The 144,179-nt window shown below is 43.6% G+C and overlaps 2 protein-coding genes across 3 annotated transcripts; both read right to left on the bottom strand.

Moving 5' to 3' along the window:
• Window positions 1–23,695: 23,695 nt before the first annotated feature.
• ANKRD46 (ankyrin repeat domain 46) lies at window positions 23,696–39,044 on the bottom strand. Its single transcript, XM_063451199.1, has 4 exons — window positions 38,938–39,044; window positions 33,921–34,263; window positions 30,538–30,771; window positions 23,696–24,253 (listed from the first exon to the last, which is right to left on the bottom strand). Exons 2-4 carry the CDS (start codon window positions 34,229–34,231, stop codon window positions 24,037–24,039), a joined length of 762 nt encoding a protein of 253 aa, XP_063307269.1. The 5' UTR covers window positions 34,232–34,263; window positions 38,938–39,044; the 3' UTR covers window positions 23,696–24,036.
• A 10,438-nt stretch (window positions 39,045–49,482) lies between these two features.
• SNX31 (sorting nexin 31) lies at window positions 49,483–108,593 on the bottom strand. 2 transcript variants are annotated; one of them, XM_063450293.1, is made up of 14 exons: window positions 108,471–108,593; window positions 101,382–101,456; window positions 96,161–96,275; window positions 93,828–93,892; window positions 83,651–83,761; window positions 75,460–75,550; window positions 60,952–61,039; window positions 60,286–60,355; window positions 59,519–59,611; window positions 58,506–58,709; window positions 55,730–55,837; window positions 55,140–55,217; window positions 52,192–52,239; window positions 49,483–49,612 (listed from the first exon to the last, which is right to left on the bottom strand). In XM_063450293.1, the coding sequence occupies exons 1-14, from the start codon at window positions 108,528–108,530 to the stop codon at window positions 49,526–49,528; spliced, it is 1,293 nt and encodes a 430-aa protein (XP_063306363.1). In that variant the 5' UTR covers window positions 108,531–108,593; the 3' UTR covers window positions 49,483–49,525. The 2 variants fall into 2 exon arrangements, with proteins under 2 accessions (XP_063306363.1, XP_063306364.1); XM_063450294.1 differs by lacking the exon at window positions 52,192–52,239.
• Window positions 108,594–144,179: the final 35,586 nt, after the last annotated feature.

Here is a 144,179-nt window from a genome sequence, read left to right as displayed (position 1 = left end):
TTACCTAGTCCGCAGACAATGATGCAGGACTGAATGTGGTGTGTATAGTGGAATTAGAATGTGTGTAATGGATGTAGTGTTTGTGTGTATTAGATACTGTTTGTGCAGTGAATGCAGAGTGTGTGTTTGTGTAGCGGATGCAGTGTGTGTAGTGGATGTAGTGTGTTTGTCTAGTGGATGTAGTTTTTGTGTGTACTAGATGCAATGTGTTTAGTGGATGTAGTGTGTGTTTTAGACGCAGTGTCTCTGAATAGTGAATGCAGAATGTTTAAATGTGTGGTGGATGTAGTGTGTGTACTGTGAATACAGGATGTTTGTGTAGTGGATGCTGTGTGTATAGTTAATGCAGAGTGTGTGTCAGTGTAGTGAATGCAGAGTGTGTGTGTTAGTGTAGTGAATGCAGAGTGTGTGTTAGTGTAATAAATGCAGAGTGTGTGTGTCAGTGTAGTGAATGCAGAGTGTGTGTGTTAGTGTAGTGAATGCAGAGTGTGTGTGTTAGTGTAGTGGATGCAGAGTGTGTGTGTTAGTGTAGTGGATGCAGAGTGTGTGTGTAAGTGTAGTGGATGCAGTGTGTGTGTGTTAGTGTAGTGGATGCAGTGTGTGTGTTAGTGTAATTAATGCAGTGGGTGTGTCGGTGTAGTGAATGCAGAGTGTGTGTCGGTGTAGTGAATGCAGAGTGTGTGTCGGTGTAGTGAATGCAGAGTGTGTGTCGGTGTAGTGAATGCAGAGTGTGTCGGTGTAGTGAATGCAGTGTGTCAGTGTAGTGAATACAGTATGTGTGTGTTAGTGTAGTGGATGCAGAGTGTGTGTTAGTGAAGTGAATGCAGTGTGTGTGTGTTAGTGTAGTGGATGCAGTGTGTGTGAGTGTAGTGAATACAGTGTGTTAGTGTAGTGGATGCCGTGTGTGTTAGTGAAGTGAATGGAATGTGTGTGTTAATGTAGTGGATGCAGTGTGTGTGTTAGTGTAGTGAATACAGTGTGTGTGTGTTAGTGTAGTGGATGCATAGTGTGTGTCAGTGTAGTGGATGCAGAGTGTGTGTCAGTGTAGTGGATGCAGAGTGTGTGTTAGTGTAATGAATGCAGTGTGTGTGTTAGTGTAATGAATGCAGTGTGTGTTAGTGTAGTGAATGTAGTGTGTTAGTGTAGTGAATGCAGTGTGTGTGTGTGTCAGTGCAATGAATGCAGAGTGTGTGTTAGTGTAATGAATGCAGTGTGTGTTAGTGTAATAAATGCAGTGTGTGTGTGTTAGTGTAATAAATGCAGTGTGTGTGTGTTAGTGTAATAAATGCAGTGTGTGTGTTAGTGTAATGAATGCAGTGTGTGTGTTAGTGTAATGAATGCAGTGTGTGTGTTAGTGTTGTGGATGCAGTGTGTGTGTGTGTGTTAGTGTAATGAATGCAGTGTGTGTGTTAGTGTTGTGGATGCAGTGTGTGTGTGTTAGTGTTGTGGATGCAGTGTGTGTGTTAGTGTAATTAATGCAGTGGGTGTGTTAGTGTAATGAATGCAGTGTGTGTGTTAGTGTAATGAATGCAGTGTGTGTTGTGTAGTGAATGCAGTGTGTGTGTTAGTGTAGTGGATGCATAGTGTGTGTCAGTGTGGTGGATGCAGAGCGTGTGTGTTAGTGTTGTGGATGCAGTGTGTGTGTTAGTGTAATTAATGCAGTGGGTGTGTTAGTGTAATGAATGCAGTGTGTGTGTTAGTGTAATGAATGCAGTGTGTGTTGTGTAGTGAATGCAGTGTGTGTGTTAGTGTAGTGGATGCATAGTGTGTGTCAGTGTAGTGGATGCAGAGTGTGTGTGTTAGTGTTGTGGATGCAGTGTGTGTGTTAGTGTAATTAATGCAGTGGGTGTGTTAGTGTAATGAATGCAGTGTGTGTGTTAGTGTAATGAATGCAGTGTGTGTGTTAGTGTAGTGAATGCAGTGTGTGTGTCAGTGTAGTTGATGCATAGTGTGTGTCAGTGTAGTGGATGCAGAGTGTGTGTTAGTGTAATGAATGCAGTGTGTGTGTTAGTGTAGTGAATGCAGTGTGTGTGTTAGTGTAGTGAATGCAGTGTGTGTTAGTGTAGTGAATGCAGTGTGTGTGTGTCAGTGCAATGAATGCAGAGTGTGTGTTAGTGTTGTGAATACAGTGTGTGTTAGTGTAATTAATGCAGTGTGTGTGTTAGTGTAATAAATGCAGTGTGTGTTAGTGTAATTAATGCAGTGTGTGTGTTAGTGTAATGAATACAGTGTGTGTGTTAGTGTAGTGAATACAGTGTGTGTGTTAGTGTAATGAATGCAGTGTGTGTGTTAGTGTAATGAATGCAGTGTGTGTGTTAGTGTAATGAATGCAGTGTGTGTGTTAGTGTAATTAATGCAGTGTGTGTTAGTGTAATAAATACAGTGTGTGTGTTAGTGTAATTAATGCAGTGTGTGTGTTTGTGTAATAAATGCAGTGTGTGTGTTAGTGTAATAAATGCAGTGTGTGTGTTAGTGTAATTAATGCAGTGTGTGTGTTAGTGTAATGAATACAGTGTGTGTTAGTGTAATGAATACAGTGTGTGTGTTAGTGTAATTAATGCAGTGTGTGTGTTAGTGTAATTAATGCAGTGTGTGTGTTAGTGTAATGAATACAGTGTGTGTGTTAGTGTAATGAATACAGTGTGTGTGTTAGTGTAATTAATGCAGTGTGTGTGTGTGTGTGTGTGTTAGTGTGTTTATTAGTGTATGTATGTAATGTAATGAAAGGTATTCCCCCCTCCCTGTTTCTTACCTGGTTCAGGGAGGGGGGAAGATCCTTTGATCCCTGGTGGTCCGGTCCGGTGGCATTCTGGGCCCCCCGGCTCCCTGTATTTGCAGAGGGGGCCCAGCGGACTGCAGGAGCACTTTCCAGGATTTCCCTGCGTCTAACTCCCGCGAGATGTGGTGTGCGCGCCGCGCGGAGCGTTGCCATGGTAACCCATGGCAACGCTCTACCGACAGCACATCTCGCGGGAGTTAGACGCAGGGAAATGCTGGAAAGTGCTCCTGCAGTCCTCTGGGCCCCCTCTGCAAATACAGGGAGCCGGGGGGGCCCGCGGCTGCACATATATATAGCGATGATCGCTATATATGTGCAGAGTGTAATTGTGGGGCCCTGGACTGCCAAAGCAGTCCGGGCCCTCCAGGACCGCCGGGCCCGTGACAACCGTCATGGTTGTCACCCCCTGATGGCGGCCCTGCTTATGCCTATCCCACACATGCTTAAACTCCCTCACTGTGTTAACCTCTACCATGTCAGACTCCATGCATCCACTACTCTCTCAGTAAAGTAATACTTCCTGATATTCCTCTGGCTTACTAGGGACTCCTAGGTACTAGGATTATTCACTGATAAGAGAATTGTCGGAAATTCAAAGTGAATTTTAAGTGTAACGGCGAAATAGCCAAACTGGAAATGTTCTCAAGTCAACTATGCATTCAGTTCAGGTACTTTGAAATTTAATTTGAATTCCAGACATTTCTAATTTTAATAAATGACCCTGTATATATGTCTTATTTCGTGCTTTTTTATTAGGGATTATACAGGAGTTATGGTCACCGAAAGAGACACTATTTGACTGTTTGCAGCTGTAATAGGCTCCTGCAGTCTGTCCCTTTTTTTTTTTTTTAAACTTTATTTTTGTGTGAAAGTCTCATTACAACATTCGCGGACATTATACATTATACATGGTATAGCTGGTATAAATATTGAAATCGTTCCTGGTGCATTACAGGTATGCCTGTGGGCCGCAGTTATCATGCCCGCATTGCAACAAAGACATTACACGTTTTACATTTTTATACAACTGAAGTAACAAACCAGCAGAATATATCTCTAAAGAAACTATCTGTGCCAACGAGGCTGTTGTTAAGCGATTAATTTCAAAGTTCAGTAGGAGGTTGGGTCTCCAATCCCATTGTAGCTGTCCTGGTCCAGCCAGAAGTCATCTTGTCTGTGGTATTCTAGGAGTGGGGGCCAAATGCCCCCCCCTGATGTGAAAAAGTGTGTGAAGAAGAAGAAAAGAAAGAAGAGAAAAGAGGTGAGGAGAACTAAGGTGAGTAATAAGAGTGGAGATCTGGGTAGAGAGGGGGGTGGGGGGGTGGAGGGGGGGGGGAGTGCGCCATTCCCGAGTTGCGTGAGGGTGTCCAGATTCCCAGTGTCGTCCTCTGCTAATCTATGTCTCGGGAGAGTTCACTACTAGTCCAAGGTTCCCAGATTTTTTCAAACCTGGACATGGAGCCTCTTACTGTGGCCGTCAATTTGTCCATTAAGTATACGTCTTTCAGGTTGGAGATTACCTTCCGAATGGGAGGCAAGTCCACCTTTAGCCAAGCCTGTGCCATGGTTCTACGTGCTGCTAGTGTTACCTTGTGTATTAATTTTTGTTCCCTAATGGTCCAGTCATCCAATGCTCTATTCAATAGATATGTCCAGGGGTTAAGCTCGGGTGCCCTGTGTAGTATCTGTCGAAGTAGGTCAAATATTTTCGACCAGTATGTTTGTACCCTTGGGCATTCCCACCACATGTGGAGATACGTGCCTCTGAGGCCGCATCCTCTCCAGCATTCGTCGGTCGGTGTTTGGTGCATATGAAAAACTTTCACCGGGGTGGTATTCCACCGAAACATAGTTTTATAGGATTGCTCCTGGAGGGATACACATATGGACACTGCAGTGTTTGCTTCCCATATTTCCCTCCACTCTACGCCCTCCAGGACCTCTCCCAGTTCCCTTTCCCATGTCTCTGTGTATGTTAATGTACCCCATTCCTCTGTTTCTGCACAAACGTGTGCGTACAGTGTCGTGATGAGGCCTGATGGTGTGGATTCTTTTAAGCGCATTTTCTCATAGAATGTTAGTGTGGTTGTCCCTGCTCTCTGTATGTGAGGGCTACGCACAAAATCTTTGATTTGCAGGTATCGAAAAAAGTCCCTGGGGGTGAGATGTGTCTCTTGCTTTATTTGTTCGAACGTAACTATGTTTTTGCCATCAAACATGTGGCATATTCTCTGCACTCCCACCTTTTCCAGGTTCGCGAATTCCCTGGCTGCCATTCCCGGGGGAAAAGCTCTGTTTCGTAGAAGTGGAGTGAGTGGGGAAGGGGATGTCGCTAGTTTATATTTGGACGCAGACGCGTCCCATAATCTCAAGGAGTTAAGTACGGCTGGACAGGAGGTTCTCAGTATTGGCCTGTCTCCTCTGGATACCCACATATGATATTGTGGTAAATCAGGGCCGGTGAGAAGGGACTCCAGGTCTACCCATCTCCTCACCGTCGGTGGTGTGTGCCACATGGCCACCTGCGCTAATTGCGCTGCTAAATAATAAAAGTAAAAGTGAGGGAGTCCTAACCCTCCTCTCTGTTTGTGTCTATATAATATGTTTCGGGATATCCTGTGCCTCCTATTCTGCCATATAAAGTCCCCGGCTGCCTTTTGCAACGGTGCTAGATCTGATTTTAGTAGTTTAACTGGGAGCACCTGAAAGAGGAATAGGATACGGGGTAGCACATTCATCTTTACTGCGTGAATACGCCCTATCCAAGAGATAGGTTTATCTAGCCACTTATCCATATCGTGTATTAGGGTTACTAGCATCGGGGTGTAGTTTAGGTGGTATAGTTTGGCCGGGTCTTTTGGAAGTTGAATCCCCAAGTATTTTATGTGATCTGTAGCCAATGGGATGTTATATGTGTCCCCCAGCTCTGCCGTGTCCGCCGCGGACATGCCCATTGTTAGGGCACTTGATTTTTCTAGGTTAGCCCTGTAATCGGAGAATTCACCGAATCGTGTTAATACTTCTTGCAGAGCCTCCATGGAATCTTTCGGTTCTGTAATCGTTAACAGGACGTCATCTGCATAGGCAGACACTAAGAACTCCTGTCCTCCTATTGTTACGCCGTGTATCCGTTGGTGCTGGCGTAGGGCTTGCAAGAGCGGTTCCAGTGTCAGTACAAACAGTAGTAGCGATAGAGGGCATCCCTGTCGGGTCCCGTTGCTCAGTTTAAAAGGTGTAGACCTCGCTCCCGTAATTTTAACTTGTGCATTTACTTGATTATACATCGCTTTAATCGTGGCCGTATATTTCTATGGGAATCCCTGGTGTTCAAGGAGGTGGAATAGATAGGGCCATTCGACCCTGTCGAAAGCCTTTTCGGCGTCTATTGCTATGATTGCCGTGGGAGTGCCAACTGTTTGCTGGTGCCATATGAGGTCTATGTTCCGTCTGGTATTTTCAAACAGTTGTCGCTCTGGTATCAAGCCCACCTGGTCCGGGTGTATCATTGCTTTCAAGTGCGGGTTAAGGCGATCTGCCAGGACTTTCGCTAATATTTTTATGTCATGGTTAATCAGCGAGATGGGCCTGTAGTTCTCCGGTAATAGGGGGTCCCTGCCTGGTTTCGGAAGGAGTATGATGTTGGCCAATGACATCCCACTCTCTGGATTGCCTCCTTCCATAAAATTATTGAAGAGTCTTTCTAGGCGAGGTGTAAGTTCTTCTCTATACGTTTTGTAATATGCCCCGTCGAATCCATCTGGCCCTGGAGCTTTGTTGCCTTTCAGTTGTGTTATTGCTTTATCTATTTCATCCCCAGTAATTGTTCCGTTCATTGTCTCTGCTGCTGCCGTCGGTATGTTTTGGGATGTCTAGGCCTTGCAGGAACGTGTGCATGTTCTCCCTCGCCGCTGCTTGCGCCGTGGGGTCTCTCGTGGTATGATTATAGAGTCTCTTGTAGTAGTCTGTAAATACCTGCGCTATGTCCGTCGGGGTGTTCTTTATGGTTCCATCCCTGTGTTTGATTATGGTAATATGAGTTCTACCCGGTCGTGGGCGTAGGGTCCTTGCTAACAGGGTGTCCATCTTGTTTGATTTTTCATAGAACGTCCTTCTGGACACGGATGGTGGCTTTGGCTGCGTCGTCCATAAGCAGTTTTGTTATTTATCTTCTGGTGCCTTCCAGGCGCTCTAGGATCTGTTGGGTTGGGGTAGTCTTGTGTTGTTGTTCTTGTTTTCTCAACAAAGCGAGCAATTGTGTCAGTCTCTGCGTTTTCTGTTTCTTCTTTCTTGTGGCTAGTTTTATGCATGTGCCCCTGATCACTGCCTTATGAGCTGCCCAGACAGTGCTTGGGGACACGTCTTCAGTGTCGTTTGTTTCGAAGTATTCTTGTATGTCTTTTCGGATTGCCTCCTGCGATTCTAGGTCTCTCAGCAGATGTGGGCTAAGTCTCCAATTCCACGACGTTGTTGTGCATAGAGCACCCAGTGTTATAGCAATATCTGCGTGGTCTGACCACGTTATGGATCCTATTTCAGTGTCCACCACTCTTGCCATGCAGATGTTGTTAACGAGGAAGAGGTCGATCCTGGAATAGGTCCCATGGTGGGCCGAATAAAACGTGTAATCTCGTGTGCTAGGGTGTTGCGCTCGCCACGCATCAATCAATCCATTATCTTGCGTAAACTTGTGTAGGAGTTTATCCTGACTCCCTCTGCACTGTGACCTCAATTGGCCCGGTTTGGAGCTCCTGTCCGCTGCCGGACACGGCACAGCATTTAGGTCCCCACCCAGCATACCATGTGGGAGTTTCTGGAGTTTGGTGGATATGGTGTCCCAAAAGGCTATAGCTGGTGTGTTTGGGGCATAGACGTTCACCAAGTGAACGGCGTGTGAGTGTAGAGTTCCTGATAGTATGACATATCTCCCTTCTGGGTCTGGGTCGAATGATGATACCTGAAGTGGGCATTTGCTGTGTATTAAGATCGCTACCCCGTTGCTTTTACGATGGGATCTAGCTTCATACGAGATGGGGTATGTGCGATCTCTGAGCTGGAATGTCGTGCGCTTGGGTATGTGTGTTTCCTGTAGAAATGTGATATCCGATCCCTTCCGTTTGATCTCCCTAAACATCAGTCGTCTCTTTTTGGGGGCGTTTAGCCCTTTTACGTTTAGTGATGTTAGTTTGAAAGTCATTCCTAGATTTGGAAGGAAGGCTGTTTTTTGCGTGTGCTTTGTCCGTTGTATGTAGTCCTCGTGTGGGGACTCTGTGGTGGGTCACTGGGGCAACCGCCCAATCGCCCTTCGAGTCTGGCGCAGGGAGGGGGAAGAGAGAGAAGGGAGTGAAGAAAGGAGTAGTGTAGAGGGTGGAAAGTAAAAGTAGAGCTAGAGAGTAATGAGGTCTGGTCTTACAAATCGCCAGACCGGTGTGGGGTGCAGTTCCCTGACCCATGTCCTCACCTGTGTGGGGAGTATGAGATATGGGTCCCTGTACCATGTGACTGCCACACCGCTGTGGAGTTACGTGACTAAGCTGTGCGTGTTATCTCTTTTAGTGTTCAGTAGATGGATTTGGTGATATCGCTTGCCTGGTAGCTTTTGAGGGCCTGTCCTTGTCGTCCTAGGGCTCTGATGTCTGGGGTGGATTCAAGAAGGGGGGGGGGAGGGGAAGGGGAAGAGGGTGTATTGTGGATTCGGACAGCGCCTAAGTCATCACCCCTGGTCCCCTATGTTCCTGGTACGGTGTTGCCTATGCCAGGTTCGTGTACCTCCTAGCCTGAATCTGTCCTTAGACCTCTGTCTCGTCTCTGAGTGGTGAATTCTATACATTCCATACATTGGGGGGTAGTCAGGTGATCGTCTGATGGAACCTTGTGGGTGTTTGATGACCTAAATATTGTGTTCCTGTCGTTCTGCCATAGGGCCTCCGTATTCTGCTCAGGTGTCGATAATCTTAGGGTCCTATCATTGAGTAAACCTCAGTGAGCAGGTACAGTCGTGCTCCCCTGTAACATTCCAGATAACCAAGCCCTACCCAAGAGCAGTGAACCTTTAACACAGTTAGAAAGTTTAGAGATTAAGTACATAATGCAATTTACACATGTTGATCCCATTTCCGCTCCCATCACCCCCATATATAGCGAGTAGCATCACCCTGACCCTCCCCCGTTGTACCTAGTTATACCTTGGCCTCCGTTGCCGTATCTGATCTGTAACACTGTTTTGTGTATGCTTCCCTACTTAAAATAAACTATAATATATACACAAACTTTTTACTTTTTTGTTTTAAAGTTACAGGGTTCAATTTGCACTTTTTGGGCATTCAGTTTAACAAATATAGTTTGCATACATTTAAGGTTTCAGATAAAACTCAATCTCAAGTAATTTGGTATAGGAACATTTCCCCTGTTTGCTAAACATCATACCGAACCTGCCTTGAAAGGCTTTCAGTGCAGTAGCTATATGCTATGGGGTGGATGGGGGCGGGGGAAGAGGGGAGGGGGGGAACTCGATCGTTTCTAGGTACCTGTGTGTTGTTCTAAGGTATAGAAATTCCCTTTTGAATCAGTGAGCTTTTTACATCGGCTCGGGGGGGGGGGGCAATCGTTTCTAGGTGTCTGTGTATCGTTCTGAGGTAAATATATTCCCTTATGTACCAGTAAGCCTTTAACATAGGCGTAGCGTTTAAGCAGTTTGTGCAGTTAGCAAGGTCTAGCTGTTGGATCCCTGCCATGTCCCCGCCTCCCCAGGCCTAGCGGATAACATTAGTTTGACATATCTATGTTGTAGATCGTTAATATCCGGCTTGCTGTAGCCGTGCATGACCCATATTTCCTTTGTAAATTTATGGCCTAAAGCTTATCTAGCATGTGTCTGTGTCCGACACTGAGTCCCGGGTCAGACCCCTCCCCCGACCATAAACATTCATCCCGGGTACACTTATGCATGACACCTGAAAAACTGTGTCAGGAAGAAAGACAGAAAGAAAAAAAAAAATAATAACGCAAAATTAACTGGAAACATCATTTAGCTGGTCTAACCGTTCTAAGGACATGGGCCCTGCTGTAGGCAAAGCGTCTCGTTGGCCCAAGTGTCCAAAGCGTCTGTACTCCCATGCCTATGGTTAGGGACGGGAGTTCTTGGCGGCCTTGTCCCCGGGGCTAGATGAGAGTATCTGTGTAGGGGATGTGACATGTAGACCCCCTTGCCCGTATCCCGCCCCAATATCTCCAAGAGCCCTTGGACCTTCCGTGAGTAATCCTCTCTTAGGTGGGTGCGTGGATGCAGGGTGCTTGTCCCGGCCACTCATCTGTGTGAAATGTGAAAAATGTGAAAAAAAACCCGTCCCCCTCCCAAAGACCCCGAAGCCCATGTCCCTCCATCCCCGGGAGCGGACCGGCTCCTCACGTGAATGAGTGGGCCTACTCAGCCCAAAAGGGTATGTTGAGATCTTGGTGTCCCCAGTACCTTACACTCCGATGATCTGCCATTCAGCAGTCTGTCCCTTTAATGTAAAAGGAATGTACAGGTGTGTAATACATGTCCCTGTATTACACTTACCCTCAACTCTGTCTAGTAAATTGACCCAAATATGTGTAGGGCTCAGTTAATATTGAGAGTCTGTAAACATGTACTTATTATTAAATGATATTCAGTTTGGCTGAAATGAGCTTCCTTAGATGGGCTGAGCAGTCTGTTAGTTCCATTAACATTCTAGAGTAGTATCATCACGTGTTTTAGTAAAATATAGAGTTTGCAGTACATGGATTGCTATGCCACCTATAACACAGCTTTTCCCTCCACCCAAGACCGTGGACGAATGCAGTCACCTCCACCTACAAAATGAGCCACTGGAGAAAAAGGAATTTAGTAACTCTGTGATTCCAATTTCCTTGTACTGCTACTTCTGAAACCACCGAGGGCCCAAATGTGGTCTGTACTGTGTTGTTCCTGGTGATCAAGATCAAAGAATCAGTGACGACCGTCTCAATGAGTGTTTTAAAACAATACAAATTTCAGCCTGTTTTATTGTCCATTACTGGATCTGAGCCATGTTTTAGTGCCTTTATAAGATTAGAATATTTAATTTTTCTCTGTTTGTTTGTTTTTGTCGTCTAGAACATGTCTAGCCTGCTAATGTTATTCTTGTTTAACAAATATTCCTCAGCAGGGCTTTTAGCATTGAACGTACTTCTGTTACGCATGTCTTTATTTAGCCATTCATTTAATTACTGCAGGATAGATTGCATTGCGTCAAAAAATATTAAGGGAACACTTCTCAATTAAAAAAAAACACAGGACTAAATGTCAATCCAGTGTATGCACAAAGTGAAATTAAACCATGGCCCTCAGAATACGAGATCCTGACGCCAAAAATGCAAGCACCCTGGGAATTAGGGCCACAGGGGCCCCAGCATAATGAAGGCTAAAACAGTACATTAAATTTATTAATATTGTTAGCGTTGTAAGGAGTAAATATATGTTTGCTTATTGTAGAGGGGCCTCTTGTAATCGTGTTCCTTCAAATACACTACGAAATTAAACCTCTCTCTCATATGGTCTTTTCTGTAAAAAACAAAACAAAAAAAACCCTGAAAAATCACCACCTTTCAGGACGAGGATGCTCCATTTTCACTTCATTCCTGGAATACATAGCAATGAAATAAAAAATTCAGAAACTGTACATTAAGGAAATGATTAACACACACAACCCAAACCCTGTCATGTTTAGCACGCCTTAAGCGTTGGATTTATGATCTATTTTTACAGCAAACATTTCAAACTCCCCAATAGCAGAGTAAAGAATAAAAATCCAACGATTTCCTTATTGGCTCATTACATAAAAATTATTTTCTGATTCTTTGTTCAAAGTTCAACGAGGATATCTACACTATTTGCACAAGACAGTCACTTCTCTTTTCACTAACTTGCATTCTTATAACAATTCCTCCCATACATAGGTCCAGGAGAACCAGGAGTTATACTTCTTATGAATCTTTTAACCTCAATTAATATGTGACCACATCACATAGTAGGAGACACAAACAACTACAGTCTCAGATGGGTTTTATGGATTTTTATAAACTCTCCATACCATGGGGGAACCATACGTTCTTACACGACTTACTAAAGTAATGTAATGAAACTTGATCCAATAAAGAGCATCCCAATCTGGTCCATGGGGACGAATCTATCTCCTGTCCATCAGGGATTTATGGAATAAGTAATTTATCCCCCCCCCCCCTTTCCCCTTCAAGACCAGCTCCATTTTTCACATAGGATGCTCATTAAACTTTGTGCATAAACTGATATGCACTATCTAGTTCACTGTTTAATGAACAGATCTTTATTTTAGTACTGTGGACAAAATTGACACTAAACAGACTGACAGGTTTGGTGGGCTGTCTAATACAGGCAGCCATTTTTTTTACAAATTATGCAAAGTACATATGGTGTTCAGACTAACCGTTTAAAGATCTTTTATAGAGATGTCTAAAAGAGTAATAACATAAGGTTACCAATGTTAACACATTGTATGCACAACCCGATTTTTAAAGCAGGAAAAAAAAGCAACAAATCAGATCAGTAAAATATGCCCTTGAGTTAAAAGAGCCATTTCACTGTCAACTCATAACAGTTCGCAACAAAGCAATCAAATATCACATTACAAGAACGCCTTTTACTAGTTAAAAGGGACACTCAAAGAACCAAAACAACTTTGCCTTAATGAAGCTGTTTTATTGTATAGAATTCAGTGGTAATCAAGCTTCAGCACTCCTTATGTTGTTGACTTGTCACATTACCTTTTGTTTCCATGAAGGGGAAAGGGACCCTTCCCACAGTCACTCATCTCACCAGCCGTTCTGAAGACGACCACTGTAGATCTGCCCCTTTTTATGATGCGGTGCGTGTGCGCCAACGTCATGACGCTAATGACGTCACGGCCCTCCAAAACTTTTGAATTCGAACGTTTTGGAGGCGTGGTTATAGATTAAAGGCATAGACTATACAAAGGGCATTTAGGGTGTAGATCATTGTCCTGTTGTGGTTTATGCTCACAGTCACAAGAGTGCGTTATATGCTGTTTCTATTTTGGTACTTTGATCTCGCCTTTCCCTGACTATTCTCCGTTCTGTTTACCTGTGACTCGGCTATTGGTTTTTCACTTCCCTGATTTCTGGCTCTCCTGACTCGGCTTGTCCATGACCATTCTTAAATCTAACAACGTATAACCCGGCCATTCTAAGGACCGGTAAACGGTCTAATCTATTATCATATACACTCTGCGTGTTGGGTCACTAGGTATCGTGACAGGACTACATCATTTTTCATTTTTGCAATGTTTTTAATGTCAGTGTATAAAGTTTATAGCTACATTGTTGATAGTGCAACCGTTACAGAGGAAAACGTGATTTAACAATTGTAATGTCATGCGGTGTTAAATTAAAAATAAAATAACTATAAAAAAAAAAAAAAAAAAGAGTCCAGCCCTGCATTTGTAAAATAGCTCAAATCTTTTTCAAATCTTTGGCATTCACACAGATGGAAATAAAACGGTCACATATGAAGCATGCTTGTGAAAGACACACCCATTAAGATAACTATTCAAACGCACTATATATAAACACATTTATCGGACAGGGATACTTTATGTTATAGCTTCTGTACAACACACAGACACACCAGCTGTAACTTCTGAACAGGACACATATACCCCAGCCTGAGCTTCAGCAACACCAATACTACATCTGAAACTTAAACAAAACACACATAAACTAGCTAGACCCTTTATGCAACACACATATACTGATCAGCCACTACATTAAAAGCACTGACAGGTGGGATATATTAGGTAGGTGGTGGGATATATTAGGCAGCAAGTGAAAAGTCAGTTCAGCTGTCGAAACCAATAAAAATGGGCAAGCAAAAAGACCTGAATGACTTTGACAAGGGCCAAATAGTGATGGCTAGACAACTGGGTCAGAGCATCTCCAAAACGGCACGTCTTGTGGGGTGCTCCAAGTGTGCAGCGTTAAGTACCTTTTAAAAGTGGTACAAAGAAGAACAACCGGTGATCTGGTCAACCATGATGACCCTTGTCTACTGCTGAAAACTCCTTCAATATGGACGTGAGCGCCAGATGTGAACCATGGAGCAATGGAATAAGGTTGCCTGGTCTGAGGAAGCACGTTTTCTTTTGGATCAGGTGGATAGCCGGGTGTGAAAGAGATTGCAGCAGGATGCACTATGGGAAGAAGGCAGGCGGAGGTGGTGTTATGCTCTGGACAATGTTCTGCTGGGAAACCTTGGGTCCATGTGGATATTACTTTGACAGGTGCTACCTACATAGAGATTGTTGTAGACCACATACATGCATTCCTGTCCTAATGTATTTTACACCCTACCTCCTATAGAATGTAAGCTCGATTGAGCAGGGTCCTCTTCAACCTATTGTTCCTGTAAGTTTATTTGTAATTGTCCTCTTTATGGTTAAATCCCCTCTCATAATATTGTAAAGCGCTACGGAATCTGTTGGCGCTATATAAATGGCAATAACAATAATAATAATAATAATAATAATAATAATAATAATGGCATTGGTGTTCCCTGATGGCAGTGGCCTCTTTTAGCAGGTTAATTGCCACACTGCAAACATTGTTGAGGACTGGTTAGAGGGACATGACAAAACGTTCAAAGTTTTGCCTTGGTCTCCAAATAACCCAGATCTCAATCTGATTGAGCATCTGTTGGTTGTGCTGGAACAAGAAATATGATCCATAGAGGCCCCATATCGCAACTTGCAGGACTTAAAGGAGCTGCTGCTAATGTACTAGGTACCACAGGACACATTCAGAGGTCTGTGGAGTCCAGGCCTCAATGCATCAGATGGTTTTGGCAGCACAATGGGGACCTACACATTAACAGGCAGGTGGTTTTAATGTTGTGGCTGATCAGTGTATACCACAGCTGGGATCCTAACCTAGCACACATATACCCAGTTGGAACCTACATGCAAGATGATATAACTTATGTTCAATGTACATATACCCCTGCTAGACCCTATGTGCCACACACATATACTACAGCTGGAATTTTAGTGCAACATATACTCCAGTTGGAAGCTACGTGCAACAAACATATACCACAGTATGAACCTCAGCGCCACGCATGTACAGCAGCTGAAACTGCACAAGAGACATGAAAATGAAACAATTTGTTTTGTTTATGTTCCTAACAGCTTGGAACTTTGCCCTGGGACAAATTGTTTTCGGTAGAACTATTTTAACATAACTGAGGTTAAATATCCTGTAGTGCAAAGTGCAAGCATGGCATACTTTATTATGACTTGAGTAAAAAAAACAAGACCGGCAAATGTGAAATACAAGTAACATTCACTTTTATCAACATCGCAACATCATACATTAGAACATTTAATTTCCATCAAACAGACTGAATACATAATGCCTCGAACAGTTTGTAGAGCATGATAATATGAATAAGAACACACATTTTCCTGATAAGAAAAAAAAAACAGCCAAATACCTACACTTTATTAGCCTCACACTATCATTTATACCTAATTATTCTCACAATGCTACCTTTCTGGTCCTTCTCACATGCAAATTGCAAGCTAGTCACACTCACCTAACAAGCCACACATTCACACATATGTACACCGAGTCGAGTAAGCCACTTACTCACAAGCATGCACACCCAGACACACACAATTTGCAATTTAAGAGATCTCCTCCACCCTATGTTAAGCTCTGGACAGCAGTAAAAAGGGGGATATCAGGATTTCTATAGCACGGCCCCAGATTACTACAATTTCTGTGCTACCATGGTGACCTAGCACCACAGATAAAATGATGTTTTCACTTTGATAAATCTACTACAAATCTGTTGTAATGGCTCCAACACTTCTGATCATTTTACTTACACTGGAGCTTATTAGGGGAAGAATTGTACGAACATAAACTCATACTTTGGTTGGTTCTATAGTGAATTGGGACACTCCAATCTAAGCACTATAACCACTAAGAACTTCCATTTTATCAAATCAGCTCAGACAGGAGGAACCACAACTCCCAACACGTTGTCTGTATATAATACAACATATCACTGTTGGCACCCAGCTAATCATACATGGACAGTACACTGCAGGAGTTATTGTACTTATCATGAATACTCGAAGATTAAAAAAATTGCACATTTTCATCTTGAATACATTTCTGCCCTGAAAAGATTAATTTGGGTTTTAACAAAAACAGAATACATAGCAGGATATATACTCTTACTGTAAACCCAGTGAATATAAGAGATTAGTATAAGCATTAAAAATATAGAGAATGTGGGCTCCCAAACAAAAGGTATGATTACAAACATAATGTAAGTTGGAAAAAAACAAAACACCAGGTGTAATTTGCATACGGAAGCTCATTAAACATCATACCATCTAAAAACACTTTGTAACACATTGAAGGGAGGATTTGTATGAATTACGCCTAATTTACTGCGTGTGTAAAAACACCTACCCACAATAAAACCAAATTCTGTTAGAATGGTAATTAGCTTTAAAAAAATAAAAAATTTTGCTAAACCAGATATGCAAGTAAATATGTGGGGCATAAGGATTCCTATATGCTTTAAGGTGTATTCAGGTGGATTGTGGAAATACCGCCATCTAGGGGATTTATAAGGTATGACGATTTAACCAAATTAATAGTAAGAATAATCCAAAAATTGTAGGGTTTAACCCCTTAAGGACCAAACTTCTGGAATAAAAAGGAATCATGACATGTCACACATGTCATGTGTCCTTAAGGGGTTAAAAAGGTAGATGCAGAGGAGACGCAGGAGGTTCATTTATAAAAGGGAACACCCACCGCTACAGGATAGATTATTTTATTAACTGAAGTGGTTGCTGGAGAAGACACAGGGCTATTTTTTTTTCCCCAAAGGCAATTTTTTATTTTAACGCACACTATTTGGTAGGCATACAAACTGACAGTAAAAGAATCATGGATAGTACAATGGCAATGTCAAAATGCAGCAACACTGACATTTACTATTTTTTAACATGAATAGCAACATATAAACAAAACAAATCTGTGTTCAGTCTGACAGTGGTTAGCACAGAGAGGGCCATTTTTGATAAGTGAATAAAACTAGTATAGGAAGCTTGACTTCTGTGGCTGGAAACATAAAATGAATAACATTGAGAAAGGCACATTACAACGCCGAAACGCGTGTCAAGCTTAGTTACCAATGTGCCAGTTTGTTTTTTGTCTTTGTCTCACTAGTTAAAATGAGGAACCGCGTTAACGCTATTGTAGCAACTATTTTTTCACTTTTCCTTCTGTTGAGCTGAGGGAACTTTCATATATAGATGTCCTCGAAGCAGTGGCCGGGAGGACAATATGGTAGTTTAGGGGATTTGGATATACCAGTCTGTATTTGCCTTTAATCACCCTCCGATATATACCTCACCCCCCTCGTTTACCCTTACCCTATATACATTCAATATTTGAATTATTTCTACATGTTGGAGATCTAGAGTTCTCATTGATTACCGTGTTTCTCCGAAAATAAGACCGGGTCTTATATTAATTTTAATCACAAAAAACACACTAGGGCTTATTTTCAGGGTAGGGCTTAGAGCCAGTCTGTTAACCGGTGTCCGCGCTGTGTAACCCCCCCAGAGACCCTCACCTCCCCCTCCCTGTAATATTCTCCCCTCCCTCCCTCCCTGTAATACTCTCCCCCCTCCCTGTAATACTCCCCCCTCCCTCCCTGTAATATGCTCCCCCCTCCCTCTCTGTAATATGCTCCCCCCTCCCTCCCTGTAATACTCCCCCCTTGTAATACTCCCCCCTCCTTGTAATACACACCCCCTCCCTCCCTGTAATATTCTCCCCCTCCCTGTAATATTATCCCCCCTCCCTCCCTCCCTGTAATGCTCTCCCCCCTCCTTGTAATACTCCCCCCTCCCTCCCTGTAATACTCCCCATCCCCCCTCCCTCCCTGTAATACCCCCCCCCATCTTCTCCTAACCTCCCCTGTAGCGTGGCCGAGCTCCTCTCCGGTCTGCGACCCGGCCGGACTGACCTGGAAGTGCACACTCAGGTGCCGGCCCTGCCTAGGTCTTATTTTCGGGGTAGGGCTTATATTGCAGCCCACCCCGAAAATTCAGCTAGGGCTTATTTTCGGGGTAGGGCGTATTTTCGGGGAAACACGGTATGTTGGTTTATGTATAACTTGACATGGATCTTTGTTGATGAGACATCTTGTTGGTGAGTCTCAGAGAGTGGTGAATCCTCAATTTTTTTTGACTACCATATTTTACTCTAATTTCATCACATTGCCGTTTTTATACAGAATACCAATGAGGAGTTTACCTTAGAATCTTATTGAGGCTCTATAGCAGGGCTTCCCAATTAATTTTTCCCGTTTGACATAGTGTATCGACATCGTGGATTCCCCACTCCCCCCCAAAAAACACATTCGTATTTTTTTTATGTGCTGGTGTGTGTCTGTGTTTGTATGTGCCAGTGTGTGTATCTGTGTGTCAGTGTGTATGTATCTGACACACAGCGTGTATGCATGTGTGTGTGTATATATGTATGTATGTATCTGTGTATCAAGGTGTGTGTATCTGTGTATCAAAGTGTGTGCATCTGTGTTTGTATGTGCCAGTGTGTGTATCTGACACACAGATACACACACCTTGACACACAGTGTGTTTTTGTGTGTCAAGGTGTGTGTGTATTTATCTGACACATAGATACACACACCTTGACACATAGTGGCACACAGATACACATACTGACAGATACACTGACACACACACACTGGCTGAGGATGGTGTGCCAGGTCGGCAGCTCCTCACTCCCCGCTGCACTCCCTCTCCCTCCAGCCAGCGCGCTCTGTCTGGGAGGAAGTGCTGTCACCCCGCTAGGTTTGGGTTATACGTGATCGGGGTGAGCGGGTTAGGTGATGTGGTGAGTCGGTGTGTAAAGCGTAGTTTGCACCAGACCCTGAGGGTGGCGTCGATGAGTGGGTTTGGAGTTTGGAGTTCCGAGTAGGTGAGCGAGCCTAGCCAAATTTTGGCTGGTACTGCCCCGTGTGTCTGCTGGACCTCCATGGACACCCACCTTTTAGTACTTGGGTGTGCGTGCCAGTCCACTACCCTCTGCAGGTGCGTGGCCTGATAGTATTGCTGCACGGAGGGTAGCCCGGCTCCCCCGCAGTCTTTTGTCATTTCAGTGTGGTCCTGTGTATGGGGGACGCGGAGCGGTTCCACATAAAGCTGCGGATTTCTCGTGTCAGGGTGCGGAAAAATGATTGTGGGATTGCGACGGGTAGTGTCGCGAATAGGTACAGTAATCTGGGGAGGACGTTCATGTTTAGCGCTTGTATGCGGCCGAACCAGGTGAGGTATTGCGGCGACCAGTGGAGGAGATCCTTTTGGATGCTCGCGAGGAGGGGGGGGGGGGAGTTTAATTGGTAAAGTTGCGTGAGATCACGTGGAAACCATGTGCCCAGGTACCTCAGTTTGACCGGCCGCCAAGAGAAGGCAAACTTAGCGCTCAGGCGGTCGGCCAGCTCACCTTTCTGTAGTAGAGGCATGGCTTCGGATTTGTCCAAGTTTAGTTTCAGATTGGAAACTTGGCGGTATTCGCGAAATGCCCTGAGGAGGTTAGGGATCAAGATAAGGGATTGTTCTAAAAAGAACAGCATATCGTCCGTGTAAGCTGCAAGTTTGTGCACCTCCGCGTCCAGTGTCACTCCCGTGATGCCCCCGTACCGTCTGACTGCCTCTAGAAATGGTTCCAAGGAGAGGGCAAACAGGACGGGGGACAGGGGACAGCCTTGGCGTGTACCGTTGCTGATGGGAAAAGGTTGTGTCAGGGTTCCGTTGATGAGGATCCGCGCTGTCGGCGTCGTATACAATGCCGACACCCAGGTGCATAGCTGAGGGCCGAATCTGAAGTGGCGGAGCGTAGTTGTGAGATACGTCCAGTCTACCCGATCGAACGCCTTTTCGGAGGAGTTAATCAAGGTCGCAGAGGTGCCCAGTTGAGTGTCAGGGGGTGGATCTGCCAAGAAGTTGGGTAAAGAGGCCCAGCAACAGTTCCCGCGGGGACTCGTCGTCGGCCTCAGGGAGGCCCCGCACTCGTATGTTGTTGCGGCAGCCTCTGTTGTCCAAGTCTTCGACCTCCCTGCGCATCTCGAGGAGTATGTTCCCCTGTCGTGCGGTTGCCATGTCTGCAGCTTGTTGGTGGTGCGTAGGCGGTATTCCTCTAATTCATCAACCCTCTGTTCCAGTACCGTTAGATCCCTGCGCACCGCGGCTATCGTGTGAGCATATTGGCAGAGATAGCCGCCAGATCGATCGACATCTTTTTATCCGTGGTAATCTAGTGAAAAAGAGTTTCCCCATATAATTCAGAATTAATGCAATACATATCTTTATGCAACAAAATTGAACATATAAAATATGGAAAACAATAAAGTGTCGTAAAAATAAATAACTCAAAAGGGTACTATAGTCACCCAAACAACTTTGGTTTAATAAATCAGTTTTGGTGTATAGATCGTGTCCCTGTAATCTCAGTGCTCAATTTCCTGCCATTTAGGAATTAAAACACTTTGTTTATACAGCACCAGCCACACCTCTCTGAATGTGACTTTCACAGCCTTCCTAAACACTTCCTGTAAAGAGTCCTCTAATGCTTACACTTCCTTTGTTGCAAATTCTGTTTAATTGAGAACAGTCTTATCTCCTGGTCTGTTGATTGCTTGCGAAGAGCCTCCTGTATGTAGATAAAAGTTACATTTTCCAATTCTTTATTTTTGCTGTGCATTAAAAAAAATACCAAAAGAGCTTGAGAGGCCACAACAGCAAGAGCAAGCACAAGAATACCAACAGAGCAAAACATAAGCATGGCATTAAAAGAACAGCACAATTTTTTAAGGAATTATAAAAATTCAGGCTAGAATACTGTGCATTTTTAGGAGATAGTAGAAGGTTAATATGGTGCATATTATAGCCACAATTTATTTGTACATAAACTTCAGAATGGGTTAAACTCACCTTATTTTCAGCTCTACACGGGTCGGCCGGCACTGGCCCCGTCCCCTTGGTGACATCATCAGAATTGCAGAGTTTTAGCCAATATAATGCTTTTCCATAGGGAAAGCATTGGATTGGCTGAAATCGGCAAGGGGACGGGCCAAACAGCACCTCCTCATAGAGATGCATTGAATCAATGCATCTCTATGAAGAAAATTCAGCGCCCCCATGAAGAGCTGCCTACTGTGCAGCACTGAGCCAGGAAGCCCCTCCAGTGGCCATCTCAGGAAAAGACAGTGTTTGCATTAAAAAGCCTGTAGGCAATGATTGTACTCACCAGAACAAATACATTAAGCTGTAGTTGTTCTGGTGACTATAGTGTCCCTTTAAATGGACACTGCAAGTACAATAATAGCCTGACCTGTGTGGGTTTTGGTGCAAGACGTTTCCCTAAACACTTCTTCATAGTATCTTAGAACTGCAGCAAACCAACCACTAGTCAAATGCTGTGCATGTACATGACATGAGTGCACATTTGGTGCTCTTTTCGGTAGATATTACTGCAGCAACATATACAGGAACATTGATCGTTAGTGCATTATAAATGGAATCATGGAATCCTAGTGTGTCCTTTTAAAGTCACTCAATTAAAAAAAGTTCAAAAAAGTGTTATTTAACAAGTCACTGTCCTTTATCTTAACCATGCAGGATCAAAGTCATAAAGAAAGATTCTGCTAAGTCTTTTAGTTCCCTCCCCCAAATCTGCATCTCTCTATCATTTTCATACATTATCTTTATGAAATCACAATGGTAATATGTCTGAACACATTTAAAAAAAAAAAAAAAGTAGTCTCTGGATGGAAAACACGGAACTTTTTATTATTTTCCAATTTGTACTGTCATTCAGACAATCCCTGAAAAAAAAGACTGACAACAAAGTTGTGAATACAATATTTTAATGTTATTTATGCAAATAAACACGTCAAAGAATGGTATATGTTCAATACTGAAATATAGAAGTGGAAAAACAAACAAAAAACAACAACAACCTTGGATGGATTACAACTGAAAAGAAATAAAAATCCTAAATTAGTACAATTACTCATTTAATACATACATTACAATACAACATGTCAAATCGTTTTTTTTAAACACCTTTCTGAGACATTCTTAAGTACATAATGATTAATAACCATTGATAAATAACTATTTATGTTTAAGCATTCCAATGGCATTCTCTATGGCATAGAATGGCAACCTCTGCTTAACAGCTGTCTTACCAATACCCAACAACGGCCATTATGCTCAGGTCAACCAAAGTCTGCTCTAATGCAATTTATTACAAGTGAAGGCCTGAATAGCACACTACAGGATTCTAGCATTATGAGAAAACCATTGTAATATTATTGAAAATTCAAGGACCACGTAGCTGTACTTTACGATTAATTCAGTTGCAAAATAGCTTGTTACACATTAATAAAACAAACAAGAACAAAAAAAAAAACCTCAGGAAAACAAAAATACCTGCAAAGAAAAATGGACCGTTACAATACAGCAAAATAAAAAAATTAAAAACAAAAACAACAGCCACTAACTTCTGTAATGCTACATTATACAAACACTGCAACTTTAAACATGCACATCAGCCTGTAGGCCAGGGTTACGCAAGCTTTTTATTTTCAGAGAGAGCGGGGAACCACATACTATGCATGTTTTGTCTGATTTAAAGGCACCCCCCTGCATTGTTTCATACAATTGCCTTTTTCTAAAGTACTGGTACTTCTATTCAATGTCATCAATGAATGCAGCAACTGTTTGGAGTACGAGAATGCTGAGACTGTACAACTGAAATAGATTTCACAAAACACTATTTCAGTAAAGAGCTTGGCCTGCAAGAATCCAGGACAGCCATGGTCCTATGATATAGTATACGGATTTTATCAAGTGCCGTGTTCTCATTGAAAGGCACGCGGTGTGAAAGATAAGATCTGATTCCTCAGGCAGTTCTGCATGTTTTATAAATCAGCTGTGCATAAATGAGGGTAGTTCTATCCTGCACATAGCTTTTAGCACATAGGTAGTAAATACATCATTAAATGTATCAGAAATGCGGGGGATTTTGTATCACTTGGACTAAAACAATATTAAGCTTTTAGAATAAAGCCATTTCTAGTTGTATTATTAATTTCTCATCAGAATTTGTGAATTATGTGAGGTGTGTACCACTTTTTAAACACTCCTGCTGTCTCCTATCATTGACAGTTCCCATGGCTGAAAAGATGTGAAATTAGACTAAAGAAAATTCATAAATCGCAGATCAGTTTTAGAAATGGTAACGCTGTCTCTTGCATTATGCAACAATATATTTCTACGTCCTTCATTCATTTTAAAGTCTTATTTAGAGACAAACTGATATATATACACACACACTCAAAACGTCTAATTCACTTGTAAGAGTCCATTACTTCCTCTTTAGTATTTCAGCCGTTAACTCAGTTAGATCTACAAATGGAGCTACTTAGGTACCTTATGGAATGTTATCTTAAACTGCACACATTTCTCATATATCTTAAAACATTCCGTTCAAAGGAATTCAATGAGACATACAGAAATGAAACTCCGACAGAGCAATGCATTTTACTAATGTACTGGCTCGAGGGACTAAGTTTATCAAGAAGAATATGAACAGAATACAAATAAAACAAAAACATTGAACTCAACTTGCTTCTACTTAGACTACACCTGACATGGAGCTAAGTGTCAGTTACAATAAATCTAGATTACTTTTTTAAATCTTAAAGTGGAACTTTTTGATCCGTACTCAAAAAAAAAAAAGAAAGAAAGAAAAAATATATATATATTTCCGCCGCGACAGCAGTCCAAAGATCAACAGTCACATGACATATATTCTGACAAACATAAAGCAAACCACGGAATTAAGTGGTTTGGAGCTTCACTGCTTTCTCTCCACCCCTCTATACAGAAGGCAGATCCTTCTAAACAATAGTCTTTAAGAAGACACCCCAGGAAATATCCATCCAGAATCTTCTGAGAACAAGCAGTTCGTTCCAAATGAGTTAGGGGTGATGAGAAGTGGGTCTAGCTATATATGCAGTACGTATAGATGCCACTGCTTTGGAAAGTAATGAACAGAGGAATGCTCGTAAGAGCTCAGCCCGTGTTCTAGTGGACTAGTTCAGGCTGATTTTCTACAAATGGAAGAACACCGCTAACGTAGTATGCTATTCCAAGGGAAAGTAAAGCAATGACGATAAGGAGAAGAAGCACTCTCCAGAACCCTAGGTCCTCTACAAACTCCTGCCAAGTGGTGCGGAAACTGGAGAGGACCCCTTCCCCTTGCTGAAGGTTTGGATTCAGGAGGGAATGACTTTCCATGGCACTGTAAGAGAAGGGAACAGATTGGTAAAACACCCACATACCCAATAGAAGCAAGTACAGTTTCATAATAAATCCACAGAACATTCACAGAACAACATTAGCCAGCTTATTCGCTAAACCCCAAATTAGAGGAAATTAAAATCTCAGTTACAAAAAGCAAAAGCACGGATTTGGAAATATTCTTCAGCTGAATTTTCTAGAATTTGGTGTTTGCCTAATAAACTGAACACTTGGCAATTGTATGGCCAGATTTTATGAGATCACCTGGTCATGTTGAATCTTAATTAAAAGAGATTACCGTATTTATCGGCGTATAACACGCACAGGCGTATAACACGCACCTCATTTTTAGAAAGAAATTCCAGGAAATTTCCCCCCTCATGCCATAGTATTCCCCCCCCTCATGCCATAGTATTCCCCCCTCATCCCATAGTGTCCCCCCCCCTTTCCATAGTATTCTCCCCCCCCTCCCATAGTATTCCCCCCTCCTCCCATAGTATTCCCCCCCTCCTCCCATAGTATTCCCCCCCTCCTCCCATAGTATTCTCCCCCCTCCTCCCATAGTATTCTCCCCCCTCCTCCCATAGTATTCTCCCCCCTCCTCCCATAGTATTCTCCCCCCTCCTCCCATAGTATTCTCCCCCCTCCTCCCATAGTATTCTCCCCCCTCCTCCCATAGTATTCTCCCCCCTCCTCCCATAGTATTCTCCCCCCTCCTCCCATAGTATTCTCCCCCCCTCCCATAGTATTCTCCCCCCTCCCCTCCCATAGTATTCTCCCCCCCTCCCCTCCCATAGTATTCTCCCCCCCTCCCCTCCCATAGTATTCTCCCCCCCTCCCCTCCCATAGTATTCTCCCCCCCTCCCCTCCCATAGTATTCTCCCCCCCTCCCCTCCCATAGTATTCTCCCCCCCTCCCCTCCCATAGTATTCTCCCCCCCTCCCCTCCCATAGTATTTCCCCCTCCTCCCCTCCCATAGTGTACTTCCCCCCCTCCCCTCCCATAGTGTACTTTCCCCCCCCTCCCATAGTGTACTTCCCCCATTACCCTCCCATAGTGTACTTTCCTCCCCCTCCCCTCCCATAGTGTACTTTCCTCCCCCTCCCCTCCCATAGTGTACTTTCCTCCCCCTCCCCTCCCATAGTGTACTTTCCTCCCCCTCCCATAATTACTTACCTGCCCTGAAGCGTGGGCCGGCTTCACAGCGCGCACCGCGGTACAGGAACTTTAATTTAAGGTTCCGGTTTCCGGCGGGACTGAAAGGAAGTGTGCACAATAGTGTGCACACTTCCTTTCAGTCCCGCCGGAAACCGGAACCTTAAATTAAAGTTCCTGTACCGCGGTGCGCGCTGTGAAGCCGGCCCACGCTTCAGGACAGGTAAGTAATTATGGGATATCGGCGTATAACACGCACCCACGATTTTTCCCCTATTTTCAGGGGAAAAAAGTGCGTGTTATACGCCGATAAATACGGTAATTGTATTTGGGTATCCACGCTAAGAGTTCAATACATCAGAGCTCAGCACAAGTATCTATCATACTCTGCTCCAAACTACAAGCGAACAGCAACATTCTTAGAGAACACCGACTGTGCCATTTATTAGATCCTGGATAACGGGACTTGCTGAAAAGCTTTATGTGTGAAGAGTGTGTCCTCTTTTTTTCATTTTGAAAATAGTTCAGATTTCAATATAAATTGACACCTTTATAATTTATACTGGTTACACCCTCTTGCTTTTCAAGTACACAACACGTCCTTTTACTTCCTCGTTTGGTTAGTTTATTTGCACTGAACTCAAGAGGCAGCAATTGCCCAGAGTACCTGGGCAATTGATGCCTTTTGAGTAGAGGAGGGCTTGCAAAAGGCTTTGCAAGATGTTTTTAGATGTAACTCCAATTACAAAATGCAAAATTAAATGTATGCAAGTTTTCATTTGTATTTAGGCAATGGAGTGTCCCTTTAACAAACCATTAGATCAATTATTTTCTAATTTCATAAAACTGATCTATTTGTATGTGACAGAGGGGTTTTTATGACTGCCTCATGTGGTACATTGTGTTCAATAATGATATTTTAGAACATAAATTCTGCTTTTTATTGATCCAATATAATACTCACCTGCTATATGTGCTACTGTACTGATACAGATTATGCATCTATTTTTGTGAAGTCTATTCTTCATTCTACACAGGCATATATGTTACATTTTATGCTTTCGTTTTATATATGCGGATCTATGAAAATGGATCGAGCAACTATGGACCACATCCATTTCAGACAGTTTCTCAAAAGCATCTTTTCCGGACAAGAGACTTAAAGATTGTACGGAAATTAGTCCAGTACATTCTCTTTCTTTATAATATGAAATATATACTGTATGCAATAGCCACAGTTGCTTGTAAATTAGCAGTGGGAGTGCTTTGTGCTGTGATTTGGTTAACAAACACAAAAGTAGAAATGACATCTCTACCCACCTATCTACTCATTTACATTGCTGGGTTTATTTATTAAACGGACACTCTGGCACTGTAACCACTTCAGTTTATAGAGCTTTTTGTTTAACATATCAAACTGATAAAGTGAGTTTAATGAATTTATTAAATGGACAATATAAGCATAACAGAAAGAAAAAAACATCCATTTTTGTTAACTGCAAATGTGTATATTTCTACTTTTACTGTATTGTGGTTGAATCTGTGAATATAGTGAGTGTGTGTAGCTGTGTAAATACATGCATAGTCAAAAATAATGTGAAAAGTGACTATGGTAAGGGGGCGGGTATGGTTAGAGAGTTTTTTTTTTTTTTTACTAAAGTACAAATTCAAAGTGAATTTTAAATTTAAAGAGACACTATAGTCACTGAAACAACTTAGATCGTGCTTATAAAGTCTCACTGCTCAATTCTCTGCTATTTAGGAGTTAAATCACTTTGTTTATGCAACCCTCGGCACACCTCTCTGCATGTGACTTACATAGCCTTCCTAAACACTTCCTGTAAAGAATTTGTTGCAAATTCTAGGCAGGTGCCCACTCTGCCTAATGACAAGTCCACACTTGATGGTATGCAACTGAAAAGGTTGTAGGTGGAGCATTAAAATCTATTTTTTTCAGTTTGAAAAAACTAGATTAAGATAAGATTGCTGGTTTGAAGATTGACACAATAATCACTTTAACTGAAGTGGTTATGGTATCCAGAGAGCCGCTTCAAGATGAAATAGGTAATGCGAGTGTTAATACCAAGCAGATCAGCTACATAGAAGAAGACATGGCATTATGTAATTTGTTAATAACAAACTAATGTTAAATGAAAGAAAAAAAGGAGATCTTTTCCCGACACTACTCTATGGTACACGAACGTTTCTGCAGAAGATCATCCCTTCAAGACTAAGAAAGAAAGACATTTTCAAACGTTTTTTTTTACATCACTTGTTTACAAGACAGGCCAAACAGATAACATTCTCCGACCTTTAAAAATCATTCTCTGCCTGTCAGTCTACACGTGTGAAACACAACATTTTCTTGTTTATGTCTGCAGGACTGTCATGTGGCCTTTGTTATGGCAAAGCAGCAGTCTGTTCTTTCATGATAAACAGACAGGCCAACAATTATATAAAAATATGAAGCAAGACTATGCCTTTCTGCGGAGACTAGTGTGGCAACATAATTGTAGAGCTTTAGCTGCTCTAGGTCTATTTGGGCACCATATCCTGACTTTGTGTCAAATGTTTTGGAGTGGTTTGACAAAAACTGAGCCCTCCCCAGCAGCCACTGCCTTCCCCTTCTGCAGTTGCATAGATAATACCACTATAAAGATCTGTCAAATAAACAAAGTAAAATAAACAAAATAAACAAACATCTGATCACGGCAGCAACAGGAGACTAAGTGGGTTAGACCAACGCTCTCGGCCTATCGTTGCTGTCTAAGTTGGACAAGGGTTGTTAGTACTTTGTACGAAAAGACTGATAATGCTAGATCTCTTAATCCCTCTGTGGCGGCCTTTTATATTGGTTTGTCCACACTGTTCTGCGCTACGGAATATGTTGCCACTAACAAAATTAGGCTGTAATAACGTCCTCTTTTAGTTTCAATGATAACCAGGTTGGCATGCTCCGCACTAAGGACTGGGCTTAAATTCAACAAACAACTAGGGCTGATAATGCAAACATACTCCAATATAAAAGGTTTCAAGGGTAAAACAAGCACATATAACATTTAAAAGGTCACTTGCAAACATATTAGGGATCCAGTAGTTAAGAAAACCAACATGTGCCTTTAAATGCCTCTTTGAAAGGTTACACATCAGATATAGACAACAGATAACTCATAAATTGTAAGTGAAATACTAATCCTATGATGAATTGCCTTTAAGCCCCTTGGTTAAACTAAATAACATATTACATTTTTCAATATAAAGTATGTATATATGAAGCAGAGTCTGTACAATAACGATAAGATTATGTAAGTAGAACGACAAATCCTCGTCTGGAAGTTAATGTGTAACCAAGAGTACACAAAGGTCACTTTCACTGTGAATAATAATAGGTCTATTTTCCTTTACAGCAAGGGATGAATGACCATTTTTTGTCAATTAAGGGCACTATTTACGTCTGAATACACAAGCTTACTTGAAATCGGCACCAACTAGCCTTTTAACAGGAAATCCTGTCTAATGTTTACCTTTCACTAGAAGTACAATGTTCACTTTCTTTCCTACCTGATAAAAAATGTATAGGGGATTAACAAACATTTTTTCATATTTCTGTGTAATAATAACAAGCAAATAATTAGCAAATATCAATGCAGGTATAAGCCCTCTCCCTTACAGAAATATGCCAGTGAGGGAAAGCTACATATCAGGCGTTTCTGGGAGTTTTCCGTTTAGCAGTCAGCTTTCTACTGTTCAAAGCGGACAAGTGAACTACACCCTCCCGACAAATGAAGCTTTCACAATATTAAAAGAATACCATATTTGCGAGTATAATATACAGTAAAGTGTGTTAGGTATATATGAACACAGCATTTATAATGAGGCAGACAGGGGCCGGAGGTCTCGGTGGATGTTCCAGAGTAAGCATGAATCGCGTTGGGTTTGATTCAGTACGTCCCCCTGTATGACCAAGCGGTAAGGTTACTTTATTTTACTAAAGGTCCCTTTTTTCCTTGTTTTCGTGGATTCTTCTCATTATGGAGGAATTTCATAATGCTTTCCTATGGACGCTGGCGTGCTCTCACTGTGAAAATCACAGTGAGAAGCACGCAAGCGCCTCTAGCGGCTGTCAGTGAGACAGCCACTAGAGGACATAGGGGGAAGGCTTAACCCATTCATAAACATAGCAGTTTCTCTGAAACTGCTATGTTTATGAAAAAATGGGTTAACCCTAGAAGGACCTGGCACCCAGACCACCTCATTAAGCTGAAGTGGTCTGGGTGCCTAGAGTGGTCCTTTAAGGTACATTTAAATTTCTGTGCTCCTCACTTAGTGTAAGTTTTTCATTGTCTACAGAGATTTTTATTTTTTTTAGTAAGCGTGAGAAGCTTCCTTTCTTTAAACCCAGTGATGTCTGCACTTAAGAAATACAGAGGTTCCCTAGAACAGATGATTATTAGCAGCTGGTATTTGTTACAGGGGGGGAGGGGGGTACCGGGGGTTGGAGATACTATAGTTAGCCCTTTGTATTCTTAACACTATAGTGTCCCTTTACCTTCTGATTGGGAATCATGCAGGGACCCTATACCTTCCTAGTCAACTTACCTTCAAACTATTCTTTCCACACACAAAAATCCCCTGTATCCATCACCGTCTCAACATACATGTTCCTTCCTTACTACCTTCACTCTACTTGGGATGGGGAAGAGGGACAGTAAGCATTGTATACACAAAACTGAAAGCAGTGGCATTAAGGAAGGGAACTGAATGACTTGCTTTTCTTGCAGAGTGATAATATAATTACAATTATTTATATGGCTTTAACATATTCCTTTAGGGCTGTACAATAGGTAGACAAGGCAAACATTTAATTTTAACAAAACATGTTTGACATTTGAGAACAGTAGAGGGTCCTGCCCAAACAACCTAAGAATCTAAAGAAACCAGAAGTCTTAAAAGGAAGGAGGCTGTCGACATGACCTAAGTTTAGTAAAATAAACCAGAATGTGAATTTTTTTTAAAGCTGACCGCAGCTTTATATTTGCACAGAGAGAGTTAGCAGATTTCATAAAACACAGTCAATACAAGGTGTTCTTAGACATAATCAATAAAGAATATAAACTGCTCCCAACATACCAATCTTCCTCAGTGGATCCTTCGGACAGGGTGCTGTGTCCCTTTTCCATGAGAAGCTCAGAGCATTGGACATACCTTTCGCTTTCAGCCGTCTGCATGGCCTCTAGCTTTGAGTGAGTACCCCTGTTAAAGCCTTTGACTTCCTGTTCCTCCAAGGACTCAAGCATACGAATCACTTCCTTATTCACTCCCCTGCGCTTTGCCAGGACAAGGGGAGTTGCACCTTGGTGATTGCTAAAGTAAAAAAAAAAATACAGAACCGTATAAAGAGAATGCAGTGGGAATCAAATATAAAGACAACCTGGAGTTAGACTATGTATGATGCAGCATGGTTTCTGCTCTACCGGTGTATTGAACACAACCTCAAGCGACACACTCATGACATAACCATCCTTGAGCAAATATCGTTTCTAGAGAAATAAAAATAAAATAATAATTTCCATTAATTCTCTTGTCAAAGGAAAACTGCAAGCACCATAACCACTACAACTTATGGTGCCATTAGAGCACTGCCTCCTCAATTTAAGTAGTAAAACAGTTTTTGACTTTTGACTTGGTTTGGCTTCTAACCTGGGGTGTGCGGGGTGCTGCTCCCTGCCGAAATCAAACCAATCAACAATAGCTTGACTACTACTAACAATGGGGGCGCCAAGCTGACCCAGTACCATAACAACTACAGCGAGCTGTAATGGCCAATGTGCATGAAGTATTCCTTTGGTGGAGGTTTAATAGTCAACTATATGAATACAATATAAACAATTAAAAAAACAATTCATACAACATTACACACATTCATGATTTCTCTGGAAATTACACCAATGAATAAAACATTAGAAATAACTATTTAGCAAGTGACATCACACTTTTTTCAGTCCAGGCACACATTACAAATGATGAGAAAAAAAAAACAGATATACAGTTCAATTTCTGCTCTCAGGGCTGAGCTTATATCTCTAGATCAAGCGTGTAAAACTCAAGGGCTAGCACGGGCCAAATAAACAAGGTTTAAGTTTATGTGGGCCGCAAAAAAAACCAAACTTACATTTTCTTAGAAATGTAGGTTTATTTTGAAAAGTACAGTATAAAAAATATTCCCTCTACTGAACCCCATCCCCCCCTTCTATACTAAACCCCAGCACCTCCTCAATAATAAATACCAGTCCCCCCCTCTATACTAAATCCCAGTCCCCCCCCCCTATACTAAATCCCAGTCCCCCCCTATACTAAATCCCAGTCCCCACACCTCTACTAAACCCCAGTCCCCCCCGCTACTAAACCCTACTCCCCCCCTCTACACTAAATCCTACTCCCCCCCCTCTACACTAAATCCCACTCCCCCCCTCTACACTAAATCCCACTACCCCCCCCCCTTCCTAAACCCCAGCCCCTATTTAAAAAGAAAAAAAAAAAACCAATATTAGCTTACAAGCAGACTCCACTCACATAGCCGCTGTCAGTATGCGATTCCAGAGTCCAGCCTCTCGTATACCCCCAATGGTGCCATCCGCACCCTGTGCCAAAGTGGATCCTCCCGCTACTTCTTGAAACCTTGTGAAGGTGGAGCACGTTGACGTCATGTCTGAATGTGACATGGCGTTGCGTGCCTCCGTGCACCTCCAGGTCCTCTACTGTCCAGTCGCGGCCATCGCAACACTGACCAACACACACACACCGACTCACTCACAGACAGACACTCACATTTACACATTTTTGCACACACTCACAAATCATTTTATTTATTGCTCCCTACCTTTAGGAGGTGGTGTGAGGCCGCTCCCAGAGGTCTCCCTTCCTGCTCCTCACTGGTCACTCACGCGCACAGTTTAGTGATGCCGGGCCGGAATGACGTCATATTTCTGGACCAGGCATCACCACAGAGGGGCGCACACGAGTGAGCAGTGAGGAACAGTAAGAACAGACTGAGCTCCCTCGCTGCCGCCAGTGACCTCTCTTCCCGGCCGGGAAACTTTTAGCAGAATAGGTACCTGCAATGTGGGGATGGCAGGTGCCTACTCTGCCTTAACATGTCAAACTCGCGGCTCGCTGTGCTGCAAAGATATTCATTGTGGGCCGCATGCGGCCCGCAAGTTTGACATGATTGCTCTAGATTGTAAGCTCTTTCGAACAGGGCCCTAATCAACCTATTGTTCCTGTAACATTTTGTAATTGTCTAATTTATTGTTAAATTTTCCCCTTTAAAATATTGTAAACTGCTGCCGAATAAGATGGTGCTTCATAAATGCCAATTATAATAAAAATTATAATAACAATGATTGACAGGAAGCCAAGATGGAAGCACCCAGTTGAAGATTAAAGAGGCTTGAATTTATATGTTTAAATTTTATTTTTTAAAGATTTGTTAAATATAGAATTTGTTAAACATAGGGGTTAGAGAAATATACAATTAAAAATCCTTTAATGTAACGTCTATTTGGGAATTTGGAGATGGTTTAGTTAAGTTATGGGGAGTAATCTTGAACCTTATTGTGTCATCTGTTCATAATCATTCTTCCTAGCTTCACACAGTACTTGGTTTACATGCTCTGACTATAGAAGTCCACAGTACAAAGACGTAAAGTCAAATGTAATTAGATTTATAATCTATATATTTGCTAGTAAAACCACCTGATACATAAACTAAACACGGTCATTTTTAAAATAACATTTGTAAAGACTGATGGATAAAGGTCCTAAGTTCATTAGTATTTCATGTGTTGTGGCTCCAATGTCTGCATGGTATACTGTATTCATACAAATACTGCACTATAAGATGTTACATATGATCTGCGACATTTAAATCAATCCCTGTCTTTACCAAAAGAGACACGAACCTTTTATTTAATCCACTTCCTGACAGGTGCTTAGGCAAATATCTATAAACCTTTAACCATTCAGATAAGTTATCTGGGCTAAGATATCTTATTCAAAAATATTCAAAGTGATCTGCAAATATAGCGTGCAATAAAACCAGAGGTCCACGTGTGATATTTTACTACTATTATTATTATTATTATTGTTTAGCAGAGTAGAAGTAGGTACAAGAAAACAATGCAAAGACTTAAAATAGACACAGGAAGCACCAAAAACAATCTGCATTTATTTTTACACGTCCTCTTCCAAACCTCTTTTTCTGTCTTCAGATGTTCTTAATTTGTATCCCTATATATCACATCATTATATACATTATAATATTTAATGGAGGGCCCTAAAAATATTAGTCTTAAGAGTTAAATCCCAACACATGTAGCCTCACATAATGTTCACCCCATCTTTTCTTGTTCTCATCTCGACATCATCAACCCCTCGTGGCTAATTTAACAAAAAAATCCTACTAATATTAATTACGCTAATTATTCCAGCTTCAGCATGAAATTTATACTCACCAAATATCAATTTTTAGACCATTGGAAACGAGGAACTGAATAGTGTCTACATGGCCACACATATGCAGGGCGGTGTTTCCTTGGTAATCTGTAGCAAGCAGATCAGCACCAAATTTATGAAGGAGCTGACAGATGTCTACATTCCCCCTGGCTGCCGCCAGGTGCAAGCCGGTGCGTCCACGTATGTCACGAATATTGGGGTCAAAGCCACTCTCCAAAAGCCGCTTAGAGTAGTTGAAGTCTCCATCGATACAGGCCTGTAGCAGGGGTACGTTGTTTAGGGAGGAGTCATTCACAAAGACGTAGGACATAGCTGCACTCTTGAGGCTCGATATTTCTACCACTGCAATTTAAAATGAAGAACAAGCGTAAAGACAATTCAGAATGGAGAATAGAATCTTACACAAAACATGACAAAAATGTTTCAAAATAAAGGCAGAAAAAGAGATCGTTCTTATAAACAAATCATCCAGATTTTCCTCTTTATGAGATTTTATTGGACTCCAAACCCAATTTAAACCTTTCTGGGAGCTCAGATTGTTTGATGTGCACACATACCTTCCACCAATCCTAGATTAAGTAGGACAGCCCCAATATTGGTTTCCTGTACCACAGTCTCCGGTTGCTCTCCGGTGTCCCACTTCAGGGGATAGAAGGGATTAAAGGGTTACTCCAAACACCATGACCATTTCAGTGATGTGAAGTTGTCATCGTGCCTGAAGTCTGTATGTACATAATTTTGCTTTGAAACGTTGTACATACATAGATTGGTGGAGAAGTAACTACACAAAATACTACATACGGACATTCCTGAGATGGGTCTGGCTAGCTGTCAGACACATGTTACTTGCCTCTTTTACAAACCCCACTCACATTCCACATTCGGTACGGTACTTCCAACGTTGGGAGGTATGTGTATGAGTGCATCATTTTAATACAACTCAAAGCAAGTGGAGTACCATACAAACGGATTTAGAAAATACACACACACACACACATTTTTCCACTAGCTCACTAGCTTGTAACGAGTAAAACAAAAATACCAACAGGTTGCAAAGTAGATACTAAAAAAATAAATAAATGTTCTTTACACAGGTTATAATGCAGGGAGGTCCCCTATACACAGTTTGCAATGAATGCAGCAATCGCAAATATCAATGTAGGTATATAAAAACATAATTTTTCTTTGTCAGACTCAGTGTTAATCTGTTTTTTTTTTTGCTGTCTCTGTCTGTCATGCTAAGTGTCAGTTTACATGTGATGAGCTCCCTTTTCCATAGTGTATGTTGCTGTTTTTGGAATGTGTCTCCCACATCAGAATCTGGGTCACTCTACAAGTCTGCCTTCAGCTTCTCTCTTTCCCTGTCTTCCATTACTGCTGTCTCTGAATGTCAACCTGTCTCTCAGTGTGTCTCACCCATGTACCAATTTATAATTTAGTACAAGCAATAAAGATTGTGTTTTTCTGTTCATGCATAAATACACAGAGAACATCTGTCACATGATATATAATTAAAACAAGTAAAAATAGACTGCAAGGCTAGCAAAATTTTAGTGTTTGACATCTACCTGAAACAGCATTCATGCAAAGTTGGGGGTCACGTCGTGTTTTCCTTAAAAATATTTTTCTCATGCAGGTTTAATTATTTTATGTGGAATATTAAATGTGTTTGTATATCTACCATTCTATATAGCTCAAATTCATTTAATAGAGACAAACAATACACACCAGAGGACAATCGCCAAGATAATAAAACAATTATGTCATGACTAGTTCACTTCAAGGGTTACTCCAAGAATCCTAACCACTACAGCCTGCTGGTAACTAGTCTCTATTCCTTGGTCAGTTTATAGGGAGTGTGGCCTAATTTGAATTGGGCTTAACACTTCTTCACTAAGACACTTTATGAAATTACTACCTCAATAAAATTCTCTTTTTTTTTGCTTCAGAGGTGAATTTCATTCAATTGTGTGCCCTTTTTAGTTTTTCCATGGAGTAACATGGCCCGGTTCCCCATTAATGGTGCAAACCGTTTAGCCAGCTGGGATCCAAGGTTCCATTCAACGCTGGTGATAAGCTTCTGGGTTCTGCGGAGGCCACTCCCAGCCAGTGAATGGCATACAGTGAATGGTAATTTGCACATAATTGACAGCAGCTAGCCCAGAATGAAAATGCAAATGGGTTTAACTCCATATCTGCAGCGTTTCACACTGAAAGGCTGCAAATACTGATTATAGGCACCATGACCACTTCAAATGCATGGAGAAACCTTCAATTAAAATACACCCTTGTGCACTGAATACATCATTTATCATAAGATACATTATGTATTCAATAAGATATATTAAAATGTAAATGTACCTCAATTCTGAGCCAGTGCTGCCACATTTTGCTCTTAGTAGTTTAGTTTTATTGTAAAACCACCCCTAGACTGACGGCTCTTTTATTAGATTTGTCCTGACTAAAACCTTTTCCATGACTCCAACAGCAGCATGCTAGTGTCTACACTGAGTGACGTCAGTCAATCCACCCCTATACTCCCCAGCTAGCACTAGCAGTGGCTAGGGAGTATCCATAGCAAGCACAGCATATGCACTGTTTGCGCTATTGTTGGAAAGCAGGAGGACTGTCTGAAGGAGGTCTCTAATGATCTCCACATGAGTCAGTTCTTTGGAATAGATGTCTGACAGGTGGGAGAAATATCAATTTTTCAATAAGTTTTACTTCCAGTCTATACATTTGCTAGCAAGTCTCAAACATGTGTATAGATTTCATTGCATGCTCTATAATATGTCAGGCACACTTTAAAAACATGGCTCTCGAACATCCTTTGGTAATCAGTACAAACCTCTAATGTCAGTCTCCTTTCATGTTTTCTTTTATCTCACAGACTGCAAACACATAGAAAATTGTGTGCTCCACTTATGTGCTGTAATGACTGCTACATGTTTTCATTTGCTAGATGCATCATAGCCCTCACCCCCATATAAATAAATACATGCATTTTGTTCGAAACGATGTTGCAAAAATATTCTGTTTGTTTTAGGTCTTACAGGAATGCTCTAAGCACCAAAACCATTTCAGCTCATAGATGTTGTTTTGGTGTCTGGAGAATGGGGCATCCATTTCTTAAGCCATACCAAATCATATAATGTAACAGGCAGTGATAATCTGGGAGCATCAGCTGAGTGCTCTCAATGTATCACTGTCCACTATTGCTTTTATGGTTTGCTATAGCAAAACGTAGTGTAACGCCTCTTTAGCCATTCCATCAGAGGGCATCTTATGACTAATTCCCTGTTAAACTGTTTGGAAATGGTTTAACAATGAAAAGGGAGATGGAGTCCAGGAACTTCAGGCACCATAAACGCATCAATGACTTAAAATTGTTATGGTGCCTAGAATAACCCTATAACAGAGAGGGGCTTCAACCATTACAGGACACGGTAGAGGTTATAGTGCATTTGGTCTTCCCGTGCCATTTACTGTTTCCTATCATACCTTTCTGAGCACGCAGTGCCCATCATTGCAGGCTGGACATATAAGGCGGAAGTGAAACTGCTGCATTACTATAGGGATCTGGCTTTGGGTGATAGAAGCCCAATTTTGTCAAACCACTCAGAAATAGAGACAATACACAATATCGGAAATCTGACCATAACCACTACAAAAAGCTGCTACAAGTATTTCATTAAAAAATACATTTATTTATATGTCCCATCCATTGCCATACAGGTGCAGGCCCAGCTCCCACCTATTCTGAAGATGCATGCAAAGTCAGATCCGACTCAATTATTCTCAGAGGTCCAGGAAAACAGATCCTATATGGTTTTAGGGGAACATAGTAACAAACACCAGCCATTCCTAGTAACATTTCTGAAGTGTATATAAAAAAGAAACCCCACAAAACGGACCCTATACAAAAGGAAACACACATTGACAGCACTTGGATGCTATACAGTATCAGATGCCAACGTGTTTTAAATAAATATTTAGGAATGTTTATCACTAGATGTGCATCTTTGTGAAACTTACAATTAATCAATACTGTAAATGTTAAAAAAAATAAGTATAAAATGTTTGATCATGAATTGCCATCTCCTACTTAGACATCATGCTCTTCTCAAACTATATCTCTCTCACCCAAAGAACACAAAAAAGTCAAACCCATGTTCCAAAGTATGTTACTTATGATCACAAGGTTATCAGAGCATCAAAGGGACTGCAGTTGGTAAACATTAGGAATGCAAAGATTTGCATTATTTTTTCAACAAATTCTCCATAATAAAAAGCACAGATAAGTAATAATTTCTAGTTAAGTATGTATTAATATAATCACCTCCCCCCCTCAAGCCCCCCAGCAATCATGGACTAGAAAGGAAATGTCAGGTTGCCCACTAGCACTGTCCTGTCACTGTGCCCCTGGCTGGCTGAGCATGATGGGATTCCAACAATGACATATTGCTGACCCTCTGACACAGCTGGCTCTCCTCCTCCTCCGGCACTCCCAGGATTGCAGACTACTATTCCCATGATGCTCAGCCATCTACAGACATGATAGGAGACCTAGCCCATCACCCCTTGGTAGCCATTCCTGGCTGGCTGATCATGATGGGATTCCAACAATGACATGTTGCCGACCCCCTGACACTCCCAGGATTGCAGACTACTATTCCCACGATGCTCATCCATCTAAAGGCATGATAGGAGACCTAGTCCGCCATCCCTGGCTGGCTGAGCATGATGGGATTCCAACAATGACATGTTGCCAACCCCCTGACACAGCTGGCACTCCCAGGATTGCAGACTACTATTCCCATGATGCTCATCCATGTAAAGGCATGATAGGAGACCTAGTCCATCACCCCTTGGTAGCCATTCCTGGCTATCTCCACCTAGCCCCTGCCTGCAGCCCTGCCGGGCCCACACCTGGCCTGTCACTGGGGCCCTGGCTGTGGGGGAGGCGGTTACCGCTGCCATGGCTCTCCCCCGCCCCGGTCACACAGCTCGGCCTACCTGTGACAGCCGGATCCCCGGGACCGCGGTGAGCAATCCTGCAGGAGGGACCGGCCACCGACACAACAACAACACGGGGCGACCACAGAGTGAGCGCAGGAACTACAGCGACACCGCCCGTCAGCACCGAGTACTGCACCAGCCGGAGGAATGGGGCGGACGTCATCTACTGGCAGACAGCGGTACTGCACGCACAGTCAGGACATCACTGTAAGGTGTTCTGCAGGGCATGCTGCGGTGGTTATGGTGCCAGTGGGGCCCTAATACCCACATTGAAGGCTTCTCCTGGAGGATGTCTTCATGGCACTAAGCAGGACTGCTGGCAGCACAGCAGACACTCTCAGCAAATCAGAACAGATCAGTTTTGCCCAGTGGGGCTAATAAGTTTTGTAGCTACAAATGCCAAATGGCAACCAGGTAAGTTACTATTTCAAACGCCACGGCACAACTATAGTGGGCATGAGTGGTTATGGTACTGGAGTGTTCCTTTAAAGAAAAAAATATATAATTTCCTTTTAAGAATAAAATATATAATTTCTATTGAATAAAACAATGTGTGTGTTTATTTTTTTTTAATATGATGCTCCATTTTCTTTTAAAATGTACATAAAAAACTTAAGGAAGAGGTGAGAGGAAAAAAATAGTGTCTGGTCTCGGTGTAAGATAGGCATGATCCCTATATGAAAACGACAAAAAAAGGAAACAAGGTTTACCCAGACCAAGGTGTACTGAGAACAATTTAAAAAATTAGCTTTTAATAATTATAATTAGTTGGAATTGCACAGACTGCCTTAAAAAGAGGTACCTTAAAGGGACACTATAGTGTCAGGAAAACCGCTTGGTTTTCCTGACACTATAGTACCTTGAGGGTGCCCCCACCCTCAGGGTACCCCTCCCGCAGTGCTGAAGGGGTTAAAACCCCTTCAGCTACTCACCATTTTCCAAGGTCGGGCTCCCTTACCTCTCCTCCCCTGCCGACGTCAGCATCCTTGTCTGACGTCACCGGCGCCGAATGCGCATGCGCATCATTGCCGCGCACGCATTCAAAGTGTCAGTAGGAAAGGATTTTTCAATGCTTTCCTATGGACGCTCTGCGTGATTGAGGCATAATATGCCGATGCGCCTCTAGTGGCTGTCCAGAAGACAGCCACTAGAAGCTGGTGTAACGGAGCTCCGTGTACCCCGACCGAGTACCCTCCGTTGATGGATGCTCCTAGCGCTCTCAGAGGACTCCAAGCACTGCAGACGACACCACAACCACCGCAGACTCCACAACCGCCGTAGCTTAACTGGAGCCGCGCCGTCTTCCTTCCACCCTGGATCGGCTTCTGTCCTCCAGGACCGTGTGGGGAAGACCTCTCCTCCAGGAGAGCGTATCTGGAACAAGCTCTTAAAAGAGCTAAGTGATTAAGAGCTCAGGGGAATATGCATCGCATAGCAATCCCCAGTGTGATATAGCAGTTCCCTCCAATAACGAGACACGGCTACGTATTGAGGGTCAGAAGAGGTCTGAGGACTGGAACACCCAGCCTGCTTTTTATTAGGATCAGGTACATACAGGACACTCCCAGGGGGAGGATGAAATTGACCAATCACATGCATGGTAACACCCCCACGTCTCCTCCCCTCAGATAAACACATAACCCAATTAAAACATACATTATTTTACCCAAGTTCTGGATGTACCCCAAAAACAGGGGGTACAGCTTTAAATCTGGTATCCCCAAATAGCCCTTGTTCAGGGGAACAGTCTGTCCAAAAATCAGCCCATTCGGATGGATGGTTCGGGAGATACAGGGCTCCAAAGTTTTGACCGACCGCACAGACCAACTAGCCGAAAATAGTTCCATGAGTTTTGGCCTTGCGGTCGGTCTCCGTTCGCACGGTAAAATAGACGAAATTCTTGCCATCCATTCGCATCTTTGTGGTCGCTAGAATCCCCATACTAAATTAAGTATAACTACCGAACGGCCGGTCGTTCGGTAGTTTCCGTGCGTAATTCTGGATGTCTGGAGGTCTTAGCGGTATTCGCCTGTTTGTGCTTCCGATTTCAGTTCCATGCGTTCACAGGCAAACACCGCTGTTCGCACGCAAGATGGCCGCGAACACGTGGAAAAGTCCCGAAATGGCGGCCACCTATTCAGAGCACAAAGAATTCGCATGAAATCATGCGAACGGCTGTATTCTCCAGTAATGGCATTCTCATGCACTATATTCGCCTAAATCCCCTGGCTGTTAGGTTATATTAGCAGTCCAAACCTACAGCATAGATAAAGGGAAAAAGACAGTCTAATACAAGTCCATATGCCTGAATACAGGGTTTGCAGTGCAATATAGTCCAGGACCATAGTCGCAGGGGAGGAGGCGGGCAAGCAGGCCTCTCCAGGACAAAGTGGCGAAGGGCACCTCGTCACACATCTCCCCTTTGGGGGGAAGACTAACCAGGCACCTGACCTTCTGTCGGTCAGTGCCTCCGTTAGTCGATCCACCAACCCACAATAAACAGATGTCCGAGTGGCCCCCCCACAACATCAAAGTACAGGAACAGCCTACCCACAACACACAGTTACTGCACCTGGGTATTTGGCTGTGGTAATGAGGCCACATGCCGAGGGTACTTGAAGGGCAGAGGCCAACTGCACTCTGCCCAGATGCCAGCTCTTCTGCTGGGGTAGCCTGCAGGACATCAGGCTCTGGACCAGGGACAAAGGTAGGGCAGAGGCCGACTGCACTCTGCCCAGCTGCCAGCTCTTCTGCTGGGGTAGCCTGCAAGACATCAGGCTCTGGACCAGGGAAAAAGGTAGGGCAGAGGCCGACTGTACTCTGCCCAGATGCCAGCTCTTCCACTGGGGTAGCCTGCAGGACATCAGGCTCTGGATCAGGGACAAAGGTAGGGCAGAGGCCGACTGCGCTCTGTCCAGCTGCCAGCTCTTCCGCTGGGGTAGCCTGCAGGACATCAGGCTCTGGACCAGGGACAAGGGTAGGGCAGAGGCCGACTGCGCTCTGTCCAGCTGCCAGCTCTTCCGCTGGGGTACTGAGACCATAGTCCGGCTCAGTAGTCAAGGGAACATGGACGTCAGGAGGGGTTAGCATCGCCTCCGTTAACCCTGGTGCCACGCTAGGGGTTAGCTGGGGAGGGGAATTTGTACTTACCCCCTCCTCTGGGTGTCCCGGTGAGGGTAGTTGGGGATCTGGAAGGGCTGTCCAGCATCCCTGTAGGTCAGGCACAGAGACCACGGTCCCATCTGCGCCGTCTGGAGGATTGGTGTCTCCCCTTGTTGGGGGAAGCTGCCGCTGGGGAGAGGGGGTGCTGTGCTCCTCTCCTGGAAACACAGGCTGCCGCTGGAGAGGGAGACCGCCTGTCTCCACTCCCTTACCATGGTCCTGTTGCTGTAGAGAGGGACCAACTGTCTCTGCTCTCTGTAGGACACACTGCTGCTGGGGGGGAAGAACGGCACCTTCGGCCCCCTGGGGTACACACTGCCGCTGGAGAGGGAGACCGCCTGTCTCCGCTCCCTTACCATGGTCCTGTTGCTGTAGAGAGGGACCAACTGTCTCTGCTCTCTGTAGGACATACTGCTGCTGGGGGGGAAGGACGGCACCTTCGGCCCCCTGGGGTACACACTGCCGCTGGAGAGGGAGACCGCCTGTCTCCACTCCCTTACCATTGTCCTGTTGCTGTAGAGAGGGACCAACTGTCTCTGCTCTCTGTAGGACACACTGCTGCTGGGGGGGAAGGACGGCACCTTCGGCCCCCTGGGGTACACACTGCCGCTGGAGAGGGAGACTGCCTGTCTCCACTCCCTTACCATGGTCCTGTTGCTGTAGAGAGGGACCAACTGTCTCTGCTCTCTGTAGGACACACGGCTGCTGGGGGGAAAGGACGGCCCCTTCGGCCCCCTGTAACTCACGCTGTTGTTGGGGCGCAGGGACGGAATACTTTGCCCTCACTGCCCGATATTCGGCTTCCATCTGCAGATACTCCGCCAGTTCTCTCCTTATTCTTGGTACCATTTCCTCGGTTAGAAGGGACCCGTAGATATCCAACCGCCGCTTCAGCATAGCGTCAAACTGTACGTGACTATACCAATAGTCCAGTTTGGCTGGGTGTTCCCAGGATGCTGTTCCTCGCCCTAGGGAAGCCATCCTGTTGTAGCCAGGGGCGCTGCCCAATGGCTAGCGTTGCCCTCAATTGTAACTCCAAACGTTACCCGTGTCTCTGAGCTGCTTCTCCTCGCACTAGGATGCCATCCCACCGCTGCCACCAATGTAACGGAGCTCCGTGTACCCCGACCGAGTACCCTCCGTTGATGGATGCTCCTAGCGCTCTCAGAGGACTCCAAGCACTGCAGACGACACCACAACCACCGCAGACTCCACAACCGCCGTAGCTTAACTGGAGCCGCGCCGTCTTCCTTCCACCCTGGATCGGCTTCTGTCCTCCAGGACCGTGTGGGGAAGACCTCTCCTCCAGGAGAGCGTATCTGGAACAAGCTCTTAAAAGAGCTAAGTGATTAAGAGCTCAGGGGAATATGCATCGCATAGCAATCCCCAGTGTGATATAGCAGTTCCCTCCAATAACGAGACACGGCTACGTATTGAGGGTCAGAAGAGGTCTGAGGACTGGAACACCCAGCCTGCTTTTTATTAGGATCAGGTACATACAGGACACTCCCAGGGGGAGGATGAAATTGACCAATCACATGCATGGTAACACCCCCACGTCTCCTCCCCTCAGATAAACACATAACCCAATTAAAACATACATTATTTTACCCAAGTTCTGGATGTACCCCAAAAACAGGGGGTACAGCTTTAAATCTGGTATCCCCAAATAGCCCTTGTTCAGGGGAACAGTCTGTCCAAAAATCAGCCCATTCGGATGGATGGTTCGGGAGATACAGGGCTCCAAAGTTTTGACCGACCGCACAGACCAACTAGCCGAAAATAGTTCCATGAGTTTTGGCCTTGCGGTCGGTCTCCGTTCGCACGGTAAAATAGACGAAATTCTTGCCATCCATTCGCATCTTTGTGGTCGCTAGAATCCCCATACTAAATTAAGTATAACTACCGAACGGCCGGTCGTTCGGTAGTTTCCGTGCGTAATTCTGGATGTCTGGAGGTCTTAGCGGTATTCGCCTGTTTGTGCTTCCGATTTCAGTTCCATGCGTTCACAGGCAAACACCGCTGTTCGCACGCAAGATGGCCGCGAACACGTGGAAAAGTCCCGAAATGGCGGCCACCTATTCAGAGCACAAAGAATTCGCATGAAATCATGCGAACGGCTGTATTCTCCAGTAATGGCATTCTCATGCACTATATTCACCTAAATCCCCTGGCTGTTAGGTTATATTAGCAGTCCAAACCTACAGCATAGATAAAGGGAAAAAGACAGTCTAATACAAGTCCATATGCCTGAATACAGGGTTTGCAGTGCAATATAGTCCAGGACCATAGTCGCAGGGGAGGAGGCGGGCAAGCAGGCCTCTCCAGGACAAAGTGGCGAAGGGCACCTCGTCACAGCTGGCTTAACCCCAGATGTAAACATAGCAGTTTTCTCAGAGACTGCTATGTTTACATCAGGCAGGGTCAGCACTAGAGGGACCTGACACCCAGACCACTTCATTGAGCTGAAGTGGTCTGGGTGACTATAGTGTCCCTCTAAACCCTTAAAGACCAAACTTCTGGAATAAAAGGGAATCATGACATGTCACACGTCATGTGTCCTTAAGGGGTTAATGAGTGCAAGATAAAGCACAGTGTTGTCTAAAGCAACAATGTTGCAATATGCTTCATAAGAAGAATTGTTGCTCTTGCTGGTAGAGACTGGAAAAATGTGTCTCATGCAGTTTCACTGTAGTGAAATTATTAAGCACACATTGATAAATCTGTCTGGTGCTGACAGAGACCTATGAATATGTGTCTCATGCAGCAATAAGGGAGTGGGTCAAAAATTATGCAGGCTCCCTTAGAAAAAGATACCTTTGTGTACATTAAAAAGCTAGCAAGTGACATCACAATGCAGTTTAGTCCAGTCACCCATTCTGTTCCCGTATTGAGGGTCAGGACTCAGTTTCTGCTAGGAGCTTCCGTCAGCTCTCCCTACCCCAAGCCCTGCAGTGCTGGACCAACTCACTGGCTGTACGTGTCTGCTTATTGCCTTCAGCTAATGATGCAAGCTGTGGGCTTAGCTCAGGTAGAGAGCTTCTAACTTTCATGGAGAGTTGGTGGAACCCAGACACTCCTAACACCATAACCACTACATAGCAATGCAGTGGTTATGGTGCGTGGGTGTCCCTTTAATGGTTCAAGTTTTGGTTGCATTTAGAGATTAAGCAGGGACAAGAGGGGAAGAGAAATTAGGGAAAGCCTGGAAAAGAGGTCGAGAGTTATAGGGAGACTATGGAAACAACATGGAGAGGAGAAATAAGTAAACCGTGGGGAAAAGAGCAATAGAAAAGAATGTAAGAGAAATAAAACCATGGGAAGCCATAGAATAGAAAGTAGACCCCTTCCCAAACTACCTGGGATCCCCCATAAGGGCGCCCGGACCCGCTTCGGCATCGCCCACCGAAAGCAAACACACAGCCAACCACGACATCACAACCCCCCCCCCCCGTAGACCCCCTTGGTAAGGGGTACAACCAACACATTGATAGCTAGTAGCAGGGGACTGGACCACGAACGACACAATGACACAAACTCACTGTGACTCCAATCCTAGTCTCAGACCCGCAACCCGAAGCTTAAACACCTTCCATGAGTACTGACATGCTCAAGTTAACTTGAATGACATCCAATTACCCTTTGACATGTCTTATCAAATGCTGTAGATACATCAAAATACGTGCGGTATCACCGATAGAAAATAATATTGTTACACGATCTTTACCTATGTTACACAAATGTATGCCTGATTTATCGCACCACTCTGCTGTTGTGGCAGGAGGGGTGCGCCTGTTTAAAATGCGCACGACTAAATAAAGAATAAAAAAAAAAAAAAAAGAAAGTAGACCCCTTTACGGCCACGAGTCTCCTAGTGGCTTATTTACTAGGAGCTGAAGAAGGCAGCATGGAGGAGCGGGAGATTTAGGTAAATATATCTCCCTTCCTCTTCTTCCACAGATACCACCATGCATGTAAACCTATGAGCCTGGGGAAGTCTTTGGGAAAATCCAACCTTTAACATTTACTCTGGATCGTTCCATGTTACTGTCCCACTATGTGTAGCATTTTGGTGCCGCCTCCTGGTTTAAATGTCAAATTATTTAGGAACATTTCGACATAAAGGATCACCCTATCACCCGGAAACATAACTGGTAATGTGGAATTAATACAACAGTGTTATTGGTGTTAACATCGTCCAACCTAGACAGAAGTGAATAGGTGAAATTGATAGGGACAGATTAGCACAACTATCTAAGCCAATTAATGCCATCCTGGTTTGACAAAATAAACATGGAAACCACAGAAGTGTGAATTCCACATTATCTATATAATGAAGGAAGGGGCGGTCTATAATCATTGGATAAAGCTCTGATCTACGTCAAACTTTTCCTACATGGTGTGACGGTAAATGGGGGTGCAGTGTCAGGACACTAAGCAATGTAACCACTGCACCAAGCTGTAGTGGCTATATTGCTTAGAGTTCCTGTAAGCTTTGGTATCACTTGCAGAACACATAAAAACAATAATGAATAGGGATGTGCATGGGCAAAAAATTAGGTTTGGCACTACCGAAATTCAGGACTTCGGCAGTTCCCTAACCCTACTCCTACTCCTAACCCTACCCCCTAACCCCAACCTTCCTCTAACCCTAAACCTAACCCCAATAGGGTTAAGGGTGGGTTTAGGGCTAGGAGTAGGATTAAGGTTAGATTACGGTCATCATTCCCTTAATTTTCCCTCCCTCTCCTGTTTTGCCACTTTTCAGAAATCCTAAGCTCTTTAGCACTTCCGAAATTCGGCATTTCGGTTATGTACTTCGTCCAAATTTAAATTTAGACCGAAACTAATTGCTAATAATGAATAAATATTTTCTTAAAAATTTAATTAACGAACATATGGTATTTTGGTATGTTGCACAGCTGGTACCAATATAGTTTTATGCACTGCTTTGAAAACTAAGTTTGTGTGTTTGTTTGTTTTTTAATCAAACACAGTGGCTGTTTAGATCATAAAATGGTTTCCTATTTGAATAAGGTAGTGTCATGACCTGTTGGGGAGAGGTGGGGGAAAGAAGACTTTCCCAACCTCCTAGATCCCCATATCTGTTCAAGCAATTATTCCACCAATTATAACATGTCAGCATAAGGCCTCCAATAAATGTTCTTTGGACTATGCACAACCTATTGCAAATTTAAGGGCAGGCAGTGAGCAAGTAATGGTAAATATCAACCATTTACCAATTTTTGTTAAGAACAGCATGATTGAGCATCATGCGAATGTATGGTCATTTATGTTCCATTCAGCTAATAGTTCCCCTCTTCACCACCTAAATGTAGCATTTATCTAGTTATATCAGGCTCACCACAATATGTTATTTACAAGCATTTATTGCATTCATAAACATATACTGTACTGTACATACCGTAGTTAAACTTTCCTGTTTTAATATTGCTGCTCTTATGAATTGTTTGTTGTAGAGCTTTCTGATTCACAATTTTACAAACCAACTTATAACATATTTTACAAATATATGGAAATAAAAAAAAGTACATCAATTTAAATTCTTAAAAGTATAATACAGCATTATTCATTACGATCTGACGTAATCGTGCGGGCTTGGGGAGGTTTATCACAGTAAAGACAGAGCAATTCTGGCGCAAAATGCTAAATAAAAAAAAGCGATCAGTACAATGTATCTCACCATTTCGTTCTTTGCAATTAGAATATTATCTGTTTTGCTGCTAAATCTCCCTACTGAATTAAAACGCACATATATAATAAAAAAAAAAAAATTGAAGTGCATCATAATAATCCGTAGAAATAAAATGAAAATTACATCCAAATGTCTCATTAATAGAGGGACTATAAGAAAAGACTGCAAAACTTGGAGGTATAAATACTCTGATAATCAAGTGCTCCCCCAATTTGAGAAATAAAACACGGACTTTAAATATTCCTTAGTATATATACTGGTTTAATTCTCACCTCGTTCTAGGTAGATACAATGTACATATTAGAGAGTAGTAATGCTCTAAAATAGAGAAGAACTGTACAATAGTATTACTGCATTGTCCTTTGGGAGTTAGTAGGCATAATATGAATTTATTTCGCTATATACATTTTTTTGTAAATCAATAATTCATTAAACTGTAAATCAATTCAGTGATATTAAGTGGTCATGGTTCCTAGAGTATATGTAGCATTTCGCTATGCTAAGTTAAACCACTTTGCTGCCGGAGGTGTAACTCCACCTCCAAGAGTGTCATTCGGGCCGACTAATGTGAATTCTGTGCCGATTTGGTGGTGTCTGTCATCAGCACACAAAGCATGCTGGCAATAGACAGTTAATGCTGATATGCCACCCCACCACCTGGGCTGCCCGTGCCCTCTCCATTCATTCCTCCCCAGACAGGAAGGGCAATTGACATCAGTGAAGGATAATCGTCAGAGGTAGAGGGGAGAACTTGGCCTCCGTTTATGCTTTACTTTACCTTTGACTTGGGGCACCCAGCATGGCAAGGGTTACTTTAACCAAAACCATGGTTTTATTAAATACTGGCTTTTGTTTGGACTAACTTTTTAAATAATAGCGCAGTACAAGAAGAGCAAAAACAGTGCATCATTCAATACAGAAAAAAACAATGATAAGACAAATGGCTAAAATAGTTGGGCACGTTGGTTGAGCACAAGTTTTGAGATGCTTTAGAGAAATTATATATGTTTTTATTTTTTTATTTTCTTACAAGGAAATATCTACTTATAGTGTACATGCTTGAAAATACAATTCCTACAGATTGAGTACTATACCAAAATAGATATCTTTATTTACAACCATACACACGTCAAAATATACACTGCTTGGAAAATACATTGAAAATATAAATCACAAAACAAAATCATGTAATTGACGGTGTATAGGGTAATAAAAGGAAATCCTTTTGCGTGTTTCAATAATCTCTGTTGATAATTGACCAGGCATTCACACTTCAGATATAAATCAATACTGTTGCTTATAGCGCTGGGTGACAGTTCTAGCTTTTCATATTAGTTCCATTACAATATACTGTCAATGCTAAGGAAGTGCACTAAATGCTGTATACCCCTCATTGGGAATGTACCAATCATTTCAGATTAACACAATATCTTTGGATACAAGCTTTTGGATTTAGCACTACGTGTGGTTTTATACTTTGCCCAAATTACAGACTTGTTCAAATGACAGCAATGGAAAGTCTAGCAAAATGTTTAGAGGTTTAGTCTGTAAACTCTAAACTTTTGCACATTAAATCCAAATCTGGAATAAATTCCCCCACTATTCTCTAGTCACAGATGACTGTTTAAAGTTGAATTCAACAATTCGGGGGGGGGGAGTGCTAAAATTTGGAGCTTAGTGAGTAACTGCAATAAACTTTGCCTAACATTATAGGTGAATATCAGTGAATTCATCAAACACCAGGTTTTTGCTTGTTTTTGGTGAAAAGTGACTCTTTTTCATATGTAGTTCTTTCTGCAAAGGGAAAAAAAAAACAATGTTTACATGGGGATTTTATTCATTTTTTTTCACGCACACATGCACGCACGCACACACTGTTAATGAATGCACACATAGGTGTACAAGGTGTGTTTTTTATATGCACAATAGCATTCTAGCAGCATATTCACAGGAATTTACAATGGGTATAAAGTTTTAAGCACAGTTTATTATCTGCCCCCTACTGGCGGGAATGGACCACTACAATTACTATTTAATAATAATAACCCCCCCCCCCCCCCCATATATATTCATTAGAAGACATGTATGATCGATTACCTAGAGCTATTCATAGAAATTGATTTTATGTCTATATAAAAATATACTATGTCTGGTGCTCAGAGCCAGTTTTAGAGTTGGGCAAATAGTTTGAAATTGAAGCAATGCTTCCATAATTGGAAGATGTTTAAAGTGGCACTGTCATGGCCACATCAGTTTTTTTTTTCTCCACTACATCTAATTGCCCCCCCCTATCCCACTCCCTAAATCCCCCTAAATCTATTTTTTAATCTTTACTAGGTCTTGGGCGCCGCCATCTTTGTGTGAGCAGAAGAAGCCCCTGTGGGACACATCATCTGCCCACACTAGATAGCGATGTAAAATTCCCGCGATGTAAAATTCCCGCGCATGCCCAGTAAAAACACTGGGGGATTCGGTATTGTCCGAAATTAGGACTGGAATTTCGTCTATTCATTCGTCAGAAAGACGAATGAAATGTCTTATAATTTGACTCAGAGCGCTCTGATTGGTTGGTCTAAGCCAATCAATAAAAGTGCTCTGATAGGTAAATAGGCCTTTACAGGTAACCAATCAGAGATTAAACCAACGACTCAGAGTGCTCTGAGTCAAATTGCCGGGCGTGGGAAGGCTTTATAAGCCTTTTTTTTTTAGCTGAAAAAAGAAGGTTCTAGAAAAATGACATTAAATGGTAAGGTTTTTTTTTTTTAATTTACAGGTATTTAGTTTTATTGTTTCCCCCTCACTATTTTAGGGTGAGGGTGGTAGGTAGGGCTTTCTTTTATTTTTTTTGGGTGGGGGGGGGTGACTAGGGGTTTGGGGACCCCTAGTCACCTGGGGGGGTATTTTTTCATTTAGCCACCACCAGTCGCCCATGGGTGGAGGGGAACCCATAGGTCTCCCCCATTGTCTTCTAGGGCCCCCACCTACAGCTCATGGGTGGGGTCGGGGGACACACAATAGGTGCCCCCATTGTCTTTTAGGGCCCCCACCTGCCATTCATGGGTGGGGGCAATAGGTCCCCCCCTATTGTCATTTAGGACCCCCACCAGCCGCTCAGGGGTGGGGGCCAGATGGGCACCATATGTCCCTCGTTGAATTAAATAGTCCCCACTCATGGGGCATGGGTGGGGGCTCGGAGGGGACACTATGTCTCCCTCGCTAGTTAATAGATGCCCTACCATAGGGTCATTTATAATAGGGGTAAGGGGGGAGTTTTACAACAGTGAGCAGCCACAGGCCACGCTATGCCGCGAGTAGGGATAGAATTTACTAATACGAAGTAATCTTTACTTAGTATTAGTAAACTGACTCAAAGACCGATCTGTGTTTTTCAACCTTTTGGTAGATAGCTCCCTAATACCATGGGAATTAGGGAGCTATCTACTAATTGGCTGCAAGATGCAGCCGCGGCACGAATAGATCGGCATTTCATTAATTCAAATGAAATTTCAAACTGACCCAAAAGTATCGAATGTCGCCGTAACATGAACGAACAAACTGTTCTCATTCTGTTAGAGCGAAATTCAGTAGTTTCACCGGCGTTCTGGAATACTGAAAGCAAGCATCACGAGACCACGGAGGAAAGGGTGAGTATTGTGGGAAAAGGCATTGGAAAAATACATAAGACAAAATAGTCCCTGCTTATGTTTTAAAGAAAACTAGATTAGATAGGGAAAAAAGAACAACAGATCCCGAGAGAGAGAGAGAGAGAGAGAGAGAGAGAGAGAGAGAGAAAAGGGAAGCGATTAGGGAAAGGTAAGTTCGGCAGGACAGCGCCGCTTTAAACTACATTGGGACAAAATTGATCAATTCTGCTCGTAGTAAACTACATCACCCATAATGGTCATCCTGCATTTGACTGCAAAAATGTTTGCGGAGGATGACAGGATTTATAGTTCAGGAACAGCTGTGCATTTTGTACAGCCCATGTTTTTATTGGCGTGTGACTTATCAGTGCTTGGAGGATAATGAGCAATGGGTTTTGAGGACCAAGTTTAACTCTGAGAAAAGCCTTAAGTGTAGAGCAATCAGCACCCGTTTTCATGGATATTGCTCCAATTTCTTTGAAATATTGCATTTATAAATATTTTGCAGGATAACAATGAGCCTTTATTTATGTGGCTGCAACATACTGTGCAGCAATCTGTTCCAAGTAAATGATGCATACATAGAACTGTGACAAAACTCGGAAGGTAAAAAAATTGACGAGGGCCTTACCCCCTCCATGGAGCGCTGACAATACATAGAGGACAGTATGGATCACTGTGATATGTAAACAGGAAGATTACTCGATGCCAAAATCCATAAATACTCACCTGCGCACATTTTGTGTTAAATTTGGTTAGGGTCCTTCTTTCCACCTGCTAAAAAGAATATTATTTTGAAATTAATCAGGTTTCTTAGCAATGTATATAACCAAAGAGAATATTGAAAAAGAGATACTTTGATCTTACAGTGGTTTCCACAGCAGCGCACAGATGAGTCGATACAGCTTTATAGATCTACCTCTAAATCAATAAATATCTATTCACACACATATTATCTCCACGAGGATTTGGGCCGTAAAAAAAAAATAATAAAGAAAAAAACAAAATCAGTCTGAAGCATACCGAAAGGACCGATATAAATGCCCAATGGTTAAAAAGAGCACCAAGGTCACTAAGGCCAATTCATCTTATTAAAGTGACCCGGGTGCAGTGTTCCTGTAAATTTAACAACTCTAGGTAAAAAATTGCCGTTTTGTGGACATGTTTACCGTGATAGTCACTGGAGTCGTTTGTGCTACATTGAGTGAAACTGGCACATGGTGCATGGGGCCCCCACAGGAAATCATTGATTCAACACTTTCCTATGTAGAAAGTTGGAGGCACACGTGGCAGTAACTGCACATCCTCATCAGGTTACCAGTGCTCCTTTATGAAGAGCAATGAATTGGACCACGCCGGGAGAGGCTATGCCTTCTCCATGACATTGCAGGGGACCAAGAGGTAAGCAGTTCCTGGAAAAAGATAAGTGAACCTTTATTTAACTCTTTTATTTATTTATTTTTTTATTTATAGGAACCACGGGTGGGAGGTTGAAAAAAAAACAAAAACTGGGGACATGGACACAAAAGCGTTAGAAATACAAGTTTGTATTCCTAACTTTTTTTTTCTTCCTTTAACAAAGCCTAATATGCCACTTTTTATATCATAAACACTGAATAAACAAACCATACTGCTTAAAAAGTTTACATAAATAAATAATATTGGCTCAGAGATGGGTTATAAAAAAAATAAAAAAATAAAAATGCCTCAGATCTGCTGCCATTGGTTTTTAGGCTTGTGTGGCTTTTTTTTTATTCTTTATTTTTGCAGTGCATATGGGGGTAACATACAGGCATGTGGTACCCCAAAGGCAATCCACATGCATATTTCAAAACAAAGATTACATAACATGGAAAGCAATGGGGTATGGTAGTACAATGCACTAGTTTTTTTGTTTTACAAACAAGCTTAAAACATGCTATTTAGGCAGGTTATAGATTGAGATTCTATCGACGTTAATTATAATAGGCTAGCGTTGGTAAGTAACTCGGTTGCTGTAACATAGTTATGACATGGAGCCTATACATCTCTAAAGCAATTTGTGATGTTTAGTGTTTCAGCAATATCAGGTGTATTAACAATTGACATTCAGATTTTCATGCTGGTATTTAGAGACAGTGAGTCTAGTGGTGTTGTGTAAAATCGCAAGCTGGGCAAGTTGCAAGTTGCTATGGTAAGGCTGAGTTCTGTGCTGAGTGTGGTGTGCTGGGCGACACCAGGCCTATCCCTACGTTGAGTGTAACCGGCTAAAGAAAAATACAGTGCTTAAACGCCCCAGCAGTAAACAATTCTTAAACGCCTCCGCATTACACAATACGGACCAATGCTTAAGGCATAGGTGTAGTACAGAAGTGTAATGTTTAGTGTCCACCTGGGTGTCCTGATGCTCAAGAGTTCTTTAGTGTCGCTATTGTGGCTTGGTGGGACAAGTTTGCCATCGGTGGCCTGCTGTTGCGTGGTCATGAGGCCCCTAGCATAGTCTCTTTCAGCCGATGCTCCTTTGATGGAAGCGGTGTGTGTTTGTCGCTGGGTCTCGGCGTCCTGCCACAATGTGTTGTACACGGTGTCCAGGTGGGCTTCGTAGTTTGTAGGTGAGTATTCGCAGTGGCGTCGTGCCCAAGGGCATTTCACTCTTCCCCCACCTCATGCGGCTCCGCTCGCCCGTCTGTAGTGTGGGTAGCTTGTGTAGGGCTGCCAGTTGCCGCTTTATGCGAGTATTCCAGAAGTGGTTTTGTTGTGCCTCGATTCTCTGCATGAGCTCCTTCCATTGCAGCTGTGACGGGCGCGTGGTCTTCATGCGTTTCCCGCTGCCAGCCGCCATTTTAGGTGTGCCTTGTAGGGGCTTGTGGTCAGGCTTGTGCTGCTGTCTCTGCTGGTTCTTTTGAATGTCGAGTGAGGGCCGGGATGACCCCCGCCGGCCCGGGGGGGGGGGGAGGGGGAGGAAGGCGAGTGCATCGGAGGTCGTGTCTGCGGTGTTACCATCCAGGAGAGCGGCCGTCTCTCCCTGGCTCGGCCGCATGTAGGCCCCGTGTGCTTTGCATGGGATCCCGGGTTTTGAGAGTCTCGTTTGTGGGTTCCTTCAGTGCCCCCGGGTTTCCCCAGCTCGTCTTGTGTCCTCTGCCTTGTGGGTGAGTTGGTGTTCGGGGTATTTATTCCCATTATCGCCGTTTCTTGCAGGAGCTGATGTACCGCACGTCTACCCTGCTCGCCAGTCAGGCTCCGCCCCAGGCTTGTGTGTTTTTTAAAGTAAAACCATTCCTTTATTTGAAAATGCATTTAAACAACAGCAAACGTGGTGTAATAAGAAAAAAAAACAAAGAGAAAAAATTCCAACATGCTTCAAGTGTATTAACACACTGTGTTCGGATGCGTTGTCTGCTTTCATTTGATTTATTTAAGAAAAATAAAAAAAATCAGATCTCTCTGGAACTAGTCTTTTGTTTATACTGTGTATCTGAATAAAGTACTATAGTGTGACGTGGAAAACAATACTCTCTCATTGACCATTCACTAGCAAATAATGAAGGATCTCCTTGACCCTTTACCTCCTAAACCCCTGTAAACGTGGGCTAAATGTTGTTCTGCATTGTTGTTTAAGACAAAACTATACATTCGATCACATTAGAGTTCCCCTGGTATCATTTCACACAAGCTGAGCACTGCTGCAAGTTACTTACAATCTCCATGTCTTCTTTGGTACCAGTTACAGGCTGTTCGATCATTATCTTCTTTAAACAGGTACTGAGCAGGAACGCCTGCAAGAATCATAGGAGATGATCGAGATCAAGCAGGCGTCTACAATACAAATGTCCCACAACAACCATCTGGGATTTTATTAGTAAGGCTTAGAAAAAGTGCATCCTGTGCTTTTTTTAATTGAATTTCTTTAGATAATCTTTTCATAAAAAATTACCCTGCTAAGGTAGGTCACCTTTGCTAAATGTTGATGTGTGTAGTTTGTTTAATTCGAAGTTTAAAAGAACACGGAACATATATTTTTACATCTAATCTTAAAGAGGCTTTTTATAACCTCCCAGCAGATTGTAGTTTTGGAATACACACACACACACACACACACACACACACTTTCTCAATGTTTGTATAACACCATATGAATCCCACGATGTGTTAGCTCACTCGTATTTGCAGTGTTTCTCTCAGGTACATCGATGGCATTGATGTAAAATGTGGAGAAATTCTATAGATTGAAAATCCAACCACAAACAAAAAAAACATTGCACGCAGGCACACATATGTGAACACAAACCTGCTCCGTGCGAAGGGTGATACACTTCTTTGTTTCTGCCTGAATGTATTCAAACATGAACTCTAGTTGGTGCTTCTTATCAATGCTACAGTCGTCTTTCACAGAATTCTGAAAATAAACCAAATGAAAGATGGATTTAAACAGACTGAATGGAATATGCAGTCAGAGCAAATAGTATCTAATGACTGCAACCAGTGTTCACAGATATATAGTTTTGGTTGTATTGTTGTGTTTTTACTTCAAAATGCAGATTAAGGAATTTACAAGGATAGCAGATGTAAATACATTTTTACATAACTATGGAAACTGTTGAGGTAGAAATTGACGAGGGAGAGTGAAGATGATAAAAATAAAAACTGGGAGATGGTGGTTTGATAGAGTGGGTAGTTATTATTGAAGTCTGCCAGCAAACACAAATCATATAAATCTTTATTTTCGTGGAGTACAGTTGACCATTTGTCCATTTCGCAATATTTTTTAATTCTTTATTTTTGCACACGATAGGTAAGGCATTAACCGTACAACTTGTAGGCTTGCGCAGAAGCCGGTATACAAATAATCTGTCAGGTAGATACAGTAATAGACATTAGCCATCATCACATGCTTCAGCTGGGATTCTACTGAACTCGCCTCCCCGCGTGGAGTATATGTTCCTTTAAAATTCTAAGCTTAAACACACGATATGCATAGCGAGAGCAAGACAGCTGTGAGGCTTACGCAGAAGCCAAATTGCAAGAGTCCAGTTTCGTAAGCCCAACATTTAACATCGGCCTACTTGCCAAGCCTCACTAGAAATTCTGCATCACTTGCCTCCCACCTAGGAATTTTATACTATATAGTTGCCCATGATAAGTAAGGCAAGAAAAACACAACCATGAGGCTTGCGCATGAGTCCACCTACCGAGAAACAGTTGTGCATTCATACTACATGCCATCGGCCCCTATAACAAGCCACTTCCTAGAATCTGGAACATATGCCTCCTATCGAGGATTTTGTTTTTTATGACCAGGCCGTAAGACCTAAGAGGGGGCCCAAACTCTTACACCACAAGCTTTAAGTTAAGGCTCCCCCAATTTTCTCCAATATGATCAGGCCTGATGAAGTAAGGGAATAATTAGAGAGAAAATAAAGAAAACCAAGGAAAATATAAGAAAGAAGAACCGGAGACCTCCAATTCACCTGAATGTCAGTGCATTAGCTCCCCGGAAACTGGGGTCATAGCAAGTATGACTGAAAAGAAGATAGACAATGCAGGGAAAGAGGGAGAGGGGGAAAGACAGACTGGGTGCAAGAAGATAGGCAAGATAAGCAGGGGGGAAGGTGAAGGTAGGGGGGGAGGGGGAAGGGGCGGACGAGGCGAACTTAATACCACTCGGGACCACCCTGCTCAGTGCCAATACGCCGACCAGACCATATACCCGGCTCCTCAGCCTCTACCGGAACCCACTACGCTCATATCCCATGGTTCCCAGACCCTCTGGAAATTAGCTATCGTTCCCCTTATTCTTGCTGTCAGGTCTTCCATAATTCTTCCCTCCCTCACTCTAGAGAGCACTCCCCTGAACTCCGGGCCCTCAGGAGAGAGCCACGCCGCTGCTACCGTCCTGCGCGCGCTTAAGGTGATCACCCGCACTAGTTTCTGCTCCCTCCTCGTCCATCCTTCAATAGTTCTGTTTAACAGGTAGATCCATGGGTCTAATGCCAGGGATCTCCTGAACGTCTGCGTCAGAAGACCTTCGACAGATTTCCAAAATCCTCGGATTTTCGGGCAGTCCCACCACATATGGAGGTAAGTGCCTCGCGATCCGCAGCCTCTCCAGCAATCGTCTGAATCTATCTTACGCATGGGATATAAGGTTACTGGAGTAGTATACCACCTGAGTAAGGTTTTCCATGCCTGTTCCTGTTGTGTGACGCATATGGAAGCGCTCTTGGTCGCCTCCCATATTTCCTGCCACTCTATCCCTTCCAGTTCCTCTCCCAAATCCGATTCCCATCTATCTGTATACTGCAACCTACCCCATTCCTTGGTTTCGGAGCTAATATGGGCATATAGGAGTGTTATCATACCTTTAGGGGCAGAATCATCCCTACACAGCCTCTCAAAGAAAGTGAACCGTCCCTGTGCCGCTGCTTTAATGCTGGGCTTTCTGGCGAAGTCCCTGATCTGAACTTTTGTAATTATTTTAACAACTTGAAATAAAGTTAAGATTTTTTTTTTGCTGGATGCCCTGGACCTCCTTATAACTTTGTTGAGAGTTCCTGTTTATACATTGTTACTGCTTGCTTTCCCTATCTCATGATGTTCTGTCAGTTTTTCACTGCCCTCTGCAGAGGCTGACTGCTTGTTTCAACAGGTATATGGATTTACCATTGTAAAAGACCCGTGGAACTGGTTTCTGCATCATAAATAAATGATAAATAAAAGAAGAATTATTGGCAGTTCAGATTTTGGTAATGTATAGGAAGGCTGTGTAAGTCACATGCAGGGAGGTGTGGCTAGGGCTGTATAAACAAAGTGAATTAACTCCTAAATGGCAGAGAATTGAGCAGTGAGACTGCAGGGGCATGATCCATACACCAAAAGCACTTCATTAAGCTAAAGTTGTTTTGGTGGCTATAGTGTTCCTTTAAGTATGAACATTACTTCCTTGCTTTTGATTGATGCTTTTTATGTTCCGGTCAATATTCTTTGCTTTATACTCTTACTGGTAACGGATTAAATTGGCACTAAATTGGAAACTAAGATCTGGAAGAATAGGGTTGGCTACTTACACACATTTGGACATGCCAACAGTTCAGATCAGGGATTGGCAACTGAAGGGTTTCTTTGTTGCCATTGGAGGTGTGAAAGCAACAGTACATTTCTAAATATCCTATAGACACCGTTACAGACGTCCCTGGCTCGGGGTAATCGCTGGTACAGGCACCAAGTTGAATGTGTCCATAGCGCTCCACATTCTGCATTAGCTGCAAAAACTGTATCACATGTAACAGAGAGCAGAGCAGGATTAATACAGACACAGATTACACAACATGATATCACAATGGCTTCAGATATCACTTAACCTCTTTGCCAACATCAAAACGGCTGCTATTCTACCTTCATGGCTTTATTCACTAAAATGGACATAGTGGAGAAATTACAAGATAGTTGCATATTTCGGGCAATATACACAAGTTGTAAAATATAGCAGAGAGATCTTTGATCTAAAATTTAGCATTTCCCAGTAAGTTTAATTAGAAATTCTACTTAATGGTGATCTATTCCTTCTAAGCATGGAGGTCTATACCGATCTGCTCATTACAACAACTACTACACATGTGCTGTAGTTGCTGTGTTTACTCATGTCACTCTGTTCTGATGTTCAGGCGCTGGCAATGATGTTATCATGTCCGTGTTACTGAAGAGTAGTGCGAAAGGTTTCCCAAGTAGGGTTGACAAAGGCACGGTGATATAACCTCAATAAATCCTGAATCATCACAATGCTGGCAAGGTGCTTTTTCATAAAAGCATAAAAACATTTTTTTTAAATGGTGTGTGTGTGTGTGTGTGTGTGTAAATGTGTGTATAAATATATAAAATCTGGGACGGGTTGGCCTTATTTAAAATTAAAAGGGATAGTTCAAGGCTGTGCATGTTTTTATTTTTTTGTCCAATAATTATAAATCAGTTTTAAAGTAATCAAAAAAAAGATAGCGTAACATGCAAGCAAGGATCCACAGATATTTAAAATATATGTTAATTTTGCTTAATGTCTGCACCTTCTTTACTGATGCATGATTACCTTTACTTTATTTTCGCTTTCTAAAAGCTGCTGTAGTTTCGCTTGTTGTTCTTCTGTTGGCCTCGACCAATTCATCTGATATTCTTGAACAGCCTTTAGTAAAGATTGGAGGAAAAAAAAATGTTTTGCAGTTGTGATTATCTACATAGTGTAAACAAAACAAACAGCTGATCTGGAAATAAATATTAATTTATAATTTGATATACTGATTTTAAGGTTGTAAAAAAACAAAAAACAAAAAACTAAATATTCAAAAAACTAAACAACCTACACAAGATTGTCTCTGCACTTGTATATGATGTGTGCACAATACAAATCTCCAATTCTTGCATTCACATATTTTTCAGCACTAGCATAGAATAGGCCATTACTATTTTTTTCTTCCGCAAAACTCTTTAGTGACAAACTATGTAAAGACTACATTGTCACCAAGATGTGCCTTGGGACATTTAAAAGGCTCTCTAAACCATGCGTTAATGATTATTGTGAGACTAATGCTGCACACCTCCCAATAATGGAAGATAATTAACGGACAGGGAGTGGGCGGGCCTACAGGTGAGTACAGGTATTTAATATACTAATATACAGGTAGGAGGTTTGTTGGTGATTGACAACATGTTTCAGTCTTAATGGCACATCTTTATTAGGACAAATAGTGAAATATATTTTGGGGCATTTCCCTTTACTTTCACTAGTTGTACAGTGGCACAAATGAACAGGAGATACAACAAAACTAAAAAAACAGCATAAGGGGTTCAAAGTATTACCTGTATATACAGCAAGTGTATAGCTGTTGTACATCCCATTAACATTGCATCTGTGGAAGGATTCATATAACTGAAAATATATATTTAAAATCATGTTAAAGAGACAATCTTGGGTATTCACACCCCCAGGTAAAATACCCCAGCCCCTCCAGTTTTGGAATGGGCAGCTCCTTTTTAAAGGGACACTGTGGGCACTCAGACCACTTCAGCTAATTTTCAGCTAAAATTGTGACCCTTTTGCACTTCGTGCTGCAATGTTAAACATTGCAGTTCCAGATAAACTATAATGTTTACATTGCTGCCCTTTAGTCCGTTATCTGATGCTGGACGTCCATGTTTCCACAACTATCCCAGAATTTGATCTTGACAAGCACAGACTCTCATCATAAACTATTTCGCAGGAGAATTTGTAGAAGACACAAGATGATTCACTATGGTGTGAATTGTAGGGAATGGATACATTTTAGCAACAATTTTTTATTTCACTTTGAACATAAAGATATTTTTCCAGTTATATTATATTGTTCTAAAATTTGAAAACTACTTTGAATTTATGCAATTTTTAGACTAGCAAACCACCCAGACAGAACTTACAGGGAATAGATTTGACATGCACTAACGTGTACAAAGAAAAAAAAAATTAAAAACATTTCTCAAGATTCTCACCATTTTCTGATATCGATTTGAAATGAATCGTCATCCATATTCCAGATGGTTATAAATGGGAGCTCAAAACCTGCAATTTGTTTTACCACTGCAGAAAGGAAAACAAAAACAAATATTTTACCTTTTCTTTAACACCTTAAGAACCAAACTTCTGGAATAAAAGGGAATAATGACATGTCACACATATCATGTTTCCTTAAGGGGTTAAATAAATCTACAATGAACCGCCATAAGTGCCATAAAACCTGTTGTCTTGACTTGAGGTGGTATGGAGGTCCTTACGTGCTTATTCTACCCCCATTCAGAGATGGGGAACCTTTGGGGATTAGTGGGACTCATTCATATAGAGTACCTGACCAGGGGACACCCTGAATCGTATTTAACCGCATAATAGTCACCAGTCCAAAAATTGGTTCAAATCCAATTCATCACGCAATAGTTGCATGATTGACCATTGCTCATTTTGTTGTGAGACATTATTATTAGTGATGTCGCGAACATAAAATTTTCGGTTCGCGAACGGCGAACGCGAACTTCCGCAAATGTTCGCGAACGGGCGAACCGGGCGAACCGCCATAGACTTCAATGGGCAGGCGAATTTAAAAACCCACAGGGACTCTTTCTGGCCACAATAGTGATGTAAAGTTGTTTCAAGGGGACTAACACCTGGGCTGGGGCATGCCGGAGGGTGATCCATGGCAAAACTCCCATGGAAAATTACATAGTTGATGCAGAGTCTGGTTTTAATCCATAAAGGGCATAAATCACCTACCATTCCTAAATTGTTTGGAATAACGTGCTTTAAAACATCAGGTATGATGTTGTATCGATCAGGTAGTGTAAGGGTTACGCCCGCTTCACAGTGACAGACCAAACTTCCCGTTTAACGCACCGCAAACAACCACAAACTGTCCATTTGCACAACCGCAAACTGTTCATTTGCACAAGGTTGGATACCAAGCTAGCCATGTCCCGTTCCTTGTCCTCACTGATTTCATTGAAGGTCTCTCTTCCTCCACCCAGGAAGCGGGAGATGGAAAAAGATGCTTGGTCGGTCCTCCTACCAGGGCCGGTGCAAGGATTTTTGCCGCCCTAGGCAAAAACAATTTTGCCGCCCCCCCCCCCCCATATGTCCTGCCCACCATGTGACATCACAATGCCCCGCCCATATGCTCTGCCATATGGGCCAACGCCAGTCTTCACAAAGTGTCTTTTATCTGAAAAGACAGTGTGTTTACATTAAAAAGCCTACAGGCAGAGGCTATAGACACCAGAACCACTACATTATGCTGTAGTGCTTCTGGTGACTATAGTATCCATTTAATGTGCGGTAAATTAGAGATTAGTGCCACTAATAATATATTGGATTGCCTACTTACCACCAGATGAGGACAAGAGGCTGATGATGGGCTCAGTCTGGCTCCACAGGTCTGGTGTAGAAGAGGCTCTCTGGAGACTGTTTTTAACAGTGCTCACAACAATTAACGAACAGGAAGCAGCTCAATTTTTTAGGGCCCCTTACACAGCTCAGGGTCTGGGCCCCCAGGGGGCATACGCCTACAATGCCCACCCATAAATCCACCTACATGGCCCATCCATGAGTTGGGGATTTTTTATGTGTGCAATTTGTGTAAGGGATGTAGTGTGTTTATATGGGATGTAGTGTGTGTTTGCGTGTAAGGAATGCATTGTATGTTTCTGTGTGTGTGTGTGTGTGTGTGTGTGTAAGGGGTGCAAGGTTTGTTTCTGTGTATGTAATTGAATGCAGTGTGTGTCTGTAAGGGGTGCATTAATTATGTAAGAGAACGTAAGGGATGTATTGTGTGTGAGTAGGAATGCATTGTATGTTTCTGTGTGTGTGTGTGTCTCACTTAGTGCTCTCCCTTGGCCCCCTGTCCCTCTGCAGTCCCCCCTTGGTGGTCTTCTCACTCCCCTCTCCCCCCCTTAGTGGTCCTCCCTCTCTCAAACCCCTTAGTAGACCTTCCCCTACTCCCACCACCCCCTTAGTGGTAATCCCCCCCCCCTTAGTGGTCCTTACCCTCCTTCCCTCTCCTTAGTAGTCCTCCCTCCTTACCCCTCTTTGGTGGTCCTTCCCCTCCTTAGTGGTCCTCCCTCTCCCAAACACCTAGTGGACCTCCCCTCCTCCTCCCTCAGTGGTCCTTACCTTCCCACCCCTGTTCCCCCTGTGTTCCTTCACCCCCCTCCCCCAGTGGTCCTGACTCACCCCTCCCCTAGTGGTCCTTACCCTCCCCTCCCCTCCCCTAGTGGTCCTTCCTCCCTCCTCCCCTCCCGTAGTAGTCCTTACCCTCCCTCCCCTCCCCTAGTGGTCCTTCCTCCCCCTCCTCTAGTGGTCCTTACTCTCCCCTCCCCTAGTGGTCCTTACCCCCCCCCCAGTGGTTCTTACCCCCCTGGTCCTTACCCACCCTCAGGGGTCCTTATCCACCCCCTCCCTCCCCTAGTGGTCCTTATCCCCCCCTCTCCCTCCCTCCCCTAGTGGTCCTTATCCTCCCTCCCCTCCGCTAGTGGTCCTTACCCCCCCCCCCCCAGTGGTCCTTACCCACCCCAGTGGTCCTTATCCACCCCCTCCCTCCCCTAGTGGTCCTTATCCCCCCTCTCCCTCCCTCCCCTAGTGGTCCTTATCCTCCCTCCCCTCCCCTAGTGGTCCTTACCCCCCCTGTGGTCCTTACCCCCCCTGGTCCTTACCCACCCCCAGTGGTCCTTATCCCCCCCTCTCCCTCCCTCCCCTAGTGGTCCTTATCCTCCCTCTCCCTCCCTCCCCTAGTGGTCCTTATCCTCCCTCCCCTAGTGGTCCTTACCCCCCCCCCCCAGTGGTCCTTATCCCCCCCCTCTCCCTCCCTCCCCTAGTGGTCCTTATCCTCCCTCCCCTCACCTAGTGGTCCTTTCCCCCCCTCATGGTCCTTAGCCCCCCCCCCTGGTCCTTACCCACCCCCTGTGGTCCTTACCTCCCTCCCCTCCCCTCCCCTAGTGGTCCTTACCCCCCCTCATGGTCCTTATCCATCCCCCCCCCCCTCGTGGTCCGTTATTCCCACCCCCCCTCCCCTAGTGGTCCGTTATTCCCCACCCCCCATCCCATAGTGGTCCGTTATTCCCCCCCCCCCCCCGCCCCCCCACCCCCCCTCCCATAGTGGTCCTTACCCTCCCCTCCTGCCCATGTAGTGTGGCCGGGCGGCGCGGAACCCTAGACAGGAAACTCTGTTTCCTGTACCCGGCCGCCGGCGGACTGACAGGAAGTGCTCACTCAGTGAGCGCTTCCCTTCAGTCCGCCGGCGGCCGGGTACAGGAAACAGAGGTTCCTGTCTAGGGTTCCGCGCCGCCCGGCCACACTACATGGAGAGACCGGCAGGAGGGAGCGCTCTGCGCTTCCCTCCTGCCGGTCATAAACCCGGACGCCCTCCATGCAGCAGTGCTGCGCCGCCTGGGGCTTGTTAAAGCGCTCAGGCGGCGCAGCATGAGGAGGTGCACCGGGGACAGGGATCCGGCGCCCCCTGGTAAGTTGCGCCCTAGGCGGCTGCCTAGGTCGCCTTACAGGTGGCGCCGGCCCTGCCTCCTACTTCAAATTTGGGGCACTGCGCGTGCAATCTAATGTGCCACCAGATAGGAGTGGTGTGTTAAGTAGTCCCCCTCATCAGGCCTTTTTTAATCGAATGTATCACCCACTCTCATTCCCTTGGGGATCCATCCCTCATTCATCTTAATAAAGGTGCGGTAATCTAGACTTTTTTGACCTAGGCGACTTCTCTTCTCAGTGACAATACCTCCTGCTGCACTGAAGGTCCTTTCTGACAGGACACTTGAAGCGGGGCAGGCCAGAAGTTCTATCGCAAATTTGGATAGCTCAAGCCACAGATCAAGCCTGCACACCCAGTAGTCAAGGGGTTCATCGCTCCTCAGAGTGTCGATATCTGCAGTTAAGGCGAGGTAGTCTGCTACCTATCGGTGGAGTCGATCTCTGAGGGTGAACCCCGAAGGGCTGTGGCGATGCATAGGACTTAAAAAGCTCTGCATGTCCTCCAACAACAACACGTCTGTAAAGCGTCCTGTCCTTGCCGGCGTGGTCATGGGAGGAGGAGGATTACTTTCACCTCTTCCCCTGTTAGATTCCCGTTGTGCTGTGACATCACCCTTATACGCTGTGTAAAGCATACTTTTTAATTGATTTTGGAACTGCTGCATCCTTTCCGACTTGCCGTAATTCGGTAACATTTCAGGCACTTTCTGCTTATACCGGGGGTCTAGTAGCGTGGACACCCAGTACAGGTTGTTCTCCTTCAGCCTTTTTATACAAGGGTCCCTCAACAGGCACGACAGCATTAAAGACCCAATTTGCACAAGGTTGGATGCCGAGCTACTCATGTCCTGTTCCTCATCCTCAGTGATCTCTCTGAAGGTATGTTATTTCCCCCAGCCACGTACAACACCACGGGTACCAGATAGGTGACAACGAGCACCCTGGGATGCCTGTTGTGGTTGGTCTTCCTCCTCCTCCTCAAAGCCACATTCCTCCTCTGACTCCTCTTCCTCACAATCCTCTTCCAGCGTTGCCGCAGGTCCAGCAAGCGATGCTGATAAGGCTGATTCTGGTGGTGATGGTGACCACAACTCTTCCTCTTCACGCTCATCTACGGCCTGATCCAGCACTCTTCGCAGGGCACGCTCCAGGAAGAAAACAAATGGTATGATGTCGCTGATGGTGCCTTCGGTGCGACTGACTAGGTTTCTCACCTCCTCAAAAGGACGCATGAGCCTACAGGCATTGCGCATGAGCATCCAGTAACGTGGCCGCTGAGGCTGTCCTAGCACCCCGGTCATACAAATACTCGTTAATGGCTTTTTTTTGTTGGAGCAGTCGGTCGAACATTAGGAGTGTTGAATTCCAACGTGTCGGGCTGTCGCAAATCAAGCGCCTCTCTGGCATGTTGTTTCGCCGCTGGGTATCAGAAAAGTGCGCCATGGCCGTGTAGGAATGCCTGAAATGGCCACACACCTTCCTGGCCTGCTTAAGGACGTCCTGTAAGCCTGGGCACTTATGCACAAAGCGTTGTACGATCAGATTACACACATGTGCCATGCACGGCACATGTGTCAACTTACCCAAATGCAATGCCGCCAACAAATTTCTTCCGTTGTCACAAACCACTTCAGTTGGTGCAGAGTCAGCCACTGATCCACCTGTGCGTTCAGGGCAGACAGGAGTGCTGGTCCGGTGTGACTCTCTGCTTTCAGGCAAGTCAACCCAAAGACGGCGTGACACTGCCGTATCCGGGATGTGGAACAGTACCTGTGGGGGTTGATGTGGAGCAAGACGCAGCAAGAGAAGAGAAACAGTACCTGGGGGGTTGCCGTTGCCGTTGATGTGGAGCAAGACGCAGCAAGAGACGAGGACTCAGCCGAGGAGGTTATGGAAGAGGATGGAGTAGGAGGAGTAGAGGAGGTGGCAGCAGGCCTGCCTGCAAGTTGTGGCAGTGTCACCAACTCCTCTGCAGAGCCACGCATTCCATGCTTGGCAGCCGTCAGCAGGTTTACCGAATGCGCAGTGTACGTGATATACCTGCCCTGACCATGCTGTGCAGACCAGGTATCAGTGGTCAGATGGACCCTTGCCCCAACACTGTGTGCCAGACATGCCATTACTTCCTTTTGCACAATCGAGTACAGGTTGGGGATTGCCTTTTGTGCAAAGAAATTTCGGCCGGGTACCTTCCACTGCGGTGTCCCAATAGCTAAAAACGCCTCAGACTCCACCAGCTTGTATGGTAAAAGCTGGCGGGCTAAGAGTTCAGTCAAGCCAGCTGTCAGACACCGGGCAAGGGGGTGACTTTGTGACATTGGCTTCTTACGCTCAAACATGTCCTTGACAGACACCTGACTGTGGGCAGATGAGCAGGAACTGCTCAAGGCGAGAGACGGAGGGGCGGATGGTTGAGAGAGGGCAAGGAGGACAGCAGTGGTTAACGTGGCTGAAGATGTTGGACCAGGAGGAGGATGGCGGCTTTGAGTTTGTCTGCTGCTTGTACTCATGTGTTGATCCCATAGGCATTTGTGATGTGCGATCATGTGCCTTCGCAAAGCAGTTGTACCTAGGTGGGTGTTGGACTTCCCACGACTCAGTTTCTTTTGGCACAGGTTGCAAATTGCATCGCTGTTGTCAGAGGCAGACACACAAAAAAAAGCCACACTGCTGAGCTCTGCAATGACGGCATTCTGGTGGTGGCAACAGCATGCGTTGATTGGCTTGCTGTCTGGCTGACCCCGGGTGCCAATGCATGCTGTCTGACTGTGCCACTAGTTCCTTGCGACGACCTCCCCCTGCTTCCAACTCGTCTCCTCCTCCTCCTCCTCTGTCTCCCCATCTGAACTTTCCCCCTGTTCTTCTTCTCTTCTAGCGGGCACCCACGTGACATCCACGGACGCATCGTCATCATCAACCGCTTCACTTGTATCTGACAACTCAGCAAAGGAAGCAGCAGCGGGTACAACATCATCATCATCACACCGTACGTGTGTAATGCTGCCTGACTGAGACATATCCCTGTTATCTACATCCTCTGGCAATAATGGTTGCGCATCACTCATTTCTTCCAACTGATGTGTAAATAACTCCTCTGACAGATCAAGTGAAGCAGCTGTGGTGCTAGTGTTAGTGGTGGCGGCAGGCGGGCGAGTGGTAACTTGAGAGGTGCCCGAAGCTAAGCTGGAGGAGGATGGTGCGTCAAGGTTCCGAGCGGAAGCTGTAATAGATTGGGTATCCTGTGTTAGCCAGTCAACTATGTCCTCAGAACTTTTCGAGTTCAGGGTACGTGGCCTCTGAACACTGGGCATTATTCTAGGGCCAAAGGGAATCACAGCACCACGACCACGACGGCCCCTGCGGGGTGGCCTGCCTCTGCCTGTCATTTTTTTTTCGATTAGTGGTACTATGCGTGCAAGCTGCTGGGACAACAGATATGAGTGGCACTGGTGTGACACTGTGCCCTGGCAGGCCCTGAAACGCACACTCGTGAAGGAAACTGGCTGCTATTATATTACAGTCCAAAAAGTTTTGTTTTTTTTAAATGCAAGCTATTGGGACACCAGTGAGTGAGTGGTGGCACTGGGCAAGTGGGCACAGTATATGCTGTGAGCCTGACACACAGGCTGGCAGGCAGGCAACTGCAATTACATTACACAGAAAAAAATAGCAGACTGATGTTCTAGCCCTAAAAAGGGCTTTTTGGGGTGCTGTCCTTACAGCAGAGATCAGATGAGTCCTTCAGGACTGTAGTGGACACTGAATACAATAGCCTAGCTATCAATTTCCCTATCAAATCAGCAGCAGCTACACTGTCCCTACTCTCACTAAGAATGCAGCTTCAGAATGAATGTAAAATGGATGCTGTCCAGTGTCAGGATCGGGACAGGGATCCAACACGCAGAGTACAAACAGGTAATAGGTACGTATACCGGACCTTAGAATGGCCGGACTAACGTAGGTGAAAGTAAAGAATGGTCTAGAGACAAGCCGAGGTCGAAGGAACGAGAGAGCAGGTAAGCGAGAGACAAGCCGAGTCAAGGGTAATAGAGGTAAGCGAGGTATAACAAACAAGCCAGGTCAAAACCAAAGAGACAGAATATAACAAGAGCACTGAGTGACTAGACAAGCTAGAACCACGACAGGGCAATGAACAAATGTAGAAAGCCCTACTTTATACCCTGGTTCCAGATAGGTAATCACGCCCCCGACGAGTCCTCATTCGTGCTCAGGACTTGATTGACAGGTCGGGACGGGTTGTCGTCATGACGTCGGCTACTGAGCGCCGCGTCATAAAAGGAAGTGGATACCTCGCGGCCGACGTTCTTCCTTCTTTTGGGAGGAAGAACGTCCAAGTGTCTCACCTCCTCAGAGGTAGAGACGACAGGTACCCTGACAGTACCCCCCCTCTCAGAAACGCCCACCGGGCAGAAGGAACCGGGACGAGATGGAAAATGGGAGTGAAAAGCCCTGCGGAGGCGAGGCGCATGCACATCCTCCTGAGGTACCCAAGACCTCTCCTCAGGTCCATATTCTTTCCAATCAACCAGATATTGTAACTTCCCCCTAGAGATTCGAGAATCGATGATGGAGTTAATTTCATATTCCTCCTGTCCCTCAACCTGAACAGGGCGAGGGGAGGATACAGTGGAGGAAAACTTGTTACATACTAGAGGTTTCAACAAGGAAACATGAAAGGAGTTAGGAATGCGTAAGGCAGATGGAAGAGCCAGACGATACGCAACTGGGTTAATTCGAGTCAGAACCTTGTAAGGACCAATGTAACGAGGAGCGAACTTCATAGAAGGAACCTTTAAGCGAATGTTTTTGGTACTCAACCATACTCTATCACCTGGAACAAAGACTGGAGCCGCCCTTCTATGCTTATCAGCGTGTTTCTTGAACAACATAGAGTTATGCAGAAGAATTTGTCGAGTCTGATCCCACAACTTCCTCAAATTGGCAACATGAACATCAACCGACGGTACCCCTTGGGAAGGAGAAACCGAGGGAAGAATGGAAGGATGAAAGCCATAATTCATGAAAAAGGGGCTAGAACGAGTAGAATCACAAACGAGATTGTTGTGTGCAAACTCTGCCCAAGGAATCAGACCAACCCAATCGTCCTGGTGTTCGGAAACAAAACAACGCAAATATTGTTCAATCTTTTGGTTGGTGCGTTCAGCAGCTCCGTTAGACTGAGGATGATAGGCAGAAGAGAAATTCAATTTGATACCCATTTGAGAACAGAATGATTTCCAAAAACGGGAAATAAATTGGGAACCTCTATCGGAAACAATTTCGGAAGGTATCCCATGTAACCGAAAAATCTCTCTTGCGAATATCTCAGCCAATTCAGGGGAAGATGGAAGTTTAGGTAAGGGCACGAAATGTGCCATCTTAGTAAACCTGTCAACCACCGTGAGAATCACAGTCTGTTTTTTAGAAACAGGTAAATCTACAATGAAGTCCATGGCCAAACAGGTCCATGGTTTCTCGGGGATTTCCAAGGGATGCAAAAACCCACATGGAAGTGTCTGAGGTCGTTTAGTCTTGATACAGACCTCACATGCTTCAACAAAATCCCTAATATCTTTACGTAATGAAGGCCACCAGAAATCTTTAGATATTAGGGAACACGTCTTGCGAATGCCAGGATGCCCAGCCACCTTACTGTTGTGAAAGCATTCTAATAGCTCCCGTTGTAGTTCAGGAGGAACAAAATACCGTGCCCCGGGACCCTGTCTAGGAGCCAGATGTTGTAACTTCATGATCTCGGCAAGCAACGGAGAATGAATCCTGAGGCTCGTGTTGGCGATAATATTACACTTGGGAACTATAGAAGACAAAACCGTCTAAGATATAGTAGAAGGCTCATGTTGGCGAGACAAAGCATCGGCCTTAGAGTTCTTAGAACCAGGTCTATAAGTGAGCACGTAATTGAAATGAGTGAGGAACAAGGACCAACGAGCTTGCCTGGCGGACAAGCGTTTAGCCTCCCCAATATAGGACAAGTTCTTGTGATCCGTCAAAATAGTAACAGGATGTAAAGTCCCTTCCAATAAATGTCTCCACTCCTTCAAAGCCATGATAACAGCTAGTAGTTCCCTGTCACCGATGTCATATCTGCTTTCAGGCCCAGATAATTTCTTGGAAAAAAAACCACATGGATGTAACGGTTTATCCACACCTAACCTTTGAGACAAGATAGCACCTATACCTGTCTCTGAGGCGTCTACTTCGAGTAGAAAAGGCAAAGTCGAATCGGGGTGAACTAAAATTGGTGCAGAAGCAAAAAGTTCCTTGAGTGTTTTGAAAGCAACGAGAGCTTCAGTAGACCAATTCTTAGTGTCAACCCCCTGTTTGGTCATATTAGTAATAGGAGCAATAATAGAAGAGTATCCTTTAATGAAGCGCCTATAATAATTGGAGAATCCAATAAACCTCTGAATGGCCTTGAGACCCCTGGGTAATGGCCAATCTAAAATAGATTGGAGTTTATCCGGATCCATCTTAAAGCCTTCCCCAGAAATCACGTAACCAAGAAAGTTTATCTGAGATTGGTCAAAACTACATTTCTCCAATTTGCAGTACAACCCATGTTGTAGGAGTTTGCGCAATACCCTTCTGACTTGTCTGTGGTGGGTCTCAATTTCTCTAGAGTGTATTAGTATATCATCCAAATATACAATAACACAATCATGTTGAAATTCCCTAAGAACTTCATTGATCAGATCCTGAAATACAGCCGGTGCATTACAAAGCCCAAAGGGCATTACCGTGTACTCATAATGCCCATAACGGGTATTGAACGCTGTTTTCCACTCATCTCCCTGCTGAATTCTCACCAAGTTATACGCCCCTCTGAGATCTAACTTGGTGAAAATCTTGGAACCCTTTAAACGATCAAAGAGCTCAGTAATCAGAGGAATCGGGTATGAATTTCTAATAGTTATTTTATTCAAACCTCGATAATCAATGCAAGGTCTTAACGTGCCATCCTTCTTATTCACAAAAAAAAAACCTGCCCCGGCAGGGGAGGAGGATCTCCTAATGAATCCTTTGTCTAGGTTCTCACGGATATACTCCTCTAAGACTAAGTTCTCTTTAGTGGATAAAGGATATACATTGCCCCTCGGAGGCATAGTACCAGGTAGAAGGTTAATCTTACAATCAAAGGACCTGTGTGGAGGTAAAGTATCAGCATTCTTCTTGTCAAAAACTGCCCTTAAATCCAGGTACAGGGGCGGTATTTGCATATCTGTAGACTGGGTAGAATTAACCGGTGTATTAACTAAGCAAAGTGGTGAGACTTTCTGTAAGCAACTGCTCTGGCAACCCTGACCCCATGAGGTTATCTCCCCTAGTTCCCAATCAATAATAGGGTTATGTTTCTTTAACCATGGATACCCCAGGACTATAGGAACAGAAGGAGACGAGATAAGCATAAGAGATATAACCTCCTCGTGTAAGATACCAACAGTCAAGTTAACAGGTATGGTCTCACGAGAAATAACAGGTTCAGACAATGGTCTACCATCAATAGCCTCAACGGCCAAAGGAGTGTCCCTTAGCTGGGATGGGATAGAGTGTTTAGTAACAAAAACTTGGTCGATAAAGCTCTCAGCAGCTCCGGAATCTATCAATGCCATAGTTTTTAGTACTCCCTTCTCCCAAGCTAAAGAAACAGGTAGCAAAAGTCTGTGCTCTTTATAATTGTGTACAGAGGACAAAATAGAAACACCCAAGGCCTGTCCTCTAGAGAAACTTAGGTGCGAGCGTTTCCCGGGCGATTAGGACAATTTAGGCGTAGATGCCCTCTTACTCCACAATACATACACAACCCCTCCCTTCTCCTGTACTGTCTCTCCTCTTCTGAGAGGCGAGTATTGCCTATCTGCATAGGTTCTGAAAAAACTGGAATTGTGGATTGAGAATTTTGAAATAAGGGAGCAAGTTTAAAGGAAGATCTACGAGTACTATCTCGAGTGTTCTGTCTCTCTCTTAAACGTTCATCAATACGAGAAATGAAAGAAATTAAATCCTCTAAATTTTCAGGGAGCTCTCTAGTAGCAACCTCGTCTAGAATTACAACTGATAATCCGTTTAAAAATACGTCTATATAAGCCTGTTCATTCCACTTAAGTTCTGCCGCCAATGACCTGAACTCTAGTGCATAATCCACAAGGGTTCGGTTATCTTGTCTAAGGCGCAACAGTAATCTAGCTGCATTGACCCTTCTACCTGGAGGGTCAAACGTTCTTCTAAAAGCAGCGACAAAAGCATTATAATTATAGACTAACGGGTTATCATTCTCCCACAGAGGATTGGCCCATCTCAGAGCTTTATCAATGAGTAGAGTGATAATGAATCCAACCTTCGCCCTATCTGTAGGGTAGGAGCGGGGTTGTAATTCAAAATGAATACCAATTTGGTTTAAGAAACCACGACACTTCTCCGGGGAACCCCCATAACGTACAGGAGGGGTAATACGGGAAGAAGCACCTACAGTGGCTACTTCTAGACCTGAACTTACAGGAGAGATGGACGTAGCTCGCATCTCCTCTGGTGGATTACTAGAACGAGATAATAAGGCCTGCAGCGCTAGAGCCATCTGGTCCATTCTGTGATCCATGGCGTCAAACCTAGAGTCGGAAGAACAAACCTGAGTGTTTGTACCTGCAGGATCCATGGCCCTGTCGTAATGTCAGGATCGGGACAGGGATCCAACACGCAGAGTACAAACAGGTAATAGGTACGTATACCGGACCTTAGAATGGCCGGACTAACGTAGGTGAAAGTAAAGAATGGTCTAGAGACAAGCCGAGGTCGAAGGAACGAGAGAGCAGGTAAGCGAGAGACAAGCCGAGTCAAGGGTAATAGAGGTAAGCGAGGTATAACAAACAAGCCGGGTCAAAACCAAAGAGACAGAATATAACAAGAGCACTGAGTGACTAGACAAGCTAGAACCACGACAGGGCAATGAACAAATGTAGAAAGCCCTACTTTATACCCTGGTTCCAGATAGGTAATCACGCCCCCGACGAGTCCTCATTCGTGCTCAGGACTTGATTGACAGGTCGGGACGGGTTGTCGTCATGACGTCGGCTACTGAGCGCCGCGTCATAAAAGGAAGTGGATACCTCGCGGCCGACGTTCTTCCTTCTTTTGGGAGGAAGAACGTCCAAGTGTCTCACCTCCTCAGAGGTAGAGACGACAGGTACCCTGACATCCAGGAGGTGGGAGGGTCTGGGAGGGAGGGTCTGCTGCTGATTGGCTGGAATGTGTCTGCTGACTGTGAGGTACAGGCAGGGTCAAAGTTTACTCAATGATGACGAATAGGGGGCGGACCGAACAGCGCATGTGTTCGCTGTCCGTGGCGAACGCGAACAAGCGATGTTCGCCAGGAACTATTCGCCAGGAACTATTCGCCAGCGAACAGTTCGGGACATCACTAATTATTATTCTTCTTATTCTTGAAAACAGATGGCGAATATCATACTGATCTGACACTGAACAGAGGTTTATTACCCATCAGTTTTTTGTATTTTAGTCCATTTTATCTATGTAATGCATTAGAAATTGTGCATATTCTTGGCTAAAACAACAGAAGGACAGGGATCAGGATCACAATTGGATACCGGGATAAGGATCAGAGTTTATGTAATGCATTAGGAAATTAGCATATTCTCAGCAACTATAGTGTTATCAGCAAATGTTAAAAAACAAAACACAAAAGCATGTTATTTCTGAGATGTATCAAAATGTGCTAAACAGGAAAATTACTCTGTTACTTGTTGAACTGTGTTCCCGCAAATGTTTGTAAAAGTAAAAACTGAAAATAAAAACAAAAAAATAAACTATCTGCACTACAAAAAAAAATATTAAAAAAAATAATAAAAAAAACAAAAACAAACAAAGCTTCACATAGTGATCGCATATAACATCGCAAAAAAGAATGCTTAATTTAATGGTCGCACAATGCATAATGGTTGCACACCCATTTTTAAGGAGAGACATTAGGCATAAAATCTGTCACTATTATGCAGAGAAATATGGTATTCACCAAATTGGAACTGTTTGGCGATCTGGCGAACCTTTAAATCAGGTGTTGCTCGGTCCCCCGACCACCAATCATGCACTATTTGGAGAGGATGTCGTGGAGGTGATGAGGCATCTAGGAATACTCCAGGAACCCTTTTTACATAAGACTGGGACCAACCGTATCATAGCCGCGGCTTGGGGAAACATTAATACTCTGCCTTTTTTTCCAATGACGGTGCTATTTGGACAGTGGAGGCTCAGGGTGATGAGCTATCCAGGGACATATGATGTGTGGGGGTGCTGTCCACAAAAAGAGGTGCTGGGGGACTTTTGCACCTCCATATCTGAGAGGTCATAGTACGGAGCCTCTCGTTACCTGGGAATAAGACAATTAAGACCCCGTTTAGAGTGGTTCCGGAGAGTAGATTACTGTACTGGCATTGTATTGTATGGTGGCCTCTTGGAGGAGTAATCTACATTTGTCCTGTATAAATAGATAAGCTATGTGTGTAATTTTACCTCCTACATTAAGTCTCAGCTAATGTATGTTTTTGTACAGGAGAGAAGGCTTTGAGAGAAAAGGGCTAATACCACAGTAGCACTTCCAATGGAAAAGGTCCCTAGAGACCCCAGTTCAGCTTTGGCGAATGGGTCTGAATGCTCCAGGGGTCCCACGGTAGCAGGGAGGAAGCCGACCTGAATCTGTTAGACTCATTGTAATTAAAATAAAATTCTAATTTCCAGTTAAACTTACCATTCCTGCCCCCCGCTCTTCTCCCCACATTATCAGGAGGCTAATATCTCAATGACAATAATTAATTACAATATCTCACGACGGTCACCACCCATGACAACTTGGTTTATGACGGTCACCAATGACAACTTGGTTTATCAAAGTCAACTAAAAAAAAAACAAAAAAAAAACATAAAAATACCTGTGATACCACCATCATTTTCTCTGTGTGTAATAAACAAGCTGAAATATTCCATTAGTTCCCTGGACAAGGCAGTCTTGAACAGTGCAAGCTAAATATAAAAAAATAAAAAAATTAAAAAAAAAGAAGAAAAAAGAAAGCAATCTAGGTTAGTATACCAAGGGTCTGTAGGTGAATTATGTTCATGCATATTCCTCTACATCGGTCTTACTCAAGTCAGTATAAAAGCATCAATATTGTGTGAGATATATTGTTATTCTAAAATGTGTCTTTCTAGATTAAATTCTAGATTAACAGGAGTAGTCCCAGAAGATTGGAAGTTGGCGAATGTTGTGCCCATTCACAAGAAAGGTAATAGGGAGGAGTCGGGCAACTATAGGCCTAAGGCCAGTAAGCCTTACTTCAGTAGTGGGGAAAGGGATGGAAACCATGTTAAAGGATAGGATTGTTGAACATCTTGGATTTTACATGCATTTACTTCAGGGAGATCATGCCAAACTAATCTTATTGAGTTTTTTGATTGGGTAACTAAAATTATAGATCAGGGTGGTGCAGTAGACATTGCTTACCTAGATTTCAGTAAGGCTTTTGACACTGTTGCACATAGAACCTTATCAATAAACTGCAATATTTAAGTTTGGATTCCAATATTGTTGAATTGGTAAGGCAGTGGCTGAGTGACAGGCAACAGAGGGTTGTAGTCAATGGAGTATATTCGAAGCTTGGGCTTGTCACCAGTGGGGTACCTCAGGGATCTGTACTTGAACCTATTCTCTTTAATATTTTTATTAGTGATATTGCAGAAGGTCTTGATGGTAAGGTATGTCTTTTTGCTGATGATACTAAGATATGTAACAGGGTTGATGTTCCAGGAGGGATAAGCCAAATGGCTAATGATTTAGGTAAACTAGAAAAATGGTCAGAGTTGTGGCAACTGACATTTAATGTGGATAAGTGCAAGATAATGCATCTTGGACGTAAAAACACAAGGGCAGAGTACAGAATATTTGATAGAGTCCTAACCTCAACATCTGAGGAAAGGGATTTAGGGGTGATTATTTCTGATGACTTAAAGGTAAGCAGGCAATGTAATAGAACAGCAGGAAATGCTAGCAGAATGCTTGGTTGTATAGGGAGAGGCATTAGCAGTAGAAAGAGGGAAGTGCTCATGCCATTGTACAGAACACTGGTGAGACCTCACTTGGAGTATTGTAGGCAGTACTGGAGACAGTATCTTCAGATGGATATTGATACCTTAGAGAGAGTTCAGAGAAGGGCTACTAAACTGGTTAATGGATTGCAGGATAAAACTTACTTTCCACAACAAGAGGACATAGTCTTAAATTAGACGGACAAAGGTTTAAAAATAATATCAGGGGGGGCGGAGTCAAGCTGTGGAGCTGAACGGTCGCATGCTACCCGAGCTCCGTGACCAGCAACCTGATAAACAACCCTAAACGACTTTAAAACTTATATAACCGAGGAAAAACGGATTCCCAGGCAACCCGAGCCAAGATGGGACGAAAAATAAAGAAACAAAAACCTGACAAGCCGAAGCCAGGCTCCAGCATTGGAGACTTATGGAGGCAGGCACATGGCGCCCCTCTACCTAAAATGGCCGCCTACATGGGTGAAAGCTCCGATTTTTCGGACGACCAGCTCATGGAGCCCGAGGACTTCCACATGCCCTCCCTACAAGAGCCCAGCCAGAGACCGGCAGCTACGACTACCAAACCGGACTCCGCACCGGTGACCAAGGCGGACATGCAGGAGCTACTGGCAGGCCTGCGGAGGGACCTCCAAGGGGACATGGCGGCCTTCCGCAAAGACTTGCAGGGCCTACAGGGTCGAATGGATATCGTGGAAAAGGACTCCCATGACACGAAGGCACAAATTACTCACCTGCTACAGGAGATCCAAACAATCCACCGACACCACGCAGCCACGGAACAGAGATTCGCGGCAATAGAGGATTCCAGGCGCAGCAACAATATTAAAATCAGAGGCCTTGCTGAAGCGATCCCGGACGCTGAAATACCACACTGCGCGAGGCGACTGATAACAGCAATTCTCGCACCTAAACAGGCGAAAGGGGCGATGTTTGCAGAGGTGTTCCGCATCCCGAAACCAGCGAAAGCACCGACCACAGCCCCACGGGACGTAATAGTCCGTTTTCACACTAAACAAGACAAGGCTGCTGTAATGGGGGCACTCAAGGGGAAAACCCCCTACAACTTCGAGAACTCGAACCTCACTTTCTTCGCCGACTTATCGGGGCGCACTCTGGGTTGGCGCAGGACATTAAAGCCTTTCACATCAATACTCAGAGCCAAAGACATCCCCTATCGTTGGCGGGGATCCCAAGTCCTAACGGTCCTCCAGGCCGGCAACACTTACCTTATCCGGGACCTCGAAGGAGCTGCGGCACTCTTGGAGACCCTGGGCCTCCCACGGGACGCATTAATGACCGGAGGAACGAGCACCACAGCGGCGACACACACGTGGGACCCAGCAGGAGCAGCCCCATTTGTGCCACGAAGACTCCACGAAGATACCTACAAGGCAGCCACTGCCTAAACCCTGGACATAAACTCCTGTAGGAGACCTCATACCAACCTACTCCTGCAAATCTCAACCAGTTCGTGTTTAATTATTGCTACAAATCCCCTGGAACCGAAATCACTCTGCGGGCACACATCGTTGGCGATCATCATATCTGGTGTCCCTCTGGCGATCTTGGGCAAGTTGCTGTCTAACAGCCCTACTATTCAGAGCATTGTATGTGCTCCCTTGGACTAGTGTGACATTGACACTCTGCTTCCTGCTATGCTTGCGCTGCCTAGCATGTCAATGTGCTTACACAAAAATCTATTGATTGGTACCTCTACTGTGACACCGTGTAACCCATCGCACTGTAATAACACCATAGGTAATCACACTACATACACCACTAATGTACATACACACACTACATACATACTAATGTACATACACTCACTACACACACCACTAACCCGTGCCTGGGCAAGTCCGTAAAATCTCCACGTACATAAGCACTCATGTTTACCTATACAATTACAACTATACACTGCAGTACCCAGACATTTGTATATAGCTTTTCGTTGCAATAACGTAACCTAATCTGAGCAGCATGTATGCATGTAACAGGACAGACTTTATTTATCTCTCTTCTTTCTTTTCTTTTATGTTGGCTGCGGGATGGTACCTTGTAATCATAGCCGTCTACCTTCACCTTATGGTCCCGACCGAACTACTGTTCCTTGCAGCCAACATCATTACACCATTATTATGTTATAAGATGTTCATTTCAGTAAAAATGCACGTAACCTCACCTCGGCACGCATTTGCTCATACTCAAAGTTAACCGTATGCGATATTTCTTCCTTGTAACACCTAGCAAGCCTTCACAGGCATAACTCTTTAACTTCTCATATTTACCTACCATGTATATTACTTATTATCATACATACTTAGTGATTAAGATAAAACTGTTTTAAACTTAAATACAAAAATGTGCATGTACTGCTGCCACTGTTTTCCATGTATACAACGTGTGCGCTGTTGTGGCGCTTGACCAAACAATGTACCTACCTGCACGACAAAAATAAAGAATTTAAAAAAAAAAAAAATAATAATATCAGGAAGTATTACTTTACTGAGAGGGTAGTGGATGCATGGAATAGCCTTCCAGCTTAAGTGGTAGAGGTTAACACAGTAAAGGAGTTTAAGCATGCGTGGGATAGGCATAAGGCTATCCTAACTATAAGATAAGGTCAGAGACTAATGAAAGTATTTAGAAAATTGGGCAGACTAGATGGGCCGAATGGTTCTTATCTGCTGTCACATTCTATGTTTCTAAGTTTCTAAATATTACACAACCCCGAGACAATCACACTCAGCCAACTCCACTCATACATATCACACTCAATCAAACTCTGCCAACCCCTGCACAATCACACACAGCCACCACACATATCCAACTCCAGTCTGTTGCATGTGAGGTGGTGGGGCTAAAAAAGGGGCCATATAGGGACTGTTCTTTAAAGCTTTCACAAGGCCTCACCGGTTCCCAGTTATGCTCCTGCAATGGATATGGCAGCTTCTGTAACTCCATTTTTACAAGCTAAGCATTGTGGTGGGTGATCTCTCTTGTGATCTCCCAGTTTGGTGCCCACTAGCATAAACAGAGGATGTCCCAATAAGATATATACTTAAAAGGAATATAAAAAAAAGTGTCTGTATTAGGACAAAATCCCTGAATGAATTAAGTACAGACAGCTATACTAAGCATTCATTCTGTGCAACATGCAAAGAACTATCCTAACTATAAGATAAGGCCAAGGACTAATGAAAGTATTTAGAAAATTGGGCAGACTAGATGGGCTGAATGGTTCTTATCTGCCGTCACATTCTGTGTTTCTATGTAACTCCCTGTTCGCAGAGTATTCTCTCCCTGGCTGCATGATAAAGGTTACTGAACAATCATAAACTTTGTATACGTATCGTATTGCAATTTTTATGTATATATGTACTCATATATTAACAAACACGTCTGTGGATTGCAAGCTCATGGGTAGGTCTCCCACAGAATAAAATGCAATCGATGTTTAAATCCCCTAATCTTTTTGTGCCTGTATGTCTAATTATAAATCCCTCTGTTTGTAAAAAGGTTAACGTATTGTAAAGGGCTCTGGACAAGAGTACTATATAAATAACTTAGAATATATAATAGAACACACACACACCTCATTGTGTTAGAAAGACTCGCTTTACCAGTTATGACAAAAATTTAGCATACATACAATTGTCTGTTCTGTCCCCAATATACCTGAGGAAACGGGGCAGATCAGAGCCCCGATATTCAGGAGACAGAACATCTAACGCTTTTATGTAATAAAGGTAGAGTATTGTCCATTTTGGAAAATACAACATTGTCACTTTCTGCATTCTGTTAATTATTTTTATAACTTTTAGTTGATCGTGTGGGAACACTCATTAAGAGGGGCAACATGCGCACCACTTTGTAATTAATTTAACGGAACACTATAGTGTTATGAATGCAAAGCTGTATTCATAACACTTTAGTGTCCCTGTGCCCCAATGCACTACCCCCCAAACCCCTTCGCCCGGTGGCTGAGAAAGTGTTAAATAAAAAAAACACAAAAACACCCTTTTCCACTTACCATATTCCAGCTGCGAGGTCCCTCAGCATGGGCCGTCTCCGCCTGCTCTGACATCATTGTGAAGTGGATCCTAATGCGCATATATGCGGTGAGCACATTAGGGTTTCGCTAAAGGAAAGCATTAACTCATTGCATTCCTGCGGGGATTATGAAGACGCTGGACGTCATCATGCAAAGCGTGAGGTCTTCCAGCCTCGTTTTACTGAGATAATCTCTGTGAAACAACAGGAAGTGCCTCTAGTGGATGTCTGGTAGAGAGCCACTAGAGACAAAAATATTGCTGTATCGCTAAATTGCAAATGTTTTACATTGCAGGGTTAAAAGGGACAGGAATACTGCACCCAGACCACTTCAATGAGATAAAGTGGTCTTGATGCCTATTGTGTCCCTTCCAGGGTTTTTATAGAAAAGCGTCATTCACATTTTTATTTAATTATTTTAGGTTTGCTTACGATAAGGTCGTTCTGTCAAATGGAATTTGAGCTATAAAGGGGACTTTGACAGGTTGCGTATGCAGCGAAGCTAATCAGATTTTTTTTTTTTGTCTGCAGGGACTATTAGAGTGCTGGGAGATGGGGTGGGCACACAGACGTTTTTGCCAACTCTCCATATTCCATCACCTGGATATTCTATTGCAGTATTTGATCTCTGATCACTCAGTTACACTGAAGCCACCAAGAAAGAAAAAAACAGGCTAAACCTGCTATTCAGTCTGATCTTGTAAAACTCTATAAATATTTCCTGCTTAAGATAAAGCCTGCCTGAGAACCTGCTATGTACAAGAGTAAAGGTACCTGCACCTAGGTCAGTGGTTTGACAAGGACCTGAGTTATGTATTAAAAACAAACAAACAAGAAAACCCCCCCATCAGTGACGTATTCTCCATAGTATAATTTTTAATATACAATGCAATGTAAAAACACCTTTATTCAACACCCCCCCCCCCCCCGATTTAACATGAACCCGAAACTCGTAGACTGACATACACTGTGAATACACTCCATGGAGGCCTTAGTCTCACACTAAAAATAAAAATGTGCAGATCTAGCTGACGTTACAACTCCGAAATGACAGACAAAAGTATGCCTTAATTTTGTTGTGAAGTCATGTAACAACCATCACCCGCAAGGCTATTGTGGCCAGCCGGGTTGTTTTGTACCTATCCATGCACGCAAAAATAAAGATTTATAAAAAAAAAAAAAAAAACACCTTTATTGTATGCTTTCCACTGTAATGGGCAGCTGCTTTGTAGCCAATGAACAGTTTTGACAGATTCAGACATTCTGGGCCCATTGCACAGAGAGAACATTTTGAGTCAGAACCCAGACATTAACACTTCGGAAGCCCTGACACAGTGTATCAGTTTAGTGATAATTTAGATGTAGGAGAATTGTTGTGATGGTCGCCCAGCCACACACACATAACGTTCATCGTGGCCGATTGCCGTGGAAGGGTAAAGAAAGGCGTAACTCCCACCCTGGCTAGGTAGATCTCTGTGATATTTTAAAAAGAGAACAATAATTTTCCATAGAGTTTCTACTAATCAGCTTAGTACCTAGGATTTTCTTACTTGTACAAACTCCTTTGTGCCTAGAAATGGCCATACATGTTCTTATTAACCTATACATCTCCAGTTCTAGCAGTGATCTAGAAATAGTTACATCCGCAGCCCTACTTGGAGCATTTACAATGATAACCTATAGTATTTTTATTTATGCCGTTTCTTGTAGTTTTCCCCTTGTTGTTTGTATTGTGATTTGTTTCACTTACTGATCAGCCAGTGTGTAAACACTGCTGCTACCAAAAGACTAAGTAAGAATAAGAAATAGTCTGATACTATAAATAGCATTAAGTAATGTATGCATTTAGGCTGTCACTAGCTTCCAAGTATATCCCGAGGTCTAGATGCCATTATAACGCAATTTATAAGGAACACTATAGTGTCCGGAATACAAACATACATTCCAGACACTATAGTCATGACGTGACTGTTTAGGTGAACCGCCCCACTCTGATCATGCTGAAAAGGTGATTTTACTCACCATTTGTCCCACATCACGACAGTCTCCCCGTGGCTGACTCTGCCTGGCTCCACCTCATCAATCAGCATCTCCTTATGGAAATGCATTAAATCAACGCATCTCTAAAGGGGAAAATGCAATGCCTCCATGCGGAGCGTGGAGACACTGAACATCGCAGACGCAGGAAGCACCTTGACAGGCGCACAGTCGGATTTGCCGGCATATGGCTAACCTTACCCAAACCCCCATTAAAACACGGACACAGGTTATACTGTTGGAAATAATTAATCCACAGCTTTATTAAATTATTAATAAAATAATTAAGGAATAACAAATGGGGTCATTGCCAACAAATCTTATTGAAGTTAACATCCCCCCATATAATAACATACCCCTAGCAATGACCCCACAATAATAACAATAGATAATCTAAATACCATGTTAATACAGAAACTGGCCGCCCAGTATGACCACATTTCCACCAGGATAAATTGTAGGGGTGTACCGAGACACCGCTACCCACCATATCGATTGTAGGGGTGTACCAAGACACCGCTATCCACCATATCTGGCTGTCTGAGTGACAGCCACAAGAAGTGTTACTAGGCAGCAATGTAAACACTGCCTTTTGTCTGAAAAAGCAGTGTTGACAACAAAAAGCCTGCAGGGACATGCTATTGACACCAGAACAACTACATTAAGCTGTAGTGGTTCTGGTGACTATAGTGTCCCTTTAATGGTACTCCTAATTGACTTCAGGAGGATGAAAGGCAGAGCTGACTTTAAGACAATTTTGCAAGTTCGCTCTCCAACACTGGCACCTGTCAGCATAAAACTCACTGCACATAAAGGGGTCATTGTAACCACCATATTCAGTCACATTTAGTCTCTTTAGACTATACATAAAAAAAAATAATTAAAAAAAAAGGATCAGAAGAGTTAGAAGTATATTAGATATGAAGTTACCTCGAGAACTCGCTCTGCAGTATCCGTTGTAAGAACATCAACTCTAATCTGTTCATCATTTGGTAAGTACACTTTCAGGATTATTTCTATTGTGGGGATTTTAAAGGTCTCCTGATGGAAAAAAAATAAATTATGAAATGTATGTGCAAATGTATATTCCAAAACCTAATAGCATTAAGAAGATTATATATAGAATATAAAGTTAATACAATGTTAAACAAAAGTCTGCATACCAGTCAAGCCATAAGACGTGCTTTTCCCACAGAAATCTCACTTTAACGGTGCTCTCACTACTGCAAGGGATTCTGGGTAGGCGTATGCAAATGAGCTCAAGAACCACATTTTTGCCTCCTAATTCCACTTTATACAGGAATTCCTTGGATTATGTGTCTGCTGTATACAACAACTTTGAAACACAACTCAGGAAGGGGAGCAAAGCCAGTGAACCACTCACGGACAGCTGTTTTGTTGTTATTTCAACTCGTCAGCATGAGGTTATATATAATTTTTTATTTTATTATTATTATTATTTGGAGAGACGGGGAATTATAATTTTCTTTTTTTTTTCAATCTTTCTTTTATTAAGGCATTTGTTAAATGGGATACAGAATAAAGAAGGGGGAATGTACGTTTTCCATACAGATTGGGATCACATAACACAATGCAACATCTATGAGAGACAGCCTTATTTTATATTAATTAAGCGTACCATAATAACACAAGCAATTGTTTAGGAAATGGGTGCAAGGGTTAATTAATGATTGCTCAAATGGTAATGTTCATGTGTACAATATAACTGATTAAGCATGCTATATATTAAACATCTCAGGTTCTGTTTCAGTGGTTATAAGCATGGCATTTTAAGCTTGCAGCAAAACAGGTTAAATGCTCGGATTAGAGTAATGAGAAGCTACCACAGTTTCACAACGGTCAAACATATTTACACAGGATAAACTTAACTGTAGAGTGCTATAGTGAGAGATTACTCGGACTGCTCTTATCCTAAAGCAAGTATGAGGGGAGGCAGGCATAGTGCATTATGTGCAGAGCGTGTCATTAGTAAACCGATAAGGCTAACCGTTGTTTTAAACAGTGTTATATTATATTACTTGCTTGTCAAGAAACCTCATAGGGGTGGTGGTAAGCTAGGTAACGGAGGTAATGGGTGGCATTGCTCCGGATGCAGGAACATTCTTATGGTGCTATCGATAGGCATTATCAAGATTACCGGCCCAAGTCCTAGCCAAGCGCCAGTAAGGTCACCAGGCACTTGCTAGTATGTCCTTTCAGTATGTCCTTGAACTCTTAGCTTGAACTCTTTAGCTTCTGTCAGTGTTCTGTCAGTGTACTCAGCCCACTCCGCAAGGTGGGAATGCGGTTTGGCTGCTGGGAGCTTGTCTGCTGAGTCTCAGGATGGTAGCCTTGTGGGTTTCTTCCATGCCGGAGGTCCATTCCCGACTGCCACAGTGCCTTCTCCAGCGGTGAGGTCGGCTGGGACTTTCCGATGCCGTGGTGTCACTGCTTCCAGGGACTGCCCATCTTCGGCCTGAGGCCTTAGTAGCTGCTAGTGCCCGTTTGCCATTGATCCCATCAACAGGATCGTGGGCCCAGGGTTCCAATGGGTACCGATCTTCTCCCTGGGGGTATGGCAGGCTGTGGAGGTGTTTCTCCTGGTGAGCGCCCAGCTCAGATGAAGGGCGAGTGGTCATATCCGCAGCGGTGTCCACGTGGGTGGTGCGTCATGCTGGGACACAAGTGCCCTGCGCCCGGTATGTCTCTGGACTTGGGGGCTGCTGGACGATTTGGGTTGTTTGCTGGTGCCTGTTCACCAGGGTCAGCGGTGGCTGTATCTGTGCTGCACGGGATTCAATCCGGCACCAGAACGCTGCACAGATTTTGTCAAAGGCTGCATTGAAGTGTGCCTCCCAAGCAGGCCTCCATGTGCTCTCCTCCGCTGGCCCCATTTTAGTTTCTCCTTGTCATGAAGGAGTATTCTGGGGGTTCGGTGAGTCCTTTGTGCTTTTTAGTTGCTGTGCCCCCAGGTGGGTCCGGGATAACCCACTCCGGTCTGGGGGGGGAATCGGGTTGATTATAGTGTTCTGACGGAGGGTGGCTGGAAGACCGGCCGTGTCTCCCCTCCACGAAGTCCGCCAGTCAGGTAGGCTGTAGTGGGTAGTTTTGGTCGCGGGCAATGGACGGGGCTCCCCAGTCACTCGTGAGAGTTCCCCCTCGGTGTGCGGTTCAGATTTGAGCTCTTTAGCTTCAGTTTGACGGTTGCTGGGTTGTCTTTTTGTGTGTTTCGCTGTGTTTGTGTGAGGAGCTCCCCTCAAACACGTCCGTCGGCCATGCTTGCTTGGCCCCGCCCCCGGGAGTTATAATTTTGTAACCCAGGGGTGTCCATACGGTTTCACTCATGTGATTTTTAAAAAGTTAATTGTGTTATTTAAACATTTAACGGAGCTTGATAAATCGGACGACTTCAGGATGTTAAAAACCTCTTGGATCCACGGAAATAAATTTCCAATGACTGCTCAAAACCGTGGTGTCAGCAAATTTATCAAATTTTTTTTAAAAGGTATACTGTAACAAACATAACATAATGCACTAATATCCCTACTACAGGCAGCACAGTGTAATGGTTGTGCAGTTCTGGTTAAAGAGGCAGTCTAGGCACCATAACCACTACATGCCGATTTATTAGTTATGTGGACATTCCTCATTCACTGGTTGAGCATGCCCTTTGATTCTGGCAATTAAAACTAAATAGTAAATAAAAAATAGTTAGGAGAAAACAGCTCTATTAAGGCTTCAAGTAAATGTGAAATTGGGGGCGGAGCCAGCAGCCATAACGAGCAGACGTGTGCAAGCAGAGCTCCGCAGGAAAAAGCCTAAAAAAAGCAATTTACCCACCTGAAAGGCTCGTACTTAAGCCTTTACCGAGTCATAGCGACATGGGGAAGAAGTCAAAGCACCAGGGGGCCCCGAGACCAACGGGGGCGCGAGATATCGGGGATCTTCTCCTCCGACCCGCACAGGCCCCAAACCACGCTGCGCCTACTACACAACATGGCGACGAGGCCTCGGCCTCCTCCGAGGATCAAACGATGGACGAACTAGATGTATTCCCAAGCTCAGGGGGCTTACACCTCCCGTCCTCCGACGAAGATAATGAGCTGCCCTCCACAAAGGGGGACATTAAGGCCTTGCTACGCCACCTCAGCGCAATGTTTGCCGCAGATGTGGCCACCCTGCGGGAAGAGATACAAATGGTGGAGGGGCGCGTTAAAACAACTGAAGGGGAGACAAAAGATCTCTCTGCCCGGTGCACACAAGTAGAAGCCCAAAATATGGAGCTGCAGCGCGTTCAGGCCCAACTCACCGGCCGCCTGGACACCATCGAAGATCAGAATAGGAGCAGAAATGTAAAAATTCGGGGTATCCCAGAAACAGTAGCCCCAGGCGACATGACACACTATGCCGGGAGACTGCTCGCTTCACTGCTCTCACCACAGCAACTTAAGTTAATTGAGATAGATGGGACCTACCGCATCCCGAGGGCCGCTACAGCACCAGCAGATACCCCAAGGGATGTCATTCTGCAGCTTCGAACAAGGGCAGCCCAATTAACCCTCATGACTGCCGTGAGAAACAAGGCAAACCACTTATTTGAAAACGCTACCTTATCCTTCTATCAAGATCTGTCCAGGCCTACGGTGCTGTGGAGGAGCAGGCTCAAACCACTAACGGTCAAGCTTCGCCAACACTCCATCCCATATCGCTGGGCGTACCCTAGAAGCTTAATCATCTCCCATGGGGGAGCAACAACCCGCCTAACGGAGGCTGCAGAAATGGACTCAGTGCTGCTGGCGCTAGGACTATCAACAGATCCGGTTTGCACCGGTCAAGCTTCAAGACAACAACACCCTCACACCTGGGACATGACCAAAGTCCAAGCATTCCGACCCTCCGGGGCCACCACCTCGTCCCCTATGGCCTTTAAAGCACAGAGGGCCGCCCGCAACACGCTGGGTACTTGAGGCCCAGACGGAGACTTGAGGATATAAAACACAACCATTCTACACCGCTAAGTTTAAGGATCCCAGTTCTGATCCCCCGCCACAAGGTTCCACATTTCTATTATCGTTTTAAAAACTTGTGACTTATCATTAGACTCCCGCTCAGTCCACGACATACCCGCAACCCGCAGTCACCCAAGGTGGGCAACCCTGACCACGGGGAAAAGTAGCCTCCGACACGAACAAAGAGGACGTGTACCGAGACCCACGTCACGAACACTCACATAAAAAGCTTAATTTCACCTCTGGCACGACAGGAGATGGGGGACCCCCCAGAGACTCTAAGGTCAAGCTATCATACTGTATTATACTGTTATTCAGGGCCGGTGCTTGGATTTTTAGGTACATAGGCGAAGATGCATTTTTCCGCCCCCCCAAAAAAAACATCTTCACCTATGTGCCTCTTAACCAGCCCCGCTCCCCTCCCCGACCAATAGTGGTCCCTTCCCTGTCCCTTAGTGTTCTTCTCCCCTCCCCCCTCTTTTCTCTGTCTCTCCCATTCCCTCCCTGTCCCTTGGTGCACCCCACACCCCTTTAGTGGTCACACTCCCCTTCCTGGTGTGCCTCCGACCTCTATTGTTGCATTGCCGAGCGGAGCAGATCCCCTAAAGGAGCTTCAGTTTTCTGTACCCGGCCGAACTGACAGGGAGTGCTCTCTCTGTGAGCACCTCCTGTCAGTCTGGCCAGGTACAGGAAACAGAAGCTCCTGTACTGCGCTCTGCTCCGCTACACTCTGTACACACTGACAGTCACACGCTCAATGACAAACACACAGACGTCACTGACAGACACACGGATAGTCACACACATACTCAATGACAAACATACTCTCACTGACTTGACAGACACACACTCATACACTGACAAACACACTCATCATACACTGACAGACACACTCCTAAACTCACATGCACACAAACAGACGCACTCACTCACACACGCACACTCTGTCACTCACAGACGCACACGCTGTCACTCACAGACGCACACGCTGTCACTCACAGACGCACACGCTGTCACTCACAGACACACACACAGACACTCACAGACACACACGCTGTCACTCACAGACACACACACACACACACACAGACACTCACAGACACACACACTGTCACTCACAGACACACACACTGTCACTCACAGACACACACACTGTCACTCACAGACACACACACACACACAGACACTCACAGACACACACACGGTCACTCACATACACACACACAGACACTCACAGACACACACACTGTCACTCACAGACACAGACACTCACAGACACACACAAATACACTCACAGACACACACACTGTCACTCACAGACACACTCACAGACACACACACTGTCACTCACAGACACACTCACAGACACACACACTGTCACTCACAGACACACACACTGTCACTCACAGACACACACACTGTCACTCACAGACACACACACAGACACTCACAGACACACACAGACACTCACAGACACACACACTGTCACTCACAGACACACACACACACACAGACACAGACACTCACAGACACACACACTGTCAATCACAGACACACACACTGTCAATCACAGACACACACACTGTCAATCACAGACACACACACAGACACACATCACATACATTCACTAATTATTTTAATAAATATACATTTCCCACCCAGCCTCCTTACCTGGAGAGCTGGTGTGGATGATGCATCCTTCCCTGGGGTCCTGCTGAGCGGCGTGCGGCTGTGCTGTGCGGAGATCAGACGCGGCGAGGGAGCTCTAATCTCACCGCTCTGCTCCCTTGCACGCTGTCTGCTGATACCGCGGGAGCCGGAATATGACGTCATATTTCGGCTCCCGCGGTATCAGCAGACAGCGCGCGAGGGAGCAGAGCGGTGAGATTAGAGCTCCCTCGCCGCGTCTGATCTCCGCACAGCACAGCCGCGCCGGGGGCCGAGATGGTGGCTGGCAGGAGGGAGAGCTTCCCTCCTGCCGGTCACTGAAATTTTGCGCCCCCAGAGCCCGTGCGCCCTAAGGCGGCCGCCTGTGCCGCCTTATGGACGCGCCGGCCCTGCTGTTATTCACTTATTGCCTGTGCCGCAATTCCGCATCTTAAGCATATTTAACGTGCTGTCTAGCTAATAGGTAGTATTGTGTGCTGTGACAGAAAGACATGAAAAGTACCTTGTTATTTTATCTTATTTTACTTTATATTACTTTGTCTTATAGAGCTCTGGCAGATACATATTGTAGGTTATGAAGGGGCTGTGAAAATATGAGAAGCGACACATATTTTACAGGGTTACAGGCATCTTGAGCGATATCACTACAGCCGATTACTAACTATATTCAGTAGCACAACAGAAAAAGCTAAACATTTAAAGCTCACGTGACAGGAACTCTTAAATAGTTCACTCGCACCATGCCTCAGATTGTGTTGAATTGCCTCTCGTATATTTCTGTAACTAATGTATAAAACCTAAGCACTGTTTAGCCATCTGGCCTATAGCCAGATACTGCCCCGCTTCGACATGTGTACACACGCTACCTCCTATGGCATAGGGGCTCTAGCAATGGCAAACAATGACCACCATTATCTTATTTTAATACCTTATTTTAATGTATCTAATCTTACCTTGCCAACATCCCGCTTGGTTAAACGTATACAATTGTGCAAATGTACAGCTGTACAATTAAACAAAATTGGAGGACTAAAATACCACCACCTGACTTTTAGGAAGCCCGAATAGTGTCGTTGTGGCAGCAGCTGACATGCGGTGTTCATCGACATGACAAATATTAACTTCCCCTCATGAGTTGCAACACCTCCACAGGTCGGCTAAGCCAGCATACCCAATGGTGTATACCCCTGCTACTGACCCCTACACTTCTCACCCCCCTTTGACTTATGGGGTAGATACTAAAATGAGGAGACATCCTCACTCTGTTATTCCCATCAATGTTTTATCTTTTTAACTTTTTATCTTTTAAGACTGTTTTCACTTAAGGTTAAGCCCAACCGATTTAAACATGGGCATTATCACTCAACCCCACCACTTCGTTAAACTACAATGGCCGGTATAGGCTGATGCGGCCTCGTTGGTGCGCATACACCGAGTTACCTACAATGCCCTAGCAGGATGGTTGCGCCATTTAACCCGAAGGGGATGGCCCCCGCTACAGCCACTGTAACATGTCACTATCCTTAGACCTGTGGGACTGATGTTATTGTATGATAATACTCTCTTTTTGCTTTTTACACTTGTCTTTTCTTTTTTAATAATGTTTATGCTTTAAGTTTAAGCTCTATTAATATAAAACTGTGCAGTATCATTTAATGTCATATGTCTGGTAACCAAGAATGACCGGTTATTGCTGTTGTGGCTTTACTGGCATGTATGTACTAAACTACCTGCACTCAAAAATAAAGAATTTAAAAAAAAAAAAAAAGTAAATGTGAAATTTATAAAACTACAGGGAGTGCAGAATTATTAGGCAAGTTGTATTTTTGAGGATTAATTTTATTATTGAACAACAACCATGTTCTCAATGAACCCCAAAAAACTCATTAATATCAAACCTGAATATTTTTGGAAGTAGTTTTTAGTTTGTTTTTAGTTATAGCTATTAGGGGGATATCTGTGTGTGCAGGTGACTATTACTGTGCATAATTATTAGGCAACTTAACAAAAAACAAATATATACCCATTTCAATTATTTATTTTTACCAGTGAAACCAATATAACATCTCAACATTCACAAATATACATTTCTGACATTCAAAAACAAAACAAAAACAAATCAGTGACCAATATAGCCACCTTTCTTTGCAAGGACACTCAAAAGCCTGCCATCCATGGATTCTGTCAGTGTTTTGATCTGTTCACCATCAACATTGCGTGCAGCAGCAACCACAGCCTCCCAGACACTGTTCAGAGAGGTGTACTGTTTTCCCTCCTTGTAAATCTCACATTTGATGATGGACCACAGGGTCTCAATGGGGTTCAGATCAGGTGAACAAGGAGGCCATGTCATTAGATTTTCTTCTTTTATACCCTTTCTTGCCAGCCACGCTGTGGAGTACTTGGACGCGTGTGATGGAGCATTGTCCTGCATGAAAATCATGTTTTTCTTGAAGGATGCAGACTTCTGTACCACCTGTACCACTGCTTGAAGAAGGTGTCTTCCAGAAACTGGCAGTAGGACTGGGAGTTGAGCTTGACTCCATCCTCAACCCGAAAAGGCCCCACAAGCTCATCTTTGATGATACCAGCCCAAACCAGTACTCCACCTCCACCTTGCTGGCGTCTGAGTCGGACTGGAGCTCTCTGCCCTTTACCAATCCAGCCACGGGCCCATCCATCTGGCCCATCAAGACTCACGCTCATTTCATCAGTCCATAAAACCTTAGAAAAATCAGTCTTGAGATATTTCTTGGCCCAGTCTTGACGTTTCAGCTTGTGTGTCTTGTTCAGTGGTGGTCGTCTTTCAGCCTTTCTTACCTTGGCCATGTCTCTGAGTATTGCACACCTTGTGCTTTTGGGCACTCCAGTGATGTTGCAGCTCTGAAATATGGCCAAACTGGTGGCAAGTGGCATCTTGGCAGCTGCACGCTTGACTTTTCTCAGTTCATGGGCAGTTATTTTGCGCCTTGATTTTTCCACACGCTTCTTGCGACCCTGTTGACTATTTTGAATGAAACGCTTGATTGTTCGATGATCACGCTTCAGAAGCTTTGCAATTTTAAGAGTGCTGCATCCCTCTGCAAGATATCTCACTATTTTTGACTTTTCTGAGCCTGTCAAGTCCTTCTTTTGACCCATTTTGCCAAGGAAAGGAAGTTGCCTAATAATTATGCACACCTGATATAGGGTGTTGATGTCATTAGACCACACCCCTTCTCATTACAGAGATGCACATCACCTAATATGCTTAATTGGTAGTAGGCTTTCGAGCCTATACAGCTTGGAGTAAGACAACATGCATAAAGAGGATGATGTGGTCAAAATACTCATTTGCCTAATAATTCTGCACTCCCTGTACTGATAAAGTGGGGGGGAAGAAGAAGTTGGGAACCATTGCTTTGGGCAATTGCCTAATCTCCTTGGCTCTCTACAAAGTACTATTTAAGGGTACACTTTAGCATATATACAGACTGAGGGGGTATAGGTGCAAAGCTCTAACAGTTTTATTGTATTTTGTTTTAAAAGGTTTTTGTTTGGCTCAGATTATATAATGCAGGTTTCCTGTAAATACACCCATTGTCACACACAGCAAGATATAAAATTATCGCTTTTGTTGACTGTGACCCCACTATTAATAACTAGAGAATTTAAATGAAAATGGAGGACAGTGGGTCTTAAATCCCCAGATTAACATGCTTTGTGCTAAATGCACTTTGTTATTTGTTCAGTGGAGCAGGATAAGAGCAGTACATGCTTGCTAAGGTGCATTTGTATCAGTCACAATGACTTTCACAGCATGTGTATTAAAGGGTTTCTCAAAGCACCATAACCACTACAGCCTGCTATACCCTGGCCCAGCTCCCCAAGGGAAACGGTTTAAAAGCAGTTTACCCATGCTTTCCTGGGTCCCTGCCAGGCTCCGACGCTTCCTAATGGTCTGTGTTGCACTCATTTACTCCTAAAACATGTCACAGTGTCAACGTGGAGAGTATGTTAAGGCACATTTTAATTTTGGAACCGCACAGCCTCTAATAAAATCAGTTTATGTCAGATCTTGTAATGTATACATGGACAAAATTCAACAACGGAGGCAATTCTTTTACATTGCCGCTGCCTGTTGGAATAAACATCAGTGGGTAAATTCAGTCTGTAGCCATTTATAATCTTACAAAGGGAATTTAACCACAATTAAGAGAAATTTTTACCAATATTTGCATGGGGGAAAAAATGCTCAAATGAGCCGACGTGTTGATTTTAGAATCTTGTTAATATTTTCATAATTTATAAACTATTACTCCCATTGGCTTGAGAAGCATATATAAAAAGGGATTTAGATTCTCCATCTGACCAAGGATTACGAGAATTGAGGCTCAAGAACATCTTGCATGTGAACGGATTTAAAGATTTTTTTTAAAAAGTGTACATACCAGTTGCAGTCTCTTGAAAAGGTTTGTGAACATTTCGCTGCTGGAAATAACTGTATCTGAAACAACTAAACATCAAAAAGAACTGATCACATTATGGATCTATAGGGCATCTCTTTAAACGGATATCGCAGTTAATTCAAACTTGGAAATACGTGAATAGAGGGATTAAAAAGACACGTCACACTGTATCTTTTCTAAAAGTAGTCTATATAAAAGACACCAAGTATGGCACAGGTAGTAAGAAAAAATATACACTCGTCTCTGTTCTATCTGCAGAATGCACCATCCTGGGCACAAACATTTAACTTGTCCAGCATCTGTACTTGTGTGCTACTTTTCCCCCCCTAAGACACAGAGCAGGCCCGGACTGGCCATCGGGCACACCGGGCAAATGCCCGGTGGGCCGCGATGGCCGTGGGGCCGAGGCCGGCAGGGAGATCACAGGATCTCCTCTGCCGGTCTTTGCAGGGCCGGCACTATCCGAGCAGCGGCCCTGCAGTAGTCCACGGCGGGCCGGTGGGGAGATCTCCCTCACCGGCCCAAATACAGTATCCTGCGGCCGGCGGGGGAGAGAGTGAGGGAGCCAGGAGAGGAACCGGCGGAGCTCCTACTTACAGCTCCGTCGGCTTCCTCTCGCGAGTTTCGGAGCATTGCCATGGCAACGCTCCAGGTCTCGTAGGAGTGAACTCTAGCCTCACAGGCTAGAGTTCACTCACCACTAGGACCACCAGGGATGGATGCCAGCAGCAGGATCCCCCCCTCCCAGGCATAAGGTAAGCAGGGAGGGGGGGAATATAATCACCCACATCACTTCAGCCTCACTTGCTCTCACACACTCCCTGCACACTTGGCACTCACAGCACCCTCACTCACACACACACACACTGCACCCCTGACACTCACAGAACCCTCACACATACACACACTGCAACCCTGACACTGACAGCACCCACACATACACACACTGCAACCCTGACAGCACCCACACACACTCACAGCACCCACACACACAAACTGCAACCCTGACAGCACACACACACACACACACACTGCACCCCTGACACAGCACCCTCACTCACACACACACTGCAACCCTGACACTCACAGCACCCACTCACACACACTGCACCCCTGACACTCCCAGCACACACAGAAACTGCACCCCTGACACTCCCAGCACACACACACACACACACACACTGCACCCCTGACCTCACAGCACCCTCACACACACACACACTGCACCCCTGACACTCACAGCACCCTCACACACACACACACTGCACCCCTGACACTCACAGCACCCTCACACATACACACACTGCAACCCTGACACTGACAGCACCCACTCACACACACTGCACCCCTGACACTCCCAGCACACACAGAAACTGCACCCCTGACACTCCCAGCACACACACACACACACACACACTGCACCCCTGACACTCACAGCACCCTCACACACACACACACTGCACCCCTGACACTCACAGCACCCTCACACACACACACTGCACCCCTGACACTCACAGCACCCCTGACACTCACAGCACCCCTGACACTCACAGCTTCCTCACATGCACACACTGCACCCTCACACACAGCTTCCTCACACGCACATAGCACCCTCACGCAAACACAGCACCCACTCACACACGTAGCACCCTCACGCAAATACAGCACCCACTCACACACAGCACACACATACTGCACCCATCACACACACAGCACCCTTACCCACATAGCACCCTCACGTAAACAGCACCCATCAACCACACACACTACAACACACACACACACACACACTGCACAATATGCTTTCCTAGCATTTTTATCTCCTGGTATCCCAACTATGGAGACACCAGAGACAGATTTCAAGCAAACACAGTGCAAGCATGTTATTAAATTTGCTTGCGCTGTGCAGAACAAATACAGGGTCTTTTTCTCATGCCAGAGCTCTTCAGCAGAGCTCTGCGCATGGTTTACCCTGGAAGAGCATTGAACCAACATGCTCACTTTGTGATGGGGCGTGCTTTTCATTGGTGATGACAAAACACACCCTATCTGGCGCAGCCCCCTTTTTAGTGGGCCGCTGTAATTAAAAAATGCCCGGGCCGAATTTTCTTCCCAGTCCGGCCCTGACACAGAGTGTGTTGTAAAGATGCCTTGTGTTCTAAAAGGCAATGAGAATCTGCAGAGTCCATGAGAGCGGTGGTCAGATTAATTTTATGGAACGTTCGCATTGAAAAAGTCAACTACTTGATAAAAATGAACAACTTGTGCGGCAGCTCAACTAAGATGTTCCAGTAATCAAAAGAAAAATAAATTACGTTTTTGCAGGTACTTCTCCAGTTGTAGCCTTCTTTCTTCTGCCATGGATTTGGTCATCGCAAGATAGTATTTGGGTGGAAATGCAGGTAAATTATTTCCAAATACCCTCTGAAGCTAAAATAAAACAGAGGACAAAAAAAAAAAAACGTTTAAAGGAACAAATTATGAGATGTAATAGTAGGTATTTTAAGAGGAACACTGTGCACCATAACCACTACTGCACTCTGTAGCGATTCAGGTGCAGGAGTGCCCAGGCACCATGTTAATGTAAGTAGTCAGATTTTTTAACCTTTGTTTGGCTACATACCAGAAGCATGCCGGGCACTCCAGCTTCTACGAGGAGCTTCTGTTAGCTCTTCTGCTGTCCAGCTCATTGGCTAAGACGATCAGCAGATTGCTCGCAGTGCATGAGCCAAGCCCTGCACCATGGACATTAGGTAAGAAGAGAAATGATTAGCAGACAGTTTGACTACTTACAATCGGGGAAGCGCCATGGCACTCCTGGCACCACAACCACTGCAGTGCGCTATACTGGTTATTGTGCTGAATATGCTGTTGCATCTTTGCAATATATATTGGATGAAAATTCTTATAATAACATGTACTGTATGTAGTTATGTTCATACAGAGAATCAGGAATATAAACTGGAACACCCCACCATAGTCCTGAACCAACATATTTTCAAGAGAATCTATGAGATGTTACACTTCAAATAACAGACTGTGTTTAAAAAGCCTTTCTTCCTCCAAATGCCCGCTGTAGGTATGTGGATGTAAAGAAACGAGACAGGTGGGCAGAGAACCTCTAAGTAACGATATAGCATTGGCTTTTGTGGGCAACATACACAATGAATTAATTAAACTTGCATTATGCAAGATCTTCATTCTGGCAGACGGGTAAAGGGCATTTGCCTTTTTTACCCAGGAGCACTCACTTCTTTGGATAAACAAAGCAGTCAGAATATGACTTTACATCCTGACCAATAAGAGAGAGGAAAGTGGTATGCGATTGCAAAACCTATAACTGCTCCTTACTTGAAGAGTTGCCCAGTGATACAATCCGCTTGATGAGATTACATGAAGATAAACGATGAATTCTGGCCGGGAAACATCAATATATTAACTCACTAAAATCCATAACTTAGCTCCCTGCAAAATACAGACCAACCCCTATTGCATCTGTTATGGGCAAATGCAAATATTACAAGTTTTAGAATGAAATGTTCTATTTCTTAAACTGTGTACTTTGTCTTTAAGAGATATTGCAAATTGACAAGGTGTTAGAAATGGAACATATTGTTTTTCATAGATGTTTCTTTAAGCAATAACCTCAGTGCATAATAGGTTTGCACCATTTTGTCCCAGACGAATTACAATAACAATAACGCATAAACAAGTTTCAAGGCTATACTACGACTCTTTCAGTACACATTATACTGTGGTAACCCGTTAATGTAACTTCCCCAAATCCGGGAATCTCCCACGACTGTGCACTTACGTCTTAGTATAAACAACAGATAAGCTATTCAGACTTTAAGATGCCATCTTGAACCAAGTCAGGAAAATTTCCATGACGTATGCACCCTTTAGTTATGGCCTTGTATGTTTGCAAGTTAAGGGAGGTCCTAAAATTAATAAAGTAAAAGAAGTGTTACTTTTTCATATATGAACTACGGTGACCCTAAAATGGAGACACCTAAGGTATAAATAGGTGTACTTTTAAAATGTTAAGACACACAGAGGAGAGACTTGGAGACAGACGCTGCTCCATCTTAAAATGACAGAGAGGCTGACATGATGACATGTTCAGAAGGGTATGTTAACCTATTAATGATATTTGCAAGCATTTAATTTCATCTTATAAACTCTGCTATATTGGATTTTATATGTCTATATTTATATTTTTATATAATAAATATCTAAAAGACAAAACTACTGCTTCCAAGACAATCCTTATTTTATATTGTATTCTCAATTATTTATACATGTTAAAAAGAGGATATCTTGCTAACTATATAAAATTATGGCTAAGATATCTGTATGGTTAGCCCTACTAAGTTCTATGCTTTAAGACATTATAGTAGTAAATAAGGGAACCACCTGCGGTTACACATCCAGGGCCAGATGATTAAGAGCCCATTGGGCCTGGTGCTGACAATTATGATGGGCCTTATTACAGAATCTTATCGACCAAAACACTAAAACCGTCATACCTCCCAAGCGTCATGTATCTGATGGATATGGTGTTGGAGGGAAACTCAAAGGATGCAGCTATAAGAAAACACATACTCTATGCTAATCTCTCTCTAATTTATGCTTTCATCTTTCAAGTAAATCCATACCCCCTAACAGCGATGTCCAGTGAAGCAGGAAGTCAATGGGCGGGGTGGTGGGCCACTGATGCGAATCACATAACCAGAACTGCGAAAAGGGTTGAAGATGCCCATAAAAGGGGGCATGTCTGTCCAAAGAACTGGAAGGCCAGCCTGGCATCAGTGTCCCTATGTATCACAGTGTCCGTGTCCCCATGTCGCCCAGTCCCCTAGTCTCCCAGTGTCTCAGTGTCCCCATGTCTCAGTGTGTCCCGTGTCACTAGGATACTAGGGGACACAGAGACATGGGGACACAGAGACCCGGGGACACATGGAGACACTGGGAGAAATGGGGACACTAAGACACTAGGGACACTGAGAGACATGGGAACACAGACACTGGGAAACATGGGGACACAGACACTAGGGACACTGGCTGGGAGGCATGGGGGCACTAGGGACACTGAGAAACATGGGGACACAGACACTAGGGACACGGTCTGGGAGACATGTGAACACTGGGAGACATGGGGACACAGACATTTGGGGACACTGGGAGTCATGGGGACACATACACTAGGGGCACTAGGGACACAGAGACACTAGGGACACAGACACTAGGGACACACACTAGGAGACATGGGGACACTGAGAAACTATGGACACTGGACATGTAAACACTGGGAGACATGGGGACACAGACATTTGAGGACACTGGGAGCCATGGGTACACTGAGACACTAGGGACACTGGCTGGGAGACATGGAGACACTGTGTCCCTAGTGTCTCACAGCGTCCCCTAGTGTCTCACAGCGTCCCCTAGTGTCTCACAGCGTCCCCTAGTGTCTCACAGCGTCCCCTAGTGTCTCAGCGTCCCCTAGTGTCTCAGCGACCCCTAGTGTCTCAGCGACCCCTAGGGTCTCAGCGACCCCTAGGGTCTCCCTGCGGCCTTTCCCCTCATCCCTCACTTCCCTGAGCTGAAGTCTGTCACTGCAGGCTGGGAGCTGCTGTCTGAACTCTCTGTGCTGTGTAGCTCCTCCCCCCGCGGATCAGTGAGTAGAGAGAGGCAGGGAGGGATATGCTGTAACTTCCTGTCCCTGCCGCTCTCCACACACAGTGACCCCCTACTGTCTGGTGCTGGTTTATACTGAGAAAAATATCTGCATTTGTATTGCCGGTATAACTGTAATACCAGCACGACTAGGCAGCCTCAAATACCAGCTGTGCTGGTAAAATACCAGTCAGGTGGCAAACCTAAGAATAAAAAAAAATCATGGGCCTATTCCCTGGGCCTGGAGCTGCAGCTCCATCGGCCCCTATGTTAATACGGCCCTGATTGCATCCACCCCTCCACCAATGTCACAATATCAGGCTTTGATAGGTCAACATGGTGAGATAACGGGTCCAACTTGTTGGATAGCTTAGATCCATGAAACTCTTGGTGGCTTCCATACTGGGTAATAGTGTAAAGGTTGCTTAACGTTTAGATTATATAGGACCATTTCTTAGAATCAGATCTTTTATCTTTCTTGATAATATAGTGGTTAGGATCTCTCTGTAAAATTTCAAAGGTGTTCCTAAAACCACCATTACCTGGAACTTCATATGTGCAATACGTCAGATAATATTTGGAACTTGTTTTGTCTCAAACATGGACGTCTCATCTTCTATCTTTTTTTTTTCCTATAGCTCCTTCACTCATCTCTATATTTTTTTATACCAACATGGTTGTTTTGCTTGCATGTAAATCATTTATTTTATTTATTTTTTTAATCTATGAAAAAACAAAAAATAATTCATCCAGTATGGGACTTTTCAGGGGATTTTTTTTTTAATTTCCTCTCTCTTTCCTATGTACAGAAACATTCAGTATTGTCCTCTAAACAGGTTGTTTCATTTGACATATGAAATTCCTTGCAAACAAACACAGAGGCACGCCCAATGTTTTGTAACTCAACATGTGTGTTTAGCACATCGTACATGAAGCAGAACAGAAATCTTGCGGACCTGCCCCCTACTCTTAGGTCATAATGAGCAAAAAAGGCTTGATTTACAAGTCACACCTGATGGACATTAAACCGGAAGGACCACATCAGTGCAGCTATATCTGTTTGAAAAGGTCAAGTGTGTGAACGCATTTATTTACAACAATTATGATATCATCGCAAACTCTCTATATGTCAAGCCTTTGCATAAAACCAGCAACCCAAAATATAAAAGAGAAAAAAAAAAATAATAAACACATACTAATATATGGTACTAACATATGTACCATACATTCCTATTTGAATGCAATGTGGATAATAGTCTTGCTGTTGATCACTACATTAGCCTATCTAGCATTTAGAGGCACTACCTATCATTTATATTCTTAGTCTACTAGAGCAGTATTAACCAGAAGGTAACTCTATACAGCTGCCTAGGGCCCAGTGATTAGACAGGGGCCCAAAACCAAGAATTGTATTGGCACTATTTACCATCCTATGTGAGGAATTTAGAAGGGGCCCCAAACTGAAAACCTGCCTAGGGCCCTTCGAGAATCTCTCAGTTTTCTAATAGTAAGTAGGGCTAAAACTGGTGTCATAGAAACCAGGTAAACACACAGAAAACATGTAGCCTTGGCCAATACGAGGTACTTTTGTTTAAAAAAAAAAAAAAAAGCTAACAAAGTGGGAGATATTTAGAAATCAAAACAGGTTCTATTTTGGGTGCAAACTGCGAATTGTTTTCCACTTTCCATGGTGATTGCTCCTTATTTAAAACTTTGAATTACGATAACACGTTATTTGCCTCAGTGAATTTCCCCCAATATTCTCTGAATTATAGTAGGACTACATGTTCCCCTTGCCACCCTACTTAATCCGTGAATGTGTAGGATGAATACATAATGCAATACAAATACACTTACCTGTTCATCCCACAAATGTAGATCAGAGTATCGAACCTTGAATAGAAGGGTACCTTCCAGGAACACCGAGTAAAGCTGCAATGACACAAAATACAAAAAACTGACCATCAGCCTGCACGGACGCCATGCTTGAGAGCTCCTCCACACAAAATCACAAAAACGCAATTGACCCCAAATTGAGAACCCATCCCGACCCCAAAAGTTACCAGCTACAACGGGCACCGATTCCAGCGGCGATAGATGCCCTTCTTTCAGCAAAAGACCCAGCCAAGACGGAAGCGGAAAACCGGGGCCTACCCCACGTTGTCCCTCTCAGACCTGGAGACGCTACTCACGAGGCAAGTGAACGACGATTACCCTCAAACCTTGCCAGATAACCTGGTCCACATGCCAGCCATGGGCCGCCGGTCGCAGAAGACGTCGGCGATGGACAACAGGGATATCGGGACTATGTTCCAAAGGCCAGCACAACCCCAACCCGCTCTTACTGAGGCTCCGCGGCCGGTCACTACCCAGCGGCCTAATACCCTCGCCCATCAAAACGAGCACATAGGGGCAGACCAACTGGTAGCCACTCACCAGATGGCACCCGCAGTTCCCAACGACTGCACGCCAACGACCAGACATGACCTGAAGGTCCTACTGTCAGACTTCCACAAAATACTAGCAAACGAACTCGCTCCTATAAAAACTGACATGAAGGCCATCACAGACCGGGTACAAGCCTCGGAGAGAGACATTGCAGATGTCCAAACGCAGATGACAGAGCTCCAGAACACGGTGCAACAGGTCTGGTCCCACCAGAGAGCAATCACTGCACAACTCACGGCCATGGAAGACCGCCAACGCCGCGCCAACATCAAAGTAAGGGGCATCCCGACGACAGTCTCAGCAGATGAACTACCCCATTATGTCAGACGACTGCTGACCTCCATCTTATCCCATGCGGTGGCCAAAAAATTAAACATAGAAGGAATCTACCGATTACCAGGGCCCAAGGGGACATCAACCACGGCGACGAGAGACGTCATTCTCCGTTGCGCTACGACCCATGACAAAATACTAATAATGGCGGCAATAAAGGGAAAAACACCCATACAATTTGAAGAAGCCTCCCTGTCATTCTATCAAGACCTTACGAAGGCAACCCTCCTGTGGCGTAAAACGCTCACTCCTGTGACCAGCATACTACGCTCAGCCAACATGAGCTACAGGTGGGGAATGAATGGATCCCTGACAGTGACCCGTAATGGCAGCCTGCACACACTCACCTCGGTGGAAGACGCAACTCCGTTCCTGACGGCCCTCGGCCTGGAGCACCTGCCGGGCAACGCACAAGCGGGAACCTCCACCTCCACCTTGGACCCGGCACACGCACAACCATTCGTCCCGAGGTCCGCAAATGCGGGTGCGGCAGCAACAGGACTGAACTCAAAAGACAACCCGACATGAAGCACCAGTTTCCAGACCGGGGACCCATTTGCCCGGCTTTCCGGCACTGACCCCACGGGACTGTCTGTCCGAGACTTTAAATATGGCTCTCATTTGACAATGTTTACCCTAATGTTATCCCAATCTTCCCCTTCCCCCTGTTTATGATTTACTTTTGCGTTTTTATATTCTACGCACACAACCACTGGGGCGACACTAGCCACCAGGCACAACAGCACAGGATGGGGTCCCAGTAAAGACGACTCTCCTCAAAATGGGGAACGTTAACATACCACCATGCACAGACCCTGGGGCAACCCTGAACCACCACTCACGCCTCCCCCCCCCGCCACTCCCTCGGTCAGGAGTAACCAAACCTAACACATAGTGTGACTGGATGCCCCACGACCACCAAACCCTAGATTATCCCTGAGCGGGATACACAACACCTGGACCAGCACATGTACTCACCAGAACCACCTCACACATCAGTACATATACACATGCTGATTACACCAACCACAAGACCCTCTAACTGCAACCCACAGCATAGCGAAAACCCACACACTTGACAGTAAGGCACAACACACCCGACCTCCCAACACCATAAGGGCGACTCATCAACTGTTAGGACTTACACAAATTCGTAATTAAAAATGAAAAATGGTGCACGAATCTAAAAGTGATCCTAATTGTTAAATATCTACATACCACTCATCTATGAAACGCTACAATGTTTATGCCTTGCACTGAAAAAATAAAGAATTAAAAAAAAAAAAAAAAAAAAAAAAAAACTATTAGGCTGCCCTTTGGCATGAGTTAAGAATTAAAAGACACTGTTAATGCATTGAAAGAGATTCATCATCATGAGAAATCCAGTCTAGCCAATAAGGTTAACCTACTCTGTCCTACTACAGGGCTTACTCTACAACCAAACCATACATTCATTAGAAAGTGTCTTCGGAGGTTACAGACACCTCCAGACTTTTTACTGTAAATTTACTTCAAGATAACAGAAACGAAACTTGGATGATTTACTGTTCTTGCGAATAGGAGATTGGCTATTATAGGCGGTCAGGTGGTATGATATGAACCCAGAACACAAGCAACCCTGCACTAATTGCATTATGGTAGGTTACCACATGGTAGAAGGAAAAAATACGAACATAGTTATGAACTGTGAAACAATTTCATGGACTAACTAAACTTTCACAAATAAATATTTAAAAAAGATAAAATTATACAGATACACACATAGAACACTGGATGTCTGCGAGTGTGAAGAAGTTCAATTTAGTACCACCACACAGTTTCTCTCTTTTTAGACATAGGTGCTCCATTTTGGTGTTGAATAGATTTTGAACATGGAGTGGTATGGAGAAGGCAGTATTTATACAGAGCCGACAATGAAATGTCTTGTGTCCAAGCACTAGGCATATGGTGAGGATGGAACAAAGGAAATCTCTAAATGTGTAGAATGATGGGTAAAGGTACATGTTTTAGGCCTCTTTTAAAGGTTTTTTCTATTGATCACATACAGAGCTGCACTCATTAGCTTTCTATGAACGACCCGCTTGGTCATCTGAACATCCATTGGTGTTTCACTTTTGGTCAGCAGTCCCGTCTCACCTACTCCCAGCTATAGGACAGAGTTGAACAAGGTTCATTATCTGGAAGCTGGTGTGATGGAGATTTAGTGCAGAACACAACTTGCTTCTATAGATATTCCCTATCGATCTTCTGCCCTTTGTTTGTTTGAGGGAATGGTGTGGACATTTGCCAACAATTTGTTTATTTATTACTGGTATTTATAAAGTGCCAAACATATTCTGCAGTGCTGTACAATTGGGAAAAAGACAGTACAATAAGAACAGACTGAAACAACAGGTAGAATGCTCTGCCCGTGAGCTTACAATCTAAAGGTAAACTGTGGAGGTGAGACAAAAGGTAACAGAGGAATTTGTACGGGATGGCATAGAGAGTTAATGGTATAAATGCAGTTTATTACTTCAGGGATAGGTTTTGACCGGTCATTGGCTACAGATGGTGTAACTTCATATTTCCTTTTTTACGGTCTAATGATCTGCTAAACTACAGGGAGTGCAGAATTATTAGGCAAGTTGTATTTTTGAGGATTAATTTTATTATTGAACAACAACCATGTTCTCAATGAACCCAAAAAACTAATTAATATCAAAGCTGAATATTTTTGGAAGTAGTTTTTAGTTTGTTTTTAGTTTTAGCTATTTTAGGGGGATATCTGTGTGTGCAGGTGACTATTACTGTGCATAATTATTAGGCAACTTAACAAAAAACAAATATATACCCATTTCAATTATTTATTTTTACCAGTGAAACCAATATAACATCTCAACATTCACAAATATACATTTCTGACATTCAAAAACAAAACAAAAACAAATCAGTGACCAATATAGCCACCTTTCTTTGCAAGGACACTCAAAAGCCTGCCATCCATGGATTCTGTCAGTGTTTTGATCTGTTCACCATCAACATTGCGTGCAGAAGCAACCACAGCCTCCCAGACACTGTTCAGAGAGGTGTACTGTTTTCCCTCCTTGTAAATCTCACATTGGATGATGGACCACAGGTTCTCAATGGGGTTCAGATCAGGTGAACAAGGAGGCCATGTCATTAGATTTTCTTCTTTTATACCCTTTCTTGCCAGCCACGCTGTGGAGTACTTGGACGCGTGTGATGGAGCATTGTCCTGCATGAAAATCATGTTTTTCTTGAAGGATGCAGACTTCTTCCTGTACCACTGCTTGAAGAAGGTGTCTTCCAGAAACTGGCAGTAGGACTGGGAGTTGAGCTTGACTCCATCCTCAACCCGAAAAGGCCCCACAAGCTCATCTTTGATGATACCAGCCCAAACCAGTACTCCACCTCCACCTTGCTGGCGTCTGAGTCGGACTGGAGCTCTCTGCCCTTTACCAATCCAGCCACGGGCCCATCCATCTGGCCTATCAAGACTCACTCTCATTTCATCAGTCCATAAAACCTTAGAAAAATCAGTCTTGAGATATTTCTTGGCCCAGTCTTGACGTTTCAGCTTGTGTGTCTTGTTCAGTGGTGGTCGTCTTTCAGCCTTTCTTACCTTGGCCATGTCTCTGAGTATTGCACACCTTGTGCTTTTGGGCACTCCAGTGATGTTGCAGCTCTGAAATATGGCCAAACTGGTGGCAAGTGGCATCTTGGCAGCTGCACGCTTGACTTTTCTCAGTTCATGGGCAGTTATTTTGCGCCTTGGTTTTTCCACACGCTTCTTGCGACCCTGTTGACTATTTTGAATGAAATGCTTGATTGTTCGATGATCACGCTTCAGAAGCTTTGCAATTTTAAGAGTGCTGCATCCCTCTGCAAGATATCTCACTATTTTTGACTTTTCTGAGCCTGTCAAGTCCTTCTTTTGACCCATTTTGCCAAAGGAAAGGAAGTTGCCTAATAATTATGCACATCTGATATAGGGTGTTGATGTCATTAAACCACGCCCCTTCTCAGAGATGCACATCACCTAATATGCTTAATTGGTAGTAGGCTTTCGAGCCTATACAGCTTGGAGTAAGACAACATGCATAAAGAGGATGATGTGGTCAAAATACTAATTTGCCTAATAATTCTGCACTCCCTGTATTTTGGCAATAAAGCATAGAGGATGCTGTTGTATCGGTCTCATTAAGGTATTAATAATGTGTCAGGTCTTCTTGCTGAGAGCTAGTGACACATGTTTCAGATAATCTGTTTATTAGAGGAGTTAATTTGGGATATATAATAAAAAAAAAAATTAGCATAGATTATGGTATGGGTCCCCATACATCTATAAAGCTGGAGACTGGAAGTAGCAGTTGGTATGGGTCCCCATCAGTCTATAAAGCTGGAGACTGGAAGTAGCAGTTGGTATGGGTCCCCATCAGTCTATAAAGCTGGAGACTGGAAGTAGCAGTTGGTATGGGTCCCCATCAGTCTATAAAGCTGGAGACTGGAAGTAGCAGTTGGTATGGGTCCCCATCAGTCTATAAAGCTGGAGACTGGAAGTAGCAGTTGGTATGGGTCCCCATCAGTCTATAAAGCTGGAGACTGGAAGTAGCAGATGGTATGGGTCCCCATCAGTCTATAAAGCTGGAGACTGGAAGTAGCAGTTGGTATGGGTTCCCATCAGTCTATAAAGCTGGGGACTGGAAGTAGCAGTTGGTATGGGTTCCCATCAGTCTATAAAGCTGGAGACTAGAGACTGTACAATACTATACACACACCTATACCTCCCAACAATTGGACGTACGGAATCAGGACAGGCTGGGCGGGCCCCTGATGGGGTGTCAACAGCAACGCAAACTGCATCACAAGCAATGCCCATTCGGGAAGAGGGTCCTGGTCCTTCTAGAAAAGTGGCAGGGCCACCCACTGACAGGTTACCTGGCCGGCCCCGCAGCGCTACTTGTATAATCCTACTGCATATGATGATGTGCTCGCGCTCTGCTGCCCGGGGACAGTTCTCTGGTGTCCCTAGATGCAGGAAACTAAAGCAGGACAGTACCCCAAAAGCAGGACTGTTGGGTGATCTGGGAAGGCCAGTTTCAAGGTTATGCACAAATGCTGTGTACATCTTTAAATTAAAACATTTCCTCTCCCCTCTCTGGAAACTGGAGATAGCATGTGCACGGCCCCTTCTTCACTATACATGATGCAGCCAGTGGCCTGAGGGCACATATATAGTGATAATAGCTATATGTGCACAGTGATAATGGGGGGCTGGTAAGCTAAACAGTTAGTTTAACACTGTAGTGTTAGGAATACATGTTTGTGTCCATGACAATCAATGAGAGACTGATATCTCTAGAAAGGAAGGGGAACTTCCCCAGCCAAGAGGGGCTGCACTGCAGGCAGCCAAAGGACCAAGGTAAGCATCAGACCATTCAAATAGAGTTTGACTCAACAGTGGGATAATTCCAGGAAACTCTTAAAAGGTCCCTTTAAGGACCCGATGTAACACTTTTCCATAAATTCTGTCTGGTCCCTCTGAACTGTATAACAGCCTTGAATATCATGTTCTCATAGCGTTAATCACTAAATGCTGAAATTATGCAAATTACATCTGAATTGCAACACTGAGGCCAAGATAAGGTATTTTGAAAAAAGGATACGATATGGAATTTACCGAAATTCTTTATCATAAACGGGGTTAAAGAATATTTTTTGTTGTTGTTGTGACTGCACAGCAATTAATCCGCATTTCAACAACAACAAAAATCCCCAAACTTCCATTAATCCTTAAAACTCAATACTTATTATTTAGTTTAGTTAGTAAATAAACCGCAGTGTGATGGACGCAAGTCTCTTTTCAGCTATGTAACTATGATCATTTTGATACATTTGTTAAAGTAACACTGCAAGCACTGAAATCACTATAGCGGGCAGTAGTTATTACGGTGCTCCATTAAGCATCACTACTGACCATTTCTGCCATCAACATGTTAACAAAACAAAACAACACCAACATACTCAAACCGCAAAAACAATATCAATAAAATAAAAAATATAGATTGATTACATTTTTTTTTATTTAAAATATATATTTATTTTGCTAGAATGTTGCACATCAACAGATTTATATAGCACAAAAAGATAATTAATTTTTACCACATATCGATTTCCCAGGCTGTCCTGAACTTCCTCGGTGACTGGGATGTTGACGTGCATTGTTCCAGCTTGTAACAGTGTCCCACAGGTCTGTAGAAGCTGTCTCCTAAACTAACTCTAGTGCTATCATGGGAATCTTGCGTATACAGGTGCTGTCAGACTCCACCTTAGGTGTTTGTTCTGCTATCTGGGAGGAGCACAAACAGGTGACACAGGGTTCCACTGCTCCTGAGACATTCACAATTCACTAACATGAGAACTGTCAGGAATTCAAAGTGAATTTCCAATGTAAGACCAAAAGAATCAAACTGGAAGCATAGATGACCTGGATAATTTTTCTAGTTTTGCTATTTTGGTCTTAAATTTAAATTCATGAATGACACAATTAAGGTGAAAAATATCTGATCTGATCAATTATCCATCTCAGCCCTCGTCACAACTTGAATGTTTTAGCCTTCATTTGGCAATCCAGATGTCATTTACTAAAATTCTGTATTTAGTAAGTAACCGCGTTTCTTGAAAATATTGCTCTGTAGCGTTAGTCACTAAAAGGCTGTAACGATTATTCTTTCAGCTCCAGATTGCAGTGAATTGATCTCTGATTTACAAAATTTAGACTAAAGTAGCTGAAATCGAAAAAAAAGTCTATCTAAATTGTCTACAATCACAGATTGGCTTTTTAGCCTGAAGTGTTCCATTCAGAATGCTACTCACTACAATAATAATAATAACAATAATAATAATAATAACAACAACAAAGTATTTAACCAGGAAAAGTACATTCAGATCACTCTGGTTTTTTTTAAGTACGTCCTGGGGATGTTACCTTAGCCCAACATCCAGGGCTTGTTACTAACAATATGGACTTTGTATTAGTAGCAGTAACCTCACCCGCTTTATAAAAAACATACCAACACCTACTACAATTTTTTTACATTTGTTACTTGGTGAAGTGAATATTAGTGTCTGAAATTGTATTCATTAAACATCAAACTTTAGCAAACTGTATCCAGACTGGGTGAATCTTTAAAGTCTGAATGCAGCTCAGATCAGCAACACTCTTAGACGAAGCAATGGGCGTAATGTATAAAAGTGTCCCAATTGCAGGGTTATATACTAAAGTCAGAATTATCTTAAATTCAAAGTAAATTGCAAATTTAAGGCAAAAATAGCTGATTTGGAAAAATTCCCCAAGCCAGCTATGCTTCTAATTCTATTATTTTTGTCTAAAGTTTTAATTTCACTTTGAATTCATGACAACCGTGTATGTTTCACACCTGCACCTATTTTGTCTGGTTGCTGCAGGTTTGTGTGTGTAAAACATTAATACGAACTTTATTTATTTATTTATAAAAATATTTTACCAGGAAAGATACATTAAGATTTCTAGTTTCCAAGTATGTCCAGGGTCCACAAATCATTGCATTGTTACATTAGGGTACAATAAAATACAAAAACAATATTAATATACAATATATACAAAATGTAACATAGAACAGGTAGGAAATATATAATCAACCATGACACGTGCATTCTGTTTTTTGAGGTATGTAGAGAGGGATCTCTTAACCCCTTAAGGACCAAACTTCTGGAATAAAAGGGAATCATGACATGTCACACATGTCATGTGTCCTTAAGGGGTTAAAGGACTTTAGGCTTGGGGAAGATTTTAAATTGTGCGGGAGGTCGTTCCATAATTGCGGTGCTTTGTAGAAAATGGAGGATCGGGTTGCTTTCTTTTTGTATTGAGGTAGACTAAGTAAAGTGCTGCTACTGGATCAGAGGAGGTGGGAACAGCCGGGGAGAGAATTCTGCTCAGGTTGGGTGTGAGCTTCCCAGAAAAGCTCTTAAACACAAGGCTGGAAAGATGAAGGGTGCGCTGGATTCCAGTGACAGCCAGTTTAGTTATTTTAGCATGTCACAATGGTGGGTCCTGTAATTACATTGTAGCACAAATCGGCAGAACAAGTTATACAATGTGTTGAGTTTATTAATGTGGGATTGCGATGCAGATGCATATATACTACATCCCCATAATCAATGATTGGCATCAGCATTTGCTGTACAATTTCTTCCTTTACTGTAGGGCTTAGGCAGGATTTGTTTCTGTACAGGGCACCTAGTTTTGGATAAAGTTTAGATGCAAGCTTTTCTATGTGGAGGCCAAAAGATAGATTGGGTCTAACAACATACCCAAGTATTTGAAAGAGTGGACTGCGGTCAGTGTGCCATTTGAATTTGTTTTGATGGATAGGTGGGAATTGTGTAATTTAGGTACTGTTCCAAAGATCATTGTGACAGTTTTGTCAGTGTTTAGGAAGAGTTTGTTTTTTTGCGATCCACTTTAATACATGGTCACCTTTTTTCCATTTTGCCTGCAATGTACAAAAACTGCCCGAGAACCAGCCAAATTAAGAATCATGTACTAATTCAGATGTAAAAAGAGGTGGAGGGATGTGCTTATTTTTATTAATACATATTAGTTGTCAGAATTTTAACCTAAAAAATAAAGTCAAATAAAATGCGCAAAAAAGTGACGAAAGACAAGCATTTGAGAAAATGATGGCACTCAAATATGAATAAATAAGCGCAAATGGCAAAAGCCTAAAGAGAGGTCAGCAAGGTGTCACCACACTTTCTATACGTGATAGGAAGAAAAATGCAGATTTACGGACCAGAAAGATAATTGAAGATTTTGGGGATTTACTTCTTCCTCTTGAAAGCACAGCCCTGTATTTTTTTTCATGTTCCCTATAAATAGTTATTTGCAATTTACACAATTACTGGGGATATTGTTTCAGAAAAAAAAAAAATTACTGTAGAACTGCATTCCAACCAAAGAACCATATGAAACCTTTTTATATCTGCACGTTGCCTGCATGTAAACAAACTATGTGTGTATTGATGACTTATAAAGATAACAGATATTTCACCGATGCATCCATCAACCTTACAGCCACAGCCGTGAGCACCCAGCACTTGTACACAATAACTCACTGGCCGATACATTCCTTGCTGACAATCCAAGATACGGAGGTAATTGGGGCCTGTGCTATTTCCTGAAAACATTTGTTTTCTTGAATAGAAATTGAATAGATCTTTTGAACATTTTGAAAAATAGAAAATGTTGCATAATCTGTAGGTACTTAGCTGTGCTATTAAGGTGATTAATAATTTTTTCGTGAGTGCTCGAGTTTTCACAAAATACATAAAAAAATATAGGGACCACTTTTCTTTATGTATTGTTTCGAGTTTCCAAAACATGACAGCAGACAGAGCTTAAAGCATGTTTTCTTTTCAGATACCAATCAAATTTGTTCACAATCCATCAGTAAAATCAATTCCATTGAAGGGCAAACTGCAGACAGCATGGGCAGAGGAGAACAAAATGGCTGCTCCCGGGTATTGAGATAAAGATAATAAATATAAGTAAAGGCAAATGACAAGGGAGGGAGTACAATCATTATACAAGGGGCACGAGGAACGAGTACCAAAAGAAAAAAAATGACAGGGTAGCTTTCAATAATAAAAAAAAAATACAGTTCCCTACCCCTTTAATAAATACAAACAATTATGTTGTGTCTTTCATGGACAATATCTTCTAAGCATTTACGTGGTGATATTCACACCTGTAATTCCAATTTGATTATTTAAAGGAGTAGATTAAGCACATGCTATTGGCTGCAGGTGCTTTTAACAAAAACATGGAGTTTACAAGGTTGCCTTAGTTGGTGTGTCAAATGACATATTGAACCAACCAATGCTACCCACAATGGGTGAAAATTATATTGTTAACAACGGGAGGTCTCAGCTAAACATGGCAGTATTGGGCTTACTGACACTCTCTCAGCCAATGAGCTGGTCCTGCACTTCCTCTAGCTCTCCATAAACGAAGAGGAAAGGCTGCTACCGGCTCCATGCTGACCTTAGGTAAGCAGTCAAACCATGAGAGTGCTGTAGTAATTATGGTGCTTGGGAAATAAAATTTCTTGTGATTTTTTTACAGCAGGTGTGGAGTTCTTAAATATAGGCTAATATTAATACTAAGAATTCAATCAAAGGTTTGTTGTCACCATGTTGGGGTTTAGGGTTAGCTTAGGACACAGTACTGGGCTGGTTTAAGGAGGAGCTTAAATCAATATATACAGGAGGAACCATAAAAGTTACTATTGGACCGAAAACCCTAGTTTTTTGCCACCAACATAACTCACTGGCTGCCAGGGTCAAGTATAGCAGCAAAATAAATAGTCTTCTACTAGATTTTTTTCATAGTGAATGCAGCTGGCATTCAGTGTTTGGTAAATATGCTAATCACCCCTGGTAGAGGGGAAACAAAACAGGGATGATGGGAGAGAATCCTAAATTTAGCACAGTCCCGGCAAACCCTGGACACTTGGGAGGTAAGTCCAATAGCAATATTGTGAGCAAAGTGCCAGGCAGCAGGTGCCTTGGGGAACTCTATTTGTGTTAAACCGTTTAAAAATTATTTAACACAGAGCTTGGGGTTGGTGCAAGTTGCCAAATAGCATCATAATCACTACAAAGAGTTGTAGGTGTTATAGTGTTTAGTCAATCACATCTGAAAATAATCTCATATCTTTGTGCTCTCCTTACAGTAAAGGACCATTTTAGGCACCCAGACCACTTCAGCACAATGACGTGGTCTGGCTGCCAGGTCCCCCTAGTTTTAACCCTGTAGCTGAAAACATAGCCGTTTCAGAGAAATTGCTATGTTTACATTGCAGGATTAATCCAGCCTCTAGTGGCTGTCTCCCTGACAGCCACTAGAGGCCGCTTCCGCGATTTACATTGAGCAAATTGCACTTATTTGATGCTGGATATCCTCACGCAGTCCAGACCCAAAAAAGAGTAATGAGTAATGCTTTCCTATGGGCAGGTCTTAAAATAACTCCTAACTCTATAGTGTTCCTTTAAAGGTTTTATTCATTAAATATTGAACGTTATTGCATTGAGCGTTAGATTGCAAAATATGCCAAGTTATAATTCAGTTCGCGAATGATTGAAAATGATCACTTTCTATGCCGCTGCATGTCTACAATTCAGTGTTCAATGAATGGACCTCTTAGAAATGCAATGTAGAGCAGATATTTATAGTCTGTCAATCATGAAACCAACACAATAACTTTTTGTGTTTGCCCCGGCTCTGTTTATTTGCATAGTGGTTACATTTCTAGAATTACATTATAGTTAATAATTTAAAAAATGCAAAAACTTCAGTAAGACGTGTATTGTAACATCTTGTAAGGAATGTGCCAGGGGTATACAGTGCAGTACAAAGGGAAGACTTGCTTAAAATATTATTTATTTTATTTGGCTGGTGTCCAAAAAACATTAAAAGAAGCTTGTCATTGAACAGAAATTTACTTTGCACTAATCATACAAACATTAAATTTTTCACTTGCAGAATTAGTTTGAAGGGGAGCTGTCCCACCCAAGGATTTTTTTTTTTTTTTTATCATTCTTTATTTTTGTAGTGCATGAGAGGTCAGACATTCACATAGGAACAGTGTATCATATGCACAAGTATCGTAATATAGCATCAAAATGTGTCACTGGTTAGGTTAGTCCCTGTTGGTAAAGGTGCTGGTGATGGGTCCGGCCTACAGGCCTCAGGGGACACGTGGCTGGCCTCCTAGCTATCACTATCTTAGCAGGTACCTGTCTTTGCAGCATGTTGCTAATATCTCTGGCTTCACTAGGGGCTCCCACAGCAGGTTTCTGGGATCTGTGTCCCATTTGTGTTGGATTGGCTGGGGTGGAAACTTTCTGCCCAGGAGAGTATACCGCTGTGTGAGGGGTTTCCCAGCGGGCTCCCGTTATCGATACAGTATTGGGACAGGCAGATCCCTACCTTGCAGCGCGGCCGTTTCGAACCAGACCTGTTTAAAGCGGCACTGTCATGCCGAACTTACCTTTCTTTATTCGATTCCTCTTCTCTCCCTCTCTCAGGATCTGTTCTTCATTTCTTCCTGTCTGCTCTAGTTTTCTTTAAAACATAAGATAAAGTAGGGATTATGGAGGTTTCCTACGCCTGACCATCTCTGACCAGCGGAAGAGCAAAGTGTGCTTCATTTCCGGTGATCATAGAAATTTTCACAATTCTCACCTTTCCTCCGTGTTCCCGTGAAGCCTCCTTTCACTTTTCCCGAACGTCCTGTCACTTAGACAGAACGCCGGCGAAGGAAACCTCCATAAGACAAATAGTCCCTACTATGTCTTCTGTTTTAAAGAAAACTAGAGCAGACAGGAAGAAATGAAGAACAGATCCTGTGAGAGAAGAATTCCTTAATCTTCCAATATAAATACAAAAACACAATAGGGGTGGATCTGCTAGGAAAAAATGAGAAGAAAGGCACAACATAGTGCCTAACTGTGAAGATTAAAATCAGTATTGGATATGTTTGGCCACTCACACTTTGAATGACAAAATCAAGCCTTCATTATATAATTTATGATGTCAATGGATGTCTCCTGTTTCTGTGTAGCCTCAGTAGCCTCAGTAATTTTGGACCATAAATGTCAGAAAAAGAAAGTGCAAAGAATGAAGTGCAAATCCAATAAAGTGCAAAGATACCAGCCCTACGTGTTTAGTCGCAGCAAGGGACTTCCTCAGGGACAAGGAGCTGTGTAAACCAACTAAAATAGAGTACAATAAAACCTCCAACCCCTACGCCTTTTAAAACTCATTGGTTGATTCAAAGTTGATACTCATTGGTTCCTTCATTCCTCCAGGTGCTTGTTGTGATCTGTAGAGGATTTCCGTGTTTCATGCGTGTCGGGCGTGCATTCCAATGCTTTCACTGATATGTCCGGATTGGTCTTTAACAATGTCATCGCGTCCCTTGCACAGTGATGTCTGACGTCTTGCGTTCCACCTGGGGGCCATATTGCAGCAAGCGTTCCATCCTCAAATTCACACCGGAATGCCACTTTGGCAATATTACAATAGCCACAATTGTCTCTTGCTAGATTTTTCTCAATACCTAAAGGATCAGAGGAAAAAAATAGGAAATATAGAAATTCCATTTTTGCCATCTGGAGAAGACCTTAGGAACCTGAGAATTCTTTTATGTTGCCATCACGTATACGTGAGGCATTCCCCACTTCAGAATGGTATCCAAAAAGACTTCTCTGTTCCGGCAGGTCATTCAGCTAGGAAGGAGCTAACCCACGGGAAGTACTGCCATGTTTAGACAGGAAAAGTATGTAAATGGACAGAATACAAAGCACATTCACATGCAATCACACTGACATTACACACAGTGAAATACTAAAACCCACTAGAAGTAAATGAACTGTAATAATAATTAGGATTGAAGATTTGTTACATTGTGAACTGCAGTTTGGATGAATTTATGCCGATCGGGTGATTGGACAAATTCCTGAACTCCGAGGCGAAATGCAGCCGAATTAAGAACCATATGAATCGCGAAATGGAAGAGCATGTTCACTTTCATAGTTCGATTGGTTATTCAGAATTCCACTTGGTTCCCCCAAAAAAGAGATGATTGATACGGAAAAAAAAGGATGGTTGATGGCTAGGGAATAGCCAGTATACATTGATTTTATTCACAGATAAAGTGAGAAGGGATCAATAGAGGGGAAAAAAGGGGGGAGACTATAAAGAACTATATTATTTATATTTTTTATAAATATATAGTATAGAAATTCATTAATACAGATTTTCTCACTTGATTTGTAAACCAAATGTTGGGAAAATGCACCTAGCTAAAACTAAAAAATACACGTAAATGTTTTTTTTTTTTTAATTTGTTTTCCCAAATCTTTATTTGTTAACAAAATTTGAATGAGCTGAATTACCATTTGGCCAAAATGTGTCCATCCCCCCAATTTTTTTTTCAGACGAAGTGGTTCGGCATAAACAAATGTACCGGTATTCATTGTACCATAATGAGCACAATACCACTGTATAGAATCAATGGGTTCCATTTCATGATGAACAACTGCCATCTAGTGTTGAAGAAGGGTACATTCTTTTTAGCTAGTACTCTGCAATCATACTTTTAAGTCATTCTACAGTAGAAAGTTAACAATTAAACTTCTTCTCCCAGAAACTCGTACTATAACTATGAAGTGCAAAAATAACAAATTTCTCAATGAAGCAATGATGGCCTTAATCAAGTATAGTAAAATTTTGAAAACCAAACCTGTATTTATACACATACAAAATGCAAAAACACAATTACTCAAGCAAATTAAAATGGTTCCTCTTTAAGGCCTGGTCAAAAATCTACCATGAGAATTAAATTGAAAAACTAAGTCACTTGTTTTTTCAAGCTAACCTCTCTTTAGGGCAAGTTCACTTCTCTGGCCAGAGGCATATCTAGAATCCATGGGCCCCAGGTGCAAACATTTCCCCGGGACCCACCTATACATCCCCCCCCCCCTCCCCTCAGCCCATGCATGCGTCACATTCACACCCTCCAGCCCCTCCATGTGTCTTATTCACGCCCCTCCGGGTGAGTGTGGCATTATTGAGGGGAATGAGTATGACAGAATTGGAGGAGTAATGTGATAAGGTGTGGCAGGGTGAAAGGGTGCGAGTGTGACAAGGTTGGGGTGGTGAGTGTGACAGTGCGAGAGAAGGTGAGTGTGATAAGGTGAGTATGTCAGAGTGATGGGAGCAGGGGCGTACCTAGAGCATTTGGCACCCGGGGCGGACCCTGAGTGTGGCACCCCCCCCCCCCTCCCCATAATAAAAATGTAAGAAAACACCCAAATTTTTTCAATGTTTTCAATAATATTTATTGCACGCATTTGTAAACTGCTTGTAAAATTTGTAAAATGCGCCAGTTTTGTAGAAGGGGGAAGACCAGTGCTTTTGTAGAAAGGGGCTGGTGAGAACCTTCTAGAAAACTCCTGCCCTGCCCCTTTCTACAAAGCCCCTTGTCTCGCCCTTCATATAAAAACCCTGCACCCCGATCACATAAATGTCATACACTCCCTACACATAAAAACCCTGCACCCCGATCACATAAATTTCATTCACTCCCTACACATAAAAACCCTGCACACCCCCTTAATAAAAAACCCTGCACACCCCCTTAATAAAAAACAAAAACGTGCACAACCCCTCTTAATAACAAAAAACCTGCACACCCCCCTTATAAAAACCCTGCACCCCGATCACATAAATGTCATACACTCCCTACACATAAAAACCCTGCACCCCGATCACATAAATTTCAGACACTCCCTACACATAAAAACCCTGCACCCCGATCACATAAATTTCATTCACTCCCTACACATAAAAATCCTGCACACCCCCTTAATAAAAAACCCTGCACACCCCCTTAATAAAAAACAAAAACGTGCACAACCCCTCTTAACAAAAAACCTGCACACCCCCCTTATAAAAACCCTGCACACCCCCTTAACAAAAAACAAAAATCTGCAGTGCACATCCTCCCTTAATAAATAGAATACTGCAACCCCCTTAATCAAAAAAAACCTGCGCCCCCATTATGTAAACCTCCCCCTTTAATTCTTTAATCCACAGCCCCCTTTAATTAATCCACACCCCCTTAATTAATACACCCCCCTTAATTAATCCACACCCCCCTTAATTAATCCACACACCCCTTAATACACCCCCTTAATTAATCCACACCCCTTAATTAATCCACACCCCTCAATTAATACACACACCCCTTGATTAATCCTCACTGCCCCTTAATTAATACACCCCCCTTAATTAATACACCCCCCTTAATTAATACACACACCCCTTGATTAATCCTCACTGCCCCTTAATTAATACACCCCCCTTAATTAATCCACAACCCCCTTAATTAATACACCCCCCTCAATTAATACACACACCCCTTGATTAATCCTCACTGCCCCTTAATTAATACACCCCCTTAATTAATACACCCCCTTAATTAATACACCCCATTAATTAATACACCCCTTTAATTATTCCTCACTCCCCTTAATTAATACACCCCCCTCAATTAATACACACACCCCTTGATTAATCCTCACTGCCCCTTAATTAATACACCCCCTTAATTAATACACCCCCTTAATTAATACACCCCATTAATTAATACACCCCTTTAATTATTCCTCACTCCCCTTAATTAATACACTCCCCTTAATTAATACACACCCCCCTTAATTAATACACCCCCCTTAATTAATCCACACACCCTTAATTAATCCACACACCCCTTAATACACCCCCCTTAATTAATCCACACCCATTAATTAATCCACACCCCCTTAATTAATACACCCCCCTCAATTAATACACACACCCCTTGATTAATCCTCACTGCCCCTTAATTAATACACCCCCCTTAATTAATACACCCCCCTTAATTAATACACCCCCCTCAATTAATACACACACCCCTTGATTAATCCTCACTGCCCCTTAATTAATACCGCCCCCTTAATTAATCCACACACCCTTAATTAATACACCCCCTTAATTAATCCACACCCCCTTAATTAATCCTCACACCCCCCTTAATTAATCCACATCCCCTTAATACACCCCCTTAATTAATCCTCACCCCCATTAATTAATACACCCCCTTTAATTAATCCTCACTCCCCCCTTAATTAATACACGCCCTTAATTAATCCACACACCCCTTAATTAATACACCCCCTTAATTAATCCTCACACCCCCCTTAATTAATCCACACACCCCTTAATTAATCCACACCCCCTTAATTAATACTCACCCCCATTAATTAATACACCCCCCTTAATTAATCCTCACTCCCCCCTTAATTAATACAGCCCCCTTAATTAATCCACCCCCCTCTTAGTACGCCACTGGATGGGAGGATAGTATATCATGGGTGAGTGACTGGATTGGTGGAGTTATGGTGATTGTGGCAGGGTCAAGGGGGTGACAGTGTGTGGGGGGTGGCAGATACACAGCCACACAGGTGAATACGCTGACACGCATGCAGATAAACACACACTGATATACATACTATGCAACACATACAGATACATTCAAACACAGTAAACAATCTTTCTACATTCACACAGCACACTATCCATCTACATTCACAGACATAGGCACATCAGACAAAAAAGGAGTGCTGATTTGTAAACTCTAAACTCTCCCGTGCAGCCAAATTCTGCTATACTGTGTACAAATGATCCTGGATAGATGATAAGTTTATATCCTCATTATGTCATCCCAAGCAGTGGCAATGTCGTTTTTGTAAAACCATATCAAAATGGTTTGATATTACACATAACAGACGTATTCTTCTTAAACAGTAAAAAAAATAATTTTAAAAGCTACACCATCATAATTGGGAGTGCCTTACCCTTCCCATCCACTTCCTACCCCAATGCAATTGGAGCAAAAAGGTCTCTTCTCTGAGTAAAATTGGGTAAAAGGTGCTTTTAAAAAAAAACCAAAACTGCAAATTAAAAGAGCAGATTAAAGGGGATTTTCAATGTAGTTACATGAAAAGAGACATATGTTCATCAGGTTCAGCCTTCCTCACATTTCTTTTTTGCTGTTGATCTAAAAGAAGGCAACCCCTCCCCCCCCCGCCCCCCCTAGTTTGAATTATAATCACCCATTCTCTGTATGTAGATAATGTGTGTTTGTGCAGACAACTAGCATTAAATGTAGAAATCGATACCCATGTCTTTAAATTCATCCTGAGACTGGGCGCCTCCATCTTAGCACCCTGTCTATCACAAATCCTATGTTCCCAGATAGCATGGATCTGAGCACCCAAAGTGTCCAAATAGCGCTAAGATCTCACGAATACAGACGAATCGACACTGGGGTAAAGTTTTAACCGACTGCACATGTGGCGTCTGCCTAAAATAGGTCTATGAGAAAAGTGGTAGTGGTCAGATACCGGAGAAACTGATGGAAGCGAAGCACAGAGAGATGGACACAGGTTTCTTCAGGAAGGAAGAGATTCTTTATTGGATCACCGATCGGGACTCAGAGGGACTAGCGTCACCAAAATACCACAAGTTCTGAGTCCCGGACAATAGTGCAGGCTCCTTATATAGGCACATAACTCCTCCCATATTAAGCTCCACCCGCACATTCTCTTGACCAATCAATACAAATAAGAATTAACTTCCTGCTTGACCGCATGGCCTGTCCAGCACAATGGGGGAGGGGGAATACTACATCCTGTATTCTTGCACATGCTCCGTACACTACTGATCGTATCTTGCCTCGTGCAACCAACTGATCGATACGTCAGCATATGCACGTACACATGCCACGTGGTAATCTCGGCCTACTAAATTTATTTTTACCGAGATTCCACCACATTCCCCCCTTTGATGCCTCTTGATATTTTACAATTACTTGAGGCATCACTTAACCTTGGTTTGCATACACCGCAAGTTACTTTGAACCAGACCAGACTTATCTATGATGTGAATCTTCAACACTCATCTTCCTGCATTGGTTCTCCCTGATCTAGAGCCTTATACTTATAAATCGCCATTATCTGTGCAGCAGCCTTCCTCTCTGCTATATTTTCTATCAGGCTTTGCACAGACCTAACTACTAAGGGTATAAGACACGGCAGGAGTAGACACAACATTAAAATCAGTAGGACTCCACCTACCACTGCCTTAAGCCCTCCAAACCACTCATACCAGCTACCAAACCAACTACTTGGATTATACCCTTTCCATACCTGAGTAGGCACATGCGCTAGTTTAACCATATGGCTAGTAAGCTCAGCTATTGCTTGCCCTTCGTCATCTATTTGAAGACAGCAATTGCTCAGGTTAAACTTCCCACATACACCTCCCTCTACTGCCAAAAGGTAATCCAAGGCTAATCTATTTTGGTAGACTGCCGTCCTCATCCTGGTGTTATGCTTCGCTAGAAGATTGAGCGCTTGTGATGTCTCGTTGGTGATAATCTCAACCACCGCCTGTAATCTTATAATTCGGTTGAGCATATAAATAGGGGTTCTGTAACCAAAGGTACCATCCTCAGCCCACGTGGCTGGCCCATAATAATTTATGATACGCTGGGGAGGCCATTCATCATCTTCCCAGGCGCCTATCTCTATGGGTCCCCTTTTCTTCCTATGATTCACATCATATACTTTAACACCTAAAGTCTCACCTGTTTCAATCGGTAACAAGAAGAAGGATGGTTTGAGCATACCCAACACACATGCCCCTTCCCAGTCCTGTGGCAACTCCGAATAGGCTTTCTTACCACAGATCCAGTACAAATTTGCTGGGGCTCTCCAGGTAGATGTGATAGATAAATCAAACCACACATCCTTTAAATTGGCGTATCTAGCAAACGGGTTAGATGGTTCTGAGACATTTGAAGCCGACCACCAAGTTGTATTCTTTGTATCATCATCATAAGCTTTTTGCCCTAGACAAGTTAATTCTCCTACAGAAGTATTATACATTATTCCTTTCCTTGCTATGCAAACATAACCTATGATGGAGGTCTTTAATCTCCACTCAGATTTACCTCTAACACTCATATGATAATCGGCTTGTGTAGATATTAATTGGTCAACTGCCTCAGAACCGGACATTACCTCCTTTGCTTCCCAAGGCCATTGGTCTCCCATGTTAGTACCTCCACACACATAGCAGTTGGTAACATTAAGACTACCGGCAATACTTTCGGCTAAATCAATAAACAGGTTTTTAGCATTATGGGGGATCTTATTATCTATGCTCATCTCTTCATAAAAGGAATGGTATACTTGATGAGTTTGGGAGGATACCGTATCAGTCTCTATCCCTATAAACAATACTGTCCCAGGATCTAAACCCGTCCCGTATATCTGAAACCCAAATAAATTGCCATATTTGTCTAAGAACTTATCCGGGTTATTTATAAGTATATGGATGGGATTACATTCCATAGACTTACAATATGGGCTGGTAGGCAACTTAGTCACTATCATGTCTTTGTCTACTGTCTGTCCCCAAGTCGCCCACCCCACACAAGACCAATATGGGCAAAAGTTATAGTCTTTATTCGGGCATCTAGGACTAACATATTTATTTTTACTACTGGGACAAATATATTTATCATTAGACCCATACGTCCTCTCCCATCTAAGATCCCCACATACATTCCACGGCTTTCTACCACTTGATATCGCCTTACACGCATCAAATAGCAGAACACCCGAAGAATGTACGGATTCTAACACCGTCTTATTAATTAGGGTCCCCTGAGGATCTCCATTCCTGAGAGTCAACCAAATTGTACGGGGTTGATACTCTGGACTGAAGCACTTAGGTTCTCCTACTCCTAAATGGCACACACTATAGTCTATATTTAGGTATCTACATCTCGATACATCTCCTTTACACTCGTATTGTGAATGCCAAATTAGGGTTTGGGAAATATGGTTACCTGTTCTTGTAGTCTTAATGCATACCTCACAGCTAGGAGTGTCGGTACCTCTACCTTCCTGAATATAAAAACACACATAAATAAACACTATCATCAACACATCTTTCGCCGTCATCCTCAGTCTTCGTCCGTGCGAAGGCACCTCAGCTTCCAGGATGTAAGGGCTGCAGGGAATGGAGTTCTGCTCGTCTTCACAGGAGTCCCTTCGAGACTTTCCCTGGCTTATACACTATATGTCGGTAAGCGGACAGGCTTTATTATGGCCGTCTAAAAACACTCACTTCACCAAATCCCTGTAACAATAAAATTTGTAATCCACAATAGTTCCTCGTTACTCCGACTGAGTAGTGCGTTTTAACCGGATCTTGCAGGGATTCTCTGGATCTGCTGTAACTTGCCAAGAATCGACTGCTGCTGTTTTAACCCTGGAGTGATGTATCCACGGAGTCACTTCGGCTACTTTTATTGCGTATGAACTTATCCAGGTAGGATTGGATGTTCTTCTTAGCCTTCTGCGGGATGTGGTATTGTCTTAGGCTCACTGGATAAACCCCAAGTTTTAGTTCAATTTTTATAGGTGGAATATTGCGGGCCAGTCCTGGTGGGTTGTTCTCTGCCCAAACTCCTGGTATGTTAAATAATGTCTCATCACTCCTAGGGTTTTGGCTAGTCAACGCTGTATAAAGTCGCCACTCTTCTTCCTTTGGTACGGATAATGTCATGATACCTGAAGGTCCATTAAACTTTAAAGATGTTGTTCCATTTGGTAGTAACGTAATCTGCGCTTGTAACTTGGATAGCATATCACGTCCCAGCAATTGGACTGGACATTCAGGCATATAAAGGAATTGATGTTTTACTACGTGGCCTCCCAATGTACAGAGTCGACTTTTAAGAACCGGTTTTTCAGCACTTCTTCCAGTTGCTCCTATTACAGTAATAGTCCTTCCAGATGGAGGAGCAACTAGATTAGTCACCACTGAATGTTCAGCACCAGTGTCGATCATGAACGCACTCCTTTTTCCCCCTATTGATACATCGACCATAGGCTCCGCTCGACCAAGGGGGATGGAGCCCGGTCGGTATCAATAGTCCTCCATGACCGTGTCAGCCAATCCTACAAAGTCCCTGCCTTCTCTATCGCGGGACCTTTGCGCTGCTGGGATATATCTATCTTCCCTAACACTTCCTCTGTTCCCATTGCTCCCTCTATTACCATTACTCCCTCCGGGGCCTCCTCTACCTCTCGCTCTGCCTCTAAAGTTTCCATAACCTATCCTAGGTCTGTCTTTCTCACACTGTTCTCTTCGAGGACACTCATTTCTCCAATGCCCTTCTTCCCTACAGTATGCGCACTGATTTCTACTTAGAGGTTCCTCATTCCATCTACTATCGCCTCTATCTGGGCCCCGTCTATCTACGCCTGCGATCGCTACCGCTAGCATGTCTGCCTTTCTACGCATCTTGCGCTCTTCCTCTTTCTTACTTTCTGTTTCCCTATTCATGTATACCTTATTCGCTACCTCCATTAGTTGGGTGATGGACATACCTGCAAACCCTTCTAACTTTTGTAGCTTGCGCTTAATATCTCCATAAGCTTGGCTGACAAAGGCGGAGTTCACCATTCGGGAATTGTCTGCGTCTTCCGGATTAAAGGGGGTATACAAGCGGTATGCCTCCAATAATCGGTCATAAAAGACACTGGGCGCTTCATCACTTTTCTGAATCACCTCAACTGTCTTCGACATGTTAATGGCTTTCTTTCCTCCGGCTTTCATGCCAGCAATTATAGCGTCTCTATAGGCTCTGAGTTGAACCATATCAGCACCATTTACATTCCAATCGGGATCGGTGTTGGGATAATGTGTTGCGGCCCATGCTGATGGATTGGCTTGGTTTAAAGTACGGGCTTTATCCTCTAGTGCTTTAATGGCCGCTGGATTAATTCTTGTCCTTTCCTCATTGTTGAATAAAGTCATTAATAACTGCTGGCAATCAGCCCATGTCGGGTTATGTGTCTGTACTATTGAGGTGAACAGATCAGTCATAGCTTGTGGTTTCTCAGTATACGAGGAATTGTGGGTCTTCCAATTTAAGAGATCGGTTGTCGTGAATGGGACATATACAAAGACTGGGTCAGCATGTGCCATTTGGCCTGCGGCATCGATATAGGCTGACCCAGGATTCAGACGAAGAGGCATCTGATAGTGTTTTAATTGTTGGGCACCGGTCAGCTGTCGGGTCTGTATGGGGCTACGTGGAGGGGCGTCAGTCATAGGTTCCAGTCGGGGAGAAATAGGGTATGGGGATGTGGGAGCTTGGTTTTGGGAAAAGGTTGTAAATAAAACACTTCGAGCCGAGCTAGATGAAGCTTGACCGGAAGTCTGAAGTGGCGCCAAATCAGGATATTCGTTTTTAATGGGGGTTGGTTCTGATTCCGGAAGGGGAGATTTAGTACGAGGGGGGGTGGATCCTGTACTGGAGGAGGAAGCGGAAGTGGATGGGGGTAATGAGGGGAGGGTTGCAGGACTTCCTGCATTTGCGTCACTTCCTCTTAACGAAAAGTAAGGGGGCGGCAAAGGGATCTCGGACTCAGGGGGCGTGTCCAAAATGGGCCTAACACCAGTCCTAGTGGACAAACAAGTCCTAGCTACCATGAGGCGACATTGCTCCTCGTGGCATGTCTGGAGCCATTTTGGCGAGTCATTTACGGCCTGTCTCCAACAATCAATATAAGGAAACTGGCCGTAAAGTTCAGGCCTACCTGACACAGCCACGTGTAAGCGCTGTACCAGAGTTGGATCCAAACTGCCACGTGGCGGCCATGCCGCAACCAAAGTAGGCCACTCCCTAGTACACAAAGTGACCAAACGTACAGGAGACATTTTAACCCCAAAATCACAAGTTTTGAATCCCTTTTTAAAATTCTTCACCATACAACCTAAGGGATCCGGAATCGTTGACTGCGACGCACCCATACTTAACAATGGAACGTCGTCGACAACGAATACTATACACGCGTACTATTCAACAGTCACACCCGTTTCCTCTGGCAACAGCACCACGTGGTACGGTTACCAAGTGAAACGTACACAATAACACAATAAACACTCAGGGAATTCCCGTACACACACAGCTGTTACACCAGTCACTAAATAATCAATATTATGCCCTTTGGCGTAACTATACAGTCACCCACGCTATAATTCTCTATATACGAATTACCCGTCTATAACACACCCCAGTAACATCGTCTTTTACAAATAGCGGTTACAGTACGGTTAGCATAGGTCAAAGCACAAGTTAAGGTCACAATACAATTATTAGTGGTTATGGTGTTAAACATGCAATGGACGACAATGATTAGTACTTATATACAGTGTCAGTAAATATACAGGGTTATGGTACCGTGCACTATAATACAGCAACACACTATTAACACTCTCGCTAGACGGCTAAGCTCGCGCTATCTAACAAGATATACACTTTACTAAACAATCGTTAACACATTTACAATTCCCAACTAAACTATTGGCCAGTACCTTGAATGGACTACCTAAAAACAATCTACATACGTTTTGGTTAGCCACACTGCCCAATCACCATATATAGCGAGCTAGAGGACCGAATTTACACAGACGCCTCTTAGTCGCACTATCAAAAGTCTAGTGGGTTCCAAATTTACACGCCTTCCCACTTAGCCCAGATAGGTTGAGAGCTAGCGAACCGAATTTACACAGACGCCGCTTAGTCTCCCGGTCCCTCCGACCTAGCGAACAAAATATACACCCTAGAACGCTAGTCTAGACAAGACACCGGTGTCCGGCTAGGGCTATTTACACCAGAGCCCCGCCTGACTAACAAAATCAAACGGTCTGACTAAAGAGCGTTCGATCGAGCGGTGCGCCTTCGCTCCTTCCCTCCGACAGAGGGGGCAGATACACAGATTCAAACCCCTTTGGGCCTACCGCACAATCGGTATACCCCTAGTGGGTTCTGCCGTCTAAAACAGCAGTTGTCTTACCTCCTCGTTCCTGAACCTGAGTTCACACTCATCGACGGGGACACCCCAGCACTTCTCACGTAGAGGCCGATGATCTCCTGGACAACAGACCAGTGGCGCCGAGACGAAGGGAGGTCCACGCAGAAGTTCAGGGGTGCAGCCGTAGAGAACGTGGGCAAAGATAGACCGTCTCACGCCTCTGCCTCTCAGCTACCGTTGAACGATGAGCTTCCCGGCCAACGCACCAAATGATACCGGAGAAACTGACGGAAGCGAAGCACAGAGAGATGGACACAGGTTTCTTCAGGAAGGAAGAGATTCTTTATTGGATCACCGATCGGGACTCAGAGGGACTAGCGTCACCAAAATACCACAAGTTCTGAGTCCCGGACAATAGTGCAGGCTCCTTATATAGGCACATAACTCCTCCCATATTAAGCTCCACCCGCACATTCTCTTGACCAATCAATACAAATAAGAATTAACTTCCTGCTTGACCGCATGGCCTGTCCAGCACAATGGGGGAGGGGGAATACTACATCCTGTATTCTTGCACATGCTCCGTACACTACTGATCGTATCTTGCCTCGTGCAACCAACTGATCGATACGTCAGCATATGCACGTACACATGCCACGTGGTAATCTCGGCCTACTAAATTTATTTTTACCGAGATTCCACCACAGTCAGTCACTTTTGGGAGTCCCAAAACGAACAAAATATTGAACAGTTCCCCTGGCTCATAGGTAGTGATTGTTCCTCTAGTTTGTGCGTAGCTTTTCACCGAACAGCGCTATCCTGGTTTGTCGGGAATAGAATCAGGCGTTGGTTACCAGTGTTCACGGGTTAGTGTCCAACTTGGAGTTCCAGACACTCGACGACCAAGTACCGCTGCCTGCTTTCGGGAGACAAGATGGCCGCCATTTTCAAACGCACGTGTTCGTTTACTTAATTTTGTGGATACTTTGAAGTTTAATGAGCCAAGGGGGTGGTCAATGTCTCGTAGATCAAACTACCGAATGAAGGGAAAACAACTGGGGCAAGGGAAATTACAAGGTTTGTCACAGACACCCCCCCTTCCTACCCTGTTTACTACAAGCAGACGTCTCACTCACACAGTAGTTACCGCCCATTACTTGCTGACAATACCCAATACCCCTACTACAATATTCTCCGCATAGAGGCAGATTGATAACCTGACAGCAGACATTGGCATTGCAGATGTACCGTAGTGTTTCTACCTTTCCCTTTCCCCATTGACCCAGGAGTTCTAAGGTTTTAACCTAACTCACGGCAGCAGTTGACTGACTCTTGCATGTCGAACCAATTACTTTATAAAGTGTGCTCTATTGTTAATATGTCCTGTTTATCTCACTCTGAACCACATTTACACTGTTGTGCTGAATTTTGTGCACCTTATAAGGCACAACAACAAAAATACATGTTTTCACCCTATAGAAGTCCCACAGCAGACATTATGAACTATAGATGATTATCTTTGGTTCACGTTTGGATAGTTAAAGCTATTTGTCTTTGAATACGTATAGTTCCTATCCCAAACCATCCAAAACAATGAGTGTAATTTTAATTAAATTGTCACTGTAAAAATAAAAATAAAATCATAACATAAAAAAAACAAAACAATAAAACAAATATTATTCATACTTATTTTTATATACAATCTGAAGCATTAGACATGCACTAAGGATAAAAAAAAAGCCCAAGACATTTGATGAGCCTATTTACCTTATAAGGTTACAGCTATCAGTGATGTCATCATGCACCTTACATCATAATTAGCTGGGAGTATGTAACAAGGGCTGGAACAATCTTAAGCCAGTCAGTTATGAGCTGGGACTACATGGTAAACAGGACCTCGTCAGAACAAACCAAAACCTTCTGGATAATCTGCTGCATGGACCTAAACGTGGTCTGAAGAGGATGGTAATATATGGGGCAAATGAGCAAGATTCATATAAAATAAATTTAATACAGATCCAGGGACAGACTTCTAACCGATCGCCTTCATATGGGGTCAGGAAGGAATTTTTTACTTGGGCATATTACCCATGGTATGTCCAAGTTTTTTCGCCTTCCTCTGGATCACTAATTCAGTAAATATTGAATTGTAGCAAATTACAATCTGACCGGGTTAGTCACTAAACACCAAATTTTGTCCACGTGTTTTTTTAGTATTTTTGTAATTCTTAAAATAAACATTTATACAAATGTGTTAAAGACAAAACCTCTAAATACAATTAGAAGACCGGATGCGTTATATAGTTACTTTTTAATTACGTAGGTTACAAAAATACAAAGATAAAGAACATCTTGCAGATATAGCTCCTTAGAAATACATTTTAAACACCTAAAAAAGGGAAAGGACTATTTATTGATGAAATGCCATATATAGCTGACACTAAATATATATTATCCTCATTATTCTGTAAATTTGCCGTCACAAATATAGTGTAATGTCCCAATTTTAGGAAAAAGAATATTAGAATTTCTTATAATAATAAGTCCATTTTGACCACATCTCATCACATTTTAAACCACAGTTTTTCACTATATATTTTTTATGATCAAACATGGCAGCATTTACTCATGGGTTAGCTCCTCCCCTCACAGCAGAATGGACAGAAAATAGAACTTTGAAACTGGTAGAAATAGATCCTCCCCCTTCCCATCAGACAGTCATTTTCCTGTCCTTCACAGCAGTTTGGAAGGAGTCTGTTTAAGCATGCCTAGATTTTTCTTATATGCTCACTAGGCCAGTATTTTTGTGTCCATGCCAGGGTTCAGCCTCAGGGGATGAAAGCGGTCCACTGCATACATGCCAGGGTTCATTTCTGGTGTGGTGTAAGGAATAAACCTAATTATATGTATCTGTCTATTATTAGGTGTTCTTGCATAGCAAGACCACTTAATGTTATCTCACATATATATTATTATTAAGTGTTCTTGCATAGCAAGACCACTTAATGTTATCTCACATATATATTATTATTAAGTGTTCTTGCATAGCAAGACCACTTACTGTTATCTCACATATATATTATTATTATTAAGTGTTCTTGCATAGCAAGACCACTTAATGTTATCTCACATATATATTATTATTAAGTGTTCTTGCATAGCAAGACCACTTAATGTTATCTCACATATATATTATTATTATTATTATTATTAAGTGTTCTTGCATAGCAAGACCACTTAATGTTATCTCACATATATATTATTATTATTATTAAGTGTTCTTGCATAGCAAGACCACTTAATGTTATCTCACATATATATTATTATTAAGTGTTCTTGCATAGCAAGACCACTTAATGTTATCTCACATATATATTATTATTAAGTGTTCTTGCATAGCAAGACCACTTAATGTTATCTCACATATATATTATTATTATTATTCTTATTATAGCCAAATTTGCCACCCTAACTCCTCCCACAGTTTTTACACTACATAGACAAAAATTTACCAAAACGTGCAGATTGTTCCCGATCGCGTTGCTATTACTTTGTGGAACGTTTCGCCGAATGGTTCTCGGAATATCGTCGTTCTTGTGGCAAAATTTTTCCCATAGGAATGAATGGCAAAGCTAGAGTGGGAGCTGGCAAAAGCTGAAAAATCAGGACATGATTTCTAAACTGCCACCACTCCCTCATTTTCAGGCCCACCTACACAAATCTTATATCAAAACGTTCAGCTATCCCTGCTGCCTAAGCCATAGTCCTGATAGTTTTCACAATATGACCATTTGTTTGCAACTCACGCAGTCCATTGACATTCATTGAAACTCCACTCTGCAAAGCTCACATTTGAAGGGCAATTTCTAAACTGCGACTGTGCCTTCATTGTTAATATCTCAGAGACATACTATACATCAAAATGTAGGTCTGGGTCTTGTGATTCTCACAATATAAAGCTCTTCACTGTAGGATTTATAGTTTTTAAAATACGACCGTTTGAAGATGGCAACCGCAAAAATACTCTGACCTGTGCAAGGCTGCAGCAGCACGTGATGTCATAGACAGGGACTTTTGCACCTGCTAATGTTTTTATAACTGTATGTTTTAATGTAACTGTGAAGCACTTTGGGCAACAACGTTGCAATTAAATGTGCTATATAAATGATAACAGTTACTCCGCCCACTCCAGTTGTAGACTACTGGTGGATGCAAGAACACTTCACACAATTTCCCCAGAAATTGTAGCTTTTCTAGTTCTTATTATTCTTATTATAGCCAAATTTGCCACCCTAACTCCTCCCACAGTTTTTACACTACATAGACAAAAATATATCAAAACGTGCAGATTGTTCCCGATCAGATTGCTATTACTTTGTGGAACGTTTCGCCGAATGGTTCACGGAATATCGTCGCTCTTGTGGCGAAATTTGTCCTATAGGAATGAATGGCAAAGCTAGAGTGGGAGCTGGCAAAAGCTGAAAAATCAGGACATGATTTCTAAACTGCCACCACTCACTCATTTTCAGGCTCACCTACACAAATCTTATATCAAAACGTTCAGCTATCCCTGCTGCCACTAAAAATGTCCACAGCTAAGCGATAGTACTTATAGTTTTCACAATATGACCATTTGTTTGCAACTCACGCAGTCCATTGACATTCATTGAAACTCCACTCTGCAAAGCTCACATTTGAAGAGCAATTTCTAAACTGCGACTGTGCCTTCATTGTTAATATTTCAGAGACATACTATGCATCAAAATGTAGGTCTGGGTCTTGTGATTCTCACAATATAAAGCTCTTCGCTGTAGGATTTATAGTTTTTAAAATACGACCGTTTGAAGATGGCAACTGCCAAAATACTCTGACCTGTGCCAGGCTGCAGCAGCAAGTGATGTCATAGACAAAGCCTTTTTCATTAGAAAAAGACAGAAAAGTATGGAACCTAAGGTTCCTAAATGGAAGAGTTATAAATGTAAAGGGAATCCCTACCTTTAATAATCCTAAGGGTATAGGTAAATAAAAAGACAGGAGGGAAGATTAGGGTAAGGGGATTAGCTGTGTAAAAACACATACAATTCCAAACAACCACTAGACAGAGAGATTCCAAACCTAATATGGTAAGGTTAAACACCTCTAAACTGAAGGGTTGTAAAAATGGGTAGGAGGAAAATTGAGGAGGAGAAGGCTACTACACCTCCTTGGAGGGGAGGAACAAAAATCCCCCAAAACCCAAAAATGAGAGCGTAACCTCCTTCTGGTGGAGAAAAAGAAAATCCCCAAAATCAATTTAACTAAAAAGTAACCCCCAATCTCTGAAAAAAAGAGGGTACTAATGCTATTACCTCGGCACTGTGAAAAACCACAAGTGCCTACCTTATTACCCTACTGCCTTCCTGTCTAAGATAGCTTAAAAACGAATTAAATTAAACTGAAAATTAAATCCATAAGTGCTACCTAAGTGAACACACAAAAAAACCAAATAGTTAAATAAATGAGAACTCGACGCGCGTTTCAGCGTGCTAACACGCCGTCATCAGGAGTGATAAACCTCTACCTGTCTCCATGCTCGTTTATATAGGGATTGTTGCAATCAACTTGGAACACTTTACCGCTGTGTGTAGTTCCTGCGTGCGCATCCGATCCTCTGATTGGTCAGAGGATACCCTTGTTGATTGGGCTATGTATCACGTGATCGGGATATTTGACGGGTGCACACGTGGGAGCGCATGGGGGAGTGGTCCGGTCATGTCACATGGTGACACGCTTATCCATCATGATAAGACCACCCACATACCCTCCCATTGGTGCACACGTAAGGGCAGACGGTCGCATGCTGGGGGAGTGATTTAAATCGCGTCATATAGTGACGCCGCTGTCAATCATTTGGAGTCTTCCCTTTTGCGGCTAGATCTATCACGATCACCGGACGGTGACTCCACCCCCCTCCTGTGCTTGGTCCCAATCTTACTGTATCCCAGATGATCGGGGCTCTATACAGAAGATCCCGAAATGTGCCCTTTTAAACATGACCCAAGGCAGTGTTCAGTCACTATAGTATCAATCTTACAGATAGGGTGTTATACAGAGGGTCCTGAAGTGTCCCCTTTAGTATGACCCGAAGTAGTGTCTAACTACTATAGTATTAAACTTACAATTAGGATATTATACAAAGGGTCTTAAATGTGCAGTTTTGGTATGACACAAAGCAGTGTGGATTGCACCCTAGCATAAAGAGGGAGAGGGAAAGAAACTTAGTGATGGAGATATTTAAGAGTAAGGGCACAGCTTATCAGTCTCTTTGCCTTTCAGGCTGATGGGTGACAACACCTATAAAATCCTGAGGCTGTCAGATTTGCTGATCCCCATACACAATCCCACACCACAGTACACAGTAATATGCATCTAAATAACAGTGACTATATACAAGTGTTAAACCTAATATGTACAAAGGACTTGTAAGAGATGTCCCTAATTGTATATTACATCCAAAGAGAGAGTAATCACAAAAAAGCAGTGAATGAAAACCCCTCATTCAATCCTGCGGGAGAAAGAGTCTTTAATCTATAGATCCAGTACGACTCACGTTGACGCAATTTTGTGTCCCAATCACCTTTTCTTTGGGTCTGAGGAATATGCTTAATTCCCATAAACCTCAGTTTTTTAGAGGAATTTGAGTGATGTATTCTTAGGTGCCGGGATATAGGAGTTTCTAAGGGTCGCCTGACTGAGTTAACGTGTTCCCTGATCCGTAGTTTAAAGGGTCTAAATGTTTTGCCCACGTACTTAATGCCGCATGAACAGATGAGTAAATAAATCACCCCTTCTGTTCTGCAGTTGAAAAATGACCGAACAGGGAACACCTCTGTATTATTGCTGTCACTGAATTCTTTGGAATTCCTTTCCATGAATTCACACGCACTACAGTGCCCGCATTTATACGACCCTTTCGGTAGGTAGTTATGACGTTCCATTTTTCTGGGTGCCAGATGACTCTGTACCAGGGTGTCTCTGAAATTTCTCCCCCTCCTCGCTGTAACTGATGGGAAGGGGGTAATTACATGCTTCAGGTGTGGGTCAGATTTAAGGATCGGCCAATAGCGCTTGAGTGTATCCATCATGTAATCCCACCCAGCGTCGAATGTGGCGATACATCTAATCAGTTTCTTGTCTTCTACTGATTGTATCTTCTCATCAGTAAGAAGTGTATCCCTGTCAGTCTTAATGGCTCTAGCATAAGCTCTACGTAAGACCCTATTTGGGTACCCCTTGTCCTTAAACGCCCGCCTTAATTCCCAAGCTTTAGTCTTAAAGTCTTCCGTAGATGAGCAGTTACGTCTCAATCGAAGGTACTGGCCGATTGGGATGCCAGCCTTGAGTGGTTTTGGGTGGTAACTAGTCCAATTAAGGAGACTGTTTGTAGCAGTTTGTTTTTTAAACAAAGTTGTTTGTACCCGTCCCCCTTCCTTGATCGTGATAGTAATATCAAGGAAGTTGATTTGGTTACCACCTATCTCGCTGGTAAATCTTAGGTCAAAGTCGTTTGTGTTCAGGATTTTGACAAAATCCTCAAAATCCTTAATAGACCCCGTCCACACAATTAGGACGTCGTCGATGTACCTTTTCCAGAATGCTACTGACTTTGAATACTTCCCTAAGTGTGGCACCTTAAGGGTTTGATTCTCCCAAGTTCCCAAGTAAAGGTTAGCGTAGGAAGGGGCACACGAGGTCCCCATGGCTGTCCCTTTAATTTGTTGGTAAATGGTGCCATTGAACAGAAAGACATTTTTAGTCAGTACCATTCTGAGTACATCCGAGACAAAATTGACATAGAGGTTTGAGGACTGAAGTTCTTGTTGTAAAATTGCTTTGATATTATCAATGCCCTTCTGGTGTGGTATAGAGCTATACAGCGATTCCACGTCCAGACTGCATAGCACTGCTTGCTCTGGTATGGATATGTCCTTCAAGAAATTTAGCATTTGCTTAGTATCCCTTATGTGAGAGGGTAATCTTGACACTATAGGGGACAAGATTTTGTCTAAGTATATACTCAGGTTTTGGGTCAGGTTGCCACATCCTGACACGATTGGTCTACCTGATGGATTAACTAAAGACTTGTGAACTTTAGGTAGGCTATAGAACGTGGAGAGTACTGGCTGTTTAACAAACATGAAGTCAAATTCATTCTTGGTAATTAGTTTGTCTACTAGGGCCTGGTTCAGCAGGGTTTTAATCTCGATAGAGTATTGTGGAGTAGGATCGTGACTAAGAACCTGATAGGTTTCCCTATCGCCCAAAAGGCTCTGTGCCATTTGGATATAGTTAGGCCGATCCATGAGCACTATATTCCCACCCTTGTCGGATGGTTTGATTACCACATCAACATTCTCATTCAGTTGTTTGCATGCCAATTTTTCCTCTCTAGTGAGGTTACCACATATTTTAAGGTTCTGATCTCCCAAATCTACTTTTTCAACATCTCTACACACCATCTCCAAAAAGACTTCAATATTCTTATAGTCTTTCAGATGGGGAGTAAATCTGCTCTTAGGTGCGAGATGTGTGTTCGGGACATTATTTAGAGGGTCATTAGAGTCGAGTAGTTCAATCAAAGTGTCCAAGCAGTCCATGTCTGTGATTGTAAGTCCTAAATTTTGTGCTTGTACTTCTTTTTTATGTGTGTGGTACTTGTGTAGAGCTAGCTTGCGGGCAAACAAGTGCAAGTCCTTCGTCCACATGAACTTATTAAAGGGAGGGGTCGGTACAAAGGACAAACCTTTGGAAAGTATTTTGGTTTGTATGTCGGTTAGGCTCAGGGAAGATAGGTTTATAACTCTTAAGTCACCACCCACTAACGTCGGTATTGTCTCTGGCCCCTGCCTCTCTGTGATTGTCTCGTTCGCGGGCGTTGGACTTCGTCCGCCTGTCTCAGCCCTAAAAAATCAACCCCTTTTCTTAATATGCTTTTTGGTGCCGCTGGTAGAGAACTACTGGTTACACCGTCCCCTTCATTATCTGTTGACTCGTATTCCGATGTACTGAAATGATCTGAGTCAATTCTAGTTCTCCTTTTCGTCTGACGGTAAACTTTCCCCGTTTCAAAATCTGAGGTATCTCTTACAAATTTATTGTGTTTTTTAATTTTAATTTGATGCGAGAATTTATCCAAGTTAGACTTCAGCTTTATTTCTAGATTTTGGAACTGGGGTTCATCTTTAAACCTTTGAATGTTCTCTATTTCATCATCTAGGTTTTTTTGAATTTTAGCTAGATGTACGGTCTCATATTTACATATAATCGACATAAAGGTGTTTGAGCATTTAGCTGCTGCGTTCTCCCATTCCTGGCTGAAACCTTCTATTTCAATATGCCTAGAGGGTGGGACAAGAACTCTCAATCCTCTAGGTATAATATTCTTAGCGATATACGTCTCTAGAGTAGAAATTTCCCAGCTAGTTTTGATTTGCTGTTTAAAGACCTTGTTTAAAAACCTCTATGTCAATTTTGTCTCGGATGTACTCAGAATGGTACTGACTAAAAATGTCTTTCTGTTCAATGGCACCATTTACCAACAAATTAAAGGGACAGCCATGGGGACCTCGTGTGCCCCTTCCTACGCTAACCTTTACTTGGGAACTTGGGAGAATCAAACCCTTAAGGTGCCACACTTAGGGAAGTATTCAAAGTCAGTAGCATTCTGGAAAAGGTACATCGACGACGTCCTAATTGTGTGGACGGGGTCTATTAAGGATTTTGAGGATTTTGTCAAAATCCTGAACACAAACGACTTTGACCTAAGATTTACCAGCGAGATAGGTGGTAACCAAATCAACTTCCTTGATATTACTATCACGATCAAGGAAGGGGGACGGGTACAAACAACTTTGTTTAAAAAACAAACTGCTACAAACAGTCTCCTTAATTGGACTAGTTACCACCCAAAACCACTCAAGGCTGGCATCCCAATCGGCCAGTACCTTCGATTGAGACGTAACTGCTCATCTACGGAAGACTTTAAGACTAAAGCTTGGGAATTAAGGCGGGCGTTTAAGGACAAGGGGTACCCAAATAGGGTCTTACGTAGAGCTTATGCTAGAGCCATTAAGACTGACAGGGATACACTTCTTACTGATGAGAAGATACAATCAGTAGAAGACAAGAAACTGATTAGATGTATCGCCACATTCGACGCTGGGTGGGATTACATGATGGATACACTCAAGCGCTATTGGCCGATCCTTAAATCTGACCCACACCTGAAGCATGTAATTACCCCCTTCCCATCAGTTACAGCGAGGAGGGGGAGAAATTTCAGAGACACCCTGGTACAGAGTCATCTGGCACCCAGAAAAATGGAACGTCATAACTACCTACCGAAAGGGTCGTATAAATGCGGGCACTGTAGTGCGTGTGAATTCATGGAAAGGAATTCCAAAGAATTCAGTGACAGCAATAATACAGAGGTGTTCCCTGTTCGGTCATTTTTCAACTGCAGAACAGAAGGGGTGATTTATTTACTCATCTGTTCATGCGGCATTAAGTACGTGGGCAAAACATTTAGACCCTTTAAACTACGGATCAGGGAACACGTTAACTCAGTCAGGCGACCCTTAGAAACTCCTATATCCCGGCACCTAAGAATACATCACTCAAATTCCTCTAAAAAACTGAGGTTTATGGGAATTGAGCATATTCCTCAGACCCAAAGAAAAGGTGATTGGGACACAAAATTGCGTCAACGTGAGTCGTACTGGATCTATAGATTAAAGACTCTTTCTCCCGCAGGATTGAATGAGGGGTTTTCATTCACTGCTTTTTTGTGATTACTCTCTCTTTGGATGTAATATACAATTAGGGACATCTCTTACAAGTCCTTTGTACATATTAGGTTTAACACTTGTATATAGTCACTGTTATTTAGATGCATATTACTGTGTACTGTGGTGTGGGATTGTGTATGGGGATCAGCAAATCTGACAGCCTCAGGATTTTATAGGTGTTGTCACCCATCAGCCTGAAAGGCAAAGAGACTGATAAGCTGTGCCCTTACTCTTAAATATCTCCATCACTAAGTTTCTTTCCCTCTCCCTCTTTATGCTAGGGTGCAATCCACACTGCTTTGTGTCATACCAAAACTGCACATTTAAGACCCTTTGTATAATATCCTAATTGTAAGTTTAATACTATAGTAGTTAGACACTACTTCGGGTCATACTAAAGGGGACACTTCAGGACCCTCTGTATAACACCCTATCTGTAAGATTGATACTATAGTGACTGAACACTGCCTTGGGTCATGTTTAAAAGGGCACATTTCGGGATCTTCTGTATAGAGCCCCGATCATCTGGGATACAGTAAGATTGGGACCAAGCACAGGAGGGGGGTGGAGTCACCGTCCGGTGATCATGATAGATCTAGCCGCAAAAGGGAAGACTCCAAATGATTGACAGCGGCGTCACTATATGACGCGATTTAAATCACTCCCCCAGCATGCGACCGTCTGCCCTTACGTGTGCACCAATGGGAGGGTATGTGGGTGGTCTTATCATGATGGATAAGCGTGTCACCATGTGACATGACCGGACCACTCCCCCATGCGCTCCCACGTGTGCACCCGTCAAATATCCCGATCACGTGATACATAGCCCAATCAACAAGGGTATCCTCTGACCAATCAGAGGATCGGATGCGCACGCAGGAACTACACACAGCGGTAAAGTGTTCCAAGTTGATTGCAACAATCCCTATATAAACGAGCATGGAGACAGGTAGAGGTTTATCACTCCTGATGACGGCGTGTTAGCACGCTGAAACGCGCGTCGAGTTCTCATTTATTTAACTATTTGGTTTTTTTGTGTGTTCACTTAGGTAGCACTTATGGATTTAATTTTCAGTTTAATTTAATTCGTTTTTAAGCTATCTTAGACAGGAAGGCAGTAGGGTAATAAGGTAGGCACTTGTGGTTTTTCACAGTGCCGAGGTAATAGCATTAGTACCCTCTTTTTTTCAGAGATTGGGGGTTACTTTTTAGTTAAATTGATTTTGGGGATTTTCTTTTTCTCCACCAGAAGGAGGTTACGCTCTCATTTTTGGGTTTTGGGGGATTTTTGTTCCTCCCCTCCAAGGAGGTGTAGTAGCCTTCTCCTCCTCAATTTTCCTCCTACCCATTTTTACAACCCTTCAGTTTAGAGGTGTTTAACCTTACCATATTAGGTTTGGAATCTCTCTGTCTAGTGGTTGTTTGGAATTGTATGTGTTTTTACACAGCTAATCCCCTTACCCTAATCTTCCCTCCTGTCTTTTTATTTACCTATACCCTTAGGATTATTAAAGGTAGGGATTCCCTTTACATTTATAACTCTTCCATTTAGGAACCTTAGGTTCCATACTTTTCTGTCTTTTTCTAATCATTATCGTGGGTTATTCCCCAGTAGGGAAGAGTTATTAGGGCTTTACCAACTCTTTATTATTTTTAAAGCCTTTTTCATACCTGCTAATGTTTTTATAAATGTATGTTTTAATGTAACTGTGCAACAACGTTGCAATTAAATGTGCTATGTAAATGATAACAGTTACTCCGCCCACTCCAGTTGTAGACTACTGGTGGAGGCAAGAACACTTCACACAATTTCCCCAGAAATTGTAGCTTTTCTAGTTATTATTAAGTGTTCCCACAGTTTTTACACTACATAGACAAAAGTATACCAAAACGTGCAGATTGTTCCCGATCGGATTGCTATTACTTTGTGGAACGTTTCGCCGAATGGTTCTCGGAATATCGTCATGCTTGGGGTGAAATTTGTCCCATAGGAATGAATAGCAAAGCTAGAGTGGGAGCTGGCAAAAGTTGAAAAATCAGGACATGATTTCTAAACTGCCACCACTCCCTCATTTTCAGGCCCACCTACACAAATCTTATATCAAAACGTTCGGCTATCCCTGCTGCCACTAAAAATGTCCACAGCTAAGCCATAGTCCTGATAGTTTCCGCAATATGACCATTTGTTTGTAACTCACGCCGTCTATTGACATTCATTGAAACTCCACTCTGCACAGCTCACATTTGAAGGGCAATTTCTAAACTGCGACCAGGGGCGTACCTAGAGCATATGGCACCCGGGGCGGGTCCTAGTTTTGGCACCCCCCCCCCCCCCCCCCCGCACTTTAAAATGTACAAAACACCCACAATTTTTTTTAATGTATGTAGCATTGAGCAGTGCTTCCATGTTTCAATGTAAGCATGCTTTTGTATGGAGTAAGTGTGAGTGAATGAATGGGTGTGTTTGTATGTAGTGTTGGCATTTTAATGCAGGCATGCTTTTGTGTGTAGTGTTGGCGAGATGCAGTGGTGTGGTTATATATAATGGTGATGTTTTAATACAGAGGTGTGTTTGTATGTAGTGTTTGCACTGGAATGCAGGGATGTGTTTGTGTGTAGTGTTGGCAAGATGCTGAGATGTGGGATTGCCATATTTAAGGACACCAAATAAGGGAGCTATCTGCTAAACAGAACCCTAATTTGGTATCTTTACATATGGAATCTCACATAAGGGCACCAATTTAGGGAATTCTCTACTAAATAGCTAAAAGATCTACATTTTAAAAGCCTTTTTCTTAATTTTAATATTTAGGTTGTTTAGTAGATAACTCACTTATTTGTTATCCTTATGTGGGATTGACATATTTAAGGACACCAAATTAGGGAGCTATCTACTAAACATATACACAACCACAGATATACACACGCATTTAGTTATTAAGAGGTCCAACCAACCTTACTACCTTACTCTGGGAGTGACAAGCGGTTGCTGCTGGGATCTCTGTGCTCTTCCTTCACAGCTCACTTGCACGACCAGTAGTGATGCCGATGCCAGGATGACGTCATACCCCGGCTGCCGGCTTACTGCAGGGCGTACACAAGCTCCTATATGGTCCATAAAAATGTTTAATCTCACTGCCTTCCAGTATATATCTGTCCTATCTGTCTGGGGGAATGTGACAACGTGGATGTATATGTAAGTGGGTGAGTATTACGATCAGGAGAAAGGTATATGGCAGGGTGGGACAGTGTGGTGGATACTATGTCAGTGTGTGCCATTGACTGAGGGGGGGTGACTGGTGACTGAGGGGGGGGTGACTAGTGACTGAGGGGGGGTGACTGGTGACTGAGGGGGGGTGACTGGTGACTGAGGGGGGGTGACTGGTGACTGAGGGGGGGTGACTGGTGACTGAGGGAGGGGGTGACTGGTGACTGAGGGAGGGGGTGACTGGTGACTGAGGGAGGGGGTGACTGGTGGCAGAGTGAGGGGGTAACAGAGTGACTGAGGGAGGGGGTGACTGGGTGACAGGGTGACTGAGGGAGGGGGTGACAGAGTGACTGAGGAAGGGGGTGACAGGGTGACTGAAGGAGGGGTTGACTGGTGACTGAGGGAGGGTGTGACTGGTGACTGAGGGAGAGGTTGACAGGGTGACTGAGGGAGGGGTTGACAGGGTGACTGAGGGAGGGGTTGACAGGGTGACTGAGGGAGGGGTTGACTGGTGACTGAGGGAGGGGTTGACTGGTGACTGAGGAAGGGGGTGACTGGTGACTGAGGAAGGGGGTGACTGGTGACTGAGGAAGGGGGTGACTGGTGACTGAGGAAGGGGGTGACTGGTGACTGAGGAAGGGGGTGACAGGGTGACTGAGGGAGGGGTTGACTGGTGACTGAGGAAGGGGGTGACAGGGTGACTGAGGGAGGGGTTGACTGGTGACTGAGGGAGGGGGTGACAGGGTGACTGAGGGAGGGGGTGACAGGGTGACTGAGGGAGGGGGTGACTGGTGACAGAGTGACTGAGGGAGGGGGTGACTGGTGACAGGGTGACTGGGGAGGGGGTGACTGGTGACAGAGTGACGGGGTGACAGGGTGACTGAGGGAGGGGGTGACTGGTGACAGGGTGACTGGGGAGGGGGTGACTGGTGACAGAGTGACTGAGGGGGGTGACAGGGTGACTGAGGGTGTGACAGGGTGACTGAGGGTGTGACAGGGTGACTGAGGGTGTGACAGGGTGACTGAGTGGCTATGGGGGGATGACAGGGTGACTGAGGGAGGGGGTGGCAGGGTGACTGGTGACAGAGTGACTGAGGGGGGTGACAGGGTGACTGGTGACAGGGTGACTGAAGGGGGTGACAGGGTGACTGGTGACAGGGTGACTGAGGGGGGTGACAGTGTGAGGGGGTGACAGAGTGACTGAGGGAGGGGGTGACAGGGTGAGGGGGGGTGACAGGGTGAGTGGGGGGGGTGACTGGTGACTGAGGGAGGGGGTGACAGGGTGACTGAGGGAGGGGGTGACAGGGTGACTGAGGGAGGGGGTGACAGGGTGACTGAGGGGGTGATTGGTGACAGGGTGACTGAGGGGGGTGACAGGGTGACTGAGGGGGGTGACAGGGTGACTGGTGACAGGGTGACTGAGGGGGGTGACTGGTGACTGAGGGAGGGGGTGACTGGGTGATTGAGGGAGGGGGTGACAGGGTGACTGAGTGAGGGGGTGACAGGGTGACTGAGTGAGGGGGTGACAGGGTGACTGAGGGAGGGGGTGACAGGGTGATTGAGGAGGGTGAGGGGGTGACAGGGTGATTGAGGAGGGTGAGGGGGTGACAGGGTGAGGGGGGTGACAGGGTGACTGAGGGGGTGATTGGTGACAGGGTGACTGATGACAGGGTAACTGGGGGGGTGACTGATGACAGGGTGACTGAGGGGGGGTGACAGGGTGACTGAGGGGGGTGACAGGGTGACTGAGGGGGTGATTGGTGACAGGGTGACTGTGGGGGGGGGTGAGAGGGTGACTGAGGGAGGGGGTGAGAGGGTGACTGAGGGAGGGGGTGAGAGGGTGACTGAGGGAGGGGGTGACAGGGTGATTGAGGGGGTGACAGGGTGATTGAGGGGGTGACAGGGTGACTGAGGGGGGGTGACAGGGTGATTGAGGGGGTGACAGGGTGACTGAGGGAGGGGGTGAGAGGGTGACTGAGGGAGGGGGTGAGGGTGAATTTACAATTATATTAACTTACCATGATTCAGGGGCTGTCTCTCTCTATCCCAGCCCAGGCAGTGCAGGAGGTGCAGGCAGAGTGGCCGCAGGGGAGAAACCTGTCAGAATGCACACTCTGCGCCCCCTGCTGGCACACTCCATAACAGCATCCCTGGTGCTCAGTGATGACTCAGAACACAGGCTGGGAATCCCCTCCCTGTGCTCTGACTCACTCACTGAGCGCCGGAGCCGCGAGGGAGAGGACGACCAGCAGGAGGGACAGAGTGTGGCACCCCCCTACTGGATGGCACCCGGGGCGGACCGCCCCCCCCGCCCCCCCCTTAGTACGCCACTGACTGCGACTGTGCCTTCATTGCTAATATTGCAGAGACATACTATGCAAAATGTAGGTCTGGGTCTTGTGATTCTCACAATATAAAGCTCTTCGCTGTAGGATTTATAGTTTTTAAAATACGACCGTTTGAAGATGGCAACCGCCAAAATACTCTGACCTGTGCCAGGCTGGAGCAGCAAGTGATGTCATAGACAGGGCCTTTTGTACACCTGCTAATGTTTTTATAAATGTATGTTTTAATGTAACTGTGAAGCACTTTGGGCAACAACGTTGCAATTAAATGTGCTATATAAAGAAATAAAAGTTGAAATGCATTTCTCACTCTATCAAGCTTGCCATGTGCACTCTAAATTTGATAAATCAATTGGTTAGTGTAATGTTTACTATCTTTACTCACCCCAAACACTCCACACAGTTACTCTGCCCAGTCCAACCTTTCCACAGTTACTCCAGCCACTCCAACCAGTTACTCCACCCTCTTGAGTTGTAGACTACTGGTGGAGGCAAGAACACTTCACACAATTTCACCAGCAATTGTAGCTTTTCTAGTACAATATTTGTTTGTAAGCGCCTCTTTTATCACAGATAGTTCCTATAACTTGGTCTCCATGCTTTAATAAATAACCCTTTGAATATTAAAATTCAGGCAACAATGTCCAAATTGTGACCAGTTATTTTGCCCACATTTTACCATCAGACTTTAATTTGCTACAAATTAGAATTTAATGAATACAACTGTTCATGAAGATTTTTTTTCCTTTTGTATTAAAAGGTTTTTTCTTCACTATCAATAAATAAATAAAATTAAAAGAAAATAGTTTTTGTTTCTTACATTGCAAAACAACCCCATGGCCCATTCACTACATATTTCAAACAACAGAGCCACTACAGCATGGTTATAGTACGAGGAATGCCAATGGTTTGACTTGCCACCTGGGGTCCGCTGCTCGCT

The sequence above is a fragment of the Pelobates fuscus genome, chromosome 4, assembly GCF_036172605.1.
Source record: "Pelobates fuscus isolate aPelFus1 chromosome 4, aPelFus1.pri, whole genome shotgun sequence".
Taxonomy (NCBI): domain Eukaryota; kingdom Metazoa; phylum Chordata; class Amphibia; order Anura; family Pelobatidae; genus Pelobates; species Pelobates fuscus.
The sequence above is the reverse complement of the archived record's forward strand: the minus strand, read 5'-3'. Positions and strand labels throughout refer to the sequence as shown.

What these genes read in the sequence shown, in the direction of transcription:
- ANKRD46 (XM_063451199.1), bottom strand. Translation starts at nt 34,231, where the DNA reads ATGTCCTACGTCTTTGTGAATGACTCCTCCCTAAACAACGTACCCCTG. An exon ending in GGTCTAAAAATTGATATTTG is followed by an intron (nt 30,772 to 33,920) that starts GTGAGTATAAAT and finishes TTTTTACTTTAG; the next exon opens with CAATCACCAAGGTGCAACTC. An exon ending in GGATCCACTGAGGAAGATTG is followed by an intron (nt 24,254 to 30,537) that starts GTATGTTGGGAG and finishes CTTCTCTTACAG; the next exon opens with TGCCATGGAAAGTCATTCCC.
- SNX31 (XM_063450293.1), bottom strand. Translation starts at nt 108,530, where the DNA reads ATGCACGTCAACATCCCAGTCACCGAGGAAGTTCAGGACAGCCTGGGA. An exon ending in TTTTCAAGAGACTGCAACTG is followed by an intron (nt 83,762 to 93,827) that starts GTATGTACACTT and finishes TTTTTCCATCAG; the next exon opens with GAGACCTTTAAAATCCCCAC. An exon ending in TCACCCTTCGCACGGAGCAG is followed by an intron (nt 55,218 to 55,729) that starts GTTTGTGTTCAC and finishes TGATTCTTGCAG; the next exon opens with GCGTTCCTGCTCAGTACCTG.